The sequence below is a fragment of the Canis lupus genome, chromosome 9 (genome assembly GCF_011100685.1).
Source record: "Canis lupus familiaris isolate Mischka breed German Shepherd chromosome 9, alternate assembly UU_Cfam_GSD_1.0, whole genome shotgun sequence".
NCBI lineage: Eukaryota > Metazoa > Chordata > Mammalia > Carnivora > Canidae > Canis > Canis lupus.
The window spans coordinates 5737878-5855702 of NC_049230.1; the positions used below are offsets into that span (position 1 = coordinate 5737878).

Consider the following 117825-nt stretch of genomic DNA (forward strand, 5'->3'; position numbering starts at 1 on the left):
TCCAGCCTGATGATCCGCTATTTTTGTGTTTGACAATGAACATCACTTATTCTAGAGTGGGACGTGTTTTTACAAATAAGTTAAATGATGAATAGTGGATATGTGATCCAAAAAGTCTGGTGCCCATTCTAAAGACCTATTGTCAACCGCCTCTCTAACTGACAGAGAGGCCCCTCAGGTGGATAGTTGCTAGGCCTGGTCTCTCCCCAGGGCCAGGGGATTGCTCAATAGGCTACTGTTTTTTTGTTTTTTTTTTTTTTTAATTTATGATAGTCACAGAGAGAGAGAGGCAGAGACATAGGCAGAGGGAGAAGCAGGCTCCATGCACCGGGAGCCCGATGTGGGATTCGATCCCGTGTCTCCAGGATCGCGCCCTGGGCCAAAGGCAGGCGCCAAACCGCTGCGCCACCCAGGGATCCCCTCAATAGGCTACTTTTAAATTATTTTTCTCCCCAGGCGCACCTGGATGGCTCAGTCAGTTGAGCATCCAGATTGAGTCCCACATTGGGCTTCTTGCATGGAGCCTGCTTCTCCCTCTGCCTATGTCTCTGACTCTTTCTCTTTGTGTCTATCATGAATAAATAAATAAAATATTTAAAAAAATAAAAATATGGGCAGCCCAGGTGGCTCAGTGGTTTAGCACTGCCTTCAGCCCAGGGCCTGATCCTGGAGCCCAGGGATCAAGTCCCACCTCAGGCTCCCTGCATGGAGCCTGCTTCTCCCTCTGCCTGTGTCTCTGCCTCTCTTTCTCTCTCTCTCTCTCTCTCTCTGTGTCTCTTGTGAATAAATAAAATCTTTTAAAAATTTTAATTAAAAAAATTAAAAATAAAATAAATTATCCCCCCCCTTTTTTAAAGTTTTTTTTGTAAGATTTTTATCTTTTTATCTCAGTGATTGAGCCACCCAGGTGCCCCCCCTACCTTTTCAAAAAAATATTTTTATTTATATATTTGAGAGAGAGAGAGAGAGGAAGAAAACAAGCAGTGGGGAGGGGCAGAGGGAGGAGGGAGAGAGACCAGCAGACTCCCTGCTGAGGAGGAAGCCCAGTTTGGGGCTCAATCCCAGGATGGGGAGATCAAGACCTGAGCTGAAGGCAGACAATTAATCGACTGAGCCCCTCAGGCGCCCCTCCCCGAACCTTAAATTTTGAATATTGGCAAGCATACAAAAAAAGTTGAGAGTACAAAGATCACTTGTATTTTTTACCACCTAGATGCAAGAGTTAACATTTTATTTATATATGTTATATATTTATACATCTTTTTATTTGAATTTAAGTTTTAAGAGACCAGGACATTTCATCTCTCGATGCATGCATCTCCCAAGAACAGCCCCCCAAGGGATGAGGATGTTGAGTGGCTGCCTTTGGCTCAGGGCGTGAGCCTGGAGTCCCAGGATCCAGTCCCCCATCGGGCTCCCTGCATGGAGCCTGCTTCTCCCTCTGCCTGTGTGTCTCTGCCTCTCTCTGTGTCTCTCATGAATAAATATATAAAATCTTAAAAAGAAAATGAACACAAATGTCTTACTATCCATGATTCAGTCCATATTAAATTTTCTTAATTGTCCCCAAAATGCCTGTTATAACCATTTGCTTTTTCTTAAGCTTTCTTTTAACCATTTCCTTTTGAATTTGAGTCCAATCCATTGCATTTGATTGCTTTATATCTTGATCTCACTTTAGAAGTCTCCTCCCCTTCCCCCTACCGTTGACTTTTTTTTCTTTCTTTTTTTTTTTTTTACCATTGACCTTTTAAAGAGACAGGGCAGTGGATCTGCAGAATGTCCCAAGATTGCTCCTTAATGCTGTCATTGGAATTGATTTTGTGTGTTTTTTAGCCTCCTGTAAACTGGAAGTTATGGCTAAAAGCCTGATTAGCTTTAGGCGAAAGATTTTTGGCAAGGATAGTTCTAGATGGGGCTGGGTGTGTTTTATTGGGTGGCACACAATATCAGCTGCCTCACTGTTAGAGATTATTAAGGAAGTGACTGCCGTGTCTCTCCATTGTAAAAGTATGTTATTTACTTTGTGATTAAGAAGTAAGGTAGAGGGGGTGATTATGCTTTGTCACACTGCCCGCTTCCCAGCAAACTTTCACTGAACGGTTTTCATCAGCATATCTTGTTGATCTTTGCCTGAATTTGGGGGTTGAAGAATGGTGATTTTCTGTTTCTACATTAATAGAAGGGATCCTTCTTTAAAAAAAAGTTTTTAAAATTTATTTATTCATGAAAGACATACACAGAGAGCGGCAGAGACATAGGCAGAGAGAGAAGCAGGCTCCATGCAAGAAGCCTGATGTAGGACTTGATCTTGGGACTCCGGGATCACACCCTGAGCCAAAGGCAGACAATCAACCTCTGAGCCGCTGAGCCACCCAGGTGTCCCAGAAGGCATCCTTCTGATTAAACAAACAAACAAACAAACAAACAAACAAACAAACACAAAAACAGGGCACCTGCGAGGCTCAGTGGTTGAGCATTTGCCTTTAGCTCCCGTAGTGGTCCTGGGGTCCTGGGATCCAGTCTCACATCGGGTTCCCTGCAGGAAGCCTGCTTCTCCCTCTGCCTCTCTCTGGGTGTCTCCCAGGAATAAATGAACAAAATCTTAAAAAAAAAAAAAGCTCCCTTCATCAACAGAGGATGAACGATGTGCCTCCAAAAATATAGGATATGGCTGACTCATTCAGTAGAGAATGTGACTCCTGATCTTGGGGTTGTGAGTTCAAGCCCTGCATTGGGTATGGATGCAGAACCTACTTTAAAAAAACTAATTAAAAGAAAAATCCCAGGCCCCCAAAATATAGGATAAATGCTTCTTTCTGGGTTCTAGAGACTTTTACTTTGCTTTTTTTAATTTAATTTAATTTAATTTAATTTAATTTAATTTAATTTAATTGTTTAAAAATTTATTCATGAGAGACAGAGGGAGAGAGAGAGAGAGAGAGAGGCACAGGCAGAGGAAAAAGCAGGCTCCATGCAGGGAGCCCGACATGGGACTCAAACCCAGGTCTCCAGGATCACACCCCGGGCCGAAGGCAGTACCAAACCGCTGAGCCACCCGGGCTGTCCTTTACTTTGTATTTTTATTTATTTTTAAAAAGATTTTATTTATTTATTTGAGGAGAGAGAGAGAGAAAGAGAGAGAGCGTGGGTGGGCAAGAGCTGGAGTAGGGGGGAGGGGCAGAGGGAGAAGGAGAAGCAGGCACACCACAGAGTAGGGAGCCTGATGCAGGGCTCCATCCTAGGACCCCAGGACCATGACCTGAAATAAAGGCAGATGCTTAACCAACTGAGGCACCCAGTCACTCCAATTTTACTTTTTATTTATTTTTTATTATTTTGTATTTTATTGAACAAGTCTGAAATGTAAAACTAAAATAAGACTTTTTTTTTTTTTTTAAGTAGGCTCCATGCCCAGCATTAGGCTTGAACTCACAATCCTGAGATCAAGACCTTCGTGGAAACCAGGTCAGACGCTTAGCCAAATGAATCACCCAGGCACCCCTAAAATAGGACTTTAAGGGGGCACCTGGCTGGCTCAGTCCAGAAGCCTCATGTTGAGGGTAGAGATGATTTATTTATTTTTAAATGTTTTATCTTTTTTTTTAAATTTTTATTTATTTATGATAGTCACAGAGAGAGAGAGAGGCAGAGACACAGGCAGAGGGAGAAGCAGGCTCCATGCACCGGGAGCCCGACGTGGGATTCGATCCCGGGTCTCCAGGATCGCGCCCTGGGCCAAAGGCAGGCGCCAAACCGCTGCGCCACCCAGGGATCCCGGTAGAGATGATTTAAAAATAAAATCTTAAAAAACAATAATTCAGACTCTAAGAATGTTGAATAGTAAAAGGGGCTGAAGTCTTATTCACAATTCAGTAAGTAGTAAACTAGGAAAATATGTAAAACCCGGGAATTAGGAGTCAAAACCTGTTTGAGACTTAAGGGAGGTCCTGGGTTTTTTTACTACCGAGATCTCCTTTCCACTAAAGCCTATACAAATAAGAGTGTCAGTTTATGAAAATCTCTGAATTGCACAAAACCCCATTAGGGAGGAGAACCGGCCAGTTTGCAGCAGAGATGACTGGGCTGGGCTGGGAGGAGGAGGGTGTTGGAGGGCGGGGACCCCGCTGAAGGCTGCTGCTCAGGTTGGGGACCCATCGGTAAGAGGGTGGTGGAGGTTAGTGCATTCACCAAAAGCCTTTGCTTTCTAGCCTAAGTTTCTAGGATGCTAATGCTTTCCTCGAACAAGGTAGAAACATTTTTTTTTAAAGATTTTTTTTAAAAGATTTTATTTATTTATTTATGAGAGACATAGCTAGAGAGACAAGCAGGCTCCATGCGGGGAGCCCGATGCAGGACTTGATCCTGTGACTCCAGGATCACTCCCTGAGTCAAAGGCAGATGCTCAACTGCTGAGCCAGCCAGGCGTCCCTTTTTTAAAGATTTTATTTATTTATTTATTTATTTATTTATTTATTTATTTGAGAGAGAGAGAGAGAGAAGGAGCATGGGTGGGGGAGGGGGAGAAGAGACTCCCTGCTGCGCTGGGAGCAGGACTTTGGGCTTGATTCCAGGATCCTGAGATCATGACCCTGAGCGGAAGGTGGACACTTAACCGACTGGGCCATCTAGGAGCCGTAAGGTAGAAACTTTTAAAAGTCACTATTTTTTTTTTAAGGATTTTACTTATTTATTTGAAAGAGAGAGTAATCGAGAGAGAGAGCATGCATGGGAGGGTGGTGGCAGAGGGAGAGGGAGAAGCAGACTCCCCGCTGAGTAGGGAGCCAGACACGGGACTCCATCCCAGGACCCCAGGATCATGACCTGAGCCCAAGGCAGCCACTCAACTGACTGAGCCACCCAGATGCCCCCCAAAATTTATTACAAAATGACCCAAAAGATCTTAATTGTGGTGAAAACATAAAAATTACCATTTTAATAATTTGTAAATGTACAGTTCAACAGCTGGGCAATAGGTCTCCAGAACTTTTCATTTTAAGAACTGAAACTCGGGGACCCCTGGGTGGCTCAGCGGTTTGGCGCCTGCCTTTGGCCCAGGGCGTGATCCTGGAGTCCCAGGATCGGGATCCTGGAGTCCTGGGATTGAGTCCGGCATCGGGCTCCCTGCGTGGGGCCTGCTTTTCCCTCTGCCTGTGTTGTGTCTCTGCCTCTCTCTCTCTCTCTCTCTATCATAAATAAATAAATAATTAAAAAAAAAAAGAACTGAAACTCTATACACATTAAACAGCTCCTCATTTCTTCCTCCTCCAGCCCCTAGTTAGCTACCATTCTATTTTTTGTCTCAATAAATTTGACTACTTTAGAGACCTCATATAAGTGGTGTCATGCAGTATTTGTCTTTTTCTCATTGGCTTATTTCACTTCCCATAATGTCCATCTGTGTTGCATGTGGCAAGATTTCCTGCCGTCTTAGGGTTGAATAATATTCCTAAATATCTAAATACTACATTTGTTTATCCATTCATCTGTTTTTTTTTTTTTTTTATCCATTCATCTGTTAATGGGCATTGGGTTGTTCCCACCTCTTAGAAGTTGTGAATAATGCTGTTATATGAACACAGTGTGCTAATAGATCTTCTCCATTCTACTTTCAGTTATTTTGGGTATATAGCCTAAAGTGGGATTGATGGATCACATGGTAGTCCTGTGTTTAATTTTTTGAGGACCACTATACTATTTTTTAGAGCAGTTGCATTATTTTATAATTCTATCAGTAGTGTCCAAAGGGTGAATTCTTTTCACTGTCAATTTTGAAGTAAGGAGTTAACATATTCCACTCCAATGGTGACGAATACATTTTTTTCTTCTCTTTTTTTCAAATACTACGCGTGAATAATTTTGTTTTGCATGAATAATTTTTTATTTATTCGATAATGTACAATGGTGATGTGATATAATAAGAGATCTATATTGGGTCATTGTCCACGGTTCCTGGAGCAGCTCTGGAGCTATAAAGGTGAAAGGAGTGTCTTTTGTTATTCATAACAGGCCCCTTTCGGATCACCACAGAGTTTATGCTAATGAGGTGACTTTTGGAAAGCCATGAAGGATGGGGGCGCTGGTTGTCAGGGGAACCAACCACGTGATTAGAGTTGCCACTTTCAGCCTCAAACGTCCCCCAACCCCTACCTCTGCCCCCACCGACCTTTGGGCTGGTGATTGCGTTCCATCACTAGTGGTAAATGATTTAATCCATCACGCCTAGTAATGAAGCCGCTATAAAAACCCTAACCAAAGGGGGTTCAGAGAGTTTCCATGGTGTTGAACACCTGACCCACTGGGAGGGTGGTGTGCCCAGAGAAGGCATGGAAGCTCCAAGCCACTTACTCCATAGTGAGCCCCTATGCATCTATTTGACTCTTACTTAGTCGTATTCTTTTATAAACCAGTGATTCAATAAATAAACTGTTATCCTGAACTCTGTGAGCCACTCTAGCAAATTATTGAATTTGAGGAAGGGGTCAAGGGAACCCCCAATTTATAGCCAGTTAGGCCGAAGTAGCAGCCTTAACAACTAGCATTTGAGTGGGAGGCTGCAGTCTTGGATTAAGCTCTCACAAACTACAGGCAGTTGGTGTCAGAATTACATGATGTGGAAAACCCACACATTTGGTTTCAGAAGTGTTTTGTGGGTGTTAGGAGTAGTAGTGTACAGGGAACAAGGGGTTTTTTCCTTTTTGGACAATAATTTGATTCTTTCTGAATGTTCAAATTTAATCACATTTGGCCAGTGGGAGATCCCTTCAAACCAGTTCAACTGACCTTTGAAACACTCCGGTTAGTCTTCCTTGCTTTCTGTAACAAACTGTCCCAATCCCACTTAGATTTCGGGATCTAAGATTCTTTCTCTAAGGAGCCCTGGTCCTTTTAGTGGAAAATCACATTAGAGGTGAAGATCCCAGTGCTTCATGTATGTACTCACTGCCACTGGGGGCCATTGCTTGTGGGCCCTTTCAATGGACATGGCCGGGAAATTTTTTGGGGGGGTCATGAGTTCATATTGATGTTTCCAGTTCAAATTTAACAAGTGAGAATTTTCTTAATTTCTTGGATGTTATTCTTTTATCTCTTTCTTTTGTTTTGTAAAAAGTAAGACAGCATTTCTTTTCTTCATAAAGACAGCATATTCCATACTGTGTTCTGCACGTTGCCCTTTTCATTTTATCTCTCCTTAAGATCACTCCAAATCTGTCCATGGAGATCTTCCTCATTCTTTTTTCTGGCTCCACAGACCTTTTTTTCTTAATTAAAAAACAATTAAAAAAAAAAAAGTAGGCTCCATACCCAACGTGGGGTTTGAACTCATGACCCTGAGATTAAGAGTCACATGCTCTACTGACTGAGCCCCCCGCCCCCCCTCCCCCGCACCCTTTATTCATTGATTTTAAAGAGTGAACTTGAGAGGTGGGGGAGAAGCAGAGGGAGAGGGAGAATCGGAATCTGTGCTGATGGGGAGCCTGATTCAGGGTTTGATCTCATGACTGAGATCATGACAAGCTGAAACCAGGAGTCAGATGTTCAACCTACTGAGCCGCCCAGGTGTCATTATTATTATTATTATTATTATTATTATTTTACTTTATTTGAGAGTGAAAGAGAGAGAGTGAGGGACACCTGGTTGGTTCAGTAGTTAAGCATCTGCCTTCAGCCCAGGGTGTGATCCTGGGGTCCCAGATTGAGTCCCACATCAGGCTCCCTGCATGGAGCCTACTTCTGTCTCTGCCTATGTCCTTGCCTCTCTCTGTGTGTCTCTCGTGAATAAATAAAATATATATTTTTAAGATTTTATTTACTCATGAGAGACACAGAGAGGCAGAGACACAGGCAGAGGGAGAAGTAGGCTCCATGCAGGGAGCCCAACATGGGACTCGATACCAGGTCTCCAGGATCAGGCCCTGGGCTGAAGGCAGCGCTAAACCGCTGAGCCACCCAGGCTGCCCAATAAATAAAATCTTAAAAAAAAAAAAAAGAGAGAGAGCAAGCAGGGGAGGAGCTGAGGGAGAGGGAGAAGCAGACTCCCCACTAAGCAGGGAGCCTGATGCAGGACTCAATCCCAGGACCCTGAGATCATGATCTGAGCTGAAGGCAGAGGTTTAACTGACTGAGCCACCCAGGCTCCCTCTAATTTTTTTAAAGAGATTTTATTATTTATTTTTAAAGATTTTATTTATTTATTCATGAGAGACACACACAGAGAAGGCAGAGACACAGGCAGAGGGAGAAGCAGGCCCATGCAGGGAGCCCGACGTGGGACTTGATCCTGGGTCTCCAGGATCAGGCCCTGAGCCAAAGGCAGATGCTCAACTGCTGAGCCACCCAGCTTCCCAAGAGATTTTATTTTATTTTATTTTGAGATTTTAAACATATACAAAATTAGAGGGGATAATAAACGTCTCTGTGCCCATCACTGAACATCAATAATTGCCAATGTGCAGACAACCTACAACAGGAGGCTGTGAGGGCAGGTCACTGGAAGTCCAATCACCTGGGCACTTGGGGCACAGCATGGTTGACTGCTTTGCCTCCATTCACAAAGGGAACCAGTAGACATGCGTGGTCTCAGCCTGGCAACCCGTGTGCAGAGGTTACAAGGCCCGGAGAAGGGGGCAGTTAACACCCAGGGGAGTCCGGGAGGAAAGTCTGAGCTGCATCTGGAAGAACCACATGTACATAGGTGGGGATGGGGACAGGGACAGTGGAGAAAAGGAGCTGGAGGCGGAGGCTGAGTGGAAAGACCATTTGCGGCCTTGCAATGCCACACTGAAGAGGACCATGTGAGCTGGTGAAGGGTTGTAGAGTGAGGCCAGATGGAGCTTGGATGGGAGTGGGGAGGCTGAGATGACATAGAAGAGGTGGAAGCAGCCTGCCACATGGGGGATGAGGGCCAGAGCTAAGCAGGAATGATGGTGATGGGGAAGGGGTTTCCCAAGGGGCCCATCTGACGTGGGGACAGCACAGGATCCCAGGTATGGAGCCATTGGCCTGGGATGGATCCTGAGGTCATTACCCATGGTTAGAACTATAGGAAGAGGGTAGGGATGCCTGAGTGGGTGGGATAGAGTTCATTTTGTCTAGATGGGAGTTGAGGAGTTGAAAGCAGGGGCCAACCAGGCAGAAATCACTTGGGTCCCTAGTGCCTGCAACATCCAGTGTCCACAGAGACTCCATGCCAGCCTTAGTGGGACTAAGGTGTGGGCAGGCACTAAACTAATTTTGCAGGAGAATGAAGTCAAATTCAGAGGCATTAGAGGCCTTGACCCAACTCACAAGGCTTCTAAGAGGAATAGCACGGCCCCCTTGGGGCTGCCCAATTCACTGGCTGAGTGGTCATGACTGTCCAGGCGCAGGGCAGGGGCTGCCCAGAGGACAGCAAAGGGCCATGACCCTGGCCAGTCTTAGTGGCTGTGCAGTCTGCTTCTCTCCTTGGTCTAAATCAAGAAGGAACCGGATGGGTCAAACATTTGTACCTATTTTTTAAAAAAGATTTTATTTCTTCAAGAGAGAGAGAGAGGGGCAGCCCGGGTGGCTCAGTGGTTTAGCGCCTCCTGCGGCCCAGGGCGCCATCCTGGCGACCCAGGATCGAGTCCCATGTCGGGCTTCCTGTGTGGAGCCTGTTTCTCCCTCTGCCCGTGTCTCTGCCTCTCTCTGTCTCTCATGAATAAATAAATAAGATTTAAAAAAAAAAAAAAAAAAAAGAGAGAGAGAGAGAAAGAAAGAGAGAGAGAGCACTGGAGCACAGGTCAGCAGGGGGAGGAGGCAGAGGGAGAAGCAGACGCCCCGCTGAGCAGGGAGCCTGATGCAGGACTCAATCCCAGGACCTGGGGGTCGTGACCTGAGCCAAAGGCAGACGCTTCCCCAAGTGAAACCCCCAGGGGCCCCAAGCACTTGAACGTTACAGTTTATACAGCTCTTGCACAAATCATCTCACGGACTTCTCACAATTGCCCTAATTTAATTAGAAAGCTTTATTACAGGAATTGACAGAGAAGACTCACAGAGATAAGGGCCCAAGACACACAACTTGAAAACACAACTTGTTTAAACCAGGATCCAGAGCAGAGCAGAGGGGCAGAGTCCACGTCTCCTGCCATGCCCACTGTGCTGCACCGCCTCCCACACAACCCCGGTGCCCCTGCACCACAGAGGGGCCTCCGCTGGAGGCTGCAGGGTAGGAAGCCTTCAGAGACCCTCTTGGGACTGAAGGGGCAGCAGCTCCTCTCCAGGGTTGCAAAGTCCCATCAAAGGAGGGGAGGATGACACTGACCTCTCTTAGCGCCCAAGTGTGTGGAGGGGGGCAAGGGTGGGGACAAGTGTGAGTCAATTTTTATTTTGGGGATGGTGGGGCAGGATCATGGTACTCCTCTGGTTATGCGACAGTTACCAGGTGCAATTTTAGGAGCACTTTTCTAACCCTCTGCCCATGCCACAGAAGCAACACGGCTCTTCACAGCCCGGCTTCCCTCTCTGACACATAGCCCTTCCGCTGGGCTGGACAGCTGCCAAGGGCCAAGAAAAGCGAGAGAATTCCCTCCAGACTTCTGGGCTGACAGCGGCTGGGAAATCTGTTTTGGCCTCAAGAGGAGCCCGGCGGCCACTGGCGCTGCCCAGGCGCTGCTGTGGGGCAGAGATAACAGGCACAGGAAAGGTGGGGTGGCAGGATCCTCCCAAGAGCCTGGCTTTCACGTAAACAATGAGCCGCCGCCGCCAGGGCAGGAGGTGATTCATGTCCCACACGGCGTGGAGCCCGCTGGCTGTGCTCGGTGGGCACTGAGGGACCGGGGCAGCCTTGGCCAGGCGCGGATGCCTCTTGGGCTCCCTGTGCAGCCTGGGGATCAAATCCAGGCCTTCTGGTAACGGGCCGGACTTCAAAAGCCTGGGTGTGTCTAAAGAGTCTGGGAGGGCTCAATCTCCCCCAAGGGAGCAGAGACCTCGGCTCTTGTCTGAGAACTGGCTGGCTTTCAGGATCAGGGCAGCGGCCAGCGGGACCATGGGGCCTCCCCCACTCTCTGGACGCCCACCTGCCCGTGCCAAGAGGCACATGCCGGGAATGACCACAGCCACTTCCTGGGCTGCCCCCACTGACTAGTGCCACAGGCTTTGGCCACTCCACTACCAACCCTGAGGTAGTAAACCCGACAAGAGGAGATAGAGAGGGCACTTGGAACTTCCGCATCTGCCTGAAAACAGACCACAGAAGAGGCCAGTGCAGCCAAGATGCCGACAGAAGAATACGGCACTTTTAATAGGGCACCGGACCTCAAGTGGTGTGTGGACACCGTCCACAGCACCCGACTCCTCTGTAGCTATGTCCTTTTCCTGGCTGGAACGCCACAAAGAGGCTCCTCTTGGGGTGGCATCTGGGGAGCAGATCCCAGTCCTGAAATAAACAAGGCGGCACCTCTGTGCCAATGTTGGTCTCCGGGCTGCACAGTCTCCCCAAGTCCTGAAGTGGCTCCTCCCCTCGATGGAAAGAAATGTCCAAGCCACCCCAAGCTGGTCCCTCAGGTCACTGCTTGGCCTTTTTCACGATGGTGCCCACGGCAGAGATCACAGTGGTCTTGGAGCCACTGGCACTGGTGGTCACCGTGACGACAGCTGGCAGGGTGGCTGTGGTGGTGAGGATGGTTGGCTGCGCTATCGTCGTCACCGGAATGGCGGAGTCCCACTTGCTCTTTCTCTTCTGGGCATCTGGAGTGAAGCAAGGGATGAGTGTCAGGACAATAAACTGACAAGCAACATTCTCTTTTCTAGGTCAGGGTTTAGGGGCCCCTACAGAAGGGGTAGCCAGTGAAGTGGGGACCCCACCCCAAGTTCCCATGATGCCTTGCAAACTCTGGGGTCAGAAAAGAACACAGCAAGGTGGAGCCTACGCCCAGATCTCCATGGGCTCTGCTCCCCCAAACAAGGCAGGGAAACCCCGGCTCCATCTGTGGTGTGGCTAGAAGCAGACCAGCCTCCCTTTACCTGCAACTGCTGTGCTGGCTGTGGTGGTGGTGGTGGCTGTGGCGTTGGTTGTGGTACCTTTCTTGGTGCCTGTCACAAACTCGATCTGGAGAGAGAGAAAGGGAAGAGATAAGGGCTGTGCCAAGCAGTTTATCCGCATCCTCGGCCAGCGGGGCTGAGTTTGTGCTGTACAGAGGAGGCAGTGAGAAGCAGCCCTGTTGTGCTAAGAGAGGGAGAGGAGTCCAAGAGGTGCTTGGAGGAGACTTTTATTACATTTTTTTGTGTTCCGGAGAGGGGGGGGGGGCAGAGGGAGAGAGAACTCAAGCAGGCTCCACACCCAGTGCAGAGCCCAAGGTGGGGCTCAATCTCATGACCCTAAAATCAGAACCTGAGCCAAAATCAAGAGTTGGATGCTTAACCCATGGGACCACCCAGGGGCCCCTTTGATTTTTTTATTATTTTTTGGGGGGAGGGGCAGAGGAAGAGGGAGAGAGAATTGAATTTTACTACTTTGAGGACAGCCTTCTAGACATTGGACTGCTCCCAGCATCACCACATTTCTGCACGTGCAGGGCAAACCAGCTTGCTGCCCTGCCTCACATTTTGGGTGGAGGTGTACCCACCCGTGTGGCAGAAGCACAGCTCTGGTTCCCAGGTGCTGCAGACATGTCCCACACTAAGCCTGGGGTTTGGAATGGGGAGGGAAAGAGACAGAAGGGACACTCCATCAAGCACTAAGAACGAGAAAACCTGATCACCCCAGCACCAGCTCCTGGTGGGTGGCCGCCCCTCTGCTGGGGGTTGGAGGCATCCTGAAGGCTAAGCTGCTGCAGGAGGGTCAGGGCAAAGCCAAGGTGGGCAGACCTGGTGCCAAGGCCCCTTTCTCTCAGAGACTGGTCGTAAAGGGCATAGCGCCCTGAGGATGTTTAGTCTCATCGCCAAATTTCTGTTCTCCAAAGATCTAAACCACGCTGCTGGGCAGCCCAAGTGCCTCAGCGGTTTAGTGCCGCCTTCAGCCCAGGGCATGATCCTGGAGACCCAGGATTGAGTCCTACATCAGGCTCCCTGCATGAAGCCTGCTTCTCCCTCTGCCTGTGCCTGTGCTTCTCTCTCTCTCTCTCTGTGTCTCTCATGATTAAATAAAATCTTAAAAAAAATAAAATGCAGAGCTTTTTTAAAAAAAGTAAATCACGCTGCTTGAGAAGAAGTGCTATTCAGACCCTAAAATAAGGGGTCAGCTGGCCACCAGGCATGGGACCTACAAGGAAGCATGGAGGCAGACTGTGCAGATCAGATCTCAGGAGGAAGACCCACTACTCTATCAGGCCAGGGAGGACACTGATGACCATGCCCAGAGCCAGCAGGGCTCCGCAGCTGTAGCAGGCAGCAGAGGGAGGGGGGAGTGCAGCAAACCACAAGACCCCAGGAAACCAAATGGAAGCAACTGAGAGGCACCTTCAAGCTGAAAGTGGGGGGGCGAGGAACGACACTCCACATACCTGCCCCTCCCCCTAGGACATCAGTCCATCACTTACTTTGGTTCGTTCCTTTTTGGCCTTTTCCAATTTGTCCATTTCAATCTTCTGGGCTTTAGCTAACAAAAACAGGAGAAGATGTTAACAAAAGCAGTCCCGGAACAGCTCCCACGTGAAAGGCCACCTGAAGCCGAGGGACCCCACACCAGCACTTGCTGCCTCCCCTGGGCTTTTGCTCAGTGTGTGCGCTAGCCTCTGGGCCACTGGGCTCACTGTCCTTTTGTGATGGACAAACGGAAGTGCCCGCCCCTGGCCAGCAGAGAGCACAGGCCTCACACAGAAAGGCCCAGGCGCTGGGGCCTTGTCTTGGAGGGGCCAGTTGCTCCCGAGCACTGGCTGTCACCATGTGGGGATGCAGGCCCTGTGTGGATGACCTGCCCAGTGACCAAGAGAAGCCGAGATTACAGATTTGAGGTAAAACGTTGGCAACTGATTCAAGTTAGAGCAAGATAAAATGTGTGTGGGCCAAACAAAACACACCTACAGGCCAGATCTGGTCTGTGGGCTGCTGGGTTAAGGTCTGCCATCGGAGAGCTTGGACTCCTTGAAATTCCTCCCAGTTCTCCCTACGAGGACCTCTGAGGAAATGCTTTCTCGCTGGCTTCAGAATATGCAGTCCCCTTGCCTGGGACACTCTTTGCATCTGCCTGGCTGGCCTCTGGGCACCTTCGAACCTCAGCTCAAACGTGACTTTCTCAGCAAGACTGTCCCCCTCCTTCCGCAGGTTAGCTGGCCCAGCCTGCACCCCCCACCACAACACCCCTCATTACTAGGACTATTCCTTCTCTGCCTTCTGTGCCAGGTCATAAGCCTCCTAAGTCGCAGTGGGTCTATCTCATTCAAGACCGTATACCCACTCCCTTGGAAATGCCCTGACACAGAGGAGACCCTGATATACCTGTTGGCTGACAGCAGACAGGAGGAGAGACAGATAAGGGCCACCTACCTAAGGCCTCATAGTAGGAGTCCTCAGACCAACCGTGGGGGTCAAACATATCCTGGAAAAGTAAGAGTTAATGTTGTAGCCAGCCAGGGTCGTTGAATGACAAATGGCTTAGAAACCCACATCCCTTCTCCCCAAGTCTTCCCATGGATTTTCCTGGCCTGGAGGCTCTTGCCTTAAGGGCATGAGGGCTCAGCTGTTATCCCTGGTCTCTAGCGAAGGGGGTGGCCGATTTGCTCTTGGGAGTCACAGAGGAAGTGATACCTCTCTGTGGGCTGTGCTTTAGGAGCACAGTGATGCACACTCATGTCCTAACCAATCAGGGGCCTGGGGCCAGGTCTGTCGCTGCGATCTCTCTCCTGGACTATTTCAGAGCATTAGGGACTCAAATGAGAGAGCTGGGGGCTGTGCTCTTCAGCCAGTGCTACTGTTACATGGGCCTTTCAGTGGCTCCAGGCTGAATCCAGCAGAATGAACACAGGGCCCTGGGCATCCTCCCTCAGCCCTCAGCCTCTGCATGCAGGACATACCTTTGGATAGTTGGTGCCCAGCTCATCAATTGCACAGAACTGGATCAGCTTCTCGTAGATGCTGAAAGAACAATACCAGAAGGCACTGTGCAGGCTCTAGTACCATGCCTTGTGTGGCAGCAGACTGAGAGAGATCAGAACCGTCTAGTTCTTAGGCTCAGAAGAACCATTTAAACCCAGCTAAACTGTTGCAAGTAAGCTTCCTAATAAAAGGAGAAATGTCCACAGGCATTAAGTCATTCCAAGTCCTTGCCACTTCCAGCAAGATGGATCGTTAGCCAGGAGCCAGGACTGGTATGGTGTTTTTTGGTCTTATCCAGACATCTGACATATGACCCACATCTGGCTGCGTGGCTGGGTCGGGGCCCTGATGCCACCAGACCAAACTGTTTACAGGTGTGGCACTTGCTCAGACCCTGGAGGGAGTAAGACCCAGACACAGCACTGTTCCTAAAACTTGTCACCTGCACGCAGAATCAGTGACAGTTTGGCGGGGAAAGAGGAACCCTCAGGGACTGCCTAGTCCAATTCCCTCACTCTAGAGATGAGATGGAGGCCTTGGGAGGGGCAGAGTGAGGAGGAGACCCCAGCCAGGCCTCTTCCATCCTAGCTCTGGCCTCACGGCCTCCACTCTTCATCCCGGTTTCTGTGTCACTGTAGTTGGGGTGATGGCCCCTTTGGGCACAGGTTACATTGTAGCTGCCACCTCCATGGGGGGTATTCTAGTCCCTAGTCCAATACTGGTGACTCAACTGACCCTGCAGACTCATGGGAAACTCACCTGGGGTTCCGAAATTCTTTCTTTCTTTGAATAATATAGTTCATATCCATTCCTTCCTTTATCTTCCGTTCATAAAGCTTCTGGATCTTGTCCTGCGGAAGAGAAACAGAAGGGCACCTATGACACCACCCTACTCACTGGCAATCCCAGTCTGTGGGCACATATGCTGGGTGGATGCCTGGGCACAGAAGACCCACAGAGCCACGTGAAGCCCTACTCCAGCCATGCTGTCTTTCTCCACCCAGCCTCTGACCAGCGCCAAGCACAAATAAGATAAATGGAGACCAATTTGTTTTTTGTTTTGCTTTCTCCTGACTCCCTCTGGATGGCTGGCAGCGGGGGCAGTAAAACGTCAAGGCAGAGAAACCATGGGGAAGACCATGGATGAAACTCCCCCTCAATTGGCTCCTGAATCATCCAAAGAGGATTTAGGCAAAGCTTTGAGGGGGAATGGAAGGGCTCAATACTGGTTTAAGTTTAACATGGGGTTAGGTCCTCAGTGGGAGACCTGGGAAGGGTAGGTCTTTTCAGAGAAAGGAAGGAGTAGAATTTTTTGGATTTGGCCTCACAAACTTCCTACAGGGTCCTTTGTAGGGAGGCTCATAGATGGCCAATCCCCATGACTTTATTAAGAGGCACTGTGGGGGGTCAAGAGCCCATCTCATTAAACCTCCCCCCACCCCAACCGCAGATCCCTGCTCTGGCTTTTTTTTCTTTTAAAGACTTCAGGCTCCATGCCAGGAGCCAGATGCAGGACTTGATACTGGGACTTGATTGCGCCCTGGGTCAAAGGCAGGCGCCAAACTGCTGAGCCACCCAGGGATCCCCTGGTTTGGCTTTTGATGGGCAAGAGGAGAATCACCTGGCAGGAGCCCGGCCAGTCCCACAGGTTTCTCAAGGCCCACAGAGATGAAATGGGCAGAAGATGGCATCCATACCACCCAGCACAGAAAGAGGCTGCAGAAACCTGAGTCTTGGGGCAGAGCCGCTTCTGAGGAGGAGCAGTCTTACCCAGCAAGGCTGGGGCTGGCCCAGGGCAAGGTTCTCTCTGCAGCCTCCCCCACTAGTGGCGGCTAAATGCACAAACTCTCCAGAAGGAAAACACTTGGGTCACTCTTCACCTGCAAGAGGAGGTGGGCAGGGCTGGAAATCCTGTGTAACGCCCTTTGAGGAACATCAGGAGAGGTGATCCACTCCCTTTGTCAGAAGGCCGAATCTTTCTGCAGAGACTGGCCAGAGGAAGCACTGAAGTGCAGAGAGAGGTCTATAATACATTTGCCAGGGGAGAGGCGACCAAGAGTGGCAACCTTCAACGTTCTCTCTTCAAGGGCAAAGCAAGGAAGCCTCACACAGAAGGCTTGGTGAAACGAGGCCGACCTGTATCTTACAGATTACTTTGCTGGGTTCCCTGGGCCATCAGATGGGTTTTCCCATTTCAGGTCAACTAAAGTGTTCACTTAATGTCATGGTTTCTACCATTAGGAGGATCTAAAAATGAGAAGGACACTGAACTGAAAGGCTGAGAAAGCTGGGTATCTCTGGCAGATTGCTGGACTCCTTACAGGCTGTGGCTTGTTGCCTGGCAGGGAGGTGAGGTGCTACACTGCCGGGTGGACAGCTCTGCCAAGGGAGGAGACTTTTGGGAAAGGAAGAGGACCTGCACTGTGCCCCCAGTCCTGCCCAGCCAGATGCATTCCGCTGCCCCAGGTTCCCTTAGTCATCCATCCATTAGGATGATTCCCTGGGGCTGTGGTGTGGCCAGAGGTGCCAGCAGAACCTATGGGATCAAAGGCAGAGTTGGTGGACCGGGTAGTGGGCAACCTTGGGTGTCAGCCCCAGTGTCTGTCACAAGGTTCTACCCAAAGGGGAACCTGCAGAAGGCTAAGGAGAAACAATCAGAGCTGCTGAAAAGGAGCCAGGAGGCCTGGATGGCTCAGTGGTTGAGCATCTGCCTCTGGTTCACGTCATGATCCAGGGGTCCTGGGATGGAGCTCTGTATCGGGCTCCCCAGAGGGAGTCTGCTTCTCCCTCTGCCTATGTCTCTGCCTCTCTCGAATGAATAAACAAAAAAAAAAAAAAAAAAAAAAAAAAAGGAGTTGCAAGCCCCAGCTGCCCCCTGAGGCCCTGCTCCCAAGGGAGTAACTGCATTAAATGCTCCAAATCCTTGGGATTTCAAAACCTCCGGCTAAGTCTATGCAGTTTTGTCAGGAGAGGAGGACAGGAATCTCAGGTGCATTAACACTTGTGTATTTACACTTCTATAATCTCTTTTCCATTCTAATGGTCCCTCTGTTTCTTAGAGGAGTTCCCCACTGGCTCACTGCAGAAAATCATGGTATTTTCTCTGCCTAGGCTCAGGACCCCACTGAGGATGAGCTTGGGGTCCTGTTAGAACAGCACACCAGGTAATGTGGCAGAGGCTGGCAGTGGGCTCAGAGCTACCTCCTGACAGGTAAGGCAGAGGCTGGCATTGGTTCAGAGCAACCTCCTGACAGGTAAGCCGGACATGTGAGCTCCTGCCCACCGGCCTGTTTCTTTGACAGAAGGCTTAAAGTCACACCAAACCGGACACCTGACCAGGCCTTCTCCCCCACACAGGATGGGCTGTGGCGGCCAAGCTCTACACTTACTTGTAAGTGGTTCGAACACCTGCCAGGGGGTTCGGGCGGGATCTTGATTTCATCAGGTGACATGTTCCGGACTCTTTCAGAAAAGGAGGCTGTGAGAGAACAGAAGAACTCTGTTGATGTATGTTGGGTGGCAGGGGCTAAACATGGATAGTTTAAAAAAGGCACATCAGATCTTTTCAGGGAGAGGGAAAGGCTATGAAACAGTAAAACGGTGCTCAGAGTGGCTTCTCTGTCATCGGAGTTGAGGTCAAATGACCAGAAGGAGCCAGCGTGTGCCAAGTAGGTGGAAGAGTTGTTCAGGCAGAGGGGACAAGTGTCAAGAATGTGGTTTCCTGCATCCCAGCAGCAAACTTTTCAGGAAAGGGTCTGTTTGAGGTATGCTGGTAAATATTTAACAACCTGCTTGGGGGGGGGGGGCAGGGAAAGAGCTATGATTTGCAGCATGTGTCAGTTTCTACGGTACCAATGCTCTTGTTGCTGGACCCAGGCCCAGGAAAAGAGGAGCACCACCAGCTCACAATGTGAACCAGCTCTAGCCCTCTAGCCCACCCCTCAACCCCCCCCCCCCCCCCGCTCCCCTACATTCCTATGACACCCTCCCAGGACTCTACTGTCATCCTTCTCATCCTACCCAAGATAAGAGGAGAAAGAGTTCAGGGTTCCCCCTAGGCTCTGGGATTCAAAACATTAAAAACTGCCTTGTGCATAAATGGTATTAAAAAAAAATTACCTGTGTTATTAGCTATTGTCTTTCAAAAATAAACCAATCAACCGTCCTTTTGGTCCACCTCATTCTTGGAAACAAAAGGTCTGATTCTGGGGTGAAGAATCACAACTCCCAAGGGGTAATCCCCTCAGAGATCTGCCACTGCCCACCCAAGATGCTGCATTCTCTGTTCTTTTTGCTGTAGCCTCTGGCCACCCTGGGCCTGTAGAGTATGCTCTGGATCACTCAGACAATGCATCGTTTGTTAAAAGGTTCTGTCCGTGCTCTTTAAAACATTCTCTCATGAAAAGGACCATACAGTGAGCAAACAGCAGGCGGAGAGGGGTGGGGCAGGATGAAGGGAAAGAATGAACAAAACAGCACCAGTAACACCCAGCAAGTACTTACTGGGTAGCCACTGTGTGCCAGGCTCCAGGCCACTATTTCTTAGCCCTGAGAGGCTACCTGGACTGTCTGGTGAGAACCTAGCACAGCCTTGCCTTCTTCTCTCCTTGTGCTGGGTTAATATTTTCTTAGCAGATAAGGTACTTTGATCTCTACTCAGAGTCTCACTACGATGATAAAGAACTCAGGGCTGAGGATATGGCTCCGGGGGCTTTGCCAATCTCTGTTGCTGCAAAACACACCTGCGTACACTGCAAAGCCCAAGGTGGGGGCAGAGTCTCCACATGCTGCCTGTGCCAACTCCCACGGTCGGCAGCGGGTTCTCACTGGGTATGCCACAACCGCAGAGCACTAGACCTGCCACTTTTGGTGAGGGCGAGGATCCTGTCCTGGACCAGTGCAGCTCAGAAGCAGTTTCCCCCAGGGGACCCCATGCTCCTCTTTGCCTGGTCCCTTCCATCTCCTGACTCCTGAAGCAATGATGGCACCCACATCTGGCTGGAGTTCAAGTCTCATCTTGACTTCCCCAGTCTTCTCAGCCCTGGGAGAGACTGGGGTTCTCAGCCTGAGGTCCAAGCAGGCTGCAGAGGCCAGCTGAGAGTGGAACTGGCCAGGGCGAGCTGGTACTTGTTATTTCTGGAGGGCAAAAGCAAGGAGAGACTGGGTAGGTTCTGGGCACATGGAGGGTGAAGCACTCCCTTGGGGTGGAGAGTAGATGTGTACATGACAGAGAGACAAAGAATGCCCTTTGGCATTTGCCAGGAAAGCCTTTTAGAAAAACAGGGTGTGATGCCGTTGCTCAGCAACCCAACCACACTAAAGCTCCAGTGGTATACAGCGTGACAGCAAGGGAGAGCCCCTTTAGAGCTCCTGGGTTAGGAACAAAAGAATTCCTACAAAGTAACTGGCAAGTGAAGGGCCAGTCAGAAAATTAGGTAAAAATTTTCCCATAGCTTCCTGGAGCAATATTTCAGTGATTCTCTTTCCTAAGTCCCAGCATGATTTGAAGTAGAAGACACAAACCCACATAAATGGTTATTTGAGCAGCCACAAAGCCTCAAACTGTTTTCCTAGGAAATTCGTGGAGAAATGTGTCCAGGTACTTGGCGCAGCTCCAGGTACTGTAACTGCTCTTGGGTGTGCTGGGGGCATTCTAGAAGGCCAGCTGTACTCAGGATCTGAGAAGTCTATCTTGGTGATTCATCCTCTGTGCACACCCAAGCCAGGAAACAGTCATGGTATCCATAGCTGCCAGGTATGAATCTGAGCCGAGCAGCGAGTCAGCTGGGGTTACGTAATGGTGGGGAGTAAGGAGTGCCCAAGGCGGGGGGGATCGCGCAGTGGGTACTGTGGGGCTGGGAGCAGGAAGCAGTGGCGTGCTTTCTGGTTCACCAGACCCACGGAGAATCCAACTGGCTTACCACCCCAGGCCACTGTTCCAGGCATGACCACGGGGCATCAGTGGGGCATCTGCAGGGCATGTGCATTCAGCTCTGTCAAGTGGCCACAGTGCTGGAGAGACCCATGAGTCGGCTTCTCTGCTTTCATCTGCTCCATTAAACCTGCGGCTGTCTACACATATGAAAATCCTGCCCATATCTGGGGAGCAATCCAAGAGTCCTATCTCCAGAGTGATTAACAAAAGGAGCTGAGTTCAGGCAGAGCTCAATTATTACCTCGTCAGTGAGAAATACGTAGGAGGATATAAGAGTATGAGGCTTTAAGACCTACTGTGGTGAATGGAGACAGAAATTATGGATGGGGGTAATCCCAGTGAAAGAATATACTGAGCAATAAAATGAAACTATGGATATGCCCAATAACATGGAAGGATCTCAAAAATATATGGTATGTGAAAGAAGCCAGACAAAAAAATAAGGTGATAATTTCAATTCTATCCATGGTTCTCAACGGGAAAGGGGGGGGGGGCAATTATGCTCCCTGGGGCCCTGAGGGGATGTTTGGCAATGTCTATCTTTTTTTTTTTTTAATTTTTTTATTTATTTATGATAGTCACAGAGAGAGAGAGAGAGAGGCAGTGACACAGGCAGAGGGAGAAGCAGGCTCCATGCACCGGGAGCCCGACGTGGGATTCGATCCCGGGTCTCCAGGATCGCGCCCTGGGCCAAAGGCAGGCGCCAAACCGCTGCGCCACCCAGGGATCCCTGGCAATGTCTAGAAACATTTTTCCCCTGTTACATCTGGTAGAGGGAGGGGAGAGCTAGGAGCATCCTGAGACGGAGGATGCTAAAATTTCGTGTCAAACACAGGCCAGTCCTGCCACAAGGAATTATCTAGCTAAAAATGTCAAGGGTGCCATGGCTGAGAAATCCTGATTTTTATGAAATTCTAAAAAAGGCAAAACTATAGTGAAGTAAGTCAAATGCTGCTTGCCTGAGGCCAAGGGAGGAATCGGTCTGCCCTGCTTGCAGGAGGCTTTGCTCTGCTTCCTCTGCAAAGCAGACCAGCGCATCTTCTGAGTGCCATTTTTCTAAGGAGTGAATGCTAAGGTCTAGGAAAATTCTGATTTTTATAGGATTTGAAAAACTCACACTTGGGGATAAAGGCAGAATCCTGCTGAGGGTCTGGGCTATTCATTGTGGTTTGTTCCTACCCAAGCCTTCCTCAGAAAACAAATGTAATGAAACAATTTTCCATTCTTTTAGTTAGGGAAACCAGAATGGTTCCCCAACCTCCCACATCCCATGAAAGGATCCTGTCCAAAAACAGGACAGGTCCAAGGGGCTGCAAGCCACAAAGCCTCCATCTGGAAGCACAGGTGTAGGTTTTGTCGTCTACCTTTGAAGCAAAGCCCGGATAAGCAGGACCCCTGCTCAGTCACTACAGGGAGGGAGGGTCATCCTCTCCGTGAGGTTGGGACAGGTGTTGGCAGAGCTGTTACAAAGTCCATGACCAGGGGATCCCTGGGTGGCGCAGCAGTTTGGCGCCTGCCTTTGGCCCAGGGCGCGATCCTGGAGACCCAGGATCAAATCCCACGTCGGGCTCCCGGTGCATGGAGCCTGCTTCTCCCTCTGCCTATGTCTCTGCCTCTCTCTCTCTCTGTGACTATCATAAATAAATAAAAATTAAAAGAAAAAAAAAAACAAAGTCCATGACCAAACTAAGAGTTGAGGGACTTTCTAAAAAGGATGAGGAGGCTGGAGTTAGCACAGGAATGGTATGACATGTGTGCCATTTTTTCAAACATAACTGCCCTGCCCTCCCAAGTCACAAAAGGCCCTAGACTCTGGGGCTATGTACGAGGCATGTTCCCTCTTGGTGACAAAGTGAAGTGCCAGCAGAGGCCACATGTTTGCTCCTTGAGCATAGGAATATGCCAGCAAAACAGGGCGGGGGCGTACAAGGACAGAGGACAGGCCTAGGGCACAAGGGGAACGCTCCCAGCTGGAGGGGGCCCTCAATCCATCTTGACAACATTGGCAACTGACCAGAGCCCAATGAAATGCACCATGAATCCGATTTTCAAAGAAGAATTGTTCCCTGGGTGTCTTACTCAGACATCTTAGGAAATGCCAAAGGCCCTGAGAGAGCACATGAAGAGAAGGCTCTCAGCAGAACAGTGGCCTTGGCTGAAGCAGAGAGAAGCCCCAGGCAGTGGCAGGCCTGGGCATGGCTGGAAGCCAGTTCGCTCTGGGCAAGGCTCAGAGATCTGCCCCTGAGGCTCCCCCTGGGGTACTTACCAACTAATTCCTGAGGATCTCGCTTTTCTACTTCGGGATTATCCTGTAAACGAGAGACAAATACAAAGAGGTAAGCCTGGGACTCCTAACCCTCAGTTCCTCTCTTCACTGAAACCACTAAGGATTTTAAGGGAGGAGAAAAGGTGCAGGCAACACAAGGAACCTAAGAGTGAGCTGGTGCTCTGGGGGCCTTCTGGGGCCCCTGAACCTCCTACACCCCCTTCCTCATCAGAGCAGCCAAGATGGTCCAGATGCCCGCTTCAATCCCTCCTCCACAGCCCCCAGCAAGGACCAGTACCTACCGATGCCAAGGAGAGCAAATGCCAGCCACCTGTCACCTGTACACCTGGACCCTGCCTGCTGTCTCCATGGGGCCTGGTCAGCCACCCCTACCCAGTACTGAGGAAGCAAAATGTGGCAACTTTGTAACATAAGACTCGCAAGACTAAAGCACAAAAGACTATCTGCTTCCAAGAGATTTTTCTTACTTTCAGTTTAAGCAAAAAAGGGAGACTTTATATAAGGGGCTAGCTCCTGGAACCCTGGAGCAGGCAGGTACTGGGCCGTTAATAAGGGACTGAACCAGGCCCCAGGACGGCCCTGGCACAGGGCAGCTTCTCTCCTGGCTCACCTCTTGGCGCTTTACATTGGCTTTATATCTCTCCAAAGAAAAAGCTTTCTCTGATCCTTAACGCAAACTTCTGCCCTGCAACACCCACTTCTACAGGTCCTTCAGCGACGGCCGGGTGCAGAAACTTTTAAAAGCAAAGGTTTCTTATCAGACGTTTTTCTGGATTTGCTCTGTATTTCAAAGCTCAGAGTAAGTGCTTCACCTAACCAAATTCACCCGGAGAAGGCTCCGGTCCCAGCTCCCGTCGCAAGCCCAGGCAGTGGGGAGGCCTTCCCTTGCTTCCATCGTCCCAAATGCCCAAGAACAACAACACACCTGTCTTCCCCATCTGGCGGGGGGGACATCCGGCCCCTTACACACAGTCAGATCAGGAGGTCTCAAGTGCCACGACATGCTAATGAGCAAAGTGGCAGAAGCTGTGCTCACAACAAGCTGCTGGATCTTATTTCTTTCTCCTTTGGTTGGTGGGGGAGGAGACAAGACAGTAACAATTCTGGAACAAAGTAAAATGGGCACATGGACACAGCTGCAGACCTCTGTGTACTCCACTTACACGAAGAGATGTTACATCAGAATTAACACTTCAGAAAGGAAGGTGCCAGGCAGCCACCAAAAGCCCTCCTGTGCGATGGCTCCATGCCAAGAGCAGAGTAGTAGTTCTTAGCCTGCTTCCCCAAAAAGTCCCTCCCAACTCTGGGACAGGCCCAAACCCCTCACTCTTCTGAACACTGCAGCTATTCATTCAACCTGGATGGGCCTATCCTCCAGGCCCGGCTGCTTAGCAACCCATCTCCTCCAGTCCTTACTCCATTCCCTGCCAGTCAGGTGGGCAGAGGGGAGGCAGGCCTGCGCTAGGGAACAGAGGGTTGGGAGCCATGCCTGAGGAGTGCTGTGCCAAATTCAGGTTGATCATCAATCAGCTGGTCTACAGAGAGTGCCCGTCTCCAGCAGCCCCACAAGAATCCCTTTGTAGCAGTGACTCCAAAGGAACCAGTGTTAAAAAGAGTGTGGCAGCAACAAAACGCGAAGACTGTAAGAGGTCCTTAAATATTCCCTCTAGGGGACAGCTTTCTGGGTGCTAATTGTGAGAAAACATCAGCACAAGATTGTGGGTACATTCTACCTCCCCTCCCTTTCCAGACCAGTTGGCTGGTATTCTGAGGACTGACCTTAACCATTCAAAGGCCCCCTGGGGGCTCCTTCCCAAAGCACAGCAGGGCACCAGCCCCTCAGCTGGCCCCGAAGAAGGAGGCAAGATGGCCAAGTGGGAATCCTACCCGGCCTACCCCAGAGGGACAAGGAAACGCAGTTACCAAACCTGTCTCTTCTCAAGGGAAAATACTTGTTCTCTTGAGGGTTCCTTGGGAAGGGTGAAAGAAAGGCTGTGAGCTATCCCGGGGGCCTCCAAGCAGCCTGTGCCCCCAGTGAGGTGGGGTGGGGATTCCCACATTTCACAAGGTCCTCTCCTGGCTCAGCTGAGGATGTTTAGTCACATCTCAGGGAGAAAGGCAATGTTAGGGCAAAACCACCAACAGGAAGGTGTTCTCTCTTCTTTCAGTCTTTCCTTTTTTGGCTTGGTTCCTCATTCTTTCAAAATAATCTTTCTACACAAACACAAAAAGTGATAAAGTTGATAGTTGGTTTCAATTTGCCAACTGCTCTGCTTTTTTTTTTTATTCTTACCATGCACAGGCATGCGCACATGCACATACATGGGTGGGGCGTGTCCAGGGCATACTCAGGCCCCATGGAGCTATGGACTCTTACTCAACCCCAAACCCAACATCCCCAGAAACAACCCCCACTCCCCATCACTGCAGAGGAATTCAGCTCCCTGATCCCTCCATGCAAAGCACCAACCTATGAACCATGGACCCAACTCGAAGTGCAAGAAGATTCTTTTGCCTTAAGAGAATCCTAAAAACTGAATATATAAATGAGCCACCATGAACTGGAAGGACTGGAAACCACAGAGGTTTTCACAAAGGTCTCCTGGAAAGACTTTGGAATCTGTGGTTGTTCAGATCCTCCTCCTCCCTGTCACAGCCACCTACCGGACTCCTAGGCATGGACAATGAAACAATGGGAATCTGTGCCTCCTGGTGGCCACACCTTGTTAGATTTTAGAATGTAATTCTGTCCTCTGACATGAATAAGCTGGGGTGTGAGCCTGTGGAACTCCTGGCCAAGATGCCCCCAAAGAAGCCAACAACCGACGTTCTTTTGAATCCAAAAGCAGTTTAATCCCACCTCTTGCCCTGAGCATTACAAGTATGCTCAGTTATGCCCTACGTGAAGGGCCTGGTGCCATACATCAGTGTTCTTCAAAGGGGAATGAGCCGAGGACTTCAAACGATGCTGAAGAAAGGTCAGCAATGAAGGAGAGTTGGTAGGTCTGCTGAGATCAGAGAGGATGACTGTCAAATACCCCAAAGATGCTTTTTGGGACCATTTACCCTCAACTGTCCCTTGAGGTAAATTTCATCCAATGAAAGCAGCCTCAGTTGGGAAGACAGGCCTGGGGACAGGTGGTCCACACTCAATACAAAGACCTAGAAAGACACCCTTCTCCTCCCAGTCATGCCTCAGATACCAGGAATTCAGTACAAAATGAACCAAGCACCCATGGTAGTTATTTTGGAAACCACCCATGAAAAACATCTGATGAAGTATTTCATATGACAGAGCTAAGGAGAGAGATGAAAGATTCACATTATTAAACTGCCAGTGGTTCAGGACAATGGCTATACAAACCTGCCATAGATTCTCTCTATCCCCTTAAGGAGGCTGAAAGGAACAGTTAGGAGGATACAAGTAAAAAGCAACAAGAAGCCACTGTTCCTTTTCTTCCCCCGAGGTGGTGTTTTGGAACCCACGGGGGTCCCTGTCTTGACTTGTAGGAATCCATCCCCCTGGCCTCCAGGTGGATATTCTCAGTTGGTCAAAGTCCTGAACCCAGGCAGGAGGCATGGAACCCAACCAGGAGGCATGTCCAGAAACCTGCACAGACCTGGAGGTGACAGTGCATGGCCTTCAGGTGTGGCAGGCTGAGGGGCTCCCCGGCAGTTCACCGGGAAGGTGAAAACAAAGCATCTCATCTAACAGGTCCTAGGGGAAAAGACCAGGTAAACCACCTCAGCTGTCTAGTTCAAGTCCAATGAAGACATGAAAAATAAAAACACACAACTCCTGAAGAAGCCAAGTGAGAACACGGGAAATGAGTGCTGAGCTGGTCAAAGACACCAATTCTGTGGCAAGGTCTCCCTGGCTGACTGTGCACTCCTCTAACCTCCCGAGGCTCCTCCTGAGCTTAAAGCCTCACCAACCGGGGCACCAGGACACAAAGTGGCCACAGCAGCCCAGAGGATGGCCATGAAGTCAGAGATCTGAACCCGCCCAACTTTGGTTCCTTAATCAACTGTGTCTGAGACCCGTAAGAAGGCAGCAGCCATGACAGAAACCCTGTTCTCAGGGACTGTAGAACCTGGAATGTGGTTCCCTCTGCAGAGAACACAAAAAAGTCCAGCTACTCAGAAACTGCTTCTGATCAGAGGAAGGAAGCAGACACAATATGGCTCCATGACGTGGGATAAGCGGCCATTTGAGCTGGGAGGATTTGCTCAGCAGAGAAGTACCAGATCCTGGTCGTGAGAATGGAGGTTTATTTACAGCCAACAATACTCCATCAATCCGTCCCAGAGCCAGCCTCACAAAGCACGCTCAAGGGCCCAGTGTCCAAATGGAGACAAAGCAATGCAGCCTCCAGCAGCTGGATTCTGTCCAACCTAAACGTGGCTTTTTCGGCCCAGCTTTGGGAGCTTAGGCTCAGAGAGAGCACTCTGAGAAGAGGGCAGAGGGCAGCCTCTCCCCACTGCTGGGGAAGAATGCTACAGACTGTACATTTTCTGATAAATGACGTAATCTTGCTTCTTAAAAGTAGGGTGGCAGCCGGGGACGCAGATTAGTAAAACAATGCCTTCCAAACCTTCAATTCTCTCAGATCTGGGACTGGCCAAGTAGTTATTAAGTCCTGGTGAAATCTCACTTAGCAATGATTCCTCTCTGGGGCTCGAGGCCCTGGGGGACTCCCTGCAGCCATGTCAGCCTCCTCCTCCCAGCACAGAGCCGCACCAGGGCCTGGGGAAAGCCCGCTCCCTGGAACACATCCTCCCTATTCTTGCTGCAAGTAAGCCTCACTGAGGCCTCAGTCCTCAGCTCCAGGAAGTCTTCTTCCGCCCCACTCCCACCCAGCTGATGAGGACATTTGCTCTATTCTGGGCTCTATCTTAGTTAACACTATGCTCCCAGCACCTGCAGGTTAGTGCCATGCCCACAACAGGTGCTTAAACATTGCTCAACATTGATGAAACACACACACACATATGTAGAGACACTCTCCTTTCTAATGGGCCAGTGGTCCATTCCTCAGCCCGGTTCCCCCCGCCCCCAGACTCTGGACCTATTTAAGTCCACAGTTAGTGTCAATGTGCGACTCAATGCCAGACAGGGAGGCAGCAGAGATGGACTAAGAAAGAGGCCAGACTTGGCGACAAAAAGCTGATGAGAGACAGGCAGAAGAAGGTGGCGGGGGCATCAATACTGAATTAAAAAAAAAAAAATCTAGCTTGTCACTCCTAATCCCAAAACAAAAATAATTATTATATAGTTAACTCATTTACTTATCCATAGATCATTTATCGAGCATTTATTGTATACCAGGCAGTGGGCCAAACAATGGGCAACTCAATCTCAGGGAATTAATTGTGTTATGCTAAGCACTTCAAGGAGACCATCTGATTCTCAGACAGTACCATGAAGTGTGGGCGGACAGCACTGCAGTTTCCAAAATGATAAGTATGCCTAGGAAGCCCCTTGAAGGCATCAAGATGAGATGAATGTGTGAGCCACTTCGGGTTGCCAAGAAGCAGCAATTCTGGAACTTCTGTCAAAATACCTCCAAGCTCCCGAAAAAAATTACTGTGATTTAACGGGCAAGGATGAGGCATAGTGAGGACTATCAGTAACCCCAAGGCTCAGCAGAAGTCACTGATCCCCATGCTGCACAGGACAGCCCTCCATGTCATAGACGCCCAGTGTCTATGCCCTGTTTTATCCTAACACACACACAGGGGAGCCTTGGAGAAAGCCCGTCACCAGCACATTTCCTTCAGTTGTATCCTGTTGGCCAGGATTGGGTCACTGCCATGGCACACTGCCGGCCTGGGGATGGAAACAGTCAACTTATCAGAAAAATGGGCGGAAGTTGGTGGGGCCACTTTGGATCCAAAGGACTCACCTATACTCCCAGCTTACTGACAGGAAGGCTCAGTTCCCCAAGCAGAGGTTTCTATAGGGAAGGGTTAAACAGGCATCCGCTAAGACAAATTAAGCTAGCTCTCAACCTGGCCTTGCAGACTGAAGAGGAAAAGACTTTCTTTTCCCTATCTGAAAAACTTAGCTCAACAAAGCCAATATTGCTCAACGTGGTGCTGATGCTCTGTCACATGGAACCAACCAGACTTCAACGTAAATGCAAGGCTCTGGCCAGGAGCCATTCCAAAGGAGAGACTTTGTTATCTGACTATTCCAAGTATAATCTCATATTTGATTCAAGACATCTGAAGACTCTGAGCTTCTTGAAAGTAGTACAAATTGTTTGAAGAGGGCCATTCCATTCCTCCCTCTTATACCTGGGGTGTCTGTGTTTGGGTATAGAGATCATCTTACATAAAAAATTTGAGTTAAGGGATGCCTGGGTGGCTCAGTTGGTTAAGCATCTGTCTTCAGCTCAGGTTATGATTCTGGTGTCCTGAGATCAAGCCCCATATTGGGCTCCCTGCTCAGCAGGGAGTCTGCTTCTTCCTCTCCTTCTGCCCCCTGACCTCTCTCAATGAATAAATAAAAAAATCTTAAAAAAAAAAAAAAAGAATTTGAATTAAGCCTTCAGTAGTGGGTCAGGTTGCATTTTTTTCTTAAAGGTTTTCCAATAAAAAGTGTTTCTATACTTCAAGTTGTTATTTGGGGCAGGGTGGAAGGGCTTGGAGTCAGACAAAGACATAGGAAATAGCTTTGTGAGTCTGAGGGCAGAAAAGTGAAGTCTTTCTGACACAACTCAACATGGTCACCAAATTACAATAGCATTATCCCAACTGAGAGGTCAGCCACCAAACTGAGGTGTTAAGATTAACATGTAGGACAAAAGTAACGTATGCCAGAAAGCCAGGAGACTGGAAAGGTGAACTGGCTGCCATCTACATACTGGCAGGAAGAAGAATTAACGATTTACAGGTCCAGAAGCAAAGCCAGTACCTTTAAAGCACGGTTTAGAAAACATTTACTTAACTCCAAAGTTAGGAATGCAAATGAACAAAATCTTAGCACAGCATCGTTTCAAGGGACAAGGATTAGAACACAGAATGAAGGTGGGAAGTGCTGGATCCCGAAGGACAGGCAGCTTGCTTTCTGCATCACAGAGTTTCAAAAAGATAAATCCTGACTAGGGAAGGAGGCACCCAGCCACACCTTGGTTAGTAATCTGTGGCATCTGGGCCTGAAGGGGAGAAATATGTTGGGGCTTGCACTGCTGAAGGCGGGCCGACTGGGCATGCAGGGGCTCCTTCTGGCTGAAGAACCACAAAGGAACAGGGTGAGGCTTCTGGGAGTCTGAGCTTCAGTTGACTTTGTGCAAGTGCAGTCAAGAAGGCCCTGCTGGCAGGTCAGTGGAGCCAAGTGGGGGGGGGGGGGGTCAGAGGGAGAATAATGGTTGTTCTCCTCTGCACGAGATCACAACTTCCAGCAATTACATTTCTACCAGCAGTGTTCAGCTTAAGATGTAAAAAAAAAAAGATGTAGCCAGGCCGGGGATCCCTGGGTGGTGCAGTGGTGTTTGGGCCTGCCTTTGGCCCAGGGCACGATCCTGGAGACCCGGGATTGAATCCCACGTCGGGCTCCAGGTGCATGGAGCCTGCTTCTCCCTCTGCCTGTGTCTCTGCCTCTCTCTCTCTGTGTGACTATCATAAATAAATAAAAAAAAAAAAACAAAAAAAAAAGATGTAGCCAGGCCTTCTTTGGAAGGTGGCTAGACAAAGGACCTAGCTTGGAATTCAATCTGGACAACAAAAGAGCTACTTCCCTCTACAAAAGAGCTACAGCCTACACCCTCCCCCTCTCCCAATCTCTGTCTTGTCTGTTACTCAGATCAGATCACCACTTAAAATGATCGGATCACCACTTAGAACTACAGATCCCAGCCTGGGGTGGGATGGGTTCTCCCCAGCATGGAAATTCCATGACCATTTCATTTCCATGAAATTCCATGCCTATTTCTGCAAGGGCACCCCTTGCCTTGTTAAAGCATGAGGACTGAAGAACGCCATCCGGCTGTTCATTGTGGTGAGAGCAAGGAAACTCGAATGTTAAGTCAGCCTGGGCATTCTCAACAGTTCAAAGGCCACGTTACAACTTCCAACAAGAAGTTCAGAGTGGATGGCTCCCAATCCAGCAATGGTCAAGGGCCATTTCCTTCTCTGGTCCTAGGTGAGTCATGCTCTAAGTTTTTTTTTTTTTTTTTTCTTTTCCCTAATCAGCACTCAAAGGATCATGAGGTATAGGAGGCAGAACATGGAGGAAGGTAAAATGACAAAACCAAGATGGAGGGACCAAGTACATATTCTCCCTCCCACGCCCTGAACAACACCACACTAGAAGCTAACACATACCATCCAACCTCCCAGTAACCCCATTAGGCAGACAAAATTATTCCTATTTCATAGAGGACTAAACTGAGGCAAAATCCAATGAAGTGGCTTCTCGCCCAGAAGTAGCAATGCTGCAACCCGAGTCTATCTGACCCAAAGCCTAGTAACACTGCTTCCCAATATCCTCCCTCTAGACTATGAAGTGGCAGATAATAACGGTTTCTATGAAGCCTTTGGTTCAACCACTGGGGAAAGCCAGCATCAACGACTAATGAGGAAAAATATCTTTCCAGGAATGACTCCATAGTAGGTCACAGAACAAAGAAGTTAAGCTCTCAACTTAAGGAGAGGACAGCCAGAAGTGTTACCTTTTAACTATAACGATTAGGGGAAAGAGCTCAAGGGTCCCCAGTGTTCCAGCGAGTAATGTCTGAGTTGACCTGAATGGAATGGCTGGTACTGAAGACTTAATCATATTAACAGCGGGTGGGATGGGTTCTCCCCTGGCCCTGAGTCTAGAGACTTCCTGGGAGCTTACAGAAGGAATGCTACCAAATTCTGACTGCTACTAAGCCCTCCTCCCTTAACGGGTGAACGATCATGAGGACTGTGAGGAGAACTCAAGTTTTAAAAAACGAGTTATAGGGATCCCTGGGTGGCGCAGCGGTTTGGCGCCTGCCTTTGGCCCGGGGCGCGATCCTGGAGACCCGGGATCGAATCCCATATCGGGCTCCCGATGCATGGAGCCTGCTTCTCCCTCTGCCTGTGTCTCTGCCTCTCTCTCTCTCTGTGACTATCATAAGTAAATAAATAAAAATTAAAAAATAAAAAAAAATAAAAAACGAGTTATAATAAATAAATAAATAAATAAATAAATAAATAGATAGATAGTTATTTCTTCTGACCCACATAAAGAGTACACTATGTGTTCTGTCCAGAGAGTCTAATCAAAAAGAAATTGCTTACATGCAATCTTACTCAGTAACAACTTTAAACATAAAATAGTTTTTGCTACTACAGTGTACTAATTCTGGTTTCTATTCTAGCTGGCTCATTTGAGAAGAGCTATGGGAACTGATGTGAAAAGTGTGCTAATGACTGGTCTCACCCCTAAAATAAAAGCTGGATTTCAACCTTTTATCATTCCCCTTTGATAGTATTTAAACAATGACAAAAATTTTTTTTCTTAGAGCGGTTTCATTGAGATATAACTCAAGTCCCATTCGATTCTTAAGTGTTTAGCTTTTAAATTTTCACTTGTGTCCCATTATTAGTTCTGAAAATGTTCATTACTCAGTTGGAAACAAAACTAGATGCAAACTATATATGCTGTTATATAGGCAAACATAAAAGTACAGAAGAAGAAAAAAAAAAGTACAGAAGAATGTAAATGAATGCACTGTCAGGACTGTGGAATATTTTAACTAAATATTAAATTCCTGCTACTGTAATAATTTGGCAATAAAATAAAAACAAAAACAAACCTTGATAGGATAAACACCAGAAAAACCGTACCATATAACCCCATCAGATGTCAAAGACTTCTAAGAAAAAGTCTACATTATGCTCTAACAGATAAGCTCTGCTGTACTATCCTGAAAAATAATTCTCAGAACATTCCACAAGCATGGGTTGTCTGGAAGCTCACAATGCAAAGGCACACAATAACCACCGTGAAGGCTGGAAAGGGACTCATGGTTCCTATGCCACACCATACAACCTGCCTTCCCACCTTAAAATTTATTTATTTGAGGTAGAGAGGGAGAGGAAGAGAAGATGAACATGGGAGAGAGGGGCAGAGAGAGAGAGAATCTCAAGCAGCCTCGGCACTGAGCACGGAGTCCGATGTGGGGCTCGATCACAACCTGAGCCGAAACCAGGAATCATACATTTAACCAACTGTGCCACCCAGGAGCCCCAGAGCCCGTCCCTCTTAAGTATTCTTTACAATTTATAGCCAGAACACGTTCTGGAGTCTCTTTCCTTAAATGGTCGATGAACAGAATGAAGGATTTCAACTGGAAGTGCTGCCCACGTACAATTGCTGGTAGGCTCCTGAAAGTTCTTCCTAAAAATCAGTAGTCAGTAACAAATTCCTCGGAAACAAGCTCCATAGGCAGTTTCCAGGCTCCAGATCAATGAAGCCTGAAAAGATCAATAATAATGCTGGGTCCAGGGAGAGGCTGGAGAGGACAGGAAAGGAAGTAGGAGATTACTGAGTCAGCTCTACCCATCGCAAATCCCTCCTCTAGACTTCAAGCCAATTCATAACAAATGGTGACTGAGACACTTGACCTTCTTAAGGGAATTCAAGTGTGTGAGGTACAGTCACTGTACTGCGCACTACGCTGAGCCAGGCCTCCGGGGAGGGTGAGAACCTTACCAAGTCCCAGTGTTCTGGAACTCCGAGACAATCTACCAACGCAGTTCCTAAACTGCCAGTTTGGGAACTGTTAGGAACTGTAGCAAACTCACAAAGGTACAAATGACATTTAAAAATTTCAAGGCAGGGGCTCCTGGCTCAGTCAGTTGAGAGTCTGGCTCTTAATTTCGGCTCAGGTCATGATCTCAGAGTCCTGGGATCGAGTCCCATGATGGGCAGCTCTGCACTAGATGTGGAGCCTGTTTGGGACTCTCTCCTTCTGCCCCCACCCCCTTCCACTCTCTTCCTCTCAAAATAAATAAATAATTAATTTTTTAAAAAGCCCTTATCATTTTCACTTGTTTTTTCTTTTTTCTTTTTTCTTTTTTTAAAGATTTTATTTATTCATGAGAGACACAGAGAGAGAGAGAGGCAGAGACACCGGCAGAGGGAGAAGCAGGCTCCATGCAGGGAGCCTGATGTGGGACTCGATCCCGGGTCTCCAGGATCATACCCCAGGCTGAAGGAGGCACCAAACCACTAGGCCATCAGGACTGCCCTAAAGTAATTAATTTCAAGGGAAAAACAGCATTACTCAACATCTATCAAATACCACACAAATTCACATGTTACCTTTACCTCAAGTGGCTACCAAATTGTGAGAAGAGTAATGTTGATTGTTTGCAGCTAATTGTGAGGTATTTCTTTTGGCCTATGAGAGTTCTGTGAAAAATTCCTGAGACACCAAGGGTGCCATGAACCGAGAAAATGTGGTAACTTCTGACCTACAGGATGAGGGCATCCAACCAGACCCAGTTTTGTTAAAACTGGCTGCCAACAACTAACTGCATTTTAGACCATGGACCGGACGTCTACACATGTCACATCACCTGGTAAAGGAGGCATTACAGATGAACTGAGGCAGCTGTAGCCATGAGCCAGTAGTCCCACAGCTGGAGGGGAGCCAAGCCAGTGCTCAATCTAGGTCTCCTGACTCCAAGTCCACTAACCTGGATCAAAGGAATGACCCCACAATTCCTCACTATTTTCAGGGTCAAAGAGTCTCAAAAATGTTTTTTTTGGGGGGGGGCACCTGGGTGGCTCAGGTGGTGAAGAGTCTACTTTCGACTCAGGTCCTGATCCCAGGGTCCTGGGATGGAGTCCCATGTTGGGCTCGCTGCTCTTCAGGGAGTCTGTTTCTCCCTCCCTTTGCCTCCCCACCCTGACTCAAGTTCTTTCTCTCTCAAATAAAATAAAATCTTAAAAAAAAGAAATAATTTATGTAATTAGGGTTATACACACCTTTAAAAAAATGCCGGAACTGTACTTTCTCCCACCCGATGCCACCTCCTTGACCCAGAGATGCTATTTTGTTTTGACAGATGTTTGCTTTTTGGGCCAAGAGGATTCTTTCCCTGGGTCAAAGCTGGGACTGCAGCACCTCAGGGAGGCCGGCAATCCCACCCCAAAAAGTGTAGCCAGCCCTCCCAGTTAGCTGGCAGCGGGCCGCTCCAGCTTTTCCATGCCAGGTCATCAATGCCCGTGTTTGTTTTCAACGGAAGGGCGGGTCAGAGACAGTAAGCCAGTGGAAATACCTCCATCCACAGGAACTGTGGGAGCAGGGGAAAAAAAACAAGGGAAAACGTTCCAGTGTAGCCGACACAGAACACGGACAAAGGAGAGTGGGAAAAGGAAACCCATATGCCAAGGGCAAACAGATGGAGGAAACACTTAAGCCATCTGGCACCCCTGTCCCCACACAGTAAAGAGCTGAGCAGAGGCCTGCCACTTCCGGTCTGTTTTTTTCTAGGACAGCAGTGCCACCTTCTGTTGAGTAATCAGATCTGAGTCAGGCCGCTGACTGCAGAGGTGAGACCAGAAAATTGGAAGTTAGATGAAAAAAGACGCGATGGAACACAAGTGCTGAGGCATTCTGCTTCCCGTGGAATGCTCAGCCACCTCCTTTTCTCTAGTTAGGGGCAAACTCAGCACCCCAGAGCTCGATCTTGGCTCCCCAGGGTGATGGGTCAGGACCAAGGGCTCCCCCCAGAGGTGGATCTGGAGTTACCATTTCTTACTCCAACCCCCAAATGGGGAACTTTGTGCTCAGAGGTAACCCCAAACATCACTGATAAAAACTAGGGCAATTCCCAGTCTTTGTATTCTACACTTTTACTTTCCAAAGTCAGCAGGTAATAAGTGAGGTTAGAGAAGGATACTCAACTTTGATTATCCATAATGCCCAAGCCCCCTCCCAGGACACCACTTGGGGGGTTAGTCCAAATCCATGTTTCTCTAGGACATTCTTGACAAATGCTTTCTTAAAACTTGTCTGAAAAAGGTCCAGAAGCAGGGAGCTCACTACCTTGTGAAGCAAATGTGTCCCCTGTAATTCTTGTGTGTTGCTTCAAGTTCTGCACATGGCTCTCACTTCCCCTCCTGGACCAGACCTTCACACAGCAGACACAACTGCAGGCTCTTTCCCGGTTGCTTCTCTTAGCTCCCTAGCTTCTCATGGCATGTGGTTTCTAGTTTCTTCAACATTTAGGACTGCTCTCCTCTGAATGCTCTCCGGTTTCAACGTGTGGAATTCGCTATTCCCAGACAGGCCCAATGACAGAGTGACCAGCCTGGGAGGCGAGCCATGGGACGTACTGGTGGTGGCAACTAACGTCACTAAACACCAACATGCCAGACACCATTAAGCTAATTGTCTGTTCACGTTTACTCAGTTAATCCACATTAAATAAATGAGGCATATTTTATTATGATGCTTGTTTCCTGGGAGACGAGCCCTGAGGTTAAGAGACTTCCCCAAGGAAGGTGGCATTCCAACACAGAGCTCTGGCTCCAGAGCCTTAACTTCCTACCCTGGGGCTGTCTCGTCTTACTCTGGATATTCTACCCCTCAATGCAGCTCAAGGCCCCCCTATGGCTGACAGCTCACTGGACACTTCCAAAGCAATGCAAACAGTCACCAAACACCTATTTAGTATTCCCAACCCAAAGGTCTAGTTTCTGAAAAATAGGGGTTCTCAAAGTTGATCTGTGGACCCCAGGGGGTCTGTTAGGTCAAAACTATTGCCCTAATATTAAGGTATCCCTTGCCTTTTCACTGTGCGTACATTGACAGGGGCAAGGGTGGACAAAGCTGGCCCTTTGGAGTAAATCAAGGCAGATACAGTGAGTTTTAGCAGTAGGCATACTCTCTCTCTCTCTCTTTTTTTTTAAGATTTTATTTATTTATTTATGAGAGACACACACAGAGAGAGGCAGAGACACAGGCAGAGGGAGAAGCAGGATCCATGCAGGGAGACTGACGTGGGACTTGATCCTGGGTCTCCAGGATCAGGTCCTGGGCTAAAGGCGGCTCTAAATCGCTGAGCCACCGGGCTGCCCATGTAGGCATACTCTCAATCACAAAAAAAATCCAATTTCTTTTTTTTTTTTTTTTAATTTATTTATTTATTTATGATAGTTACAGAGAGAGAGAGAGAGGCAGAGACACAGGCAGAGGGAGAAGCAGGCTCCATGCACCGGGAGCCCGACGTGGGACTCGATCCCGGGTCTCCAGGATCGCGCCCTGGGCCAAAGGCAGGCGCCAAACCGCTGCGCCACCCAGGGATCCCAAAAAATCCAATTTCATTTAAGAATATCCTTCTTAAAATGATTAATCTTATTGAGTCTTGACCCTTGGGTACACGTTTTTTTTTTTTTTTTTTGCATTTTGTTTGATATGAGATGTCGCATCAACACCTCTGTACACCTCAAAGAAAAGCACTTAGGTGAGGGAATTACAAGCTGATCTAGGTGCTTTCTCCATAGAGCATCATTTTTACTTGGAAGAATGGCTGACAGACCAACTACAGTTGGTCAGATTTGGGTAGCTGGCACACACTTTCTAAAAAATGAAGCCTGTCACATCAAGGAAAACTCTATTTATTGGTAATGATAAAATTCAAGATCAGGTAAGAATAAGCATCTTGGAAAATGTGTATTCCCCACAGTGGGCAGTTTCCCAAAACTTAATGGCTTGTCTGATGAGATTAGTGAGGTCATTAACAAATGTAATTAACAAACACTAGATCTGCACAACTCAGTGAAACAACTTTGCCTGAGGTGGAATGGAATATCATGACTGGATGAGAGAGCCATTCAGAGGGCCAGGCACACCGAGGGGACTCGAATAAAGCAGAATACAAAGAGTTCACATTCCAAGGTGAGAGTAACTTTTTAGGAAATCACTGCTTGGATCCACAATCAATCATCAATCGCCTAGAGGGCTATTAAAATATTTCTCCTTGGGATGCCTGGGTGGCTCAGCTGCCTTCAGCTCAGGGTGTGATCCCAGGATTCCCTGTGGGGAGCCTGCTTCTCCCTCTGCCTCTCTCTCTCTCTCTCTCATGAATAAATAAATAAAATCTTAAAAAAAAAATTTCTCCTCTTTCCAATGACCTGTGTCTAAAGCCAGATTTTTTTTCAACCACTTCAACCAAAATAAAACATCACAACACACTGAACGAAGAGGCAGTTGTGAGAACCTAGCTGTCCACCAAAGTGGACGTTAGACGTTAAAGACACCCGTAAAATGGCAAAACAATGCCAGTTTTTGCATTGACTTTTTTGGGTTTCAGAAATAGTTACTTTTTGCTAATATAGTTACTTATGTTAATATATAATGGGTTCACTCATTTTTTAATTAATTAATTAATTAATTAATTAATTTATGAGAGAGAGAGAGGCAGAGACACAGGAAGAGGGAGAAGCAGGCTCCATGCAGGGAGCCCGACGTGGGACTCCATCCTGGGACTCCAGGATAGCGTCCTGGGCCAAAGGCAGGCGCTAAACCGCTGAGCCATCCAGGGATCCCTTATATAATGGGTTTAATGGATATTTCAAAAATGCCAAATATTTCAAATTTTTGTTTTAACTTCTACGATAGTAAACAGTAATAGATAAAACCAAAATGAAGTGAAGCTCTTTGGGATCCTCGGTTTTTAACTGTGTTAAACACACCAAAATGTTTTGAGAACTGCTGTGGTAAAAAAATCAAAAGCAGATTTTAAAAAGCCAAAGAGGCTGCACCTGGGTGGCTTAGTCAATTGAGTGTATGACTTCAGCTCAGGTTAGTGATTCAGGGTTGGGGTTGTGGGACTGTTTGGGGAGTTGCTTGTCTTTTTCCCTCTGCCTCTCCCCCGCTTGTGCTCTGTCTCTCTAATAAGTAAATAAAATCTTTTAAAATAATAATAATAGGGATCCCTGGGTGGCGCAGCGGTTTGGTGCCTGCCTTTGGCCCAGGGTGCGATCCTGGAGACCCGGGATCGAATCCCACGTCGGGCTCCCGGTGCATGGAGCCTGCTTCTCCCTCTGCCTATGTCTCTGCCTCTCTCTCTCTCTCTCTCTCTGTGTGTGTGACTATCATAAATAAAAATAAAAAAAATAAAAAAAAAATAATATAAAAAGCCAAAGTAGGAAGGAATGCCATCTGGTGGAAAAGATAGTTTATGATACCAATCTCTTTGCTAATAAAGTAAATGACACCTCTAGTCCATTTGGTGACATATCCTATTTTAGAAACTTCACATACTTAAGGCAAAAATATTCAAAACTCAAGATTTGGAACTCAAAAATATCATTAATAGTCGGGGCACCTGGGAGGCGCAATTGGTTAAGCGTCCAACTCTTGGTTTCAGCTCAGGTCGTGATCTTGGGGTCATGAGACAGGGCCTCACGTTGAGTCAGTTGACTCTGTCTCCCTCCCTCTGTCTTCCCCGTGCATGCAGGAGCTTTCTCTCTCTCTCAAATAAATCTTTAAAAAAATGTAAAATATTAAAAATCAATTAAGTATTCCAGAAGAGTTCAGGAATAGAGGGAGAGTTGGGAGGGGTCTGAGGCTGCTGCCTGAAGACAGTCTGATGCCAGCTCAGACAGGAGAGGAAGCCAGCACCAGGGTTAAGGCATGGGGAGCCCAGAAGACTGTTTACAGACCTTGGAGATACCACGGACATTCATGATTTTTGGACCTAAGGACATCTGAGCCAGAGAGTTCTGGCTCGCCCCTTCCACATTCATCTGCCAAAAGAACTACAAGTCACCTTCAGGGCAGATTCTGTGTTCTGTCCCAAGAACAGAAACTTTCAGAACACTTCTCATTCCACAACCAGACCTGAAGTTCCAATGACTGAATAAAATACAGTAAAGCACACCACTCAAAGCCTAAGTATAAATGACCCGTCTTTGCAACATTCACGCGGTACTGAGAAAACCTGGGCACAAGACACATTAACAATCTTCCCAATTCTGCCCCCACGCCCCTAAACCCTGCTGTCCTTCCTTGTTCTCAGGGGATTTGTTGTTTAGCTTGCTGTATTCCAGAAGGGGTGACAGCGAAGTACCTCACTTCTCTAGCCAACTTCCCCAGGAGGCCTTCCAGCTTTAGGCAAAGGTCAGCTACTGTACACACAAAGGCTCTGGGGGCCCACACACCCTCCTCTCCCTCCACACTGAAGCTCCAGCACTTGGCAGCTCCTCAGGTTTATCTTGTGCATGGGCTCTAAGGCCCCCACACCCCAAATATGAAGACAGAAGACCACTACTGGCCATCTTCATTCCGCAAGCCCAAGCAGAGGTATGGTCACCCTTGACCTAAGCCACAGGTCTGCCCTTCAGCTTTGGATGCTCCGATGAGTGAAGCCTGGGCTCCTTACTTGACATAGAATGGAGTGGCATTTGCAGTACCTAGGGCTCAAACTTGTTCTCTCTTTTGCATACTGGTGCCCAAACTTTCTTCCTTGGTAAATGTGTTATTTGCATCATCCCACAGCCTTTCATGGGCTTATTTCAATGGTTGCACACAATTCGATCCAATCTCAGAATCAGCTCAAATTTGGAACAGCTCATGCTATATTTTTGGATATACTACCGTTTTGATTATAATTTGGTACAATTTTCCGAAGTTCTACTATGTTGCCTTGAAGGCTTCAGTTAGTTTCAAAGCAACTTTTAATCACAAAACTTGGCCTGTATTCCCCAGGCCTGGAGTGATGGAATTAGACTTTCTCTTTGAAAAAGAAATGTTTGTGGGGCATCTGAGTGGCTCAGCGGTTGAGCGTCTGCCTTTGGCTCAGGTCATGATTGTGGGGTCCTGGGATTGAGTCTCACAGGGAGCCTGCTTCTCCCTCTGCCTATGTCCCTGCCCCTCTCTCTGTGTCTCTCAAGAATTAAAAAAAAAAAAAAAAAAGTTTGTTCCCTAAAGAATGTTTCCTCAACAGGCACAGTTGTACTGATGCTCAGTATACAGTATAGCAAACCTACCTCACACAAGGGGGTAGGTGTCTCAACCATCATCACAATAGGTCAAGGAGCAGACAGAAAATGCTAATCATTCCCAGTTGCTACCGGGAGGGAAATATCAGAAATGGTGATGTTGTTTCAGAAAGACCAACTGTTTACCTAAAAGCGGATGGGCACAAGCCTGGGGATACAAGGATTAGGAGGAGCTTCTCCAACAGTTGGGGAGAGGCCTCACTCTCTCAGACCCTCTCTCATAGTCCTTCCTCACTTCTAGAGGACTAAATAGTACAAAAGGCACTCCTGGATTCGAGAAACATTCCCACATCTAAGTCACCTGCAGGTGCAGTGATCCCACCAAGCTCACCTCGCTGCAGAGCACAGGTAGGCTGCTATGCTCAGCCAAGGCCTCTTGCCTTTCTAGTCTGAAGATATGGCACTAGCTGCAAGGCTGGAAATCCAAGCTGCCTGAGGGCTGACTCCCTCCATGGTAACCTCCTTTCTTTAGAAACCTGCTTTCATCCCGGATAATGTACACGTTTGTACAGTGCATTAGCTGGACCAACATAGGTCCAGACATAGGAACCGAGCCACAGTGTTACAACGCCTCATTTGCTTCCGGCCACCCCACCACAGCCAACACCAAATACCTTTGGGTCATCAGCCTCAGGTTTTTCAGTCTCTGAATCGTCATCTTCCTACAAGACAAAGAATTTAGAGGATTAAGCTTAAAGGAGCGGGCCTGAGAGTTCTCACATGCATAATTAGGGTCTGGAGCAATGTACCCAGCCTGGGCCATCCCACCAAGAACCCCTCCCCTCCCCTATGACCCAGAACTAGAGAAAGAGAAGGGGGAAAGGAGATGTTCTGGGAGGTGGGGGAGGGGGTGGGGGTGGAGAAAAGACCACCAGCAGCTCAAAGTCATTACTCCAGCAGTGTCATAGTCTACAGCAATGGAAATGCCTGAGATTAAAAATCACACACACAAAAATGGAAAAAGGCTGCAATGTTTCAGAAAAGAGTAAGAGCAAGCCCCATAAGATAAAGCAGGCATAGGGTTTCCAACGAAATATCAATTATTTAAAACCTGGAACATGAACCTCTTTTTTTCCTCCTTTCCTTTGCCTTTCATACACACAAGCACATCAGACTCAGACCTACCATGACATTGTTCACGGTCAGACTAGCATGACCCCCACACAACCACACCTGGGAACTTCCACCCAGGAGCATTCACAGCTACACCAACAACAGGTCACATGACCAGGGCAAGTGACCCAGGGAAGGACTACATAGCCACACCTGGCCTTTCCTGGGTCTCATAGAACTGTCACTGTTCTATCCAGTCTTGTTCCTGATTCAAATGGCCTGCCTGACACAAAGCACCATATGAGCAAGGCGTTTTCCAAAGTGTGTGCTGGCCTCACACGAGCCAGCCTACCATTTCACCGAATGAAGGTCAAAAATCAGCTACCCTATTAGGTAGCTATATCCACATCTGTTCCCAGAACACCCCAATGCACAACAGCCTTTAACTTAACACCCAGGAAAAAATTAAGTTTCATTTGAAATTGCTTTTTTTCAATCGAGCTACACTCTAACCCAAACATTAAATAGCACCCCAGATGCTAATATAAACATCATCTGTGAGACTTGAACAAGGTACTGATGGCTTTGAGATTTCACTGTCCCTCTAGGTGCCAGTGAGCCCAAAGGTTTAAATCCAATCTCCATGATTCCCTTAAAATGTAATCAATCATGCCAGAAAGTCAGTGATATAGCTTAGCCAAATACGATTACATTTTTTAAATGTCTATATTGGGATCTGATGAGAGGATTTTACTAGAATATGATACAAAACTTAAATAGGATGAAAATTCTAAGCAAAGCAACATGGAGCGACACTTTAGAAACACATCATGCAAACTGATCAAGAAAATACAGTGTTAGGCTAGCATGTGTGCACTTAAGAAAATTTGCAAAGCTTTTCTAAACAATTTTAGTCAATTCTAAATTATTGGCATTAATGGTGGGGCTAATGATGTGAGAATATCTTCCAAAAGAGCATCAAATACAAAACGCTTTTTGGTTTAATCAGAAACTATTTTAACGCTAATATTTAAATATCAATGCATAAAAAAGTTTCAAACAAATAATAAAGTACATTGAGTGCTTCAGTTAAAAGTATTGCTGAATAGCCAGATTTCACTTTATATGACTGTGCTAAGCACCAGCTTGAATCCTTGCTTTCTCTCCAAACTTAAATTCTGGCTCCTGAGGCTCACTCAGGTGATAGTGTATCCAAAGGCTTTCTGGTTAATTAAGACACAGTTCTCTTTTCTTTGTTGCCAGTACATACTGAATGTCAGGCCAGATTTGTGCTCAAGAACTGAGGGCACTCTGATAAAAAGTGCCAAGTAAAATGTCAAGAAAGAAGTTAAGAAGGATCAAATCACAAATAAGAAACTAAATAATTTTCCTCCCTAATCTTTTTAATGAGCTGAAAGATTTTAATAAACCCCAACTAAGATTAAAAATACCGAGTTGACTGCAGATATCAATGTTAGGACAAATGCATTGTCACAAACGGAATAAACTCCCTTAATGGGGAACGACACGAAACACTCATTGATAGCGGAGTTAAATAAAATAGTCCACTATCTTTTCCCCCAAATTTCAATTCAAAAGTTAATTCAAGGGACAGCCCCGGTGGCACAGCGGTTTAGTGCCGCCTGCAGCCCGAGGTGTGATCCTGGAGACCCCGGATTGAGTCCCACATCGGGCTCCTTGCATGGAGCCTGCTTCTCCCTCTGCCTGTATCTCTGCCTGTGTCTCTCTCTGTGTGTCTTTCATGAATAAATAAATAGATTAAAAAAAAAAAAAAAGTTAATTCAAAATGGTCCAGATGAAAACAAGTTTCGTTTTCAAACAGAACTACCGATAACCAACCCAGTTTCCTCAACTGATACCAAACAAAAAGTGGGGGAAGGGTGGGGAATGATGTTAGCCATGGAATGGAACATTGTTGGTACAGTTCGAAGGTTTCTGACAAATGAAATGGTGCTTGGAGCAACTCTGGATTAGAACAGATTTACTTACCGACTGCTTGCTGTTCTCATCCTCCTCTTCTTCATAACCATCTTCATCACCTCCGAGGCGAGAAAAGTCATCCTCTCCATAGGCTTCAGATACTAATCCACCTTTCTCCTCTGAAACAGAGGAAAAAAAAAAGAAAAAGAAGAATGAATGCGTACAAAAATGCAAGACGACATTTCCGTGATTTGAGCGGCCAGAACTACCTTTGAATGTCTTAAGTCTCATGTAAGCGACTATAGGTTTGGAATGTACCTTTGGAAAGACCAGAATTTAGTGGATGAAATCATCAAAAAGAACATGGAAAAAAACCAAATGCTAAATTCTTTCTTTCATGCTTTCCATTCACCTAGTATGCTGAGGACCTCTACTATTTCTATTACAACTGTTGCATGTTTTTAGAAAACCTTTTTAAAAGATTTTCTTTATGTATTCATGAGAGACAGAGAGAGAAGCAGAGATACAGGCAGAGGGAGAAGCAGGCTCCATGCAGGGAGGCCGATGCGGGACTTGATCCTGGGACTCCAGGATCACGCCCTGAGTCAAAGGCAGCCGCTCAACCGCTAAGCCACCCAGGCGTCCCAGAAAACCTCTTTTGATATGGGTATCTCTACCTTCTATCAGAGGCAGTAAAACTTGTCTTCTCATACAAGACCAGGCCTCTGTTGCCCTCATTTTTGTGTGTCCTCCGCTAGGAACAGGAGCTTTAGCTGGGGTCACTCGGAGGGGCTACCAATCATACCTACTTGAGAAGCAAAATCTTCTTTTCCGTTTAAACCAAAACAAACAACAACAAAAAATATGAAATGCTACAAATTACTGGGAAACACCAGAGAACCTCCTGACTGGAACACACCACACAAAACTGAGAGTAGCTAACCTCCGAATGAGGAAAGGAAGGCCCAGATATGTTAGTTAACTTGCTGCCCTCTGATTCCAACGAAATCTGTTCCCATTTTCTAACACTATGATTCTCAATCTGAGTAGCGTTAACAGTATCACTGATGGGTCTTTAACAGCTCACAAAATAAGGGAATCACTGAGGAGCATTAAAAAACTCACAAGGGGATCCCTGGATGGCTCAGCGGTTTGGCGCCTGCCTTTGACCCAGAGCGTGATTCTGGAGTCCCGGGATCGGTCCCCACATCAGGCTCCCTGCATGGAGCCTGCTTCTCCCTCTGCCTGTGTCTCTGCCTCTCTCTCTGTGTCTCTCATGAATAAATAAATAAAATCTTAAAAAAAAAAAAAGCTCACAAAATGCCCAGATCCTACCACAAACCAATGAATTACTCCCTCGCCAGCGAGACCAGGTATACAGATTTTTAAAACCTCCTAGATGGCGTGTAGGGCACATTCCCAACGCGAAGTCATAAATGCAAAGACACAACCTTTATCACCCTCCACGTACGTTCTACTCATCGCTCTCCCCGTTATACAATGAACCCGGAGGGAATAGGTAGCTTTGGATCCTCTCCATCCTTCGTCCATCCCTATGCCCCACGAGGCCCGGCACGGAGAAGTCTTTCAATAGTGTCGGCAGAGCAATCTAATCAACGGAAGGAGATGATCCATCCACTCTTATTCTAAAGCGTCTACTCTGTCCCAAGCAGGGCCTCGATCGCGCTTCGCGGCTCCGGGACCCGGGACTGGGGGCACAATGACCGTCTCTTTCTTTCCCTTCCCCCCTGCTAGGGGACCGGCACTCCAAGCAGCCACCTGACCCTCCCCTTCCAGTTCCCTACTCGCGCCTCACCAGCCGCGCCGCCCGCCGTTTCGACTCCAGCCTCGCCGTCGGACTCGGGCTCTGAATCTTCCGCGTAAACTGCCAGAGACGACAGAACATTCTTCTTCCCCGCCATCTTACTCCCACAACCCCGGCGAGCCTCACTCCTATGACTTAAAAAAGCCGACTTCCGTGCGTAAAGGCGACTTTTTCCTATCCCAGGAGAACTCGCGCCGGTTCCTGTCCGGCAGCCAATCAAAACGGCCGTTTCTGCGCCTGGCCCCGCCCCTCGCACCGGAGGTGCGGAAACGTCATCACTGCGCGACAGATGTAAAGTTGTGTGGGTTTTGCCTGACACTGATTTCCCAGCAATTTGGCTCCTCAGGATCTGGGTGGCTTATGTGGGTCTTCGAGTAGTTCCCGACCAGCGGGCAGCGGCGGCCCGGCAAGAGTCCTTCGCTCCTGGGTGGCCCACGCCCAGCTCTGATATCTTGGGGGTGAAGACAGGGAGGCTTCGGCTGGGAAAGGGAGAACCGAGCGGATCTGGGGCTTAGAGGGAGGAGGGAAGAGCTCTCCTCCGGGAGGTGGGAAGAAGAGGTCGGGGCTCTTGGGAGGGCGGAGGGGGGAGAGCGGGCGTGATAGCGGCGCTTATAAAGGGAGCCGGAGGTGGATCTTAGAAAAAACAATTCCATCTTCTCCAAATTATTCTAATGAGACAGTTGTATTTCTCGTCGTGATCTGATTTCTAGCTCTGTGCTGTATCATGGGATAGGATAGTTCAGTGTTTCTGATTTTCTTGAGCATAAAAGTGGAGATGTTAAATTGCCCAGGAATTTGTTGCTTGACGCTGTTCATCTGGAGCTATGTTCGTTGCAAATAATATGTTGCTTGAGAGTGGATAAAGGAGATTTTACCTAGAGAAAAATAAGCGGTATTTAAAAGGCAGAACAGAGGGTTTTCATCGCAACCGTATGATCATCGCCTTTACCTTAACTTTTGGCCACTGTCGCTAAGATGAGCGCTCACCCTTTTGACCGTGAACGTAGAGTCCGGAGCACGTTGAAGAAGGTCTTTGGGTTTGACTCTTTTAAGACACCTTTACAGGAGAGTGCGACCATGGCTGTAGTGAGAGGTAACATTGCCAAATTTCCTGCATTTACATTTGTCCTGGCTATACTGTAGCACTGCCAGAGGGTGCCAACACCCTCCTTTTGACCCTACCTTGGTCCATAGTTGTTGGAAATCTTGTAGATGCGTCCCTTAAAACTTGCAGTTTTATTGTCAGAATCACCCAGCTGTTCTGGTTCTTACATTTCATAGCCAGAGCTGCAGATTGAAAACAACTCATAGGGGCACCTGGGTGGCTCAGTAATTGAGCATCTGTCTTTGGCTCAGGTCATGGTCCCAGAATCGAGTCCCACATCAGGCTCCCCACAGGGACCCTGCTTCTCCCTCTTTCTCGGTGTCTCTCATGAAGAAATAAATAAAATCTTAAAAAAGAAAAAAGCCAACTCATTATTTTCAATCCATGTTTATTTGTGGTCTAGGCAGTAGTGGGAGTGACAGGAATAGCCTAATCCAGTCACTGACCTGCTAAACTCTTTGTTGAAGATTGAGTAACCTGGGTCTGAAATAGAGAAGGAAGGAGTAATATTTTCCTTAAAAGATTTTATTTATTTATTCATGAGAGACAGAGAGAGAGAGAGAGAGAGGCAGAGACACCGGCAGAGGGAGAAGCAGGCTCCATGCAGGGAGCCTGACGTGGGACTCAATCCCGGGACTCCAGGATCACGCCCTGGGCCAAAGACAGGCGCTAAACTGCTGAGCCACCCAGGGATTCCCCGGAAGGAATAATACTAGAAACTGAGATGTATTGGCAAATGGAGGTTGTCCAGAGAGAAGCAACAATGTAACATTAATTACATCATAACACTTACAAACAAAAGACCTCTAAATGATATCACTTCCATGTCTTCACAGGTATCCCCACTCATCTAGGAGTATTCAACTTTCATGGCTATTTAATTCAATTGTCCATATCCCAAAAGACTCAGACTTCTCACCCTTGTGGTTATTGCCATTACTGGAAATTGTGCCCATTTCCAAATCTCTCTGGATTGATCCCCACCCTTTACACAGGAAGGATGGGAAGGAAATTAGCATTATATTGAGATCTTTCCATGTGCCAGACACTGCTAGGTGCTTTTCCTACACTCTAAGTTTTCAATAGCCATGATGAAGGAAAAAGATAAAAGGCAAGAAGCATGTATTTATTTTCTTTTAAAGACTTATCATTTGAGAGAGAGGGCACGAATGCTCATGCACGGGCATGGGGAGGGGCAGAGGGAGAGGGAGAGAATCTCAAGCAGACTCCTTGTTGAGCACAGAGCCTGAAGTGGGGCTCAACCTCACAACCATGAGATCATGACCTGAGCCAAAATCAAGAGAGACACTTAACCACCTGAGCCACCCAGGTGCCCCTAGGCAGGAAGCATTAAGTGTCATTGTCTTGTATTTTTGCAGGTGACAAGGATGTCTTTGTGTGCATGCCCACGGGGGCAGGAAAATCCCTCTGCTATCAGCTTCCTGCTCTGTTGGCCAAAGGCATCACCATCGTAGTCTCTCCACTCATTGCTTTGATTCAGGTGAGGCTTAGGGAAGTGAAGATGATAGCTTCAAAAGTTTAGGGGAAGGTTTTTAGTTTAGTTTGTTTTTTTTCATCTGGAAATGTCACTTCTCATTTGCTTGGTCTTTTGCCTTTTATTTTCTTTGATTTGCCTATTTCCGTTTCTATATTGGGTTTCTGAATTGCCCAAATGTGGGGTCTCCACTAGTGCATTCATAACTAGTGGTTATGAATGAATCTTCTGTGTCTTGATGGCCTGAGGCCTTTCATTGTCTTTTTTTTTTTTTAAAGATTTGTTTATTTATTTATGATAGACATAGAGAGAGAGAGAGAGGCAGAGACACAGGAGGAAGGAGAAGCAGGCTCCATGCAGGGAGCCCGACGCGGGACTCGATCCCAGGACTCCAGGATCATGCCCTGGGCCAAAGGCAGGCACTAAACCGCTGAGCCACCCAGGGATCCCTTTCATTGTCTTTTGTTACTTTTCACCCAGAGGAGTATGGAAATGTATCTGTATATACAGACACTCTCTGGTGTACACACATATGTACTCTTGGTAGGTTAGAGGATGCAGATGGATGGAAAGCTAAATTGATATAAACTGGTTAGAACGTTGTCAGCATCTGCTCTGCACCTCTGGCTATATTTAAGGCCTGCAGGTGGGCTGACAGAATCAGAAATGAGGAAGTATGGCCATGCGGTTAAGAGCCATCCACTGTGAAGGAGAAACAGGAGGCAGTACCAGTGCATCGTGAATTTCACGAGATCTCAGGCTTTGTGCTAAATGCTTTATGTTCATTCACTTTACTTTTGCATCATAAAATTTCATTTAATGCTAACAACCACCCTGTTAGGTAGTTACCGGTTTTGTAGGACGTACAGAGGGACAGAATGAACTGAGTCTCAGAGGCGAAGAGCTAGCCAAAGAGCATGCAGTGATGAAGTGAGCCAGGGCTGTCTCCCTTCAGAGTCTGTGCCCTCAAGACTGCTTCACCTTCTGTACTTCTTGTTTGTGCAGAGGAGACCTTGGAGGTTGGGAGGAGAACATTTATGACTGGGAAATGCCCAGTGAGCCAAGGTGATATTTATCTTTGGGTCCTCCCTTGTGGCCTGTTTCCTTTCTTCCCTCAGGACCAGGTGGACCACTTGCTGGCCCTGAAGGTACGAGTGAGTTCCCTGAACTCCAAGCTCTCAGCACAGGAGAAAAAGGAGCTGCTTTCTGATCTAGAGCGAGAAAAGCCACAGACCAAACTTCTGTACATCACACCAGAGATGGCAGCCTCACCCTCCTTCCAGCCCACCCTGAACTCACTGGTGTCCCGCCACCTGCTCTCCTACCTGGTGGTGGATGAAGCTCATTGTGTTTCTCAGTGGGGGCACGACTTCCGTCCTGACTACTTGCGTCTAGGTACCCTCCGTTCCCGCCTGGCACATGCCCCATGTATAGCTCTGACCGCCACAGCCACTCTCCAAGTCCAAGAGGATGTGTTTGCTGCCCTCCACCTGAAGCAACCAGTTGCCACCTTCAAGACTCCCTGCTTCCGGGCCAACCTCTTCTATGATGTGCAGTTCAAAGAACTGCTTTCTGATCCCTATGGGAACCTGAGGGACTTCTGCCTTAAGGCTCTTGGACAGAAGGCTGATAAAGGGGTGAGGGCCCTCAGGCTGGGAGGCCAAGACGCTCGAGAGCAGTGGGTGGTATCTGCAACACAGAGATGGATATTGGTTTTCTAGAACCTTTGCTTTTTCTAGCTTCTTTAGAACTAGCTGAAGCTTCTTAAAACTTGTGCACAGAGAGTTGTTCCTTTGGTTTCTTGGCATTATTTCCCTTAGTGGAGTTCCCTGATGCTGGAATTCTGTGGGAGATGGGTGTCCAGCCCCTGAGTGAGGCCTTTGCAGACCTATCCAAGCAGGGGAGCTATATGGGTTAGGGTTTTGAACTGCTTTGTTACAAATGGCAGAGCCCTGCTGGTGGCCTGCCTTACAGGAACCTGTGAGAAGGAGCGAGAGCTGCTTTTTTTTTTTTTTTTAAAGGACTTATTTATTATTTATTTATTTAGTCAGAGAGAGCCAGAGAGAGGCAGAGACACAGGCAGAGGGAGAAGCAGGCTCCATGCAGGAAGCCCGATGTGGGACTCCATCCCGGGTCTCCAGGATCACACCCTGGGCTGCAGGCGGCGCTAAACCGCTGCACCACCAGGGCTGCCAGCAAGAGCTGCTTTTACAGCAGGACGAGGTATAATAGGCAGATTGTTCTGTTCTCAATGCTTACTTTCTTCCCATGTCTTCTCATTCAGTTGCTGTCTGGCTGTGGCATTGTTTACTGCAGGACCAGAGAGGCTTGTGAACAGCTGGCAACAGAGCTCAGTTACAGAGGTGTGAATGCCAAGGCTTACCACGCAGGTAAGGGGTGCCTGGGCCATCTGATCCCCTTCCATTTCAGAGACCTCTCAGTGGGTCTCTTGTTCTTTAAAGATCCTGGATAATCAGCTGGTCTGTCATCTTTTTCCAGATACCCAGGCAGAGCTAAAGCAAAAAGGAGTCTAGACACAAATGAGATCTAAAATGAGAACTATGACTCCTGAATTCTTTTTCTCTCCCTATGCCCTCCCAGTAGCAGTAATGAGTTTTTAGAAGGCCAGGTATTGGTGTTGTGGAGAGAGCACAGGTTTTGGAGGCCAATAGACTTAGGTTTCAATCTGGGCTTTAACGCTTATTGGGTGCTATGTGCTCCACAAGCTAGGGTCTTTATGAGGTTAAGTGTGTGGCCCAAGGCCACACTGCTGGTAAGTGGTTAATCAGGGTATGTGTACAGCGCCCAGTACAGTGTCAAACCCAAGGTAGATTCCAAGGGAAATATGGGTTCCCTTCGCCACCTTCCCCTCCATCACAGGGCTGAAGGCTTCTGAAAGAACGCTGGTGCAGAATGAGTGGATGGAGGAGAAGGTGCCTGTCATTGTTGCAACCATTAGTTTTGGGATGGGAGTGGACAAAGCCAATGTCAGGTGAGTGATGGTTCTTGCCTTACCATCCCAGGTGGGGCTTGCCTCAAGTGACTGCCTAGTGCTCTGCCTCAAGGCCCAAGTGCATATGCTCCTTCTATGGCCAAAGGGGAAGGAGGCCCCAGGAGCGAGTCCTATCCCCCATCAGAGGACTGCACAGCAGGGTTCTATCATTCCCCAGTAGAGGGCAGCATGCAGCCATCAGGCCCATCCATTAGCACTGCCCAGTTCCCTGAGTCTAATGCCTGGTCCCCGTGAGGGGGTGGAATGAACTATCTTAAACTGCTCCCTGGGGAAATCCTCAGCAATGCCTTATTCCCAGCATTCCTTGTTACTGCTTACTGATCTTCCAGAAGAGATGGGTGTGTCCCAGCTTCCTAGCCCCACTCTGGCAACCCTTGGGAAGGCTTTTACCTCTAGCCCCACCTGACCTTCCAGAGACATTTTCAGCTACAGCCTGAAGCCCTTTGCTCTGATCAACACCAGCAGTAATGCCTTATATGATTTACAGAGCACTTTTGCATACATGATCTCCTTAAGACTCAAGTTGATCAGGAGTGGAATGAGTCTCTGTGCTTGCGTTTACGAGAACACAAGCTTTGGAATCAGTTTGGACCCTAGGTTGGCTGTGGATCTTTAGGGCCAACTTTGAAGTCAGACACCACTAGGCCCAAATCCTAGTGCTACTGTCCCCTTGCTGTGTCACCTTGTACACATTTTTTTAATCATTTCATTGTCTATAAGATGGGGTTATCTCATCTGATAGTAACTGTAGAATTAAGTGAGACAAATAGATAATGTTATTTATTTATAGGAGGTATATAATAATGTTGTCCCTCTCTCTCTTCAGAGAGGTTAAAGGGACTTACTTGGATCATGCAGCTTATTAGTGGCCATATATTGTTTCTTTAAGTCCAGTGCTTTTTCTCCTGGGCCTGTGACACTGAGGGTTTTGGTTTCTCATATGTGCTGAAATTGCTCCTCTTAACTCTGCTGTGGCCTCTGACTTGGCCACTCCGTGGCCAGGAGATCTACTGATGGGGTACAGGGGTCATAGCCACATTTCTTCTGGAACCTGCTAGCCTCCCTGCTCCTGGTGGCCACAGAAAGCCCTGCTTCCCTGGTTCTGATCACTCCTCCCCTCAGCTCTTCTGCCACAGCTCATGCTGCTTGTCCCTTTGGATCCTACAGGTTTGTCGCCCACTGGAATATTGCCAAGTCTATGGCTGGGTATTATCAAGAGTCTGGCCGGGCAGGCAGAGACGGGAAGCCTTCCTGGTGCCGTCTCTATTACTCCAGGAATGATCGGGACCAAGTCAGTTTCCTGATCAGGAAGGAAGTAGCAAAACTCCAGGTAAGTCCTGGGCAGCAGGAGCCCTTTCTGTCCAAACTCCCTCCCACTCTCCAGTTTCATGCAGCTTATTTCTGAACCTAGGCAGCTTGCAGCAGCTAGGTTAGACTTTTTCCTTTAATGGATCTTAGTGTGATTTTTTTGTGTGCCTGTTATTTTACATAGCCAAGATCAATCCTGTCTTGTGTTTTAGGGTGGGGAGGGGCAGAGGGAGAGAGAGAATCTTAAATGGGCTCCGCAGTCATGAGACCATGACCTGAGCTGAAATCAAGAGTCGGATGCTTAACCAGTGGAGCCTCCCAGGCGCCCCAGTCCTGCCTTGTTTTAATTAGCATTGTTATATAAGAATTTTTCCACATTGTTGAAAGTTCTGTGTTTTGGTTTTCAGCTTGCTTGATTGCTTTTTTCTTTCTCTCTTTCTTCTTTTAACCAAGTACCTAAGTGAACTTGATGTATGATAGGTGACATTATAAGTCAGCAGAAAAGGATGCACTCTTGAATAATTGGTGCTGGAGAAAGATAAAATCAGATACCTACCTCCTCTACCATACACATATGAATTGCAGGTGCAGTAAGGATCTCAAAAAGGGGTAAGGGACACCTGGGTGGCTCAGTGGTTGAGCATCTGCCTTCAGCTTGGGGCATGATCACAAGGTCCTGGGATTGGGTCCCGCATTGGGCTCCCTGCATGGAGCCTCCTTCTCCTCCCTCTGCCTATGTCTCTGTCTCTCATGAATAAATAAGTAAAATCTTTTAAAAAACCTGTAAAATTGGGGGAAAATATTTTATTTCCTTGACAAAGGGATGAGCATGTCAAGATTTTAAAAGTGGAATCCAAGGAAGACCTGGCTATTTGACTAAATCCAAACTAAAAATTTCTCTGTAATAAGAGACACCATAAACAAGGTGAAAAAATGAGCCATTTTGGGGGAAGGTATTTGCAATATGCATAATTGAGAGAATTCCTATTGGTGACTCTGTAAAAGGCAGATAACTGCAGAGCAGAAAGTATGAATTTCACAGAAGAGGGAACCAGAATATCTAATAAAGGTATGAAGAGTTGCTTAGCCTCCCTTAGAAATCAGGGACTTGTAAAAGAGATGATGAGCTGTCACTTTATACTCATCATACTGGCAAAAATGTCCAACATCTTTATAATCACTGTTGGTGAGGATGTGGGGAAAGGGGAACTCATGGTGTTGTCAGGAATATGGACTGGTATGACTGCTTTGAAGAGAGACGAGGCAGTACATGTAATGGGAGGATTATGGTGCTCTGTGATTCAGTAATTCCACTTCTAGATAAACAAGTTGTCATGACGCGTATAAGGAAGTACAGGGATGTTTGCTGCAACTCTGTCATAATGAACTCTTCCTCTATAGAGTATCGGATAACCCACTGTTTACTGGGTTAGTCACTCGGTGGAATGATCTAAAGCAGTTAAAAATGACACCATAGGGGATCCCTGGGTGGTGCAGCGGTTTGGCGCCTGCCTTTGGCCCAGGGCGCGATCCTGGAGACCAGGGATCGAATCCCACGTCGGCCTCCCGGTGCATGGAGCCTGCTTCTCCCTCTGCCTGTGTCTCTGCGCCTCTCTCTCTCTCTGTGTGACTATCATAAATAAATAAAAATTAAAAAATTAAAAAAAAATGACACCATAAATCTACATTAATCAACACGGATAAAGACCTCAGAGCATAATTTGTGAAGTTGCAAATGGAGATGTGTAGCCGTTTTTTTTTTTTTACCCCCACCGACATTTTAATAAGTCTTTTTTTTTTAAGATTTTATTTATTTATTTATTTATTTATTTATTTATTTATTTATTTATTTATTTATTTATCTATTTATTTATTTATGAAAGACACACAGAGAGAGAGGCAGAGACACAGTTAGAGGGAGAAGCAGGCTCCATGCAGGGAGCCTTCTGTGGGACTTGATCTCGGGACTCCAGGATCATGCCCTGGGCTGAAGGCAGGCACTAGACTGCTGAGCCACCCAGGGATCCCGACTTTTTCTTATAAGAAATATTGAATGCCAAATGAAAAAAATATTGAACACAAGTACTTATATCTGATCTTTACCAAAATGAGGTTAAAAGGACAAAAGTTTTATAAACCCACAGGGACAAGAAGAATAGAAAACAAGGTAGAAATGTCAATAAATGTCTGCCTAGAAAACCCCTGACTCTACTGGAAACCTATTAGAGTTCATAAGAAAACCTGGCAAGATGTCTATATGTAAAGGATATATTTTTTAAAGCCTAGCTTTTCGCCACATTACCATGAATGCCTAGGAACGGAAATGAAAAAATATTAAATTTGCAAGAATAAAACTTATAAAATACCTAAAAGTAGGGGTGCCTGGGTAGTTCAGTCAGTTAAGTGTCTGCCTTTGGCTCAGTTCATGATCTTAGGGTCCTGGGATCAAGCCCCACATTGGGCTCCCTGCTCCTTCCTCCCTTTCCCTCAGTCTCTCCCTCTCTCTCTGCCCCCTCCTTTGCTCATGAGTGTTCTCTCTCTCTCTCCAATAAAGAAATAAAATCTTAAAAAAAACCCCAAAACTCACCACTTTGTATTTTTTGTTTTAAGCATTTTATTTATCTATTCATGAGAGACACAGAGAAAGAGAGGCAGAGACATAAGCAGAGGGAGAAGCAGGCTCCCTGCAAGGAGCCCGATGCAGGACTCGATCCTAGGACCCTGGGATCACGACCTGAGCTGAAGGCAGATACTCAACTACTGAGCCAGCCACCCAGGCGCCCTCCCCACTTGGTTTTAACATGCAGCCAGGGATGGAAACTACTGATTGAGATAAAGAAAACTAATAGCTCATTGAAAGAAAACAGGCTTTGAGTAGGCATAAAAACTGAGTGGGAAGACGTAAAGCTACATACAGTTCTCCTCAAAGTTAGTATATAAATGAAGTTCCAGTAGAAATCCTAAAAGACTCCTATTGGGAAGTGGAATCTTAGAACTTATGTGAAAGAAGAGCCCAAGAACAGCCAGGAAAAGTCAGGACAGGAAGAATGGTGAAGGGGATGAATTTAACTCAGTGTCAGAATGTGCTGGGGTGTTGCTGTAACCAAATGCATTTAATACAGCAGCAAGCTGTGGTACAAAGAAATTAGAATTCAGTCCCAGAACACGTGAGAGTTTAATATGTGATGAAGCTGATAGTTCAATTTAATGGAAAATGAAAGGATTGTCTAGTAGGTGGTATGGGCATCCCTCTGGAATAAAATAAAAGTGCCCCGTTTAACACCTTATATAAAAGACAGATTTAAGGACCTACATGTAAAAAATAAACACTGTTTTGTAAGACACTTTATTGCATGTATAACCTAGGGCTTGAAATAGTTTTGTAATGGAAATTGGAAATTCAGAAAACTATATTTTATTTTATTTTTAAGATTTTATTTATTCATGAGAGACAGAGAGAGAGAGAGAGAGAGAGAGAGAGGCAGAGACACAGGCAGAGGGAGAAGCAGGCTCCATGCAGGGAGCCCGACATGGGACTTGATCCCGGGTCTCCAGGATCACACCCCAGGCCGAAGGTGGCACTAAACCACTGGGCCACCGGGGCTGCCTGAAAACTATCTTTTAAAGAAAGTATTTGAATTAAAGTTCTTGAACTTTTATATATCCTTAACCTGTGGGGGGGGGGGGGACATATTCAGCAAAAGATACCATAAACAAAGCCAGCACATAAACAGCAGATCTGGAAAACTAGTTATGTAGAGGGCAAACCAGAGGTTGATGTTGAGGATAAATGGAAAGATTTCACCAACTGACAGGAAAAAGCAAAGTGTGTGAAAGTGGGTTCCCAGAAAAGCTCATCCAAATGGTACATCCAAAGAATTCAAATTCAATAGTAATCAGATAAGTGCAAATTAAAAATAAATGACACATGTGAAAGGGCTCTAACACTCATTGCTAGTGGGCATGTGCAGGAGAGGGCCTGCACTTTGCCTGGAGAAAAATGAAGTGTTGCAGTCTTTTTAGGGGGAAGCATTCTAGCAATATCTATTACATTTTATTTTCTTATTTTTAAAAAATATTTGAGAGAGAGAGATAGAGCGTGAGCTGGGGGAGGGGCGGAGGGAGAGGGACAAGCATACTCTGTGCTGAATGTGAAGCCTGATGATTCCATGACCCCCAGATCATGATCTGAGCCAAAATCAAGAGTCAGATGCTCAAATGACTGAACCACCCAGGCACCGCCTATTGCACTTTAATATGCAGTTATCCTTTGCCCCAGATACCATATTTCTGGCACCAAATCGCCTGAAATAAAAGCAGCAGTACACAAGCTTGTGCCTGAGGGCTTGTGTGGTAGAATTGGTCATGAGGACTGAAACTGAAGAACAAACTAAATACTCGGCCACAAGCAGTGATGGAATTATAGTACATGCTCACCATGGGATCATAGGCACAACTGAGCACCCAGGAGGGTTCTTCTCTTGGTTTTTGAAAAAGAAATCATGTTGATTACTGTGTGACATTATAGATTTGCTTATTCTCTATCTGCTCTGTCAAAGTTTAAGTTACTTGAGAGCAGGGACCTTTTATGTCCTGTATATCTGTAATGGCCAGACCAGTGCTGGGAACATAGTAAGTGCTTAATAAATTTTTTTTGAATAGAGAAATGAATGAATGAATGAATGAATGAATGAATGAATGAATAGGGAGAGGAGGTGAATACAAGTTGAGATTGGGAAGGAAGGGGCCTTTTGTGGACCTGGTACTCTGCCAGGAATGAAGGGGGCATGATTAACTTGTCCCTTTTATCTGAAATTCAAATTAGACAAAGAAAAGATATTGGTAAGATGATTAGGTATAAGATATTTATTTAAAACTTACAGTGAGATATAAGAACTCATGCTAAGCTTATCAATAAGACATGTAAGACAGAGACAAGATCCAGAAAGCTTCCAGAGAGGTGATACATGGAGGACTGGTAGCCAGAACAGCACCAGTTTTCTCCATCATAATATCAGAAACAAACAATGAAACAGTGCCTTCCAATTCTAGATAAACTGTTTCCAACCTAGAATTTCCCACCCAGTCAGCCAATTAAGTGTAAAGGCAAGTTAAAAAGACATTTACAGCTTCCAGTTTGATAAGCGGAGTTCGGAAGTGTTGGTCTTTACAGGCTCTGGGGATAGAAGGGTGTTGATAGCCTCAGCAAAGTGCTCACATTCTCCCGGCTGTGCAGGGATTTAACCACCACGTCAAGCAAAAAGGCAAAGACCAAGACCACCAAGAAGCACCCCCCCAATGCTCAACATCCAATGCATTCACCCTTTCTGACCAGTCACAGATGCAGAAATTCAAAGAGGCCTTCAACATGACTGATCAGAACAGAGATGGTTTCATTGACAAGATTTACCCTGATATGCTTGCCTCCCTGGGGAAAAAAATCCAACTGATGAGAATCTGGATGTCATGATAAATGGGGCTCCAGGGCCCATAAATTTCACCATGTTTGGTGAAAAGTGAAATGGCACAGATCTGGAAGATGTCCTCAGAAGTACTTTTGCTTGCTTTGATGAAGCAACTGGCACCATCCGGGGAGAGCACCTGGGAGAGCTGCAGACAGCAGTGGGAGGCCACGTTACAGGCAAGGAAGTGGATGAGCTCACAGAGAAGCACCTGGACCAAAAGGGAAATCTCAATTCATGTGCATCCTTAAGCCAGGGGGAGCAAAAGACAAAGATGACTGAAAAGAACTTGGGTTCCAGCCAAACATTCCTTGTGGCCACTTGGGGTATTTCTGAGACTTTGCATTCTCTTAGCTTTGCAGCTTTTGCCTTTCTTGTATTTGTTTTCAGCCATTTTGGGCACAAGCATCTCTATAATCAGACTGGAAGTGGGGGGACTTTTATGATTTTTCAGAATTGAAAATGGGGCAGTTTAATTTGCTAGCTCCCCCCCCCAAATAACTGCAGTCTACACAGAGTGTGTTTTTTTTTTTTTAGAGAAAGTTATCTCCTTAATTTTTTCTGAACCATAATTAGACTTTATGATAGGGATCCCTGGGTGGCACAGCGGTTTGGCGCCTGCCTTTGGCCCAGGGCGTGATCCTGGAGACCCGGGATCGAATCCCACATCAGGCTCCCAGTGCATGGAGCCTGCTTCTCCCTCTGCCTGTGTCTCTGCCTCTCTCTCTCTCTCTGTGACTATCATAAATAAATAAAAAAAAAATTTAAAAAAATTAGACTTTATGATAAAAAAAAAGACATTTTTGGACACAGGGTTTCAAGAAACTTCCTCCTGTGGAAAAGCTACTGAAGGATGACCCCTACTCCCCCAGCCCCCAAGAGGCAGTAATTAGAGAGGGGAAGATAGAGATCTGACCCAAGCCAGGCAGAAGGAATGTCCTGGGGGGTACCACTGAAGGACAGTCTCAGCTGTGCACACCAGGCCAAGGGAGAGGCAGTTCACATTGAACCTAGAAGGACAGAAGGCTCCGGTAGGGGGGGATGTTTCTAAAAATAAAAGTGAAACCTGCCATCTTTGGCCGCTGTTGACATGAATTTTTCATTATATCACAGCATTTGGGGGGTGAAAGAGTAATATACACTAAAATCTAAGTAAGTGAAAAAGTGTAACAGTTTTTTGATTTTTGTTTTGATAGTCACACAGAGAGAGAGAGAGGGAGGCAGAGACATAGGCAGAAGGAGAAGCAGGCTCCATGCATCGGGAGCCCGACGTGGGATTCCATGCTGGGTCTCCAGGATCACGCCCTGGGCCAAAGGCAGGCGCTAAACTGCTGCGCCACCCAGGGATCCCCAAGTGTAACAGTTATTAATTTTGGGAGGACAAAGTTGTTCAAGAAAGGGATATGTGATCATGAGAAATATAAAAATATAGTCACATGGTTTTTGCTCTGGTCTGATGTTGCTGTAGTTTTCCTCCCCATAAGGAAAATTATGATTTCAGAAGAAATTGCGATACAAACAGATTGGCAGAATGAGGGGAGAGGTAGTAGGTTTATTTATATGCGCTTGGGAAGTGGGGATGATTCATTCACCTTCCAGAAGCAGAAAGTCAATATTTAAGATTTCAGATATCAGTGTCTTATATTTTCAAAGTTCCTTTTCTGTATCTTTTTCTTTATTTTTGAAAATTTCACAATTTTTTGAAAGGAAATTTTGACAAATAGACATGTACAAAAAGGCAAATAATGCATCATCTCAGCACTCAGAAGAAATCCCTGCTCACATTATAGTATATACCCTTCTCTACACACAGAGGTATATGTGTTCTTTCAAATCTAAATACATTTGTGCATATATTTACTATTGAATTGGATATATTGGGCAGCCCAGGTGGCTCAGCAGTTTAGCGCCGCCTTTGGCCAGGGCGTGATCCTGGGGTCCCAGGATCAAGTCCCGTGTCCGGCTCCCTGCATGGAGCCTGCTTCTCCCTCTGCCTGTGTCTCTCATGAATAAATAAAATCTTAAAAAAATAAATTGGACATATTATATTGGAGAACCTGGCTGGCTTATTCGGTGGAGCATGTGACTCTTGATCTTGGGGTTGTGAGTTTGAGTCCCATGTTGGGTGTAGAGATTGCTTAAAAATAAAATCTTAAAAAAAAAATCTGGATCTTATTATGTAGGATTCCCAAATGCCAGTTCCTGGGACCTCTGCATAAGAACCACCTGAGCAGCTTTTTGAAAATAAACTCCAAAAGTTCTGGCTCCAAAAAGTTCAATTCAGTAGCCTGGGTGTGGGCCCCAGGTCACTTTTTAAAAGTTATAGGTGGGGGACACCTGGGTGGCTCAGTGGTTGAGGGTCTGCCTTTGGCTCAGGATGTGATCCTGGGGCTCTGGGGTCAAGTCCCGCATCAAGCTCCTGCATGGAGCCTGCTTTTCCTCTCTCTGCCTGTGTCTATCATGAATAAATAAATATTTTTTAAAAATATAAAAAATAAATAAATAAATAAATAAAAATATAAAAAAATTAAAAGTTACAGATGAAGGACGCGTGGCTGGCTCAGTCAATAGAGTACGTGACTCTTGAGCTCAGGGTTGTGAGTTTGAGCCCCTAGTTGGGTGTGGACGTTGCTTGAAAATAAAATCCTTTTTTTGGGACACCTGGGTGGCTCAGTGGTTGAGCACCTGCCTTTGGCCCAGAGTGTGATCCTGGAGTTCCAGGATCGAGTCCCACGTTGGGCTCCTGCATAGAGCCTGCCTCTCTCTGCCTATATCTCTGCCACTCTCTCTCTCCTTGTCTCTCATAAATAAATAAAAATTAAAAAAAAATCCTTTTTTTTTTAAGATTTTATTTATTTAATCATGAGAGATACACGGAGAGAGAGGCAGAGGCACAGGCAGAGAGAGAAGCAGGCTCCATGCAGGGAGTCCGATGTGGGACTCAATCCCGGGTCCCCAGGATCATGCCCTGGGCTGCAGGTGGCGCTAAACCGCTGAGCCACCCCAAAAATCCTTTTTTTAAAGATTATCTATTTATTTATTCATGAGAGACACAGGGAGAGAGAGAGAGAGGCAGAGACATAGGCAGAGGGAGAAGCAGGCTCCCTGCAGGGAGCCTGATGTGGGACTCTATTCCAGGACCCCAGGATTACGACCTGGGCCAAAGACAGATGCTCAACCACTGAACGACCCAGGTGCTCTGTTAAAATCTTAAAAAAAAAATAAAGTTATCCAAGTGATCCTGAGGTATGGTTAGATTTGGGGACACCCATTTTGCAAATGGCTTTCTTACTATCATTTGATGCTTCTTCCCTCATCATCCTTTAGGCTGCAAGGTAGTTCAGCTATGTAAGGCTTTTGCTAAGTGGTCTTTTCTTGCCTGCAGGAAAAGAGAGGGAACAAAGCATCTGATAAAGCTGCTATCTTGGCCTTTGATGCCCTGGTCACCTTCTGTGAAGAATTGGGGTGAGTGACTTATTTCATATGTGGAGTGACATTTTAGATCTTTCTTCCCCCAATGCCTACTAGTTAACCAACTAATGTAGGGCAGCTCTTAGGCGACCGAGGCACCGTCTCCTGCCGAAGGCTATTGTGTGGGGTGTTTCCTGTCAGGCAGCCTGCAAGTCAGTATCCTTGCCAGGAAGGCTCCAGAAACTGGCAATGTGAAGACTCATTCAGTATTTCGGGTGGTTTTCCAGCCACCCAACTCCGCTCACTTCTGGAGTGGCTGGTCCCATGAGTGAGTCATGAATCATGTGACTGGTTCTTGAGCCATTAGCATTGTGGTGGTCACTTGACACTGAGCTGGACCACTGGCTTCACTTGAGTAAGAGTCATTCTTATCCTGGATTTGAGAGGAGCTACATGACCTACCTTATCTCTTGGGGGTGGGGTGGATAATAAGCTTGGAGAGAATTCAGCTTTTTCTTTTTTCTTTTTTTTTTTTTAATTCAGCTTTTTCTATCGTAACACCATACAGCCCACTTGGAGTCCACTTCTCTATTTCATCTGTATGTGCTGGTGGTAGAAGTTTGAAAGAGCCTGATGGCTGCTCCGTGACAGGCAGGTTGTGGCAGGACAGGTTTGAGACATGAGGGACACTCAGGATGATTCTGGAATATCTGGGAGCACTTTTTTTTTTTTTAATATTTTATTTATTCATAAGAGACACAGAGAGGAGGCAGAGACACAGGGAGAGGGAGAAGCAGGTGCCTCACAGAGAATCTGGTGTGGGACCTGGGAACTCTGGGATCACGCCCTGAGCCAAAAGATGCTCAGCCACTGAGCCACCCAGGAGTCCCTAGCTGGGAGCACTTTGTATGTATGCAACCCTTTGGTCTAAGAAACTCACATGGGTCAGACCTCGTTGGACAACTCTGTAAGGTAGATGAGGCAGGAGTGATTGCTTCAGACTTAGAGATGAACAGACTGATGCCCAGAGAGGTCATGGTCACAAAGCTCCCAGGAGACAGACACCACTAAACCTGGGTCTCCTGATTTTTAGTGACATGTGCATCTCACATACATGTCCCAGCTTGGTTTTTGCAAGACTAGATTTTTGAGGCACAGAGCTGAGTAAGTACATAGACCTGGTGTCCAGCAGATGTTTGAGGCTCTCCTCTGGAAACCAGAGAGGTGCTTATTTATAGGGCCACGTGTTTTGCTTCCCACCCCCTCCTACTCACTGATGATTTGATGGCTCCTTTGAGACTGAGTCTCCCACTTGACCTACCTGGCACGGCCACGCCCAGCAGACGTGTTTGGCACCCTTGCCCACATCCATTGCAACTAGAGCCCTTTTCAGGCTCTCATAGCATAGAGGGAGTTGTTAAACTAGGCCCTCAGGCTCCTTGAGCAAAATGCTCATAATGAAAGGGCCCAGGGTCCTTGCTAATTATCAGAGTCCCTTCTGCTGGAAATAACCCTTCTGGGTTCTTTTCTGGGATGAGTCTGAGGCTCTGTAGGGCTGAGGGGTTAGCTCTGCTGTATCTCTCTGGGCTGCAGCAGTCCACCTGGCAACAGGATGGGTCCTTCTAGGGACCTGTGTCATACTGGGGAGCTGGGGCCTCTTAGTGCGTTGAGGGTCTAGGCATTGGTGCGCCTCCTGCTACACCACGTGCAGCCTCATCTATCCTACCTGTGTGCTACCTGCGAGGGTTCCAGATTCTAGGCCTTCCTGGGATGGAACGAACACTGCTGGTGTGGCTGGATGTGACATTGCTCTTTGAGTAAAAAGGAATGTTTCTTTATTGCATAAATGGCATATCGCCCGTTCCCCACCAGATATTTGCTCTTTTTCTAAGAATAGTCCTGGTTTGTGGGTTAAGTGAAAGCAACTGTTTGCTAAGGGAGGACACCTGGCAGCAAGGGGCAGGCCGGCATGATGGCTTTGGCGGAGGCAAGTATGTGCCTACAAAGGTGGTGCTGTAGGGTCTGGAATGCACGGGGACTGTGGCACCCTGTGTAGGATACCTGGGCATTTCCGGGACCAGTGGCAGAGACACTCAGGTCAGTATGAATGAGGTCGAGGGCGGCCATCCAGTGATGTTCCTGTCCTCTCTGCACACAGTTGTTTTGTCTGAGCTGTGGCCATAGAAAGCATTTGTTCACTCAGGACAGTGCTCTTCATCTTTTAGTGTGCAAAGGACCAGTCACTAGGTTGAAGCAGCTCCCAGCTTAGAGGGCTCTGGACCTTGTCTGAGATAGAAGAACAGGCTTGTGTTTGGGCCTTAACTGAAGCGGGCACTGTCATCCGGGGACTATGGTTCAGAGGAGCCCGAGAGCCGAGCCCAGCCCATTAGCCCGACAGCCCAGACCTTCTGTTTATCCATTTGTTTGGTCATTCATTCATTCATTCATTCATTCATTTATTTATTCAACCACCAAATATTGACTGAAACTGACTGTGCCAGACACATTGGGTATGGGAGATACAGTGGTGAACAGAAAGAGACCCATCCCCTGCCTTTTTGGTGTTTGGCCCAGTGGGGAAGACGGGTACTTATCAGATAAGCACGTTAGCTATGTGAACGTGGATGTGTAATTGCAGATTCTTAAAAGGTCTCTGAAGAAAAGGTACATGGTGTTTTGAGAGTTAACAGTGGGCCCCTTCCTGAGCCCCAAAAGGCCAGTCACAGCTCTTCACACTGGTTGGTGTTCTCAGCCGGACTTAAGAAACCAAATACGATTGCAAACATAACAAGAGACAGGATCGTGACGATGAATAAGCCGATCACTGCTAGGCCTCCCTGGTCCCAGGGGTTCTCCCAGAATTCATCATTCCACATGTGCTTCTGCTTTATCAGCTTGTCTACGTAGACCTGGAAAAGCGGGGATGGAGCCCTTGAGTGCTGGGACCTCCCCAGGTGCTGTCCCAGGCACTGCTGTCCACCCCTGACTTCACCCTCTGGACCGGTCTCAGCACAGCCGGTGCTCCTCCACAGGGGTGGCGGGCTGAGATCTAGACTTTAAAGCACCCTGCCACAGGTCCTTGCTGTTTTCCCTGCCTCAACTGCCAAACATTTGGGAAGCATTTTGAGAGATGAGCATGGGAGTCGAAAAGCGGACCGACTCCAGCCAAGGCCTCGGTAAGCTCCCTTGGAGGCAGCTGCAAGCAGAACTAGCTAATCTTGAACAGCTAAGGTCAGCAGGCTGCAGGCCTGTAGCCCATTGAAGGGAGTAACGGCGGCGAGAAGGAAGGAATCCCTACCTGATTCTGCTGTTTCGGCTCCTGTGTCCTTAGAGTGGGCCAGTAGGGTAATCCTGCAGGCCCCACGCTCTGGGTGCCCGAGCCACACCCGGACTTGAAGCAGCTGTTGGGAGGAAAAGGTGTTGGTATTGCCAAGTGGCCCTGACCAGACCCCATGTGCTGACACTGGAGCCAACAAAGGTGGGCTAGGGCCCGTTGCCTAGCAACTGCATTCCCCTGCTGCCTTTCATACTTACCCTGTCAGCTGCGTTCTCTCCTTTTTGTGATGTCGTATTGGGGGCTGCTTAGGGTACGGATGTTCAGGCGTCTTCACCGAGAGAAGTCAGGCTTGGGTAGGATGGGGAAAGAGACTGGATCCAGGACCCTTGCCTCAAGCCCCCTATCTGCCTCACCTGTGGCTGGGTCCTGCGTCTTCTCTCTGTCTGGCTGCTGGCCTGTGAACTGGGAGGCCCTTGCCAGAGTGCAGGACGCCCAGGACTTGAGGAAGCCCTGGGCTGGAGCTGCACTGGGGCTGTTCTCTTCCTGTGGCGCTGGAGTGCTGGTGAATGTTTAACTAGCTCCAGCTGGTACCTCCTGGAAGGTATTTCTTTGTGGGGGTGTATTATCACTGTTGAGGCTCCAGGGTCCTGCCTTTGCCGGCCTCTTGAGGCACAGCTGCAGCTGCTTCATGTGATTGGTTCCTACCAACCATACAGTTGTGATAGGGCAGCTAGGAAGCAGAAATGGAAACCTAGTGGCCACCATTTATTCCTTAAAAGTTAGGATTCAAGTGCCTGGTGTGACCAGGAACTGCGGTAGGTACCTCATGTCCACCGTGAACCAAAGGAGGCTGGCCCTGCCCACCCAGGTTTCCATTCTAGCTTGCTTGGTCCTCAGCCCTGCTCATTAGACTCATCTGGGTCCTGCCTGGTACCACTTAGCTCAGTGTCTGGGCAGTCAGAGCCCCGTGCTCTGCAAAGCTGGCCAGGTGATGTTAACCTGCAGCCAGGGTTGGAGGAGACAGATGATGAACGAGTTCAGTAAAGTCCTTATCTGTCATAGGCTTACCTGATACTTTGAGTTTCCCTCCGGAAAACGTTGTGATGTGTGCCCCTGGCTGCTCAATGTTCCCAGCCCGCAGGCAGGTCTCTAGCATACTTACCTCCATCCTGTTGGATGCTTATCAGGAGTCAGCTGTTTGTTCCCAAACCTGTTTGTGGCATTTGTCCTTATTATTGTAATGACGTGATTGCACTTAATGTTACATAAAAACATGGAGCAACAGTAATAGCTGAAACCCCAGTTTTATAGCTGAGGAGCAAGCACGGAGGTTAAGCAACTTTTACCCAAGGTCCTACAACTAAGAAGTAACTGGGCAAGGGTGGGGATCGTGTGTGTGTGTGTGTGTGTGTGTGTGTGTGTGTGTGTGTTTAAACCCACCTGTTGAGCTCCACTGCAGAGACTGAGCTCTGAAGCTCCCTGTTGCACCTCAAGGGGGTGGGGGTTAGTGGGAGCTGTTGCTATAAAGCACCTATTGGACCACTTTGGAATGACTTTGGAATCACTCAGTATTTCTGTCAAGACAGATGTGGCAAGCCAACTGGAGATGTTTTGCAAAAATCCAGGATTTCACATGCCGATTTCTTTGTGGATATCTTCTTGTTCTGCTTTACAGTAACCACAGTTAGTAAAGAGCCAACATAGGAACTCTCTGGCCTGCACATGCCACACTCAGAGGAAAGACCTTGGCCCCCCAGCAAAAAGATTGGCCAAGGAATGTGCACGTATATGTTTCTTTTTTTTTTTTTAATTTATTTATTTATGATAGTCACAAAGAGAGAGAGAGAGGCAGACACAGGCAGAGGGAGAAGCAGGCTCCATGCACTGGGAGCCTGATGTGGGATTCGATCCCAGGTCTCCAGGATCGCGCCCTGGGCCAAAGGCAGGCGCCAAACTGCTGTGCCACCCAGGGATCCCACGTATATGTTTCCATTTAAAATGAGGTGTGTAGGGAATGGTATGTGTCATGCACACAGAAGTGGCTTTGACCAACTCTTCCAGTTAATTGCTGGCTATGATCAGAAAATTCTGCCGAAATGATCACCATGAAGGGAACGTTATAGGAAGAGGTGGAGAATCCTGTTGGTGTGTGTGGCATAGCCTGGCCTGGGGGCTGAAGGGATCCCCTGTAAGGAATGAGGTTAGGTTGAGGCAGGAAGACTATGTACGAGGTGGGGCTAGGGGACAGTGTTTCATGGCAGGCATCAGGTCCCTAGGAGGGTGAGAAACTATTTTTGAGAACAAAATTACCTTGTCCTCAGCTCTTTGGTCTGGAAGTTGTGTTAACCACAAGCAACTCTGTCATGAAGATTTTTACTATAGATTGCTCTCAAATGTTAATGGTTGAGAAAACAGATTTAGAAGAAAAGTGTTTTATGTGCTCTCTACCAGGTTTTGCTTGTGCAATTCTTGCACGGGTGGCTCTTCTGTGGTTTCTAATAAGGCATGAGAGCCGGTGAAATGCCCAGATCTCAAATGTAGATCTTTGGAGGAAGTGAGAGGCTCCTGTAGAGTAGAGGCCAGAGTCAGAGGAGGCCTGACAAGGCTGGGAAATCTGTGCAGCAGTGAGTGTAGGCAAACCTTGGGAGTGGCTTGTTCCAGGGGGGCTGGTGGCAGGAATGGAGACCTGTGATAACCAGATGCCTTTCGGGGCTCAGACAGCCTGCTGGCCTCCCCTTCCATGGCCACCATTGCTGCTTCCCACAATGGGGGATTGCTCTTCCTGAGAAGACCCATGGTGGGAGTGTGCCAGGCCTCTGCCCTGCTGGAGCCGATCTGGTTTGTTGAGCTGAGTGGGATTGAACGACTGCCGTGGGGAGCCGTTAGTGGTGGGGCTCAGCGTGGGCCAGTCTGCTGCCAAGTGGGAAAGGAGTAAGCCTTCTCAGAAATGTAGGGATGGCATCTTACTTGGGTTTAGTATTTAGGAGGAGGAGAACGCCAAAGACCCGGCCTATGGTCCCTACCTCTTGGCAGCCAGACCACGGAGCCAGAATCTCCTAGCAGAGGCACAGCCTCAGCCACCCTCAGCCACCCTCAGGCTTGCTTATGGGAGAGTCACATGAGAATTGGGCTGTCCCATTGTCAGAGCATCTCCTGAACTGAGGGCTGAATAGGGCAGGGTTTCCCATCCGTTCCCTCCCACCTCCCCTGTTTTCCTTCAGGGAGAGAGACCTAGTTGGGCCCCACCCTAGCTCTTACTTGGGCTCCACCCAGTCACAGGGAGGTGATTTTTAGACAGCTTGGGGTGTGGGATGTAGGATTGGTTGATAGAGGATAATGGGATAGGAGCCTTATCTGCACTGCAGCTGGTAGGCCTCAGGGCCTTGGGTGTGGTCATCAGGGGCTCTGCAAGCCCCTTGGGCTGGGCCCAGAGGCTGGCTCTGCCACTTTTCAGCTGGTTGAACCTAGGAAAGTCACCTAGTGTTGCTAGGGCTCAATTTCCTCAACTCCACTGTGGGGATGGTCATGGTACCTATGGCCTTTGAGGCTGTTGTGATCAAACAAATTCACTTGCATCAGAATGCTTTAGGCAGTGGCTGAGCACGCATAAACCCCTCAGGGAATTTCTGCCAACTTGATCATCACCTGCTATTTTCACCATTCTCATCCTTTCTATTGTTATTCTGAATCCTATTCTTGTGGGGTAGAGGGCACAGGCTGGTTCTTGAGTTTCTTTTCTTTTGTATGGAAGGACTTCCTCTCTGGGTCTTCAACCTAAACCAAACCCGTCAGACAAGTCAATGGACAGCAGGAAGTGAAACTCACCAGAGTTTCTCCCACCTGCCTGCCAGCCCGAGATGGGGGTGGGGGCAGAGCCTGGCATCCCCTCTCCACTGTTTTCTGGGTAGACAGGGCTCCACATCTAGGCAGCCAGAGCACGCAGACCTCTCTGTGGCTCTGGGGGGCCAGTGGGGCAGGAGGGGGAAGATACCATGGAGAGCTTTTGGACTCCCCTACCCTCATTCCTGGGTTGGTAGTTCTACCTGGAAAGTTCTCTGGAAGAGAAAGTAAACTGAAGGGAGGGAGGCAGGGTGGTGGTGTTGCATCGCAGCAGGGTCAGTCCTTAAAATGGGTCCACGTTGCTCTTGTTTTAGACGGGCAGATAATGACAGTGGTTCATATCTGCAGCGCTCTCAGGATATGCCCAGCACTGTGCCAAGTGCTGTACGTCATCTTAGTTTCTCCTCACCCCAGGAGGTAGCTACCAGGGTTAACTGAGTCTCAGAGGGGAGGAAATGTGGGTCAGGGAGGTTGAATCATTAACCTGCATTCACACAGCCAGTGAATGATGCAGTGAAGATTTGCACCCAGACAGCCTGGCACACAATAGGGAAAGGACAGAGGGGCTGGGATGCAGCTTATGGACGATAGTAGGGGCCTGACCTCTCTCCTCAGACTCTAGAAGTTTGGGAAGACCTGGTGGCCTGAGCCTGCTGGTGTGGGGCGTGCAGGCTTAAGTAAATGGCCGCGGAAGCTGTGGAGTGGCATTCCTGAGCCCAGCATCCGGCAGACACCACCTGGGCACTGCGGAGGGGGCATCTGGAAACCAGAGCTCGTTAGCAGCTGGTGCTGACGGGACTTTCACCCTCACCCTTCCCCCGGCTCCCTCTTGCATGGCATTCCTGCCTTTGTGTTTTTCCAGCTTTCATGGGCACAGCGAGAGCAGAGGCCTGGCAAGGACAGTCACCGGCCACACCCTTGGAATTCTGGCACATTGCCCTTCAGAAGCACAGAGCCCAGGCCGGGGAGTCTGGTGCCACAGAAACACATAACAGGAAAGCTTTTACTGGGAAAGAAATGGGAAAATACTGGAGTAGAATACTGACATGCTCCCCTCCAGGGGGAAGCTTAGGCTCCAGTAGCTATTGCACAAAGCTCCTCTTTGGCATGGGAGCCCCACGGGCCAGCTCCCCACAGGTGCAGGCTCTTCTCCATCCAAGTACAGAGACTCTGCTTCTGTGTTTTGTTAAAAGGTACAGGTTGGGGGAAATCCCCAATTTTTGTTTACTCAGGGTTTTAAACCGTTAACTCCTCCTTGGCACCCAGGATTCACCGGCAGGTCAGTTTGGTGGCTGTACCAGCCCTTGTTTCCTTGGTAAGGGCTGCAGGTGTCAGGTTCCTAGGCAGGGCCAGAGCTGGGGCCACGGATCACAGTCTTGTGAGGTGAGGGCCACAAGGCCAGGTGTCACCTGGGGTCATGGCTTTGGCAGCCTCCTTTCCAATGTCTCCTCCTCTCTGTCCTTCACGGTGGGGTCATGGGCCGCACTTGGACCTTCCTGCCTCTGCGCTCAGGGCAGCAGCAACAGCTGCAAGCTATCAACAGCAACAGCAGCACAGTGGCTGGGGGCGCAGGGGAGAGAAGCAGAGAGCACAGGAATCTCAGGCAGGGGGACACAGGGAACACACACCCAACTTCTAAAGAAACCCCTCTGGGGGCACCTGGATGGCTCAGTGGTTGAGCCTCTGCCTTTGGCTCAGGTTATGAACCCCGGGGTCCTGGGATTGAGTCCTGTACTGGGCTCCCCTTGGGGAGCCTGCTTCTCTCTCTGTCTGTGTCCTGCCTCTCTCTCTGTGTCTCTCATGAATGAATAAATAAAGTCTTTAAAAAAAAAAAGAAACAAACAAACAAACAAACAAACAAACCCCTCTGGGGTGTGTAGGATCTTTGCCCTGAGGTGTTGGCTGTCCCCATGCTGGCCACCAGGCCCTAATCTCCCTGCCATGCCTCCTCCACTGCCCACAGCTTTGCTCCCTTCATCCCTGGTTGGGATACAGGGCTGCCTCTGGGCCCAGCACCATCCTGTCACTTGAGCAGCTTGTTGAGGATTAGGGAAGTCCCTTGGCTTCCCCCCAGGGACATCCACTCTCCTCCTCTATCTAGCGGACACCTAGCCAGCCCTCTGGTCAGCACCATGGTCCCACCTTTCCTCGATGCCAAGAAGAGCCAGGGGCTCTGGGGAGAATGTGAGAACCCCAGCTTACCTGTGAAAAGGAGGATGACGGAGAAGGCCACGATCTCCACAGGCTCTGCCTGGGGTAGTTTCTGTAGCTTGAGCAGCAGCTTCTCACCCATGGAGCGCATCTCCTGCACAAAGTTGGCAGCTGCCATGGTGCATCAGACTCCTGCCAGGCTCCTGCTGGGCGTGTCAAGCAGAGACAGGGCCGGGAGTCGCCACCCACCTGCAGCCCGCAGAACGAGTTCGTCAGGTCTCACCCCTGTACCCCTGGTGGCTCATGAGGGGGGAGGGAGCCATTGGGGCCCTCCACCCAACAGTGGCCCTCATCCCCCACCCAGCCGACACCACCCGTGGTGAGGGAATCTGATGACCGCAGGGAGCCTGAGGCCCTGCTGTGGGGGGTACCCAGCGCAGCCAGACACAGGGGAGATATGCCAGCTGGCCACGGTTGGCCAAGGTTCCTGACTTTGAGGTGGGGTGACTTCACTGTTACATTCCTTTGTCTCAGGCACCACTCCTGATTTTGCTGGGGTGCCTCGGGCTCCCCTAGTGACCTCTGGGTCCTTCAGGACTTAGGTGCCTCCCCTGGGTTCCCGGTGGGGAAACTGGGATTTAAGATTCCAGCCTGGTACTCTTGCCCCTCATCATATGTGGGCCAGAGGGATCAGGTTCTTCCTCAAGCAGGCATCTGGGGGCTTCTAGCTGGGGTCAGCTGGAGGTGAGAGCTAATGCGAAGGTAGTCTGAGCCCCGTCAGGGCCCCCACTTCTCTAACCAGTCCAGTTTCTTTACTCATATGGTGTTCTTTGAGGAGGAAGAGGTGACACTGTGTCCCTGCAGTTTCTCCCATGGGGATCCTCTCAGGATGGGATTAGGTGTCCCACGGCTGGTTTACCAGCCTCTCTGCTGGTCAAACCAAGAGTCCCCTCTGCCCCTACCCCTGTCCCAGGTATATAGCAACTCAGCCCTCCAGGCCCCGTGACTGAGAGCCTCTTCTGGTCTAAGAGTGCCCGACGGGCTAAAGGTGAAGATCCAGGCTGCATCTGTGAGTTGGGGCATGCTCTACGTCACTTTCTTTCCCCTTCGGCCTCAGCTGTGGGCACAGGGAACCAGTGCCTCTTCAGAGATGGACCTGGGACAGCCGTGTGCCAACCCAGCCTGACTTGTTCACCAAGACAGCTCTAATCCAAGGGAGGGTAACAGGTGGCCAAGGGCTGGTGCCAGACCTTAGGATCTAATTACTGCCGCCTCGTCCTGGGTCTTAGCCAGGCGGGTTCTCCCGAGATGGCTGTAGTCTTGGAAGCTGGTCACTGCTGGTACTACCACCACAGTAGAGCTGTCTCCGAACTGCCTTGAAGGCTGTCTGCTTGAAGCCTCTACCTTGTATCTGGCTCTCTGCATTCCTTCTGGCGTGCAGCCTTGGCTTGAGCCCCTCTGGGTGAGGTAGGGAGTCCCAGCCGCTCTGGCGGCCTGCCTTCTTCCTTCTTGGAGCTCATCATTGGAAATTGGGACTTCCTCCTGATCTCGTTGGTCCCACCTAGGGTCACATAGGACACTTCTACTCCTCTTCGGCCTCATGGTCCTTCAGAACCTAGACGGCAACTGGCACATGCCCCCTGTGTCTCCTCTTCCACAAGGTAACTGTTCTCGTTTGGTCAGCTGCCCTCTAAAGAACATTCATTTGATGCTGCCTGCCCCTTTTGCAGTTTTGTGACATGGACGTGTCACTCTGTCTCTCTGAGTCTCTTTTCCTCATTTTACGTGAGAGGAGATGCCCATCCTTTGAGACCATTGGGAGGATTGACACTTGGAAGCACAGTGGCAGCCAGCACAGATCCTGGCACACATTGGTGCCCAGCACATGTGATTCCCCTCTGCCTGGGGTCTGGCCATTGTAGGAGCATCAAGAAAGCCTTTGAGGGCAGTCATACCCCCTTGTACACTGTCAGAGATCCTCCTCAGACACCGTTGGGGAGTTTCATCTGTGTCCTTCGATCCCTGGATGTTTGTGGTGTGTGAGGTGAAGGCAGGTGGTGGAGCAGGCTGGAGATGAAGTTATGTTTTAAGTGATATTGACGGTAGTAGGCAGATGGTGGGTCCATCAGGATTAGAAGGTTTCCTGTCAGAAGTGGGAGGCTCCTGGGGTTAGATCCTCCTGTCTTCTCTCACGCCCCACCCCAGGGTTAGCATGTTTCTGCAAAGGAGATCAAGATCCCAGTTTCCAAGTATACTAAGAGGCACGAGATCCTAGAATGCCAAGAGTCATCCATTCCTGTCTCCCTTTACATATGGAAACAGAGCCGCGAGAGTGGTTCCTCTGGAGTCACACAGCAGGACAAGGGCCTGGCCAGGCTCCCCCTGCTACCGCACGCTGTCTCTCCTGGAGGCCTGTCTTAGGCAGCCTGCTCTCTGGCTGGCAAGGTAAGTCAGCCCACAGAGCAGCCTACTGAGGGCACTGTCCATGCATTGGGCCCAGTGCAGGGACCAGGGCTCCAGAGCCTTTTGGAAGCTGTTGTGCTCTGCACGATCAGCCCCATTCCACATTCATGAGTCTGGAAAAGAACACTGCTTTTATTCAGGCACATCCCCTCCAGGCCAGGGCCATACCTGTTCTTTGAGAACCACATGTGACTTGTCACTGAGGGAACAGATCTTGCACGTCTGTCTCAGGTTCACCAAGAGGCCCTCTCATTCTGGGGCCTCTCTGGGCATCCCCAATCCCCATGTTTCCAGTAGTACAGTAGCCTGCCTGCTGGTCTCATTCCTGAGGAGGGAACAGAGGTGCCAGCCAAAGCCCCAGCAGAGAGTTTGCACAGGGCTCAGGAGTTGGGCACCTTTTCTCTCTGCCCCCTTCATCTATGTTTGTCTGGCTTCTTCAGCCTGGTTGGCTCCGTGCCTGCATTGCCTAATGTAGCCATCAGAGACTCCTTGAAAGAGGAAGCAGGTGGAGGCCAGCTGGGCAAAGGCAGTTTTTTCACTTGTTTCCATGTCCAAAGACCCAGGGAGGGATTGTGGAAGGGAGGCCTCTGCCTGTGAGCAAGACATGGTGTGGAGACCCGGTCAGCCTGAGGTGTGTGATTTCCAGAGCGGAGGACACAGGTTGGGCCAAGACTGCTCTGTTGTGCCGGAAAGGTGGGCTTTGTTGGTCAGAAGCTTTGGCTCTGAAGTGGGCCATCCTCTGGGCATTGTGAAATCAAGATGCTGCAGAGTCACACCCAGATGACCTGGGCCCCACTCTGAGAGGAATGCCAGTCCACACCAGTGGCAGGCCATGGGGCCATGGATGGCATTGTGCCTTTGAGCCCAGGGCCTCTCTGGTGACCTGAATTAACAAGGTGTCCCAGCCCTCGGGTCTCACCCAGGGCTGCTCACTGATTTTGTCTGTGCTGTGAACTGCAGTGGGGCCATTGGACAACCACGGTTCTGCCCCAAAGCCTGAAGGGGAACTCCCTTTTTTTTCAGTTGACATTTTGCCATTTCCAGCTTGGGCCTGAACAGAATAAACCTTAGTGGGGACTGTGGGAGCTGGAGGGGCCTTGTTCTCCTAAGAGGGAGGAGGCACATTCCAGCAGGTCCCAGGCACTCTTCCCAGTGGGCTATTTAAAGCGAGGCCTTGGGGGGTGCCTGACGCCTGGTGCCCAATATAACCAGCAGTCATCAGGTGACCGTGCAGTATGTTCCTCAGCCGTTGCTCTGTAGGGAATCCCAATCTGTCAGTGTTGCCAGCTGTAGCCCAGGGAAAGTGGGTGCTCTGAGGATGGCTGCTGCTCGTCCTTTTTACTTTCCCAGGGTTGGAGGGAGGAAGACAGGGAAGTCCAGAGCAGGTACTAATGATCGCATATATCTTTCTGGTCTATCTCAAGGAGATAGGAGGGTCATCCATTCTCCTTCCAAAACTGTACTTCCTGCCTGTGAACCAGGGAAATCAGAGTCCCTCCCAGCCCTGTGCTCCGGAGTGCATCGGTTGGAGGCAGCCAAAGCAAGTTGCTTCCCACGGCCCAGGAAGGCAGAGCAGTCTTGACTGTCCGCCTGGCCTTTCTTGGAGCCTTTGGATGGTACACGGTGGCTGAAATGGCAGCCAGTGGAGGGGGAAAGTGAGCTGGGCAGAGATGAAGGCTGGCTGAGCTGCAGGGACCAGAAAACATTCCTTTGTGTGGCATCTCCTGGCACAGAGAACCCTGTGACAGAGCATGCGGGCATCCTGCAGGCTAGACAGCTGCTGCTTGGTACTGAAGCTACCCTGTTTCCTCCTTGCAAAACTGATACTCCGACTCCAGAGGCCCTTTGTGGAAGAGACCAGTCAGCAGGCGGGCCTGCCTATGACTGATAAGTGCCATGCTGATGGCTCGGGGCCCCAAGGGCTTCTTGCTCTGCCTCTCATTTTGTCATGGTGGGTTGCAGCCACTCTTGCCCCATAGGGCATCGTCTTGTTTAAGAAGCAGCTCTAATAAGGCAAACTGATGGTCGTGGCAGGTTTACAGGGTCTGGAGGCCTGACCGGTAAGGCAGAGATTTCCACTGAGTGCTGCATCAGGCCTTCAGACTTTGCCCTTTGCTACTTGGCTCTAAGTTGCTGTGGGAAGTAGATGCTTGAACCCAGAGCTATCGTGCTTCCCTAGCCCCGTGACTTTGCAGGACTGGAGAGGGCACTTCTTGCTGCTAGTTGATGGTTCCCATTCTATTCCAGCTCTGTGCCTGTCCTGGCTCAGCATCTGTGCTCACTAGGACCCATCCTCCTATGTCCTGTGGTGCAAGCACTCTGTTGTCGCAGTCCTAGTGTCCCCCACCACCCCTGCCTGTATTACAAATCAGAGCCAGCAGGGGTAGCCCTGGGCTCGCCATTGTGCCCTTCCCTGCCTTCACCCAGCCCTCCCCCTGTTTCCCAACACACACCAGTGCCTGTCCCCTCTCTGCCATGCATGGCCCATCGCTGTGGGGCTTTTAGTCTCCCCAGCCACCAACCCAGGCCAAACCCCACAGCCTCTGCTGAGCCAAGAACACTTGGACTGATCCTTGGTTTCCACTTTTCCTTGGATTGTTGTTTTTCTTTCTAAGTAGGTACCAGCCTGTTTGCTTTGGGGGAAACCTCTGGGGGACAGGGGAGGAAGATTTTAACCCTAGTGTAGGGATGTGGAGGCAGGAGGCGTAGGCAGCCTCGGTTCATGGGGGCCTGCCCAAGGGGGCCGCTCCCAGTGCTGCCTGAAGAGACATCTTGGGCTCAGCATTCCAGGGGCAGCAGAGGGCCAAATACCAGCTTCAGCTTCACCATCATTGCCTTCTCCCCACCCCACCCTGGGTTCAGAGTCAGGCGCTCATGCTTCTGGCACAACATTCGGGGTGGATAGGGAGTGCACAGGATTCCAAATGGGCCCAGGGAGGAGCACCTGGGCTTAGCTCTGAGCTGAGGACACCTGGCAATGAGTGGGCCAAGCCCCTCACCAGAGGCTGCAGCTGCCGCGCTGATGAAGGACACCGATGGGCAGAGCTGCCACGGGTCCTGCCACGTTCCTGGGGGGCATGAACTGGTGGGGCAGACCCTGCCCTCAAATGCCTCTACAGGGAGAAAGCAGGCACACAGAGGGCTCTGCGTTGATCCCAGGAAAAAGGGAGGCTCAGCGGGCAGGCAAATGCTCTCTCCCAAGCCAGGACAGCCAAATCCCTTGTTTAAGCCTCCTGAATAGAAAAAGCTTAAACTAACTTGCAGAGTAAGCAGGCACTTGGGGCCCCTCTGCCCGCTCAGCAAGCACTCTGAGCACAGAGCTGCAGCCCCAGCCAGTGTCCCCCAGGGCTGGGTCCCAGTAAGAGAAGGGAGAGCCCCGGGTTAAACGAGGCTGTCTGGAGACTGTGCCCAAGTGCAGCCCCGTGAACCTCTGTGTTGGAGGTAGTTGGTGGCTCTCCACCCTTGAGGCAGGGGACCCTGGCTGCCTCCCCCTAACCCCGTCCTATCCCCTGTGGCCGGCACCACTCACCTAGGAACTCAGGTGTTGGGCTGGGGGGCAAGCGCAGATGCTGGGGAGCCCAGCAGCCTCCCGTGCCTCTCCTCTGCCAGGGCACCACCTCTTCCTTCCTTCTCGGATGCCTCTTTCCTGACCCGCTTCTGGGCGCCTTCCTCAGAGTGTGTGGAGCTCCTGGCTGCTGACAGCCAGCTGCTGTCTCGGCCTCAGCTTTTTTGTTGTTGGTCGTCCTGGAGATCCAAGTGTCAAATTACACGGGGGCCGGCCACTGAAGCTGGGGAGCCTGTGCCACCGCTGCCCCTGCCCGGCAAGGGAATCCCTGCTGGGACCTTGGCGGGTGGCTTCAGACTCCTGGGAGTCTGCCCCTGGGAGGTCTCTTCTGTTCCTCCTCTTCCTCTCCTCTCCCTCCTGGCGGGTGTGTGCTAAGCCATCGTGGGCTGGGCCTGGGCTGGGAGCTGATAAAAGGAGGTTGGCTCTCTTGTTCCCTGGCAAAGATGCCCTCTGGGAGGCTCCACCTGAGCAGTAGAGCGGGGAGGGAGGGAGGCCAAGCAGCACTCCCAGCTCTTTGGCTCCCTCCCTACCCTCAGGAAGGCTTTGGGCCCATCCCCCCTGACCTATCGAACCTGCCTCTTTGGAGACTCCCTGGATGGTCCCGCCCTTTGGTCCCTCCTAGGAAAGAAAGTGACTGGTGGGGGAGCTGCCGGACCACCCACAAGGCCAGCCCCCTAGGGAGGCATGCTGGGGGTGACTTGAGAGTACCCTGCACTTGGCTTGCTTGCCTGCGAAGTGCCTGGTGTTCCTCAGCCCCAGGAGGAGGGGGGACACTACTGATCTCATTCTTCCCAAAGGGTGTTTGCTGGGGCCAGCTCTGCACGCCTGACCCTGGCCATCAGGGACGGGCTCCAGAGCTCAGTGGCTGGCAGGGCCCTTTGACATTTGGTTGGTCGTGCCACCCCAGCAGACCAGGCTGTGCCCGGAGCAGGACAGGAGCTGACCCTAGCCCGCATCTGTGAGCTCTCAATGGAACCCTTTGAGTGTGAGCACAAAACCCCAGTGAGTCCGGGCTTGAGGGAGGGTGGGGGGAAGGAAGCCAGCCGTGTAGCCACACCACTTGGATGCCAGAGCCTCCCAGAGGCTGGACAGGCCGCCGCTCTGTGGACTCAGACTGGCAAGGGAAGCAGCCACACGTTCATTTTCCGAGTGGTGGGAGCACTGCCCTCTGCTGGCCGCCTGGGCCCCCTTGCCACCTCCTGCCCCTCAGAGCTGCATTCTCTAAACAAGGCACCCAGACCTCACTTCTTAGGGCCTGTGTAACAAGCCCTCAGGGTCTCAGCTCCTCAAAGAGTTTCTTGCATTTCCAGGCGGTGTTCTGGTTAGAGAGTGATGCCACCTATTCTTGTCCTTGGGACGTGGCACCTGGACAGCCCTGCCTCTGCTGCCCAATCTCTCGGGCTCCCCATCCCGTGCCACATTTCCATAGCGAGACTGGCCCTCTGCAAGGACCCTGATCTGTGGCCCCTCCAGGGGCCTCTGCAGCTGCCCCGAGGACCAACTGTGTCCCCATCCTGAGAGTCCTAGGAGAGACAGCTGCAGCTGGCACAGCAAGGGGCTGTGGCAGGGCTGAGGCACTGGGAGATGTGATGAGACTTCTGTCAGGGCTGGTCTCCTCACTGCCCTCACCAGGGACCAGCATACGATGCCAGTCCTCAGAGCTGCTGGTTTCTGCTCTTGGGCGGTCCCCTAGCCCCGGGCTGTGTGTGCAGGCGGTCTTCTTGGGGACAGAGAAGGTCACCAAGAGGTAGAAGCGGGACAGGGTTCCGAGTCTGGGGTAGGGCCACCTTGTGCTTCCCTCCTCCGCCTCCGGGAAAGGGTGAAGAGTAATCATGAGAGCTCACTGTGTGCCAGACGCTGTGCGCTGTGCCTCAGCGCCGTCTCCCCCAGCCCTGCACGGCCAGAGGAGCCAGTGCTCTTCTCGCATCGTTTCACAGGCAAGAATGTATAGGCTTTGAGCCATCAAATGCTTTCCCCAAGGATGCAGCCTCAGCAGCAGAGTCAGCATCTGTACCCAGAGCCGAAGCTATTCCCAGGACACCCCACCGCCGGAGGACAGAGTAGAGAGCAGGAGGCCAGGACCTAGAATAGCAACCTGTAGTGAAGCAGGACAGAATGGGGCTCGTAGCCTGGCTCCTCTGGTTGTGGTGTATGACCTTGGGAAAGCTCCTTCACCTCACTGTTGTCGTCTGTAAAATGGGTGACCACGTGATGCCTTGATAGGCTCATACAGCATGAGGTGTGTGATACTGAGTGTGGTGCCCACATGTAATGCTCCTCAGCCAGAGTTTAGGGAGTGGGCAAATGAACACTAGCCTGCCCAGGTTCCTCACCCTTTGACTCTGCTGTGCTGCCTCCGCCAGGTGCCGCCATGCTGCCATTGCCAAGTACTTTGGGGATGCGCCCCCTGCCTGCACCAAGGGCTGTGACCACTGCCGGGACCCTGCAGCCCTGCGGAAGCGACTGGATGCCTTGGAGCACAGCAGCAGCTGGAATAAGACTTGCATCGGGCCTTCCCAGGGGAATGGCTTTGACCCTGAGCTGTATGAGGGAGGCCGTCGGGGCTATGGGGGCTTCAGCAGGTGAGGGACTGTGAAGTCAGGGGTCCCCAAGCCACTGCAGATAGGCTGGTATTCTCCTGGTGCCAGGGCCAGACCAGTGGCGCCCCAGGGTCATCGTTCACTCCCTGTCCCCGTGGGCTATGTCAGAGCCAGCCAGGACCTTGGTGTTGCTCCTAGCTGCCAGCCTATTGGAAACATCAGTACCCCACCAGAGAAGCATGACAGGAGGGCAGAGCCCAGGTCCGGGGCTGCTTACACCTCACCTGTCCCCTAGGTATGATGAAGGTTCTGGAGGCAGTGGGGACGAGGGCAGAGACGAGGCCCACAAGCGGGAATGGAATCTCTTCTACCAGAAACAGATGAGCCTACGCAAGGTGAAGGGGGTTGGGGGCCTGATGGGGTCCCAAGTGGCACTCCATTCACACTCCCTCAGCCCCTGCCCTGGCACTGGCAGCACTGGGGGCTGTTCTACAGCCAAGCAAGGTGCTTCATAGGCGCTTCATGTCATCCTCCAGGGCAAAGACCCCAAGATAGAAGAATTTGTACCTCCAGGTCAGTACAGAAATGTCCCCAGGGGCCTTGGGGGGAGGGCTGGGGACTCCAGAAAGCAGAAAGTAGAGTGAAAGGACCTACCCCTCTTCCCCCCAGATGAGGACTGTCCCCTGAAGGAGGCTTCTAGCAGGAAGATCCCCAGACTCACTGTGAAGGTAAGCAGTGGGCAGCTACCCACACCTTCCCCCCTGACTCCCTTCCCAACCCTGAGGCCTAAGTGACCAACTTCCCTCCCCTGTGTAGGCCCGTGAGCACTGCCTGGGGCTTCTGGAGGAGGCTCTGAGCAGTAACTGCCAGGCCACAAGTACCACCCATGGGTGAGTGTCCCAGGTCACAGGGGACAAAGAGGCTTCCCCAAGCCCCTGTTCCTTGTAGACCACAAGAACGAACCCCCATCCCTCCTGGCTTATTTGGTCACCTTCTCCCCAGATCATGTCTCATCCTTCTCCCAGTGGCTGCAGGTCTCACAGCCCCACCAGGGGGCAGGCTTTGCCAGGACTGAGGGGCTGCCAGTGTCTGCTGGACAGAAAGCCACAGCGTGTCTGGAGTCCGAGTCGGAATCCTTATGCCCAAGGCCATTCCCACCAGGCCCTGAAGCCATCTCCAGGGTCCCCAGGGAGAATCCCATAGGAGCTCAACAGAAAGGGCTCAGGCCCACCTGATGCCTTGTGTTCATTCCCTCAGCCCTGATCTCCAGGCCAAGGCTGTGGAGCTGGAACATGAGATGTTCCGAAATGCCAAGATGGCCAACCTGTACAAGGCCAGCGTGCTGAAGAAGGTGGGCCCCGGGCAGGGTGTACTTTTGGGCTGGGGTGGAAGAGCCAGCCCCCATACCCTCCCGGGCTGTGTGGTTGCCCTGCTGGGAGGCCACTCACACAGAGGGGGCCTGACTGCCCTTCTTTGCTGGCTAGAAGATGTTTCTAGCCAACTGTGTCAGGACTAGAACTTGTCCAGTGTCCAGTTACTTGCAGCCATGAGTCCCAGAAGCCCACTTGTGGAAAGCCTGGGTTGGGGCTCTCAGGAGCTCGTGGAGGTTATGGCATCTCTGCCTTTCCCTGACTCAGGTGGCTGAGATCCACAGAGCCTCCAAGGATGGGCAGCTCTACGATGTGGGAAGCAATACCAGGAGTTGCAGCATGCATGCCCAGCCCCCAGAGCCCACTGAGTATGACATCCGGCCAGCCTCCCAGGTGTACTCGGTGAGCAGCATCCTAACATCCCCACAAAAACCTGGCTCTGGGACAGGCATTGCTTCCTTTGTCCTCACCCAGGGTGTAAGCACTTGCCCTCTCCTGGTGGTCCTGGCCCTGGGTGCCCTGCAGCAGGCCCTCCAGCTTTCCTGCCCGCGTCCTCCCCACCTCTGCGGCCCCCACGGCTCTTCTCTCCTCAATCTGACCCCCAGCAGTGTCCTGCCCAGTATCTCCCTCCTCTACTCCCCAGAGCCCACCAACTCAGCCATTCATGGATCACAGAGAGTGCCTTTGAAGGGGGGTTGGGGGTCAGAACCTTCTCTTCTCTTCACAGCTCAAACCTAAGCGGGTGGGAGCTGGTTTCCCCAGGGGCTCCTGCCCATTTCAGACAGCCACTGAGCTGATGGAGAAGACTCAGGCCGAGGAGCGAGCCCCCCAGCCTGTGCAGGAAGGTAAGCGAGAGCCCCCCAGCCAGCCTTGTGGCCTCCAGGATGAGGACTGCAGCAAGGCCCTCCCTGGGCCCAGAGCAGAGGCTCCTGGAAGCAGTTTTCATTGTGGAGGATCCTCCCCTGAGAAGACGGGGAAAAGCCCCTCCAAGGGTGGTCCCCTTGCCAAGGCCCGGGCCAGTAAGAAGCAGCAGCTCCTAGCCGCAGCGGCCCTCAAGGATTCTCAGAACATCACCCGCTTCTGCCTAAGGGCCAAGAGCCCGTCTCCCCTCACCTCAGCCCCAGGGGCGGAAGATGCCGGCCCTGGCCCTTCGTGTGAGGGAATGCGGGGACCCCCAGCAGCCCCAGAGAAGTGCGCAGGGGAGGAGGATGGAGCCCTGGGGTGTTTGGCTGCGCACCCCCAGACCAAGGAGTGTACCAGGGAGAGGCCAAGGTAAGGGCCCTGCTAGTTCTGAAATTCTCTGGAATCCTCTTTGCTAACTGGGCCTCTGAAGTTCTGTCCCTTCCTGGGCTGCGTTGTGCTGGGCGGGCAGAGCTGAGGGTGTGGCCGGTGGCTGGAGCTCTCACACCTACTCTCCCCTCTGGCCAGAGCCTACACACTTGGAGACCAGGGGTCCCCTGAAGGCCAGCCCATCCCCACAGAGGAGACCCCCAGGGGCAAGCGGCCCAGACCCCAGCAGGTACTGACAGGGACAAGGGCACAGGGGAGGAGGCCTGCAGACCAGGCTGCTATCTGTTCTTCTCTGGACTAGGGGTTTGGGGGAAGATCATCTCTTTTTATATCCCAGGGATAGATGGCACAGGTTGGAGGTAGCCAGCGGATGCTGAGGCCCAGTCTTCTAGAATGACGGGTGGGGCCACTGACAGGGAGTCCAGGAGTGACTCTCCACTCTCGTCCGACACAGGAGAACCTAGAGAAACAGACTCAGAAGAGGCCTCGCCCCTCAGCCAATGCCTCCGTCTTAGCTGAGGCCAAGGACGGCATCCCGGCCTGGAATCAGGACACCTTGAACCCCACGGCCCAAGGCTCCTGCCTTCTCCCAGCCCCTGGCATCTCTCTTAAGGAGGCTGCAAACGTTGTGGTCAAATGCCTGACCCCTTTCTACAAGGAGGGCAAGTTTGCATCCAAGGTAGGGTAGGTGGGTGGGTTCTGCTCTGGCCTGGGCCCTTGGGTGCAGTGGGGTCAGGGGGTGGAGCCGAGGGCAAGGCAGGGCAGAAGCAGGCTAACCTTGCCTTGGTTCATGGCTGAGGGCTATTGGCAGGGGGCAGGGCAGGGGTCCATGCCCTTGGCTCCTGTCACCTTCTGCCTCCAGGAATTGTTTAAAGCCTTCGCCCGCCACCTCTCACACTCGCTGACTCAGAAGGCCTCTCCTGGAAGGAGCGGTGAGTGCCCACCTCACCAGGCCAGGGGGTGCTCTCGGGGCTCGGTGTTGGGGAGGGTACTGGCCCTCATTTCTGTCTTCCTGAATCTGTAGTGAAGGAAGAGGCCCAGACTTTCATCAAGCAGTTTTTTCACGGTCGGGCCCGGTGCGAGAGCGAAGCTGACTGGCATGGCCTGTGTGACCCACAGAGATGACCAGCTACTGCCCACCAGGGCCAGAGTGCTTCCCAAGCCTCAGCTGTAGGAAAGCCTGCAGCTGTCGGGGCGTCATTTTCCTCAGGATCCATACCTTGCTTTGGAGACGGCCCTAGACTCTTTCCAGATCGAGGCAAGAGGCCAGCCACTCTGCCTGCAAGGTCTCGGGTCATCTTCTCCTTGCTTCCCTACCTCTCTGGGCTGGGTTTTCTGAACCAGATCACCAGATTAGAAGGGGTTGGGGTGGGGTGGCCGCTGCCAGGGGAACAGGAGGAAGGAGTGGTCTGTGTACCGCTTGTACTTAACAAATTGTAGACCAGGCCAAGGCCCCCTGTCCAAGGCTTTGGGCTATCTCAGGAAGAGCCCTGCTGGCCTCGGGTCCTTGACCCACTACCCCTTTCCCTGGTGATGCCAGCTTCAAGCCTGGCCCCAGGTGCAGAGCTCGGGAGGAGGGCAGCAGCCAGGCCTTGCTCTCTGCTCAGTTCCTGGGTCAGGAAGGCCGAGCCGGCCAGAGATTCAGCAGAGAAATAAAATCCTCTTGGTTTTGACACACACACCACATCCCCAAACACAGCCTTTTTCTCTTAGGAGTTTTATTTCTGCAGAGTTTGCTCCTCTGAGGTCTGGATTCATGCTTACATTGAGCATGGGGCCAGGTGGGCATCCCTCCAGCCTGGGCAGCACTGGATGCCCAAGTGAGTTCCCTGCAGTGCCCACCTGGGCCCCCCCAGGGGGGATCCTACTGCTCTTTCTCAGTAGACGTCATTGTAGCAGCTCCTGCCTTGTGGCCTCCACATGGGCCAGAAGCTATGGCAGGTTCCAGAACAGCCAAGTGGGGAAGTCCAAACCAACGGCATGACAGCACCCAAGAGAGACCTTCCCAGTCAGACTTGGACCTGGGAGGGGCCCCTTCCTCGTTTCATCCCTTCCCCCACTCGTCTCGGCCTCTACTTGGAAGGAAGGCCTCTGTCTGTCAGGAAGACGATGGTGTGCATCAGTTCCTGGGCCTGCCCGGGAACAGGCACACGTATGAGGACAGGGCTCCCCGGTGTGCCCCCACCTCTGCCCTGGCCCACACCACACCCGAGCCACAGGCCTGGGCCCAGGCTCCGGGAACACCTGGGTCAGGCACGCCTGCCTCACCAGGGTGTTATCAGAGGCCCTGGCCACTCACCTTCAGCAGCTCAAACCAGATGGTCTGGGGGTTGTCGGCAGAGCCATAGTTGAGTTCCAGGCCAGGGGGCCCCTCACTCTCCAGGGGGCTCAGCAGGTGGAGCCGGTGCAGGTCCTTCAGGGTGATGGAGCAGCACTGTTTCTGGGGCCGTGGAGACAGCAGAGCTTGGTCTCTCTCCTCTCACCCATGGTGACCCCTCCCCTGAATATGGTGCAGGGGTGCTCCAGCCAGCACTGGGGCAGGAGCCTGGCCCACCTGGCTGCAGGGGTCCATGACGATGAGATGCTGGTGGTTCAGTCCCAGGAGGCTGGGTCCAGGCAGGGCCATTTGACTCACCCGCAGCACCACATAGACAGTGTAGCCAAAGAGGGGCAGCTGGCTCACAGCCTCTGGGAAGGGAGGGGCCAGGATAGGCGTTCCGGCCATCCAGGCCTTGGGACCTGCTCAACTTGGCCCCCACGGTGGATGTGAGGGGCAGGGCAGGTAGAGAAGCTTCCTCAGCCCCTCCACCTTCACCCATGCCCTCCTGGGCCTCCTGCCTCAGCTCCTGTAACTCCCAGGCCCAGACCCACCAATGAAGCTGATCTGTGCCTCCTGGGAGTTGTAGACTTGCAGCTGCCTCAGCTCCTGGTCTATCAGTTTCTTTATGATAGGTATGTTCACGTGCCCTCGCAGCGGCTTTGGCAAGTAATTCAGCATGTCTTGCCTAGGACAGACTGGTCAGTCAAGGCTGGGTGTACAGCAGGTGCTAAATAAATGAGCAGGGGCTACTGGGGGTGAGACTGGGGATCCAGATTTACGAGTGAGGTGTGGGCCCTGCCCACAAGGAGCATGGGGTGGGAAGGTCAGCCTCCTCTGCTCCGGGACTATCAGGTTAAGGCTGTGGAAGGTATAAGTTGAGTGGCCTTGACCTTGGGGGACTGGGTGGGGGGTGGGGGTGCTGAAGGAGAGGCCCTTGGGGTATGTGCTGAGGTAGACCTCCGCACCCCCAGGGACAGAGGGTGGATGGAGGTGGGGAGCCATGCTCACTCACTCCAAGTAGTCCTCTTGGTCCTGGCTGCGGTGCTGCAGGGCAGCCAGCCTGGCGAGTTGGGTGTCTGCCTGGGGGTTGACCAACAGCTTCCCCTGTAGGTAATCCCGCAGCACCTGAGAGGGGGCAGCAGTGAGCAGAGCCCCCCCCCCCCACCCCCCACCGCTGTGCCCAAAGCTCCCACGTGGTGGTGGCTCCTGGGGCCCAAGTCTGGTCCTGTCACCATCTCTCCTTGCGAGGGCGGAGGCTTGGAGGTCCCCCACCCAGGCAGGGGCTCGTTTGCAAGCTGCAGCCCTGGGTCAAGCGACCTGTAGGCTGCATGTAGCCCGGGGTGGGGGTGGCAGCTGACCTGCTTGTAGTGGGTGGTGATGTAGGTGGGATTGTCGAAATGCAGTGGGGTCTCCCAGATGAGCCGCCGGCTGTGCAGGCTTGTGTCCTGCTCCACCACGCTGTTGAGGTACTCGTGGGGCAGCAGGGGCCGCACCAGCTCGCCTGTGTGGGGAGCCCAGGTCCACAGCCCACCCTGACCTCCAGGGCCAGCCCTGCCCGCCCCAGCACAGGAATTTGCCTCATTCATGGCCACACAACCAGCAGATGAGCCACCTCTTGGAATCCAGCCTGGCCCCACTCCCTCCCCAGGCAAGAGACTCACCTTCCTTTTTGATGAGGAAGAGGGCAAATTCTTGCATTTCCTGGGGGTCCGTGATGCCCATTTGCCGACACAGCTCCTCCACCACTTCTGCCGCCACCTGGGCATATAGGTGGGGGCTGTGATGGGTGGGGGGACGGGAGGCTGGGTGGGTCCCCAGAACTGGTGCCGCAGCTTTCCTGTGTCTCACTGACCCCATGCTCACCGTGAAAGTCTGGATAGTAGTTCTGTAGTCCACACCCCCTGGCAGGTGAATTAGAAGGGAGCGCATTCCTTGCCCTTTCTGTGGAAGCAGGTTAGGGGTCAGTCCATCAGTGGCCAGAGGCCCCAACTCCCTGACCCCATCCAGGAGTCCTATCATGCCCAGCCTTGTGTACCCCCCACCACCCCTGCCCCCAGTACCAGGAAAGCCTGAATTTCACCCAGGGAGGGCAGCCGCTGGCGCCCCCCATACTTGACTGTGCGCTGCAGGTGCTCCTGGCTGTTCCGGGCCAGCTCTGCAGAGGGGAAGCAGGCTGGGGTGGGCCTCTCCACACCCCTCCCCAAAGCTGCTGAACCCCAACCTGGAAGTCCCTCCCATAAGGCACCTTGGCTTGAGCCCGAATTTTGCAGAAACTTGATCACATAGGGCATCAGCGTGGCTGACGGGGAGAAGCAGCCCGTGAGGAGGCTGAGGAGGTTCCAGCCACGGGTACAGTGTTCCCTACAGGGTGGAAAGCTGGGCTTCAGGCTGGCCAGACCACGCCGTGGCCCCAGGCTGCCCTCCGCCATTCACCCTGGCCCCGCATACTCACGGCTGAGGGTGACAGGTGACTTGCTTGATGACTTGGCAGTAAATCTCATCCCTGAGGTTCTCCTCCCGGCATAGCTGTGGGGACAGAAGAGCAGGGGACAGGGTGGCACGGGAGCTGAAGTCAAGGAGAGATCCTGCTGCTGGCTTCGGATGGGGGCCCATCTCTGGGTCTTTGACACAGCTTGTGCCCGACTGGCCACTCCCTACGTCACTATCTTCATCTGCTTATGGGCTACCCTCAGACCTGCCTTCTCTGCTGGCTCCCTTTATCCCCTTGACTTCAGGGGGTGCAGCGCCCTTGGGATCCACCCCTGCACTCCCCGCCCCGGTGAGCTCAGCCGCTCCCACTTGCTGAGGACTACCAGTGCCAGCAGACTTCTCGCTTGAACCCAGGCACCCCCCTTGGAAGACCAGACTTCACATTTCATGATTCCAAAACAGATTCCTGCATCAACCCAGACCTGTTCCTCCCTTACACCTCCATATGGAAGACGATCATTGCTCTGGCCAAGGCCTCAGCAACATCCCTGGCTCCTCTCTGTCACACACCACATATAATTCACAGCAAATCCTGTTGCTCCGCGTCTTCCCTCTGCTGCTACCGCTGGGCCTGGCCAGCACCATCCCTCACCTGTGATCATTGCAATAACCTCCTCTGGCGCTCACATCCCCGGGAAGGGGTGGCAAACAGGCCCAGGCGGGAGGACAGGAACAGATCCTCAGGGCACACGGTCTCCCTGCAGCTTTCAGCACACAAGCTCTTGCTTACCTTCAGCAGCTCATAAAGGAGCTCCAAGTCATTCTTGCCCCGGGGCTTAGGCTGGTCCCCCATAAATTGCATCAGAACTGCAGGCAGGATGAGAAGCATGGTGAACTGGGTTAGGGGCCTGGCTGTGGCGCATGCCGTTGCTAGACAGGGCTTTCCCTTGTCATCTCATGCCTGGCTTGCAAAAACGCATGTGAGGCAGGTAAAGCAGTCTCCGCTTTACCAGTGAGGAAGCGGCTCAGAGAGGTTCCGGGGGCACCTGTGGCTGCACACAGCACATAGCCAGCTGGACGTAGCACTGCCTTCCTGCCCAGGCTCCACGCAACCCACCACCCTTGGGTGTGAGTAGAAGTAGGTGAGGGCTGTGGGGGTTTAGTAGCCACCAGTGAGCTTCCCTCAGTTGACAAACCCAAGGCAAGAAGGTGACCTGGTGCCTAGGTCCGAGGCAGCACAGACACGGGGACCCAGGATGCTGTGGTCACTCACCCCGGAAGCTTTCCACAGCCTGCTTGTTTGTGTCCTCATCACTGAGGCTGATGAGTGATTCTTTAATGGGAGCCTGTGGCCAAAGAGACTGGATTGTGGGTCCAGGGGCCCCCATGGACCCCCAGAGGGCAGGCTCGACCCTTCCCCACCTGTCCCCCTCACCTTGGTGTACTGTACCAGGCTGGCCATGGCCATGTCCTTAGCAAGTCCATCTGTCTGGTCCAGCCTGAGGGAGGAGAAGGAAGGACAGCCCCGCTTGCTCGGCCCTCCAGCCCCCATCCCAGGTTGTGGGTTGTGCAGGGAGGGTGCAAGAGCACTGGCCCGGTGGCTGAGCTCAGGGAGACTGAGGACAGGCAGGCAGAAGGGTGGGTCCCGGGCACTCACAAGGCCTGGGGCTTCCGGAAGTGGCACAGGGCGAATTCCTGCATGGTGTAGCTGTGGGAGTCCGTGGACAGGGAGGCGTAGGCGATGGAGTCCTCACTGTGTGCCTGGCTCCGGGGGCGGACATGGCGCTGGGGGCACAGGAGACCTCATGCCACCCGAGTGCCCACTGGCCTGTCCAGGGGCACTGCCCAGCCCCCAGCCCAGCCCAAGAGGCGCAGCCAGGGCAGCAGCAGTGAGCACACCACCAGAAGCCAGGGAAGTCAAGAGGCCTTTATTGAGCATCTTCTAGGACAGCCCCTGCCCACAAGGAGCTCACACTCTTGCTGGGGAGACAAGGCAGGAAGTCGGGAGACGCAGGGGCAGTGTCAGGCCAAGCGCTCCCGCCCGGCAGCAGGTGGTCCTGGCCGCTCAGGGGCAATTGAGCCCTTTCCTCCTCGACGCCTAGTCGGGCCGCGCTTCGGCCTCTCCCGTCTTCCTCACCTCCACGGCCCCGTCCCAGGGAGCCAGCCCCGGCTCCCTGGACTGCAGCTGACTCTGGTGCCGGCCGCTCCTCTCAGGCGAGAAGGAAAAGTCTGGAGCCGCCGCTGGCTGAACTAGGTCGGCAGGGAAGAGTCCAGAGCGGCTGCCAGTGGAGCCAAACTGCCAGCCTGGAAGGCACCCAGGGACAGCGCCTCAGCCACCCGCCCCCTGCCCCTGGGCGGCTCCGCCGTGCGCTGCCCTCCCCGAGCGTGGCCCCGCCTGCCCGCAGCGATACCGGGCTCCAGGGTGGCCACAGGCAGCAGCTTGATGAGGTCCCCACGGTGGAAGCTCAGGAGGCTGTGGTCGTCGGTGATGTAGCTGCGTAGGGCGACGACATAGCCGGAGTCCTGCAGGCGGGACGGTGAGCAGGCAGGGAGCCAGGGAGCCCACCTGCCCCTCCTGCTCTCCCTGGTGGTCTCATGCCCCCCACACTCGAGTTCCCCAAGGCCTGAACCCCAGCCCCCCCACTGGCAGCTTGAGGGAGCTTGGCTGACAGCCCTGAACGCAGCCAGCCGGATGCAGCCCGGGCCAAGGCCCCCCGACCGGGCCCCTAGCCCCCCAGCCCAGCGCCCCCTGCCCGCCCGCACTTGCCTTCCTGAGCTCACGCAGGAACAGCTCAACCATGGCCTTGATGGTGCTCGCCCGCGCCGTGTGCAGCACCAGCTGCTCGCTCTTCAGCGACAGCTCCAGGGTGGAGCTGCCCCGGCACTCGATGCCCAGCAGCTCAGCATAGCTGTGCACAGAGGGCGGTATGAGCCCCGGCTCCCCCCCCCACCGCCCCTCGGCCCTGCCCCACCACCGCCCAGGTTCACCTGTATGAGCAGAGGGTCTTCAGCTGGTTGAGGTGGAAGCTGGGGACTTTGGTCACCTTGAGCAGTCTCAGCCCCCGGTGGGACACGCCCAGCAGCTGCACATCACTGCTGCTCTCACCCTGCCCGGAAGGTGGGGGGGGTCACAGACAGGCTCCGGGTCCCCACCACCAACCAAGACACCCCGGGGCCGCCCAGGGTGAGCACTGTTCTTCGTCCTTCCGGTGGGGTCCACCCACCCCAACCCCGGTTCTCATCCCTGCCTCAGGGGCCCATGTTGAGCGTGCTTGGGATCCAGACTGGGGTGCTGACACTCCCACAGCCCTACGTCCAGGCTCACTGACCGAGACAGGGAAAATTCGGGAGAAGTAATTGGCCCAGTTGTCCCTAGCGGCCACCACGATGCGCTTCTTGACATTGTCCTCGGTGGTATCCAGCGAGTCCAGGCCCACCTCCAGGTCTTCTGTGGGCAGGAACAGCCCCGGACTGGCCTCAGGCTCCCTCACAGGGGGCACCCCAGAGTTTGCTCCCTCCAGACAGGCAGACCCAGTCCCAGCACTTCAGCTCCCTGATCCCGGGGTCCCTGGACCCTACCCAGCAGATTTTTCATTTTGCTCCGCTCATCCTCGGTGATCCGGATGCAGGACTTGGCAAAGGTGTCCTTCAGGATCTGGGGGCAGAGCCAAGTGGTCACCACCAGATCCCTATGCCAGAGCTCACCATGGACGCAGCCACACTGGGAGGAAAAGCTGGAGAGCCCGGGGGCAAGGGTGGAGCAGGACGGATGTGGGGCCTCTGAGTCCAGGGCCACCCCGGCCCAGAGCTCCCCCTCGCCTCCCTCAACCACGTGCACTAGTGGGCTGAAGTTCCTCGGAGGGGAGGGGGGATGGCTACAAAATTTGGGGGAAGAGACAGGGTCCCAGGAGCATCCAGGGGTGGCACAGGGACAAGCATCAGGGAGCATCTGCTGTGTGCCAGGGCCTGTGTTGGGGACCGTATACACTTCGTTTTGAATCCTCATTGCCCACCAGCAGTGGTCCTTCCTCTCGGGGATGCGGTGAGGGTTAAGGACGCAGGGCTTGAAACACAGCACCTGCCCTCTGAGCGCCGGCTGCCAGCCTGGACCTCACACGGCCCGGCCATAACCTGGCCCAGGTGCTGCTGCAGTCCCTCCCTCCGGCCACGCGGCAGGTGGGCGGGGCTCTCACCTGCTCACAGAGGAGCCTGAGGCAGTAGGGGTGGCTGAAGTTCTCCCGGGGGTAGAACACCTGGAGAGGCAGCGGGGGAGAGCAGATGGGAATGGTGCCCTGCCCGCCTGCCACCCAGACCCAGGAGGAAAACCGGCCCGAGGAGGTGGGTGGTGGGGAGGTGCGGGGGTGCCACCCACAGCGTGCCGTGCACCCCCCAGCCCAGAAGGGCCCGGCTGCGGCCCTGCCCCCGTGCCCACCTCCTTGCGCAGGAACAGCTTCCAGGACGTGCTGACATAGGAGAAGCACACGCTGCCAGAGGGCGGGAGCAGCTGGGTGGACACTCCCTGGTCCTCCATGGGCTCCATCAAGCCTGGCAGACGGAGGGGCCGAAGGGTTTCAGGCGAGGAGCTGCCAGAGCCAGAAGGACAGGGACACGAGGACAGAAGACGCTCCCCTCCCTAGGGCCCAGCTCCACCTTTGCTGCCTCACTTGCCCACCTCCCATCTCCAGCCTCCATTTCCAGCTCTCAAACTCTCCCTGCCGTCCCTGACCACGTCAGCAGGGCCACTAGGTTCCCGATGGAGCCACCAGGTTGCGTTGAGGACAACACCCCGGGACAGTGCTCCGAAGCCACTCAGGCCCCAGAGGTGCCCGGGGCCCTGCCCTAGCCAAGAACGCGGAAGCTGGGGCTCATGGCTCCAAAGTCCAGAAGCCTGAGACCCGGGTGGCTGACCTCAGCCTTGAGGCCTGAGAGGCCGCTGGGACCCTGCCCTGCCTGCGCAGCCCCCTCGGCAGAGGACAGGCGGGTCCTTACCACGGGGCCCAGGGGAAAGTGTGTCCGGGGCCTCAGGCGGCGGCAGCGGGGGTGCTGGCGGAGGCGGGGGTGCCTGGGCAGAGGGTGGGGTCTGGCCAAAGGGATCCAGCTTCTCCTTGATGGAAGTGGAAGGCCCCAGCTGTGGTGGGACCTTGGGCCGAGGAGCCACGGCTGGTGGGGGGCCCTTTCCTGGGCTGGGGGATGGCATCTGGGGAAGGTCAGAGAGAGTACACCGCTGGGTCTGGGGGTAAGGCCAGCTTTACCCCAGAGACCCCAGACTCCCGAGGTGGGAAGCCACACCCTGCGCCCCCTGCACGGGATGGGGCCTCACCGACATGGGGACATGGGTGTTGCTGATCCCCAGCTTAGCCAGAGCCTCATCCTTAGGGTTATTTTTCTTCAGGAACATTTTTGAGGGCTTCCTGAGAGAAGGAAGAGGTCCTAAGTCCACAGGATGACTCCCGGGGGTGTAGGTGGTCCTGGGCACCCCCGAGGCCCACCTGGATGGCTGCACTGGCACAGGGACAGGGCCTGGGCGGCTCTGGTACATGCGGATGATGTTCCGGATCTCCCTGCTCGGCTCTGCCCGTTGTCGGGACTCTGGCTTAGGAGCATCAGCAGGCTCCGCCTTCCGGGCCGCCGGCTTAGCCTCAGCCTCTTGTGCAGCTTTGGCCTTACTTTGCGTCACTGGCTTCTTTACTATGGGGGGAGGCGGCGGGGATGGCTCTGACCAGGAGAAGAAGAAACACATGAGACCCTGTGCATACCCCCAGGGCCAGGCCCTCCCCCCAGGCCCCACCACCTGCTCTTGTTTCCTCCTCGTCCTGTTCCTCCTCATCCTGCTCCTCTGCCTGGGGAATCTGTATCTTGGGTGGAGGCTTCACTGTCTTCACCTTGATCTGCTGCTGCCCTGTAAGTGCCCCCAGGTGGCCCGGTCACTCTCCCCTGGCCTGCCCATCGGGCTCCTAGACAGGCTGCATTAACCCAGGGGAGGAGAGTGCGCCCCCTGTGCCCCAGCCAGGCTGGGGTGGGCTGGTGGCCGGGTTTCTGCACAGGCCTGCCATCCCAAGCACCCTCACCCATCTTCTGGAAAAAGTCCTGTTTCTGCCGGAAGCTCTTGGACTGCCAGGGGTTCTCTTGGGCCTCCTGTGAGATCTCCTGTGGGCAGGAAGGGGAAGTGGAGGAGCAGCCCTGCCAGCCAAGTCACCACCCTCCCAGCACCCCTCACCCCACCCATCCCTGGAGCTGGGGCCCTGGGCATCTTTTCCTCATCTTCCTGCTCCTGTGGAAGCCCTGGAGCCTGCGGTCTCCATCCCAGATGGTGCCACCTGCTTGGCCTCCACTCCTCACCCTCAGGCAAGCACCCACCGATTCTGGTTCATGCTCTGGCTCCTCCTGCGGGGCCATGGGCTTCTTGGGCTTGGGGGCGACGGCTGGGGGTGAGTTTGGGGAAGCAGCTCCAGGGGTCTGGGCCTGGGCCTGGGCCTGGGCCTGGGTCTGAGCCTGGTGCCGGCGCTGCTGTGTCTGCTGCTCCAGCGACAGGGTCATGGCCTGGGCGGTCATCTGCTGGGCCTGAAGGGGGAGGGGCAGTGGGCTCAGTAAGAGCTGGTCTGGCTCTGCCCCACAGACCTGCCCCCACAAGGTGATCTGAGGGCCCTGCCCACCCTCACCAGGATCAGCGCCTGCTGGTTGATGAAGTTCTGCTGCTGGATGGCCAGCTGCCGCTGGTCCACACTGGGAAGCAGGGGCTGCGGCTGTGGCTGTGGTGGCACCACCATAGCTGCAAGTGGCACACAAGTGTCAAGCTTGCACATGGTCCTCTGCCCACTGTACCCTCTGGGCCCCTGATAGGACCTTCCTTCCTCTCCAGTTCCTTGGGACTTGCTCCCCAGCCTTACCTGGCATGGCAGGGACCGCGCCCATCGCTGGCATCATAGGCATGGGTGCAGGCATCATGGCTGGCTGGTATCCAGGCATCTGCACCATCCCTGGGTAAACTGAGGGAACAGGGCCCTGCTAGGTTGATCCTTATCTGGGCCCATAGCCCCCTCTCCCCCGCCCTCCTCCAGCCCCAGGCAACAAGAGGATGGGTCACCAGGTGCTGGCTGGAGCTCTGACCCCCACATCCCTGCCTGTGCCGCTGGACTAGGAAGACCCTGGACAGATGCTCAGCCCTGTACTCACCCATGGGGTAGCTGCCTTGCTGCATGGGCCCGATGGCGCCCCCTCCCTTCATGCGGCTGCTCAGAGCCCAGCCTTGCTCCAGATCCTGAAGGGACAAAGGCCACAGGCCACAGGGTCAGAACTGGAGCCCTGGGAGAGATGGGAGAGGCAGCGGAGGCCCCAGCGGAGGCCCCAGGTAAGGCCATGGATGGGGTCGGCTGTGTGTGCAGAACACTCACGCTGTGGCTTGGGGAGAGAACTGGCTGGAAGAGGTGGTCCAGGAAGCCATCCAGGTTCCCTGAGCCCCGAGATTCACCTGTGGGGCCAGAGGAGGGTTAGTGTCACCCTGGGGTGTGGGGCTCCCTGTACCCCTATTCCCATTGCACTGCCAACCTCATTATGCCCATTCTGGCCTTACCTGAGTAGCTCCTGCTGGGTAGTGTGGGGGCTGGAGGTGGACCTGGAGGCAGTGAGGGGGCCTGGATGCCAGGGGCGGGGGGGATGTCCTCAGCTCTGTGGGAGACAGTGTGCTCAACTAAGGGGATGCCTTGGATGGGGGAGGTGTCCAGGCTGATGTCAGGTCTAGAATCTGCCGTGGCGGATCATCCCCATGCGATAGGAGAACACTGGGGGAGGGTGCCGGGCTTGTAGCAAGTCCTGTGAACCCTAGGGTGTGATAGGCTGGGTCTGGGGGTCACCTATGACAGAACAGAGACAGGAACAGGTTGGGACAGGGGGCTGGGGTGGCACGTACAAGCCATGAGGGGCAATGGGGTAGCTGTGGGGACTGATTGGGTCCCCCGGGTCCTCAGTCTGGCCTATGAGATCCAGCACGAAGTCACAGCCAGCCAAATCCTGCCAGGAGTCCCCGGAGTGCAGTGACACGGACCAGCCACGGGGGGGCAGCTCCAGGCCTCTGGGAGGGACAAGGGCGTGATCAGCCAGGAAGGGGGGGCGGGCAGAAAGACACCTGAGTGCTCTTTTATTTCTTGACCTAGTTCATTAGAATCTGGACCACAGATCTCACCTCTACTCCTGCTCCCTACCTTGAATCTATTCTCTGGCCCCTGCCCACTTACCCCTCTACACAACCCCCACCCCACCCTCGCACACCGCCCTGGGGGAGTGGGGTGCAGGCCTCATTTGCAGGAGGCACCCAGCGGGAGAGTGGGTGGGGAGGATGAGGAGCACGCAGGAGGAGGACGGGACAGTGGTCAGTGTTGGCCACACCCCACCCCAGGCCCCTGCACCTGCTCTGCAGAATCCACCCGGCGAACTGCTCTCCCGTGGTCCAGGACTCCACCTCGGCAGAGTAGCACTCCTCTATAGGGACAAGGGGTGGGGGCCGGAGTGAGGGGCAGCAGGCCCTGACAGAGAGGGGCTATTGTCCCCAGGGGGGTTCCAGGAGAGGGACAGAGGACAGCAGGACAGGACCCTGTGATCAGGGTCACTGGGGTGCAGCCCAAGGGCTGAGGCAGGAAGGGGGTCCAGGGAGGGTGAGGAGGCGGGGCTGGCTCCCCTGTAGGCGTGGGGAGGCCGGAGCAGAAGGTGAGCATCACCATTGAAGGTAAAGATGTCCAGCGCCATGCGGCCCCGCCGCCAGCCAGCCGTCCACTCGAGTTGGGTGGGTGGGTGGGCCCGTGCCATCCTGGGGGCCAGATGCGTCTGTTCCATGGCCCCCAGCAGCTTGTGCTGGCACAGTGCTGCCATGCCTCTGGGGGCCTGGTCAGACACAAATCTGCGGGGACAGCACAGGGCTGCAGCGGGGGTGGGCGCTCCACCGATCCCACTCCCTGGGCCCCATGTGGCAGGCCCCTTACTTCAGCAGTGGCTTCTGTAGGGTGGGCATGGGGGGAAAGGCGCTCAGCAGGATGGCCATGAGGGCCCAGCTGCGCTGGCTCTGCTGCTCGTCCGGGTTGTGCCAGATCTGGGCCACAAGCTGGCTGAAGATCTCGTCCCGCAGCCCTGGCCAGCGCTGCCCCTGTCGCACCAGGTATTCACCCATGGTCTGCTCCTGCCATGGGGCCAGGGACCCATCCCCTAGGAGCCGTAGCATCTGTAGACGCAGAGCAAGGTGAGGGCAGGACTTGCAGGGCTCCCCTGCACTCAGCCAGCACCCAGGAGCCAGCGTCCAGCCCACCCTGTCCCCTCCCCGACATGTCACTCACCACCTTGTTGATGTCCAGGGCATGCTGAGGGTTCTCACCATCCAGCCGGGTCAGGGGCTTTGCCAGCGGCTGTCCAGGGCTGGGCAGCACTGGGTCCTGCAAGGAAGGAGGGAGACAGTGCCTGAGCAGGTGCTGGTCTGTGCTGACCTGGAGACGGCCTGAGTGGGGCCGCTGGGAGCACACGCCCTGGGAGAAGGTGACAGGCTGGCCAGGAAACTACCTTAAAAATGCATTTTGGTGGCTTTTTCTTTCTTTCTTTCTTTGGCTCTTTCTTTCTTTCTTTCTTTTTCTTTCTTTTTTTCTTTTTAAGATTTTATTTATTTATTCATATGAGAGAGAGAGAGAGAGAGAGAGGCAGAGACACAGGCAGAGGTAAAAGCAGGCTCCTTGCAGGGAGCCTGACATGGGACTCGATCCTGGGTCTCCAGGATCACACCCTGGGCTGAAGGCGGCACTAAACCGCTGAGCCACCCGGGCTGCCCTCTTTCTTTCTTTTTAAAGATTTTATTTATTTTATTTATACATAAGAGACACACACAGAGAGGCAGAGACACAGGCAGAGGGAGAAGCAGGCTCCCCGCAGGGAGCCTGATGCAGGACTCGATCCCAGGACCTCGGGATCATGCCCTGAGCCAAAGGCAGACACGCAGCCACTGAGCCACCCAGGCGTCCCTCTATTGCTGTTTCTAACAAACTTGGGATCCTACTCAATGTCCAGTTTGGAATCCTGCTTTTGTATCCAACGCTGTAGCCTGGATGTTTACCTTATCACTGCACACCCTGAAATGACAGGACTTCAATGACAGGGCAATGCCACGGGTGTTAACAAAGGTGTGGCATCACAGATCTAAGTTATTCTAGAGAGTTCAGGTTTGATGGATGTTCTCCAAGCAGGGTGGCTGCGCCTATCACCCCCATGACAGGAAAGGATGGGTGGAGGGGGAAGTAGGAAAACTGGGCACAGCTGCTGCCTGGCAGGGCTAATACTTTGGGAGCCATGGAAGTCAGCCAGAAAGAGCTGAGATATGGCGACCTACCAGAAAGTTCGTGGAGATGAAGCTGGAGAACAGGAACTGGTTGATGTCAGGCGGGAGGGTCAGGTGGGGCCGGGCAGGAACTTCGGGGGGCATGGACTCGGTGATGCTCTCAGCCAAGGCTTGCTGCCGGCCTGGGCATAGCAGCGAGAGGCAGCCCAGGAAGGCCCAGGTAAGGAACCGGCAGTGACCCCACCTCTGGGGCAGAGGGAGCTCAGGGGAGCCCAGAGCATCCTAGGGAGGGACTGTAGGGACAGACCCACTGCACCACAGACAGACCGGAGGAGGGAGGGGTCATGCCAAGAATGACACTTAATCAAAACTCACCTTCTGCTGTCTTCAGCATGACGGCCAGCTCAGCCGGGATCTCCAAGCACCCCAGCTCCTGGCAGGGAGGAAAAATTGGCCAGCTAGTAAAGGAGGGGGCATGGGGACCCAGTGGCTCTCCTCACCCCCAGGACCATAAACTTCTCCAAAGACCAAGGATTTGATCCTGGACACAAATAGGACCCCAAGAGCCTTTAGAGGGAGACCATGGGCCCAGGCCTCTTCTTGGGAGGCATAAAGGATGCTCCCCTTGGAACCCCACACTCATCCTCAAGCCGTGCCAGTTTCCAGAGGTTCACACCTCAGTGGACACCCTCCAGCTTCCAGGCCACCTACCATGCTTGGGACTTTCTTGGAGGCTTTGCTGCTACACCAGCCACGCCAATAGCCAAGCTGCGGGGGGAGATGCAGGAGGAGCCGGTGCCCGGTGAGGAGTCTCCGCGAACCTCCTGGCAGCTCCTCCCCACCTCAGCAGTTCGGCTGCCCCCTCCCGCCCCCAGCAGGGAAACAAGCGCAGACCCAGAGGGCCGGCTGCCTGCTGCCAGCCCTTCAGAGCCCTACTGGCCTTTGCTGCCCGTCTGCCAGGGTGCTGGGAAGAAGACAGGAAGAGATGGTCCCGGGGACAAAGTCCAGCCAGGGAGGAGCCCCGGGGGGGGGGCACTATGTGGGCCCTGACCTTTGAGCCGCTTTATGGCCTGCACAGTGGAGTCATCAGGCAAAAGAGGGAAGCAGACAGGCCCTGAGGAAGGTCTGGAGGGGACAGGCAGGCACCCCAGGTGGGCAGGGGAGCATCAGCCTCTGGAGGGTGAGCAGGGGTGAAGGAAGTGACCTTCCGGAGGCCCCAGCCTCCCCTGACCAGGCAGCAGGAAATGGGAAGAGTGGACCAGCAATGACTCTGAGACCTTGGTCCTGGTGCGCGGGGGCCAGGGGTGGACCAGGCTGGGGTCTGGCCAACTTGGCCAGCGAGGCGGCCTGACGTCCCTACCGTGAGCTGCTGAGGGCAGCGGCCCCGCCCGGACGTCTACCTGACCTGCAATCTCTGGCGCCTCCGGAGCAGGGGCCGGGCCACCAGCAGGACGGTGTTCAGTTGTCCCAGAGCTGCCCGTCGCCGGAGGTACCGCTTCCTGGAGGCCGGGAAGGAGGTTGGGGAGGGGTCCAAGCGTAGGCCTGGTACCCAAACCCTCTGAGCCGAGACATGAACGTCAGCGTGGACCCCAGGCCGACGTCCCCTGGGTGCTTAACTGAAGTCACGGGGAAAGGACAGGACACCTTGAAAGAGCAAGTAAATTAAGGTGTTCGGCACAGGCGATTATAGTCTTTGGCAGCAGAGCCCACCAGCAGGTGCACCTCCCTCCTGCTCGCTCAGTGTGGTCGTGGATAAGTCACCGTGCCTCTCGGCTTCATCGTCATCATCCACAAAATGAGGATTCGTGTAACCCTTGCCCCATCACAAGATTAAATGAATCAACTGACACGTTGAGAAGAGTCTGACACATTTTTAAGCAGCCGAACTCCTAAAAATGAAAAAACTGCTATCGCTGGGAGTCTAATAAGAGATCGAAGAAGAGATCATGTCTTTGAGAATCTTCCAGGTATAAGAAAAACTAGACTTCTCAGTGAAGGAGTCCAGAGCAGGATGAAAATGAGAAAATAAATGCACAGCTTTGAGGTGGCCAGCTGGCTCGGTAGAGCATCTGGGGGTCATGAGCTTAAGCCCCGTGTTGGGGGTAGAGTTTACTTAAAAAAATGATAATAAGTGTACAGGTTTTGCACATCAAAGGACACCATCAAGAGGGTCAAAAGACAACCCACAGAATGGGAGACCATTTGCAAATCACGTATTTGATAAGAGTTTGAGGACATCTAGGATTTATAAAGAACGTCCACAACTTAATAAGACAAACTAAACACACAAAAGGCAGACAGAGGACTTGACTAGACATCTCTCCAAGAGGATACATAACTGGCCAAGAAACACACGAGAAGATGCTCAACCTCGTCAGTCATTAGAGAAATGCAAATCAAAACCCCAATGAGGCACTGCTTCATGCCCACTAGGATGGCTATCATTTAAAAAGTAGAAAATAGGGCGCCTGGGTGGCTCATTGGTTGAGTGTCTGCCTTTGGCTCAGGTCGTGAACCTGGGGTCCTGGGATCGAGTCCCCCCATCTGGCTCCCTGCAGGGAGCCTGCTTCTCCCTCTGCCTGTGTCTCTGCCCGTCTCTCTTTGTCTCATGAATAAATAAACTCTTTTAAAAAATTTTTTTAAGGTAGTAAATAAGTGTCAGCAAGGCTGTAGAGAAATTGGAACCCTGACCCAAGCTGGTGGGAGCTAACTCCTCAAAAAACAAAACATAGAATGACCATATGACCCAGCAATTCCACTCCTAGGGAAAGACCCCAAAGAACTGAAAGTAGAGATTCAAACAGACACGGGCACGCTCGTGTTTCCAGCAGCCTTATTCACAATCACCGAGAGGAGGAAAGAGTCCAAATGACCACTGGTGGATGAGAGGAGACACTATGTGTGGTCTGCACATACAGCGCCACGTTCGTCAGCTGTAGAAGAGAAGCCAAGTCCTGGTACCTGTTACAACGTGGCTGAACCTCACAAATGTTCCACTTAGTGCAGTGAGCCAGATGTAGAAGGAAATACCGCATGAGTCAACTTACATGGAATATCTGGAATAGGCAAATTCATAGGGATAGAAAGTGGACTGGAGTTTACTGGGAGCTGGACGAAAGGCGAACAGGGAATTATTGCTGAGAGATGCAGAGCTTCTGTTGGTGATGACATTTTGGAAGTAGATCGTGGTGATGGGTGCCCTGTCTCGGAAGGCTCCCTGGGCTCCAGGGCACTGCCCTTATTTTGTTCTCAGCACTTTACCGCCACCTTTCGAGTGACTGGTGGCTGGTTTACTGCCTGCACCTGATCCTGCCACCACCACCACCCCCCACCCTCCCCACCCCCCTGGGTAGGTGTCACCTCTGCCTCCATCCTGGGGTCACCAGCTCTGGGCCCAGGGTCATGAAGAAGGGCAAGCAACAGCTGTTGGATGAATGAGCACGGACATTCACACCAAACTGTGAAGGTGAGTGGGAGCTAATTATGTGAAAAGGGGGAGGGAAGTGTTACAAGAGCGAGAAGTCCAAAGAGCCTGGAGTATAAAAATCTGACCTAGCGTCTGGAGAGGTAGGCAGAGCCCCACACAACCTGATTCATGCTTTTAAAAGATCATTCTTGGGATGCCCGGGTGGCTCAGTGGTTGAGTGTCTGCCTTTGGCTCAGGTCATGATCCCGGACTCCTGGGATCAAGTCCCATATCAGGCTCCCCACAGGGAGCCTGCTTCTCCCTCTGCCTGTGTCTATGCCTCGCTCCGTGTGTCTCTTATGAATAAATAAATAAAATCTTTAAAAAAAATTGAAAGACTGGAGGTTCAGATGCCCTCAGCAGTTAGTGAGCTTCTTGTGAGTCGGGGTATTAGAACAGAAGTTGTATGGACACGGACCCGGGGTGCTGACCGGATGGCCCCTGGGGCAGGCAGACTTTCCTTGAGGCCCCACCACCTGGAGAAGGGTCATCCCACCCCTGCAGACCTGGCCTGGAGCCCCCACACGCGAGCCTGCATCCGTGGCAGGAGGAGGCGGCTGAGGCGCTGGCGGGAGATGCAGGTGCGGAGGCTGCGGTGCAAGGTGAGCAGGGCCTGGGAGCGTCGCCGGGTCCAGTGCTGCTCCAGCTGCTGCCAGCCGGGCTCCCGCAGCAGGACCTGGGGGCAGAGAGGAGGGGCCCCACCCTGCTCTTCTCCTGAAGCCTCCGCCTCCTCCCTTCCAGCGGGACAGTCTTGTGGGGAGCCCAGGACCCCTGCCACCCAGGCCCACTCCGTCTCCTCACCACCCAGAAGGACCACCAATTCCTGAGTTTGTCCTGGGACACTCCTCTGCCTTTCCAGCCATGCCTCCGTCTCTGTGTGCGTGCACGCACACGCGCACACACACATACACACACACACACACACCTGGGTGGCTCCGAGGTGCCAGAGGGGCGACTCGGCCCCCAGCACCTGGCTCAGGATGGCGCCACACCTCTGGCGGTCAGAGGACTCTCCCTGCCCCTCTGTCTCCAGGGCCCGGAACCTGCCCCGAGGATGGAGAGCTGAGGTCAGAACAAGCACAGCGAGGCACCCCCTACTTGTTTGACCTCCCGCCTCCAGCACATATTCAGTCTCTAAGTCATTCAACATTCAACAGCGATTTGGAAGGCACCTACTATGTGCCAGGCACCCAGCAGAGCTTTGCTGAATAGAGGGGTGGGCGGAGGCATGGAGGGAAGGGGCTGATGACTAAGGAAGGGAGGAGGGACAGAGGGAACGGAGAGAGAGCAGTGAAAGGAGGGAGGCTGGAGCCAGGCCGATGTCCTTAGGAAAGGACACCCTGAAGGGGTGCTAGCCCCCCCTTGCGGGTTCTGGCCCTGAGGTGCGGGGGCCCTTGGCCCCCTCCATCCCGGGGTCCTACCTGGCCAGGAAGGCCTGAAAGGCCACGCGGACAGGAAAGTTGGCACTTCGGGCGTACACGGCCTCCAAGACACCCGCCTGGTGCAGCTGCTCTGCCACGTGTCCCACGTCAAAGAGGCCTGGAAGCTGTGGCCATGGAACAGAGCCAGCGAGAGCTGGAGTCAAGGGGCCTAGAACTGCGGGGGAGGCCGGGGGCTTCTGAACAGGGCAGGCAGGTGGATGTGGCCAGGTGCCGTGTGGGGGGTGTGGTTGAGGCTCACCTTTCCCGGGTTGGGGTTGAGGCACTGAATGAGATAGACGTAGCTCCTGATGGAAGGAAGGGGGTCACTTGGGCACAAGCCAGCTCCCCCCCCCATTCAAGTCCCTGGGGTCTCATGTGGGGGCCGCTGTTCTCACCTGCCCAGCTGGGCTATGAGGTCCTCTAGGGAATGCTGGAAGCGGGAGGCCAGTGTGGGTTTGCGCGACCCACCCCAGGATGGGGACTCTGCTTCCTGGAACAGGCTGCCCACCAGCTGCGGGGCGAGGGGAGGCTGAGCTGGCTCGCTTCCCAGGCCTGTCCAGAGCCCAGCCTGTGCCCGGGTCCCCGGGAGCCAGGGTGGGCCAGTCTCCGGCATCCAGACCCTGGGAAGCTCAGCCCATGGTCCAAGGGGGTGGGGGGCAAGTGTGGAGGGGTAGGGGCTCAAAAGGGGCTGGCAGAGCACCTGCAGCTGGCTCTGCGCAAGCATTTCTGCCACGGCAGGGTCAAGATGATCCCGGTTTCTGTTTACAAACCTGTGAACCTGCAGGAGACAGTGTGGGGTGTGGAGGAGAAGCCCAAGGGAGAGGCTGGGGTGGAGGCTGGTCCCTTTGTCACAGTCCAGCCTCTCCCACTGAGCTAAATAAAGGGCCACCTTTGTTTTTTTCAACGAATGGCTCTGAGAAAACTGGAAATCCCCGTGCACATGAATGAAGTTGGGCTCTTATCTCATACCAGATATAAAAATTAACCCAAAATGAATGGATCAAAGACCTAAATTTAAGGCCTGGAACTCTAAAACTCTTAGAAGAAAACATAGGAAGAAAGCTTTGTGACGTCGGACTTGGCAACGATTTCCTGAATAGGACACCAACAGCATAGGCAGCAAAAGAAAAAATAAATGGGATATCATCAAAATTAAAACTTTTGTGGGGTGCCCGGCTGGTGCAGTGGGTGGAAATTTGTGACTCCTGATCTCAGGGTTGTGAGTTCAAGTCCCACATTGGGTATAGAGAGGACTTAAATACATTTTTTTTTAAAAGATCTTACTTATTTATTCATGAGAGACAGAGAGAGGCAGAGACACAGGCAGAAGGAGAAGCAGGCTCCTTGCAGGGAGCCCGATGCGGGACTCGATCCCTGGACCTGGGATCATGACCTGAGCTGAAGGCAGACGCTCAACCACTGAGCCACCCAGGTGTTCTAATAAATAAAAATTTTTTCAAATTAAAACCTAAGTGCATCAAAAGACTTAAAAATTTTTTTAATATATTTTTTAATAGATTTTATTTATTTATTCATGAGAGACACAGAGAGAGAGAGAGGCAAAGACACAGGCCGAGGAGAAGCAGACCCCATGCAGGGAGCCCAATGTGGGATTGGATCCCAGAACTCCAGGATCATACCCTGGGCCGAAGGCAGGCATTAAACCACTGAGCCACCCATGGATCCCCCCCCCCTTTTTTTTAAAGAAAATGTGAGTTCAAAAAAAAAAAAAAAAAAGAAAAAATGTGAGTTCAAGCCCCACTTTGGGTGTTGATATTACTTTAAAAAGTTTTAAAAAAAGTTTTTTGGGGGGGATCCCTGGGTGGCGCAGCGGTTTGGCGCCTGCCTTTGGCCCAGGGCGCGATCCTGGAGACCCGGGATCGAGTCCCACGTCGGGCTCCCGGTGCATGGAGCCTGCTTCTCCCTCTGCCTGCGTCTCTGCCTCTCTCTCTCTCTGTGACTATCATGAATAAATAAATAAAATCTTTAAAAAAAAAAAAAGTTTTTTGGGGGCGCCTGGGTGACTCAGATGGCTAAGCATCTGCCTTTGGCTCAAGTCATGATCTCAGGGTCCTGGGATCGAGTCCTGCATCGGGCTTCCTGCTCAGCAGGGAGCCTGCTTCTCTCCCTCTCCCTTGCCCTCCACTTCATGCACTCTCATTCTTTCTCTCTCAAATAAATAAATAAAATCTTTTAAAAAAAGTTTTCTTTTGTGGTTTTCTTTATTCAATCTCCTTGTGTGTGTATTTAGATGTGATTGGTTTTTGGTGAGGGGGCAGAGGTATGATTAACATATATATATATATCCCCTGGGTTTCTTGGTTGGGTAATTCCTGAGTGGTTTGTGTTTTCTTCTATAACCAAAGCATGTCACCTCTTCCAGGAAGCCTTACAGGACTTGCCCTACCTCAAACTAGCCACATGATCTCACCCTTTATATGAGGCCTCCTCCCCTCAGCAGTTCTCCTCCTGGGTGGGTGTGCAGTCACTGCGAAATTTCGAAGGGGGAAAGGTGAGTCCCTTCAGTGAGCACCTAGTGTGTGCTAGGCACTTGCCTGACCACTTCCCCATTACTGCATTTAATCTTCCCAACAGTGTTATAGGACAGACTGTATTCCCATTTTAAAAATAGGAAAATGAAAGTTCAAGAGAAGCAGGCAGGCCAGAGGCCAGTCTCGTCTCCCTTTACCCCATGGTGCTCATCCAGAACTCATTAAATTATGCTTGGAACTGTGTAGGGCCTGGGGATCCCTGGGTGGCTCAGTGGTTTGGCGCCTGTTTTGGCCTGGGGTGTGGTCCTGGGGACCCGGGATCGGGTCCCACATCGGGCTCCCTGCATGGAGCCTGCTTCTCCCTCTGCCTGTGTCTCCGCCTCTGTGTGTGTGTGTGTGTGTGTCTCATAAATAAATAAATAAAATCTTAAAAAAAAAGAAAAGGAACTGTGGGCATAGGTAGAAATAACAGTCAAACCCTGGGAGGGGCCGCCCCTCACTTACTCCTCTTTCTCATCAGATGACTCAGCTCTGGGGAGGGGACACCCGGGCCACATCGCCCTCACTGATTCACCCAAGAGTCTGTCCCTGATTTACTCCGATACCTGGTAGGTGACGGTCCCCGCGTAATGCCTCACGGTGAAGATAGGAAGGGGCAGCTGGGGTTTGGCATAGCAGGTGTGATTGCCATGGTGATAGTGGCACTTCTGGAGGAAGGTGTGGTCTGTGGCCTGATAAGAGGGATGAGCTTCCCTCAGGCCTTTGCACATGATATTCCTCTGCCCAGACTGTGTGTCTCTCCAGGGTCAGCCAGTAAGTACTTGTGGAATGGGTGCACCGCGGCCCTGGGGCTAGCTTCCTACCAGCTGGAGGCCTGAGGGACCCCCCGCAAGCCCTGCATGAGCCCCGTGCAGTCCCCACCACCCTGCCTGTTCAGGACTTGAGGAACCCCAGAGAGGTAGGTATCTTGCTCAAGATCACCCAGAGACAGGATTTGAACCCAAACTGTGCTGAGAGGCTATGGGCAGAGTTTCTGGACCAGGGCCCCCACCGCTTGGGGCTCACCTGTGACAGCCATGTCTGGGCATCCAGGATACTCAGGAGGCTGTGAGGCTGGTCTATGAGGAGGTCCAGGCAGGTCTCCCGCACAGGCTGGAGAATGGGCACCCAGGACAGCAGCTCTCGCCGACACACCTCCTGGGAACAGCCAGCATGGGGCCAATTGTTAGAGCTCATTGGAGCCAGAGCAGGGATGGCCCTCCCATTGTCCAGATGAATAAAATGAGGCCCAGCAGGGCTGAGATGGTTCATAGTGTGGTGGGGGCGGGGATGGGGGTTTGGGGGCAGAGTTCTCAGTTCAGGGCGCTCTGTTTCTCAGGGATGGCCCCTGTTCTGGAAGGCCTGGTGTTCCCAGCCACCACCAGGCCCAGGGCCTCTTACCTCCTCCTGGGCCAGAAGCATTTGGCTGGAGAAGAGCTGCAGGCGCTCGCTGGCAAGGTTATTACACAGCTGCTCCAGGCCATTCACCCTCAGGGCCTGGAGGAACAGGGGCAGTGACGTGGGCACCCACACAGGGCGGAGGCACAGGGGAGGCCTGCACGCTGACCCGCTGACCTGGCGTCCCTCATTCCCCTCCCAGAACTCAGGGAGGAGTGGTGCCCTGGGGCTGCTGCTACAGCCCAAGGGGTCAAGCCCAAAGGCACAGGCCTCAGCCCACACCCCTCCCTTTGCCTCTGTAGGACCGTGAGCCTTCAGGCCTCTGGTCACAGCCATCCTGTGGTCTTGAAGGCACCTTTTCCTATGACCTAGTGGCTTGCTGGCTATCAGAATCCTACATCCTCATAAGCAGGGCTCCAGGCCACTGCCTCCAAGAAGCCTTCCAGAAATCCTCCTGTAGAGATCACAAGTCCCTCCCTCTGTGTCTGCCAGCACTTTACTCACAAGCCCAGCAGAGTCCCTCCCTCCATGTGGCTTTGTACAGAGAGCTCTGACACACTCTAACACACACACAAGAGCATGTATGTGCACATACACGCACACTTGCCACTGCCATCCCTCCCTCCGGAGAGGGCATAGTCACCAAGGGCATGCTGGAGAGGAGAGAGCAAGGGCAAGTGACCAGTGCCCACCCAGGGAACAAGAGTGGAGGCCACCTTCTCTTGCTCAAGTCCCCTCCTCCCTGCCCGGAGGACGTAGGATCTTCTAGAAAGGGGTGAAGAGCTTATGAAAACTCAGGACCATTCAGGGGACTGTCCCTTTTCCTGCTTCTCTTGGTGCATGGGAGGTGAGGCTGTGGGCTGCTTCATCCTAGGGCTTCTGTCTTCTGCTGCCTTAGAGGCTCCTATGAGACTCTGCAAGGCCAAGCAGGATGGAACTCTCCAGAGGTGATGTCAGGACTGGACAGGCTACACCTGTGGAGTGTGTGCTATCTCACGGCCAGGCAGGCAAGAGCTCACAAGTGCTCCCCTCATGGAGCGCTGACCCCAGAAATGCTCAGGATGAGGTGAGCACCCCATAGTGGGGCCTGCCCCAAGGGGTGACCTCAAAGCCGTAGACATCCATGACAGTGATGGTGTCCATGTTCTCTCCCTCTCTGGGCGGTGCCAGCTGCGCATTGGTCCTCCTCAGAAGCCAGGTGAAAAGCCGTGAGTACAGGGCCTTGGCCAGGGCGTCCCTGTGGGCACGCTGAGTGAGCCTGTGCGGTAGAGTGGCCGCCTGGCGATGGCTCCCTCCCGTCCCCAGGGCCACCTGGCATCAATGGCGCTTTCCATCGGCAGAGATCTGCAGACCCAGCCATAGGGTGTCTCCTGGAGGACAGAGGAGGTAGGGCACGTGGAACAACAGGTCAAGCCTGCGGGGGGGGGGGGGGGGGGGGGCGGGGGGGGGGAGGGCGGGGGGGGATTGGGGCTGCCTCCCCACCCCGAGGAGCCCAGGGCTCACCACGACCCTCCTGGTGACGGCCCCCTCCAGGCGCTCAGGCGGCACCAGCAGTAGCCGGGCTGCTGCGTGGATCTCGGCCCAGCTGGACACAGCAGCCACCTCCTGGGACCCCCGCTGGACAGAGAAGGGAGGAAGCAGGGAGAGCTGTGCTGGGGAATGGGCCCGCCCTCCCGCGGGGCAGGCAGGGCCTGGCTTCCTCTTCCCGGGAGCTGCCCTGCTGCCCAAAGTCAGACTGCGTGGGGAGCTGACTCGAGTGGAGGGGGGCCCTGAGATTGAGTCCTAATTTATCTTCTTGACTAGCTGGCCGGCTCTGGAAGTTGCCGCCCTCTCTGAGCCTCCACTGTCTCACTGGGGGTTTTTTTGTTTTAGGTTTTATTTATTTATTCATGAGAGACACAGAGAAAGAGAGAGAAGCAGAGACACAAGCAGGCTCCATGCAGGGAGCCTGACGTGGGACTTGATCCCGGGTCTCCAGGATCATGCCCTGGGCCGAAGGCAGCGCTAAACCGCTGAGCCACCCAGGGATCCCCTTTTTTGAAAAAAAAAAAAAAAAAATTATTTATTTTTTTATTTAAGTAAGCTCCATGCCCAGCATGAAGCCAGGCCTTTGGAATCTACCTACAAGTGCTTGGTATCATTGTGGCCCTGATGATGCAAACACGCCACAGCTGACCCAGCGTCCACACTGGCTGCTGGCCGTGGCAGGAGCCCACCTCTGAGGAAGAGAAGCAAATGTTGCCCAGGTGCAGGATGGCGGCCAGCACGGCCCAGGCGGCGGTCACCTCCTCGGGGCATATGACCTGCAGGGCTTTGTGCAGTCCTTCGAAGTCCTGGGCGTCGTCCTTACCCTGGAGACTGCAGGCCTGGCCCTGCGGAGCACAGCAGGGGTCAGGGGACAGGGCCCAGCCACCAAGAGCTCCACTCCACCAGGGCCACTCCTAGACCCCTGAGCAAGCCCTGTCACCCAGTGCCAGCTGGGCCTTCCCCCACCTGGTTGAGGTAGTAGTAGGTCTCTGGCCCCTGGAGGGAGAGCCGCTCCCGTTCCACAGGGTCTAGCCCCGCCAGCATCTCATAGAACACATGGAAGCTCCGCTCAGCCTGGGCCTTGGGGAGAAGGACTGGCTTAGGGGGAGTAGTGGTCCGGTCCTGGGCCTTAGGGGAGCAAGGACAAGTCCTGAGAAAGGCAGGGAGGGGGCTTAGTGACCGCAGGCCCCCCCACAGTGGGCCCTCCCTCTTTCCCATTCTGGGAGCAGCAGGGTGGCTCTTACCTGAAACACCACCCTTGAGGTCTCAAGCAGATAGTGTGACACAGAAGCTCCCACGATGACCCCACTGTGGGCACAGGACAGTGGGTGGAGGTGCCTGGGGTGCATGCAACCTAGGGGTGCTGCTCAGAATGGGACACACTAGGGGCTGGACCCAAGGGCAGCAGCCTCAGGTTCCCAGTGAAGGGAAGTGATCATGAGTGCTCCCTGCGCCCACCAGGACTCCCGGCACTCACTGCTGCAGGCAGAAGCAGAAGACCTGGCCAAAGCGGCTGGCGTTGGCGTTGAGGACTGTCTTGGCGTGGCCAAAGCTGCTGAGCAGGAGCAGCACGCCATCCAGCTGTGTGGGGGAGGAGCGTTCAAGCGTCCCTGGGCGTGGCAGTGGTAGCCACTGATCAGCTGAGGATACTTTGCGCCCAGGGGCTGTGCTCACCCCTGAGAGGCTCAGACCCCCCTACCCGCCCCATGGTAGGCAATGCCTGGGGCTGTCCCCAAGGAGAAGCCTGAGGCTGGAGACCACTCTCCTGGCCCAAAGGAGAAGGAAGGTCCCTCCTGGATCCCTGGGAAAAGGCCAGCTGCCCCTCACCTGACATCTTCTGTCCCTTGTCTGCTCCCTTGCCAGGCTGCTGAGGAACTGTACAATCTTTTTGGCAGCTTCTGTCTTCCCGGAGCTACTGTGCCCACTGCAGGAGGGAGGAGCCGACAGGGTCTCCGGGAAGGGGCACAGAGGACACCCCACTGAGCCCAGGAAGTGGGGTATGCCCACCTGGAAGTGAACAACCCCCGCACACACAAACACACCTGTGGAAATGTGGAAAGACAGACACAGGGCATGGAGACCAAAGAGAAAGAAGTCTCCAAGATGCCACATTCAAGGGCACAGGGATGACTTAAGCCAGGAGCACAGCCCTTACCAACTCCATCGCTGCTGCCCAGCAGTGGACTAGACCAGCAGCTTCAAATGCAGACCCCACGTCCCCTGCGTCCCAGCCCTGAGTGGTCTGTGGGTTTAGCAGGGCACCACCACTCACCTGAGGAGAATGCATGTGCCCTGCCCGGTGCTCTGCGACAGGCTATAGGCTGATACCACGACGGCCAAAATGTGTCTGAAGGAGGAGGATAGGGAGCCAATGAGAAGGCTACCAGAGTTGGGCCCTCCTAGGTGCAGACAGGACCCTCAGTCCCCAGGGTCTCAGGGGACATGCTGGGGCTTGGGTGCCCAGGGAGGTGAGCAGAGGGTTGGTGGGGCAAAGTCACGTACGGGGTGGTGTTAGGGGCCTTCTTGGGGTGGTAGCTGGCCAGGACCTCAGCTGAAAAGAGAGGCAGGGGCCGGCGGGGGTTCAGAGAGAGCAGAAGAGGGCCCCCAAAGGTCTGGGGAGAGAAGTAGATGCTCTCATCAGAACATGGAGAAAGCACCCCTACTTCCTCTGCTACAGTTGGAGTGGGACTCGGGTGCTCCCTGGCCCAGTCCCCAGCCCCTGGCTCCCACTCTGCAGGTCCCCAATGAGGGTTCAGCACCCAGCCCTGGGAGGAAAAGGAAGGAGAAATTCTAGAAGTGCCAGAGGGCCCTCTGATCCCAGGAAATGGAATCCCACCCCACCCACCCTCCCCAGGTGCCCCCATACATAGATTCGGCCCAGATGAAATCTCTTCTTGAGGCACAGCAGCACAGAGCTGTTACACACTGGTCTGTGGCGACAGCAGGATAGAGGAGCGGGGAATTGGGGGCAGAAGGAGGTCCTGGGTTAGTGCTGCCACCGGCCGCGGAGGTACTTTGGGCAAGTCGTGCACCCTCTCTGAGCCCTGACCAGAACACAGGGGCCCGGCTGCCAAGTGAGGTACCCACTTCATGGGGGCTACCAGCAGGACCAGGTCGCTGACCCAGAGGCAAGCTGTGAGCCAGAGAAGGAAGTCCCAGGCAGGGCTCCTGATTTTCACCCCTCTCCTCCCCTTCCAGCCAGAGGACCTCTGGTAAGGTACAATCCCTTCTACGGACACAATTTATAAAACTGGAGGTAGGGTGGGATAGGAGGAGCTGTGGGACCCGGGCGCCACGCGTCTGGAACTGCCTCCCGCTCACCGCAGCAGAGCCAGGTCCTCCGTGTCTTCCAGACCTTCCCCGGGGCTCCTGCCCTCAGCGTCCAGTGCGGGCGGCAGCTCCAGGCCGGGCCCCAGGCTCAGCTCCAGGTCCCTCTCCAGCGCTTCCTCGGTCTCGTCCTCGGGCTCCCACCGCTCCCTCGGGGACCCGCAGGGGCCGGGGCTCCTCCCCCACCGCACGCGGGTCTCCAAGGTGAGTCTGGGCAGCAGCGCGTCGGCGCCAAGCCCAGGGTCCTGGCGGGGTTCTGAGCTCTGGGCCCAGTGGACCCGGGCCTCGGCCCCCAAGGTCTCGGGCTCCGCCTCGCTGCTGGAGCCGCTCTCGTCGAGTGGGGGCTCGTCGTGGGCAGGAGGGTCGAGGAGAGACCCTCGGGGGGACCCGGCCCCACTTTGTCCACTCGCCCCGCGCCCCTCACTGTCTCCCGAGGCTCCCGCACAAGGCCGAACGTGCCCCTCCGCGGGTGGGGCGTCCGCGGACGCGTCCTCTGAGCTCCGGCTGCTCGACGCCCTCCCAGTCCTGTGGATCCTGGGGAACACGACGGCGAACTTGGGATCCGGAGTCCGGTCCTCGTCCTCCGAGGGGTCCCCGGGAGCTGGGCTCTTCGCAAGCTGCGGGGAGCTCGAGCCGCCGCTAGGGGGAGCCCCGGGCCGTCCCCCCAGGCCCGCTACGCCCGCCAGGCGCAGCACGAGGCGGCGCCGCGGCCCCGCCCCCCGGCCCCCGCCCGCCCGCGGCCCCGCCCCCCGGCCCCCGCCCGCCCGCGGCCCCGCCCCCCGGCCCCCGCCCGCCTGCAGCCGCCGCCGCAGCCACCGCAGGAGACCCAGGGCGCGCACGACGCGCAGGAGCCGCTCCTTGAGGCCGGTGCAGCCGGGAGCCGGGGCCGCGGCCTGGGGAGCCGGGGCCGGCGGCGCTTTTGCGCGGAGCCTGCGGAGCGCCACGAGGGCGGCCAGCGGCGCTGGGTCCCGGGGCCCGTCTTCTCCTCCAGCCCCAGATTCGCTGTCGCCGGCCGCCTCCGGCACCTTCGCCACCACCTTTCCGACCTGGCGGCGCCGAGTCGCGGCGGCCGAGGTCTCGGCCCTTCCAGCCTCGGCGCCCTGCGGCTCAGCGTCGGGCGGCGCCTCGTTGTCTCTCGCGTCCCGGGGCAGCCTGGGGCCCCGAGAAGCCCGCGAGCTCCGGGGGACGCGCGCGGGGCTGCCCTCGAGGGAGCTGGAGGCCGCGGCGTTTTCGCCGGGCCCAGTCTCTTCGGCTCCAGCGGCCCAGCTCGCCGATCTTGGGGCCGCCCGTGGGCCCCCTCCTGGCCCGGCCCCCTCCAGGCTCGACTCCGTGTCTGCCCCGGAATCCTCGCTCTCCTTCCTCCGTCCCGCTCCCGACGACCCTTCCCGGCTCCGGGGCTCAGCGCTGTCCCCGTCGTCGCTGAAGAGCCCGTCGCTGCTGGCGCGCTCGCGGGGTTCCGGCGCCGGCTCCGACCCGGGTTGCGCGTCTCCCGAGCCCGAGTCCGCTTGCGCCGGCCTGGGCCGCAGCCCCGGGGCCCCGCTGCTCCGGCGGTCGCCGTCCTGGGCCTCGCGGGCTTCGCTGTCCGGGCAAGAGCTGCCCGCGTCTCCGCCCGACGCGCCGCCCCCGGGGCCCCGGGGCTCTCGGCCGCCCTGCCCAGCCGGGGGTCTCCGCCCTTTCCCTCTATTCCTGCGGCGGCCGGGTTCGCGGGTCCTGCCTTCTCCGGGGAGACGCTCCTCCTCCCGGCGCCCGCCTTGGCCGTCCGGGTGCTGGCGGCTGTCCTTGGACCCGGGTCCCCGACGCCGCGCGCTGCCGGGTCTCCGCTGGGCCTCCTGGGCCTCCGCTGGCGGCGCAGCCCCGGGCGGCCCGCAGCCGCCGCCTCCCTCCGCGGTGGGCTCCCGGCGGCCACCGAGGGCCCCGCGGCTTCCCGGGGTGGCGGGCCCCGGGACCGACCTGGCCCTGCGGGCCTTGCCGCGACCCTGTCGGCGTTCCCAGCTGGGCGCGCCGTCTGCGCTGGCGGACCCCGAGCCCTGCTCCCCCGAGGCCGGCGCCCCGGCTCCCTCCCGGCGCTGCGGCGCTTTGCCCTTGCCTTTGCCCTTGCTGTCCCCCATGGCGGGCTCCGTGAAGAGGGGCTTCCCGGGGTCTCGGTCCTCTCGCCCAAGATCCCGCAGCCCGGGCGCCCCGAGCGGAGCCTGAGCGAGCGCCGCCTACCCCGGTTCTGCTCCGGGGGGACAGGCGCAGTCCACCCCCACCCCCCGGGGGCTGCAGCCTTACCCGCGAGCATTAATAATGCAGGTGGCTGCGGGTCCTGACCCCCAGGCCAACAAAGGAAGGGAGGCCGCCCAGGAAAGAGGAGACGCTGCAGCGGCAGACAAAGGCCAAGGACAGGGCAACGGTGCAGCCCGGGAGGGAGTCGCTGCGGCCAGGTCAGCCTGGCACCCCGCCGCGCTGGGGACCCACAGCTCTGCTCCTGTCTTACTGCTTGCCCAGTGGGGGGGCGGGATGGTGAGCCCTACTTCAAAGTTCCTGTCCTGACCGTCATCCTGGGGGCTCAACAGATACCCACTCCTTCCTTAGTCCTCTTGGACTCGATACATAGCTAGTATTTCAGGGCTTAGTATGTGCCAGGCACTGTTCTGAACACTTCACCATGGAGTCATTTAGTTCTTGAAAGCGCGCTAAGAGGTGGGTACCCTGAGGATTCCCATTTATGGCTCATACGATGAGGCTTACAGCTGAGCGTCCCAGTAGGGTGCCAATCCAAGCAGTGTGGCACCCAGAGCCCTCTGGAGCAGGGGTGTGGGGGCCTACCACCAGCAGCAAACCTGACTTTCTTTGGCCCATTGCAATGTACCCCCCACAAACCCCTGGAGCAACCAGAGAGCTCAGTGCCCCTCTCCAATCTCTTATCTTCTTAGGAAGATCCAATCCTCCTGGTTGATCCAGGCCGGGGCTTGTAGCTCACTCAGCTCTGTGATCCCTTCCCCGGCAGCCTTTCTTTTTTTCTTTTTTTAAAAGATTATTTATTTATAGACACACACACACAGAGGCAGAGACACAGGCAGAGGGAGAAGTGGACTCCATGCAGAGAACCTGACGTGGGACTCGATCCAGGGTCTCCAGGATCATGCCCTAGGCTGCAGGTGGTGCTAAACCGCTGTGCCACCAGGGCTGCCCACCCCGGCAGCCTTTCATTCAGATCTCCCCAAACCCTAGGAAAGGGATAAGATCTCAGTTGTACAGATGGGGACAGCTCAGGATAAGTGGATGAAGGCCATATAGCCAGTAACTAGAATTGGGCACCAAACCCAGCTCCTTGACCATGACTACCTGCTATTCTGTTCCTCAGAGCTTCTGCTGGGAACTGGCTTTGGAACCAGGCAGCCTTGTCCCTCCAGCCTGCCTCCTGGCTGTGTGACCTCAGGCAGCCTCCAGGGACCTCCCCCTACCTGTCCACCAAGCCCAGCTCTGGACTCTGGCTCCTTTGTTCCCTACTCATTCATCCACCTGCTTTTTTTTTTTTTTTTTTAATTTTTATTTATTTATGATAGTCACACACACAGAGAGAGAGAGGGAAGAGACACAGGCAGAGGGAGAAACAGGCTCCATGCACCGGGAGCCCGACGTGGGATTCGATCCAGGGTCTCCCAGATCGCGCCCTGGGCCAAAGGCAGGCACCAAACCACTGCGCCACCCAGGGATCCCTTCCACCTGCTTTTTTTTGCTTCTTAAAAGATTTTACTTATTTATTTATTCATGAGAGACACACGGAGAGAGGGAGAGACACAGACAGAGGCTCCCTGCGAGGAGCTAGATGTGGGACTCAATTCCAAGACCCTGGGATCAGGATCTGAGCCAAAGGCAGATGCTTAACCACTGAGCTACCCAGGTGCCCCTCCTTCACCTGCTTTGCTCCTCCTCTCACCATGCTCCCTCCCTCCCTCTCTCCCAGCCCTACCACTAGCCAGGGTCCCTTGCCTGGGTTAAGGTGCTGTGCGATTTTACAGACTCTTTTAATCCTTACTATCTGTAGGGTAGGCTCTATGATTATGCTCTGTTTTATAGATGACTAAAACCATAGCACAAGAGTGACGTCATCTACCCAAGGTCACACAGTGGGTCACAGGCAAAGTGACACAGTGTTTGGGGACTGGGTCTACCTGCCTGACTTCCAAGTCTAAGTAAGCACTAAGTGTCCCACCTGTCAGTGCCGAAGACCCTCAGATCCCAGTCTCTAGACCACGTGTCCAGCTGCCCTTGGAACACCAGCAAGGCCTTGGAGTCAGCAGTGATCTCTGTCACTCACTCACCTTCTCCATCTGGCAGAGGTCCTTGTCACCTCTACTCTTGGTATCCCCACCTGCTGCTACCATCACCCCTCCCTGGACAGAAGCTGCAAGGACCTCCAGCTTCTCTCTGTGCCAGCCCAGCTTCCATTAATCCACTTTCTAGACAGTGCCAAACCCTTCCATTTGTGCATGCCTATCAATAAAAATTGTTGATCTCATACTCCTGATAGGGGAAGGTTTTTCTAGAACTGAAATAGGTGAGCCACCGACAGTAGCTGATACTTCACAGCACAAAGTACTTAAGGCAAAGCTCAGCCTCAGTGAGCATGGATGTAAATCCAATCCATGTTCAGAGTGGATATTTTCAGGTGTGTGTGTGTGTGTGTGTGTGTGTGTGTGTGGCGCTGGGTGGCTTCTGTTCAGTGGAGCTGGATCATTGCTGTGGCTATGAGGCTCTCTGTGCCATGGAAGTGTTTGGGTCTGTTGTTTTCTGACATGTTGGTGCTTGTGTTATTACCATGGTCTTCAATTCTTGGTTTCTTTGGGAGGAAACTTCATGTCACTTGTCCACTTGTGTGAGTTAATTTAGCTAACTGGACAAAAACAAGCAGTAAGCCCTTCTAAACCAGTAGTCAGAAAAGCACATGAGTCCCCATAGACTGTGTGTGTGTGTGTCTGTGTGGCTGTCCAGCTCTCTGGGGTGTCATGTTCTCACTCCCTCCTTGGCACCCACTTTTGGAGCATAACCCTCTGACCCCCAGACTGAGGACCCAGTGCCAACTCTATAAGGTGTAAACAGCAGAGTTTAATTTCTTTTATGATAAAAATAAAGATCCTGTGCAAAAAAAAAAAAAAAAAAAAAAAAAGATCCTGTGCAGGGAAGCGGTAACATGCTCTCTGTGACCCTGACAGAGGGTCATGAACCCGTGAACTTCGTGGACTCCCTTGAACCTCACAACAGGTCCTGAGCAGGTACTATCATTATTCCAATCCCCAGAAGAAGCTGGGACGCACAGCAGGTAGGCAATTTGCCTGAGGTCACAGAGTGGAACTCGCTGGGATTTATGCCACGGTGATCTTTGGAAGCATAAATTTCACAGGGAAATTCCCTGCTTAAGGGAAGCATCTGAGATGCTTCCAGAGTCTCAGAATCAAGTCCAGACTGTCTGGCTGGGTGTGTAGCAGTCCCCTCCTGTCTGTAGCTCTGTCTCTGTATCTACCCAGAATCCCTTCTCCACTACTTCTAGGACCATGGTCTGGGCCCCTCTTCCTTTTGAGGGACTGTTCCTCCTCATTCCTTGTGGCTTTTGGGACTATCTCAGTAAGCGCCACCCCCACTTCCAAGGAGAACAGGGGCCACTGGAGTGGCCCAAGTTAAATAGCCCAGAGACTTTTGAGCTGCACATGCTTGCCTGGAGGGTGCTAGGGAGGACGTTCCCACAGCGCATCCATCCTGGGACCTGGACCTTGGCTCCTCCTCTGCCTTGTGCACCAATCCATGTCCTTTTCTAACAGCCCCAGAGGTGGGCTCCTGTGCCACACAGCAGTGCCCCTGCCCTCGCCAGGCTCCAGGGGCAGGGGGTCCCAATCTGGCCCCAGTCACGTGGTAGTCTTGTTTTCAGAACACTTCCTGACCACCCCCTTCAGTTTTTTTTGTTTTTTTAAGATTTTATTTATTCATGAGAGACACAGAGAGTGAGGCACAGACATAAGCAGAGGGAGAAGCAGGCTCCCTGTAAGGAGCCTGATGTAGGACTTGATGCCAGACCAGGAATCGTGCCCTGAGCTTTGGGGCTCAACTGCTGAGCCACCCAGGCGTTCCCACCCCCTACCCCTGCCAGCTCTGGACCCACCAGCTCCCAAGGCAAGCTGCTGGCTCCTGTCTTCTGTGGAGCACCCTCTCTGGTCATGTTCCTGCCCCAGCTTACTGTCACCCCCGGACTGCCTGCATCTTAAGACTTCCTGCCCTTGTTAGGACGGTGAGCCCCACAAGGCAGGGACCCCATGTGCCTGGCATATAGTAGATGCTCACCAAAGACAGGTAAATGAAGTAGAATCAAGTAGACCAACCCCCGGGGCAGCCTGGATGGCTCAGTGGTTTAGTGCCACCTTCAGCCCAGGGTGTGATCCTGGAGATCCAGGATTGAGTCCCCCATCGGGCTCCCTGCATGGAGCCTGCTTCTCCCTCTGCCTGTGTCTCTGCCTCTCTCTCTCTGTCTCTCATGAATAAATAAAATATATATATATATATATATATATAAAGTAGACCAACCCCCCTGGTTTATAAGGACCAGAACAGCTATCTGATCCAGCTGTTCATCTGAGGGTAAGACCTTTCATCTCTGGGCACAGTCTCTGACCTCAGCAGCAGCTCCCAGCCCTTCCCTGAAGTCTGGAAGAAGGCAACAGGTCTGAAAATACGGTGCGCGTCTTCCCCTTCTGACAGCAAGGAAAGGCCAGTCAAACCCTTCTGCCTCGACCCAGGGATGCACA

The 117825-nt window shown here is 52.4% G+C and overlaps 4 protein-coding genes and 1 pseudogene across 14 annotated transcripts; 2 read left to right on the forward strand and 3 right to left on the reverse strand.

The window, feature by feature from the left end:
- Positions 1 to 9962: 9962 nt before the first annotated feature.
- On the reverse strand, positions 9963 to 46208 carry SAP30BP (SAP30 binding protein). 3 transcript variants are annotated; one of them, XM_038546591.1, is made up of 11 exons: positions 44275 to 44360; positions 41826 to 41873; positions 24142 to 24319; positions 23196 to 23238; positions 18384 to 18472; positions 15754 to 15845; positions 14973 to 15033; positions 14446 to 14497; positions 13500 to 13558; positions 11986 to 12070; positions 9963 to 11709 (listed from the first exon to the last, which is right to left on the reverse strand). In XM_038546591.1, the coding sequence occupies exons 1-11, from the start codon at positions 44352 to 44354 to the stop codon at positions 11528 to 11530; spliced, it is 969 nt and encodes a 322-aa protein (XP_038402519.1). In that variant the 5' UTR covers positions 44355 to 44360; the 3' UTR covers positions 9963 to 11527. The 3 variants fall into 3 exon arrangements, with proteins under 3 accessions (XP_038402519.1, XP_038402520.1, XP_038402521.1); XM_038546592.1 differs by lacking the exon at positions 24142 to 24319 and adding an exon at positions 46022 to 46206 and having other exon boundaries at positions 11237 to 11709; positions 44275 to 44384; XM_038546593.1 differs by lacking the exons at positions 24142 to 24319; positions 41826 to 41873 and adding an exon at positions 46022 to 46208 and having other exon boundaries at positions 11237 to 11709; positions 44275 to 44384.
- A 77-nt stretch (positions 46209 to 46285) lies between these two features.
- RECQL5 (RecQ like helicase 5) lies at positions 46286 to 84014 on the forward strand. Of its 9 annotated transcripts, none has more exons than XM_038546585.1 (21): positions 46289 to 46477; positions 46996 to 47123; positions 48515 to 48636; positions 49749 to 50267; positions 50915 to 51020; positions 51511 to 51622; positions 52811 to 52973; positions 61799 to 61878; positions 79484 to 79702; positions 79956 to 80055; positions 80197 to 80233; positions 80330 to 80388; positions 80477 to 80550; positions 80918 to 81011; positions 81298 to 81432; positions 81737 to 81875; positions 82149 to 82302; positions 82459 to 82549; positions 82775 to 82999; positions 83183 to 83252; positions 83345 to 84014. In XM_038546585.1, the coding sequence occupies exons 2-21, from the start codon at positions 47006 to 47008 to the stop codon at positions 83443 to 83445; spliced, it is 2718 nt and encodes a 905-aa protein (XP_038402513.1). In that variant the 5' UTR covers positions 46289 to 46477; positions 46996 to 47005; the 3' UTR covers positions 83446 to 84014. The 9 variants fall into 9 exon arrangements, 7 of the variants coding, with proteins under 7 accessions (XP_038402517.1, XP_038402515.1, XP_038402513.1 ...); XM_038546586.1 differs by having other exon boundaries at positions 46290 to 46477; positions 81758 to 81875; XM_038546583.1 differs by having other exon boundaries at positions 46290 to 46477; positions 81737 to 82302.
- Positions 57919 to 59084, forward strand: LOC106559216 (annotated as a pseudogene).
- SMIM6 (small integral membrane protein 6) lies at positions 64260 to 66269 on the reverse strand. The gene is made up of 5 exons (XM_038549477.1): positions 66264 to 66269; positions 65515 to 65644; positions 65359 to 65446; positions 65123 to 65225; positions 64260 to 64733 (listed from the first exon to the last, which is right to left on the reverse strand). The coding sequence occupies exons 1-5, from the start codon at positions 66267 to 66269 to the stop codon at positions 64545 to 64547; spliced, it is 516 nt and encodes a 171-aa protein (XP_038405405.1). The 3' UTR covers positions 64260 to 64544.
- A 7-nt stretch (positions 84015 to 84021) lies between the features above and the next one.
- On the reverse strand, positions 84022 to 113154 carry MYO15B (myosin XVB). The gene is given in 64 exon segments (XM_038549487.1): positions 84022 to 84452; positions 84620 to 84760; positions 84875 to 85008; positions 85192 to 85325; positions 85653 to 85765; positions 85999 to 86141; positions 86302 to 86398; positions 86504 to 86581; positions 86701 to 86795; positions 86886 to 87001; positions 87093 to 87166; positions 87861 to 87937; positions 88344 to 88416; positions 88506 to 88569; positions 88728 to 88855; positions 89208 to 89374; positions 89482 to 89593; positions 89838 to 89979; positions 90059 to 90177; positions 90400 to 90518; positions 90650 to 90725; positions 91264 to 91323; positions 91503 to 91615; positions 92060 to 92267; positions 92391 to 92481; positions 92560 to 92785; positions 92862 to 92969; positions 93139 to 93217; positions 93428 to 93631; positions 93730 to 93839; positions 93958 to 94056; positions 94244 to 94328; positions 94462 to 94538; positions 94641 to 94735; positions 94977 to 95138; positions 95473 to 95545; positions 95782 to 95960; positions 96043 to 96278; positions 96391 to 96486; positions 97428 to 97558; positions 97752 to 97809; positions 98088 to 98144; positions 98782 to 98875; positions 101349 to 101518; positions 101768 to 101885; positions 102264 to 102388; positions 102523 to 102568; positions 102659 to 102774; positions 102964 to 103041; positions 105361 to 105486; positions 105821 to 105952; positions 106196 to 106291; positions 107297 to 107429; positions 107504 to 107562; positions 107696 to 107809; positions 108409 to 108564; positions 108964 to 109027; positions 109197 to 109300; positions 109547 to 109669; positions 109988 to 110066; positions 110222 to 110331; positions 110586 to 110649; positions 111041 to 111685; positions 111863 to 113154. Coding segments are annotated over 64 exon segments (8853 nt in total). The 3' UTR covers positions 84022 to 84392.
- Between the last annotated feature and the right edge of the window lie 4671 nt (positions 113155 to 117825).

Bases quoted from the DNA above. Each gene is read 5' to 3' on its own strand.
- SAP30BP (XM_038546591.1), bottom strand. From the start codon at position 44,354: ATGGAGAGGATGACTTTTCTCGCCTCGGAGGTGATGAAGATGGTTATG. The intron at 15,034-15,753 runs GTGAGTTTCCCA...TTGTTCTTTCAG, and splicing joins AAAGAATTTCGGAACCCCAG to CATCTACGAGAAGCTGATCC. The intron at 12,071-13,499 runs GTAAGTGATGGA...CTCTCTCTCCAG, and splicing joins CCAAAAAGGAACGAACCAAA to ATCGAGTTTGTGACAGGCAC.
- RECQL5 (XM_038546583.1), top strand. From the start codon at position 47,006: ATGAGCGCTCACCCTTTTGACCGTGAACGTAGAGTCCGGAGCACGTTG. The intron at 47,124-48,514 runs GTAACATTGCCA...GTATTTTTGCAG, and splicing joins GACCATGGCTGTAGTGAGAG to GTGACAAGGATGTCTTTGTG. The intron at 80,234-80,329 runs GTCAGTACAGAA...TCTTCCCCCCAG, and splicing joins AGAAGAATTTGTACCTCCAG to ATGAGGACTGTCCCCTGAAG.
- SMIM6 (XM_038549477.1), bottom strand. The intron at 65,447-65,514 runs GTGAGGCAGATA...CTACCCAAGCCT, and splicing joins GACGCAGGACCCAGCCACAG to GACTTCTCTCGGTGAAGACG. The intron at 64,734-65,122 runs GTAGGGATTCCT...CCGCTTTTCCAG, and splicing joins AGCCGAAACAGCAGAATCAG to GTCTACGTAGACAAGCTGAT.